This window comes from Melopsittacus undulatus, chromosome 7 (genome assembly GCF_012275295.1).
Source record: "Melopsittacus undulatus isolate bMelUnd1 chromosome 7, bMelUnd1.mat.Z, whole genome shotgun sequence".
Lineage (NCBI taxonomy): Eukaryota > Metazoa > Chordata > Aves > Psittaciformes > Psittaculidae > Melopsittacus > Melopsittacus undulatus.
In genome coordinates this window covers 11,377,093-11,505,987 of record NC_047533.1, presented here as the reverse complement: position 1 = coordinate 11,505,987, position 128,895 = coordinate 11,377,093, and the positions used below count along the sequence as shown (strand labels likewise).

At 39.2% G+C, this 128,895-nt stretch overlaps 1 protein-coding gene across 2 annotated transcripts; it reads right to left on the bottom strand.

The window, feature by feature from the left end:
* Positions 1–11,428: 11,428 nt before the first annotated feature.
* Positions 11,429–128,645, bottom strand: AFAP1 (actin filament associated protein 1). Of its 2 annotated transcripts, none has more exons than XM_005148508.3 (17): positions 128,530–128,645; positions 73,594–73,722; positions 68,437–68,534; positions 56,664–56,772; positions 50,210–50,421; positions 47,077–47,256; positions 37,475–37,567; positions 35,873–35,957; positions 32,649–32,798; positions 28,603–28,814; positions 26,750–26,895; positions 23,178–23,295; positions 19,973–20,087; positions 18,290–18,454; positions 17,493–17,683; positions 16,604–16,765; positions 11,429–12,840 (listed from the first exon to the last, which is right to left on the bottom strand). In XM_005148508.3, exons 2-17 carry the CDS (start codon positions 73,718–73,720, stop codon positions 12,814–12,816), a joined length of 2,190 nt encoding a protein of 729 aa, XP_005148565.1. In that variant the 5' UTR covers positions 73,721–73,722; positions 128,530–128,645; the 3' UTR covers positions 11,429–12,813. The 2 variants fall into 2 exon arrangements, with proteins under 2 accessions (XP_005148565.1, XP_030904272.1); XM_031048412.2 differs by lacking the exon at positions 128,530–128,645 and adding an exon at positions 73,966–74,118.
* Positions 128,646–128,895: the final 250 nt, after the last annotated feature.

Sequence of the window (128,895 nt, the reverse complement as noted above, 5' to 3'; positions counted from 1 at the left end):
TACAGACTATCATCACAAACATAGGAAGATGCCCAATTCACTAGCTCCATTTCCTTGTAAATACACTCCTCTGGTGAATCTTTGGAGATGCTGAATGCTTCAGGGATGTAGCCTGCATTGTTTAATGCTTCCAAATTTTTGCCAAGTAATTACAGTCTATATAAAAAAAAGTCTGAATTTCCCTTCTCTTCTGTTTTCTTTGTTTCTCTCCTTCCCCCTTTTTTGTCCTTTTGTTCTTTTTCATTATTGCAGCTGTTTGTTGCTTTGCCTTGCCTGCTTCCGTCTCCTGGTCACAGTTCTGCAGAGTCTATTTTTTTCTTCCTTCCTTTTTGTTTTGCTTTATGTTCTGTTTCTGGGGGTTTATTTGGCTATGTACCCTACTGTATCCAAAGTGATAACAAGCAGAATCACGATCTCATCCCCATCCTCTCTCTCCTCTGAGTTCTACTTTGTTATCTGAGTCAATGTAGTTCCCTTGTGCTTTGTCTCCCTGCAGTTCATCCTTCCTGTTTCTTTACCACTTTTGATTCTCCTAATCTATAACTTTTAATTTTTGCTCTCATTTTCTCTAAATCTTTCTGGAACTCTTCCCTTTTGCCATTCCAGGACTTCTCTCAGCTCCTTGTCCCAGACAGCACATAGTTCTAGTTAGTGATGTGGGTGAGTCTTGTACACCCAGGGAGAATACATAACTAGCATTTCTCTTTCATCCATGTATATATTGAATTTGCTGTCAGTCTGTAGTTGAAAATGCATATTTAATTGACAGACTGCTGTAGACATTATCTCCCAAATGCCTCTTCCTGCCTTACTTTAGGTTATGGGGTGAGACATGGTATTTGCATGTGTTTCCTGGAGCACAGCAAGGGCTGGGAGATACAGAACTGCAGCAATGTTGGGCAGAGACTTTTTGGCAAACCATTGGGCTGCATTTGTATACAGGAAGTAGGAGGCCCAAGCTAGTACATAGTCTATTAGATAAATTGTTATAACCTGAAGCTGAGGAATAGGTGAGGTAAAGCGTTTCCATTGCTAATAGAGGAGGAGGACCAGGGATCACTCCTCTTGGGAGCAACTTGACTTGTCAGAGACAAATGGCTTGCTTTCAAGTTCCATAACATTCAAGTTTAAACAGTCATCAGATAGGTTTGGCAGAATTTTCTTGTTGGAATAGCTTGAAGAAATTAATTGAAAGAAGATAATTGGAAAGCTCAGTGGTATCTTTGAAGGGTAAAGCCTGTGTTGGAGAGGGAGTGTATAGAGAGATGTAGGAGGGAAGGAAGCACAAGACTGAACAGGGCAAGGGAAAGCTGTGAGAGAATCAGTGTATGATCTGCCATGAGTTGTTGATTTTGTTTTGCTTAAGCCTTGGAGCTTACTTTAATTCATAATGGCAACTATTTTCATTTTGTTGGTTGCATACAGAGACTTTAAACCATGAATCTAACCTAATGCAGCAGCAGAAACATGTGAAATTATCAGCATTTCTATCTATAATTTAAGAGGGGTCTGATTCCCAGTAACATCCCACTTGAGGTGCATGGAAAAGAGGTTGCTTCCCAGGAGCCAGGATGCATGTATGTGCTCTCCAGAGGTAGCTTCAATGTAGGTTTACTTCTAATTGTAGTGCATTTGCTAATTGTTTTTCCCTTAGCACAGCACTGAGCTAGGAGACAAGGGAGAAGAATTATTTTATAGGGTCTGAGCCTTGGAGTTATGCTGCTTAAACATAATTTGCTAGAATCCCTCTGTGAGCTGTAATTTTGCGATGTTTAGAGAGAATGAATGGAGTTGGTACAGTATTCCTGAGGGTAAACACCAGCCACTGGGGCTCACTGAACATGTGACTAGATATTTTAATCTTAGGAACAGAGTTCCTCCATTTCACATACACATGAGGCATTTGAGTACAGCTCTCTGTTTGCCACTGATGAGCTGTGATTTATTTTCTCATGGGTGTAAGTTATGGGCTGCTCTCACTGCAGTGCAGAAGGCTCTGGGAGGAAAAACATAATCAAATGGAGAAGTATACTTGAGTTCTCTGCTCTTGATCCCAGTTTCTTCTGAGCTGCTTTTCTCTGATTGTGGCTCTGTCAGTTGGGTTGATGTTAAAAGGGGATTAACTCATTTTTATCCTCTTCTGTGTGGCTGAGGAAAAGGTACAAGAAAAAAGTTGCTAAGAAATAGCAGATTGGAAGATGTGGGGAACTTGGTCAGCTGGCAGGGCACTGTTGGAAGCTTCCACTTCGGTTCTTTACTTACCAGTTACCTTTATAAATATGTACAGCTACTGTGACTTACCTCTTCATTAACTATAGATATGCTTCTTTGCAAAAGGGAGATGGCTCTAAAGAGTATCACCCTAGTATATTGCAAGTGTGGTTTTAGGAGGCAAAAACTAATGTCCAACTTCACCTACATGAATTTATCATAGCATCATTGCTCTGTATTTAGGAAGCTGTACTAGGAATGCCAGTTTACCCTGGATTAAGTATTGGAGGAAGATTTTGAAAGATAATGAGAGTTGGAGTGGGAGAATTTACCATTTTAAGAGTAAAGGATTAATGCTGGTATATTTACAGTGCACATGTGCCTGTTTCAGCACAGGTGAGTCCAAAAGCTCTCATTTCAAACTTAGACAGATACATCATATAGATTTTTCTGGCATTACCCATGTGAACAAAAGGAGAAAAAAATGGTAACTAAGCCGAGCCCAAATCATATTTTTTTGGCTAATTAGAGCTACCGCTCTTGGTAAAAATACAAAAGCCAGTAAAGTAAGAACTAGACTTGACATAATTCTTTTGAAGATTCACAAAGTATTTCTTGGTTCCATGTTGTTTGTATAGAGCTTTATTTATTTGGTATTGCAGGGCTAAATTCTACCCTAAATTATGACCATGCAGTTCCACAGACCTTGTTGGTTCAGCTTTGTGTTGTGGAAGACAGGTGCTCACCTACAGTGAATTTGAGATGCAGCTGTAGGCTAAAATGGGTCTTCATCTTGCTGCATCTGTACTCACACCGGTGACCAGCAGATTTTCACCTGTAACTTTTATTCCCATGTACAGCATGAGAGTACTTTGGATAGGTGTCAGTTAAATACAACCAACATAGAACTTAGTTTTTTAGATGCTTTTAACTGCTTTTCCAGAATATCATCAGTTTAGCGCTGTGTTCCTAACTGTATTGACAAGTGGGCCTTTCCAGTCCTTGTAAAAGCTGTTAGTAGTCATCAGTATGCTATAGTCCATCGCTACAACACACAAGACTACACAGTCCTCTCCCTCTGCCTTTGCACATTCTAATATTTGTGAAAACAGAACATGCCTTTTCCTAATTTTGTTTCAGGAGACCTTGACTTCAAGCAGGCTTCTTTGTACACGGTATCAGGGCTCAAGGGAAGAATGAACTGAATCCACAACTGGTCATTGTCATAAATGGGGAAAAATGCTATTTGTATATTTTTGTAAATATGTAACATTTAATGGCAGTTTTGTAGTGACGTGCTGTTTTTGAGAAAAAAAGAAAAACAAACAAAAAACCAAGAAATATATGTTTGAATATGCTTAATGTAACACTTAACTGTGATTCAACTGCACAATTAATAGCTAAATCAAAAGTCTTGTGCAATATGTAGTGCACACACATAACCAAGTATCTGTTAGTGATCCACAACCAGGTCTTTGGCAACTTTTAACGATGGTGATGAACTGTGCAGAGCAGATTATCACAGTCTCTTTCAGCTTCTCAACATGTAGCAGGCGAACTACTGTATACATACCTGTGTACTCCACTGCATCCAAAGGTATGCAATTGTCCTGAGAACCTGCACTACAGGTTTTTCTTTAATAAAATTTGGTTCTAAACTGTTGGTTGCTTTGTGTTTCTTGTGAAGCATTTTGTGGCATTTGTGGAGGTAGAATGGTTGAACCTGTCCCCAGTTTGTGTGTGTTTTGATTTGTTAGTAATAAGTGGCATACTGCTCAATTTCAGCAGCTCTGTACTCAATGGCTGGAGCAAAGCTTCCTCCTCTTCAGCCACTCCATTTCATCCTCCCGTAGTGCAGCAGGAGTTGCTGCAGTATAATTGGTGGAGGGTGACACTCTGTGGTGAGACTGAAGTCATGCAACTAGAGTTGAAAAACAGCTGTTCTGGAGCTCTGCGGAATGAAACGCTGAATATTTCTGTCTAGCTAAGGAATCAAAGACTTCAGCAGGTTTCAGCCTTGATCTCCTTGTAATAGAGAGCCATAATCAGAACAAAGATGTGCATGTTCTTCTTCCCTTTCCGTATTGTTATTCCAGTGTCTTACATTTTTATTGGCTTTGGATAAGACTTGCTCCTTATTTATTCTTTTTTACTTTATTAACTGCATTGTCTTTCCTCTCTTCCTGAAGAGTTACCTGTGCTGTATAGAAGTTTCATTCTCCCTGCAAAATTGAGTGGTCCACAAATTAAAACTTGTCCTTAAGCTGGGCTTTATACAAGGATCAGGCCCTGGACCTCAAAATGCTCTCTTACTGCTCCTGGCACTTCTTAGCAAAGGTCACTGAATCACTAAAGTCAGAATATGCTGTGCCTTCCTGCAATTTGGTTGTTCTTCCCCTCTTCAAAATTTTCAGGTGAGCTCCTACAGGCTTAGCTCGAATTTAGGGTTAAACACAGTTTATGGTTTGCTGACAGGTAGAGGCTGCCCTGCAGTTTGATCTAATAGCTTGGTACTCCCAGGGAAAGCCTGACAGAAGAGAACTTGGTGGTTCTTTTCACAGCCTAATGGCCACAACAGGGAGATGAAGAGATGTTGTGGTTGTGGAGATGTTGTGGTTGTGGATGCACCATGTGAAGTCTTATTAAACCTTTTATTGTGACAAAGCAGCAACATAAAGTTGGATTGGAACTAGATGATCTTAAGGTCCTTTCCAATCCTAACCATTCTATCATTCTATGAATAAAGTGTTATCTATCAACATAAACTATTATCTGCCAATTATTATTTGCTAAATTAGCCATAGAAACTTTATAGACTACAATGAAGTTTTAATGGGATAATGAATGGAATATTTATTCATAGATTGTGGGTATATTTTGAGGATCAGAAGATGGGCAATTGGAAGGAAAATATCAACAATACAAATTTAAAATTAATTTCCTCAATCTGCCCTAGTTCTCATGGTCCCTGCTGAAAGACTTAGCAGCCAGAGGAACCCCCCAGTATGTGCTTATGATCCTACCCTGCGGCACTCCATGCTAAATGTGAGGCTGGGTTCAGAAATGGAGATTGAGGGTTTCCCTCCTTGTGTAATTCAGCTAGAAAACGTTCTTATGGTTGTCATTTTAGGTTCTCTAATCCTATATTGTGGCTAACTGGGACTATAAACTGCAGTTTATCACTAGGAAAAGCAGCCTCTTGAATCTCTAGTGATTATGTTCCATTTTCCAAATTTAGTGCTCTGATATAAATAAAAGCAGATTAAAAGAAACCCTGGGTTCTCTTACTTTCAATGATGTTCCCACAGCTCTTTCACAGGAAAGCTCACAAGTTGGAGGGGCAGGAGTGAGAACAGACATGGATGAGCTGTTCCCATTAATGAGACACCAAATAAAACTTGCCAATACTTAACCTGAAGGATTACTTTATTTCAGAAACCAATTTCCATGGAAAAACCAAAAATAAGATAATCACTTCACTTGTTTCCTTTGCTGTCCTCATCAAAGCCATATTAATTGCAACCCTATTTTGAAGCCTAACTGGTTTCAACATCATCATAAATTATGTCTCTATAATAAAACTTCTGAGTCATAAACACCAGCCAGTATTTTTTCCTGTTTTCCATTAAGGCACAGATTTCTTTTCCATTTATTCTTTTTGTGATTTATGGCTTGAACGATGCTTTGCTTTCATGTGAATCCAGCTGCTATGGTGAAAATGTTACTGTATTCTGACCCTCATGGTTTCAAAAGCTGAAGCAAAATGTGACAAATGCTGCTCAGTGTATTTTTGATGTGATAAAGGGACCTGTTCTCGTCATTACAGCATCACACCAAAAGCAGACCTCCAAAAAAATCAGAAGCAGCAGTTCATGCTATAAAAACAGGTTAAAAAAGTAATAGCACCAAGGAATAATTCAGTGATAGCAATTATCAGCCTACTTAAAAATTAATAATGAAAACAGGAATGAAGCTTTTCACTTAAGGTCACTGCAGGACCATGTAGCTGTAATTCTACTGAGCTATAATTTCACAAAATCTAATAGGAAAATTATTTCCTTGTCATCAGGAGAGATTATTGAAGATGTGTATCTTTGATGTAATTTAATTATTTCAGTTATTGTAAAGGAATGATACTGCATTGTCTTGATCTTAGGACAGATGCTTGCTTTAAAAATCACATTGAAAAGAACGTGATACATTATTTTGTAGGAGAGAGTGCTTCTATAACTGCTTGTGGGAAATGTTAAATAGTCATCTATGAAAGAAAATAGCTTCATTCATTTATCAATAGCAATAATGGCAGGGGAACAGGAGAAGCACATGAGGACACTTACCCAGTGTGTGCTTCCAGCCTCCATCCACCCCAGAGCAGATCTTTCAGCTTCAGGAGTAGGAGCTTGGTGCTTCATAGCCTTCAGTAATTATTTTTTGCCATGAATTTTGCTCATTGCTTATGAACCTGTGGAAGTTTTTAACTTCTGTGAATTTCTGTGACAGCAAGTTCTGTAGCTGAATTGGCCACTGAGTGAAAGTACCTCTGCGTATTTGTTTCAAATCTGCCTCATTAACTTTGATACCCTCAGAGTTTGTACCCTAGTGACAGGGGCTATTTCTCTCTCCATTCTACTTCTGATTTTCATAATGTTTTATAACATATTCCCTTCCTTTATTTTTTTTTTACACTGATGAGCCTTTATCTTTGTTTTTCCCTTGAATTTCATTGTAATATCAATTAACATTTCTTCCCATATGGGAGCACTGCTAAGTTCTTGGATTTCTTTCTTTCCCTGGTACCTTCACCCATATGAGTTCATCTATTTATGACAGTCAGTACCCAGACTTGTATAGTTTTCTAAAGGTCCTAAAGCAGATGATAGAGGAATCAGAGATACCTCCATCTCTGATGGAGGGATTTCTTTTTATTGTGGGTGGTTTGGGTTTTTTACCACTTGTTTGTGTAAGTTGTGAAAGTCAGACAGGGACTAGAGCTATTTGCTGTATTTTAGACAACAGAATATTTGCCAGGATTTTTTTGTTGTGTTTCAGTTTTTGTGTTTTGTAGGGTTTTTTCACCCTAATTATTGTTACTATGCAGTACACAAACCTATCAATACTCCGTGATCATCTTCGGTGTAGCGCTGTTTTGGCACTCAGCATTGTCTAGATTGGGGTTTTGGGAAGGTTTTTGCTGGTTTGTGTTTTTTCTTCTTTTCTTACCACAGGCAACTCTTTCTAAATTTCTTTATATTGAATTTCTTCTGATGTTTTAATTATTGTTGAAGTTGTGACAGATATTTCTGCAAATCATTGTAGCTGGGTTCTAGTGTTCCTGACTATATTAACAACAATACTTTTTTCTGTTTTTTCCAATTATTTCTGAATCTTGTGATATGCACAAGGCTCAGAATCCAGCCCTGTGGGAACCCAAGGCTGGCTGGAGAGGCCAAAGCCACTGGAAACAGAGAATTGATGCCCTGTTTTTTTGTTTGTTTACCAGCCCATTATTTATCCTATTGGGCCTTTTGCTTTTCTCCAGTAGTTTCTTAAGCTTCTTTAGTGACAGACCACATCAAAAGCGTGTTGAAGAAATCAAAGCAGAATATATTCTTTTCCTGGATGCTCACTAACCACCCCAGAGACCTCATAGCACTTTGTGAGCAATGACACCCCAGTATAAAACATATGTTGACTACCCCAGTACAGTGTTTTCTCAGTCTCTTCACTAATTCTTTAATTTATTATACCATCTATCAATTTGCCCATTACAACTGTGAACATCCTTGTTCCCTGTCTTTTTTCCCCTCTTTGTTAAAAAAATAGTGTCATATTTGCCACTACTCATTCTCCAGCCAAGAGCCTTTCTTTGTACAGCCCTGTGCTTAAGTACAGGGGTCTGATGGTGCTTAACATATGTATAGACTCAGAAACAATATATAAAAGGAACTTCTTAGCATTAAAAGGAACTTAGCATTAAAGCACTCTAGTGCTTACAATGTGAATGCCTACTGCCAGGAAAAAAACACAACAAAGTCAGGTGTTGGTGGAATCTTTTCTATCGAATTCCTTTGGGATGCAACCTGGTAGACCAAATATTAAATGTAGCTTACACAGAAACTCCTAAGATCCTCTTTAAGGCTTTTTTAGACCATGAGCCTAAGTAACTTAAGTTATTAGTCTTCTAATTTTTGCATATATATTATTTACTATAATAATAAATGGTATCATATAGTAGAACTATTCTAACTATGTATTTTTATACATGTCCTATATATATCTTTTCTACACAGAGAAATACTAATAATTTGCTTTGCTTTTGAAGGCTTTTTAATTGACAAAAGGCAGTGAAGGGTTAAAAAGTGGACAAAAGCTGTGTCTACTTGAGAGACAATTCCTATTATACTACCATGACAAGTTTTACAAATGCTGACCACCTTTTTCTCCTAAGGTCAAGGAAGCTGTGAGTAAAGGAAACCAATTAGGTTACTTTAGAATACTGCTTCTTTGAGTCTGGTAGAACTAAATGTGTTTTCTACTTGAGCATGACATTTAGTAATAATTTTAGTGTAATGGGAGCAAAAGGTAAATCTAAGAAAAGCAGCAAGGAGTAATTATGAGTTATCACTTTTCAATTTCATCTGTCAATCATCTATAAGGAATTGCTATATTCACTGTTAAGTAGCTAGTAATTAGCTCAGTTTGATTTTGACCCACTTTAATTTCTTAGTGGTAATTGTGAATATTTTACATTTTTCAGTATTAATGTCACTGACATCTAAGCAGACTGATACAGTATCACAGGCTCAGTGATAACTTCTGCTATGAGCTCTAAATACACTGAATTTCCATTTGCCATTGCTGGGCAAGCCCTTAGACTCCTTCAAGTAGCAGAGGGTCATTACACAGTTAAATGGGGGCAGAACTGATACCAAAAACATACTAATTATGACCTGTCCAAGTATTTTTCAACTGACTAGCATAGGAGAATGGTCCTTGGTTGAGGATGACTATTGTGGGTGTCCCGCTAAGGTGCCACCTACTTCTTACTCTGACAAATACCAAGAAATAACAATGCAAATACTTCTTTTTTTGACAGGTAACTTTATTAATAATGGTCTTGGATCTGTCGCACCTCTCAATCAGGTGCCAGTCTGTTTTCACACTCTGCGAGAGTTTCTGAAGGATAAACTAGAAAGACATAAAGTTAGTTGAAGCTACTAAGACACACATTGAAGGTGGGTCTATTTTGGAGAGTTTTTTTCTTTTATGTTTTTAAACAGAAGTTTCCATGAATGTGTGCCAAAAAACTTAAATACATTGAGAAATACAGTAGAAAGACTATATTTACAGTCAATTATAATGGGCACTGCCAACATATCCAATAACAAAAATAAAACAAAAACTTTTTTTCATGTTTCTTTCATGCTTTTTTTTTCACAGAGTTTTTTTTCATTTTTAAATATGATTTTGTTTTTTAAAAAATACAATAAGGAAATAATTACATTCTTAATATGAGAACATTATCTTACAACATACAGCCTGGGCCAATTAATTCAAAAGTGTCTTTTTAAACAAAACTCGATCCTAAAGTAAGTATTCTTCATTTGAAAAATCAAATTGCCACAATCATCTCAATAAAAACAAAACATATTTGACAACTCCCCCCCCCCCCCGTTATGATTTGTTTTCTTTTTAAAAAAGCATCACCCATAATAAAAATCCAAACAATTTAAAAAAAGCACCTGGTACAGTCAACAGGAGTTTGTTGAGGAAGCACAAGTGTAACATTTCCTTAAAAGACATAGAAATGGTTTAAAATACAAGAGTTTTCCTTTAAAACAAAAGTCATGCTGCTCTATTGATGACTTTGCCTGGTGATTGTGAAATCTAAAACTGGTGAAAATACAAACTCTGTTGCTTTCTATAAAAAAGTTGTGCAGCAACAGTGCTCTTCAGGAAAACAGAGTACATTTCACAGCACCAAATGTGGTCTATAGAGAGGTTATTATTTCCCAAGGTTTTTTGTTTTCCTCCTTTGAAATCTTTGGCTGTTACACAGACATGTCATTAATGCAAACTGCTATGGTATCAGTGCACTTACACATTAGAGACATACAATTACAATACATGCCAGGCTGGGGGCCATAGTGGATTTATGGAGCCTTTGCTCAAGGAAGGGCAGAAGATGCTTAATTTTGCCTGCTGCAGTGGGTGGTATGGGTGCAAAGGGCACTATAGGTGCTGAGGGCAATTGGCATCTGTGGTAGAGCAGAAGGCTCCGGCACCGGGGCTGGGGTTGTGAGCATGGCCCACCACACCATAATTTTTGTTTGCACACTTCTATCTCAGGCATGGATTAAACCTATTCTTGCCAAGGATTTTTTTCTGTCAATGGGGTATGGGGGGGAAAGATAGAATAACAATATTGGGTAAAGAAGACAAGTGATTTGTTTTTTGACTACTCTGCATTACTTGATGCTGGACCACTTCTTAATGGCAACTGTTACATCATTGCAAACATTGACTAGAAGCCTAATTTGCATCATAAATATGTACAGATATAAATTAAATATTTATTGAAATATACAAATAAATAACTTAATTTGAAATAAAAAGCCTAAATGAACTTACTTTTGCTTCAAATTTGTTTCTGCTAATATTTATGGGAACTTGATACTGTTTAGTCCATAGTCATACACCACAGAATGTGCCCTCTACTTATAGAGTTAGTAAGTAAGCAGATGACCTAAAATAATACATAAAAATATCATGTTTTCAGTGAAAACCACACTGACACTTTGCTTCCCTAGTGTATCTGCATTCCTGTGGCACTTTGTACAAAGCATAGTCCCAAGAGGCAAAAAGTCTTTTCTCATATTGGAATCCATTTCTACTCTGCTAATGTCAATGAATCCCTGGCACTAATTGCATTTGGGACCAGCACACAGCCCTGCGTTCTAGCAGCTATCACATCTTTCTGATAGCTCTTTGCTTTCAAATGCCACCAGCTCCTGTGGGAAGTCCTCTGGCATCCAGCTCAGCTGGGAATCTCAGTGTACCCTTCAGGAGTTACACACACCTATTCTTCAAGGTAAGAGACAAACTGTAGGCCATAGATCCTTGAAAACTACTGTCTTGCCAACTTCTGTTGTTTTAATTGCAAGTCTTAACTAATGATCAAGACTCCAGCCCAAACAGCTGCAACTATCTCTATTTTAATTTTTTTAATTAAAGTCATTTTCTAGTCCTCAAAGTTGAGGAGGGAAAAATCTTGAGAATGTGATTAAAGGCTCTCCAAAGGCTTAAAAAAAAAACCCACAGAGGAAAAATTAAAAGAACCCAACTAATTATATGTGTTTTTCCCTCTCTCTCTCCTGATTTTTAAAGCCAATCTTGAGATTTTGAAGGATTTTAGTTGGCAATTTACCGCATTTAAGTTCTCAGGAGTGACATGGATGGAGACGAAGAACAGATTTTTATCATTTTACAGACTAAAGCACAAGACACTGTTTCCTAGTAAACAGAAGTGAACACCCATCTGAGAAAAATCCCCAATTATTTGTGAAACCATGTGTAAAAGAGTCTGGAAATAACCATCTTTTCAGTCCATTTTCCTCAAAAATAATAGCTGAGGTCTGAAAAAGTGATGGAAACTAAGTACAGCAGTGTTCTATAACTCAAGTTTAACAATACTATATTATAAAAAAACAAAACAAGACTGACTGCATAAGCTATTCTGAATTGCTGTTATCTGTTGAGGATTCATTTCAATAATGCTTTCTCTTTTTCAAAAAGTATAGAAAAGCAGTATCTAAAAAATATCTGTTTGCCTTTTAAAAAAAAATCAGGAACAAGTCATAGTTCAACAACATGACCTTTGACTGGTACTTCAGAATGTACTAAAATGCATGGGGGTTTTTCAAAGATTGGCAGCTTTTTATCTCCCTATGACAAAAGCATCTGTCTAAAAAGTATCCACGAAGTGATTCACAGCTGAATCGTGTCATCCCATGATCTTGCACCAGCGTAGAGGACAGCAGCACTGAAGAGCTCCTGTCTTCCTGACCAAGCAAGCCATGCAATTTCTGTGAACACATTCTTCAGTTTTCTTCTGCCATGCAAACAGCTAACTGCAAAGAGACTGCCAATGAGCAACACTTTGCTCAGCCGCCTCTGTGGCAGACCTCAGAAGTCAGTTTTAACCTACGAGTTATGATTTCACATCAATCTTAATGCACTCATCTTCAGTCGTGTTCAGTTAACATCGCCAGTCAGTGCTGTTTTAGCAAAGAGAACTTTCAAGTGTGATTTTCTGCTCCTTTTAAATTACCGTGGTTGGTTTGATTCTCTTGGTTTTCATTTTTTCTTTACCAGTGACATCGGAAATAGAGTTACAGCTAATAAAAAGGGCACACATAGTTACACAGCAATACAGTAGAGGGGATACAGGCAAATTAGCGCCAAGCTACCATCAACTTAACAAAATTATAAAACCTCTTATGTTGTATCGCTTGATACGGCCTTTCAGATGAGTCTTTTGCAGTCTATGTCTTGGTCCATAATAGGTAAGGCCTTTATGGGAAGTGAGTGGTTTTGCTATGTTTATGTTCCATTTTTCATCTCCCATTCCTGGAAAGAGGGGGAAGAAAAAGATATGGAAAATGTTAGAGAAATCAGGATGTTTTATTGATGTCATCAGATCTGCTAAGCCAAAGAAGGCTGAGGTCAGTAACAGTTTTTCCATTAATTTTGCTGGACCCAGCCTTCTGCCCATATATTAGTTAGGGAATGCTAACAAGTATGTCCTGATAGTGTCTGTGCGCAGCTTCCACCCCTCTGCAGCTATATTCAGCAACTTTTTTCTAGTGCAGTGCAAATAAGCCGTGTTTGTTTTGTGCAAAGGGTGCTTATGGAGCAAATTCACACACCATAGTTGGTGTGAAGTACTCAGCTGGAGCTGGATAAGGGACAGCCTGATTTTGCATCTAGGACTTTCTAACTTGCATGAGACAGCAGGAAGCACTTGATTTAGTGGTTAATGCTCCATCAGTGGCAGAGTTCAAGGCCAGGTTGGACAGAGCCTTGGGCAACATGATCTAGTGTGAGGTGTCCCTGCCCATGGGAGGAGGTTGGAACTAGGTGATCTTAAGGTCCTTTCCAACCCTAACTATTTTATGATTCTATGATTCTGTGGCTAAAAAGGACAACTTACTGAGGCAGAGAGACTTAAAGGCAGCGTAAAGAAAAAACAAGTTAGTTTACATTGCATTTGTTTTCTACATACATAATCTAAGTTGAGGTATTGCTTGTCAAGTTAAAGAAATCAGTTTGCCTTTCTGGGCCTGTTTCCCCACATGTTAGCTGAGGACAATGACAGCTACCATCCACAGCAAAGCACGTTATCTATAATGCTTTCACCCATGGCTCATCCATTTATTGCCATTTCTTCTGCTTCACAAGCAAAGTTATGGGATCACTATAGCTAAACACCCAGTTAAATCAAACTTGAGTGATACCTAAAGTATTTCCTAACAGTATTTAGGAGCAGAAGCACGATGAGCTCAACTTAGGACATGCGCACTGTACCCGCTCCCTGGATCACACACTTACAGCCATCAGGAACTAATGAAGATACAACGGAATTGGCCTCCAGCTAAAGTAATCCCTCTGGACCAGCCGCCCAGCTGCTCCTAGCCAGGCACTGGGGTCTACAGATTCCCACCCAGCTACTCTGCAGGCAGCCTGCTGACTTGGCTCTCAATCTGAATTCCAGAATTTAAAACTCATTCCATAACATTTAAGAGCTCTGACTGAAAACCATTACTTATGCATGTAAATATCTGTTTCGCCTGTTGAAAGCAGTAACAGCATTAGTTTGGCTCAACAGCTGCATAACCATGACACCTCGTCAACCATTGTAAAGCAGCAGTAAAGGTCACAGTTGGTGGCTGCTTTAGCAATAGAAGAATAAAATACCTTGGGTTTAAGCAGGTAGACAATAATTTATTTAATTTTTTTGTCTTGTGGGTTTGGGAGTTTTATTTCTTCATTTAAACAGTGCTTTTATTAAAATACAATATATTTAACATTGTCCATTTTATGCTTCAAATTATGGTAATGCTAACCTTAAAACACAGTATTGGTAAAAACTAGATTGCTTTAAAAAGGCTATTAATGTATATTCCCTATGTACATACTACCAAAGCTATAAAGGAAGTACTTAGCTAAGCAGCTGGGCGGAGAATTTTCTTAAGCATTAAATAAGACCCGAAAGCAGTAGCTTCTTTTGCAGGTGCAGAAGGTTATTTTTCTTTGTTTCCATTTCTCCAGCAGGTTCATGCCAATAAAAGAATGTTTAAGTCAACACTGAGAACCTGACTGGAAGCTGGGAAACTGGGAGAGCTCCTTTTTCTTTTCCAGTCCCTTAACATAAACAAAATGTAAGCTGCTGACATTCACCAGTCCACCAGTTTTGAAAACAAATCAGAAATAATCATTGCAGTTTCCTTCCTGCACATAACAATTTGGGCTTAGTACTTCATTTGAAATGTGAAATGTTTAAATAATTGTTTTTCTTGTATAGCAAGGATATTTGGACCAGTTTACTTCTCTAGGAATGCTAATGCCTAATATACTTTTCCACATTTTAATACAGTCTCCATTTCCAGCCAAGTAGAGATTAACAAAATTGCAATTAAAATGCTTCCTGACTTCTTAAAAATGTGTTATTACTTTCTAAAAAAAATAGATAAAAGCACAAGTTACAAACAGAAAAGTTATAAAATAAAAATGTATGCATATATATGTATATGTACAGTATATGTATGTCCTAAATGTGTCCACTTGCTTCTCTATTTCCTTCTTATGTCAGTGCATCAGGGAGGAGAGAGATTTTGATGGAGCAGCTCCCTAACCCACTGTCTCAGGTGCTTCTATCCTAGCAGAAGAGCAGTGCAGTGCTGGGGGCTCATTAGCACGGTGGTGATGTGAGGGTGGCTGCGAACACAAGGCTGGCTGATGATAGACTCAGCACCTTCGTGCAAGGAAATAGCAAGAAGGGAGGCACTCAGTGCATTCAAATCCATACTAGGGGGGGAGGAAAGTAAAATCTGACATTTTGAACGCTTATACAACTCCCTCATAACACTGGGAGATTTGCCAATTGCTGAAGATGCAAGCGCAAGCACAGACGTGAAATCTGTTTCACTCCCACATATTGCACTGACATCCAAGCGTGGAGAGCCAAGTTCTGCTCTGGGATACTCACGTGTGACGCCCTTAGCCACATCTATAAAGCCTGGCTCACTCGTAACTGCAAAAGGCCAAAAGAATTGAGAGCCAAATTCCACCCTCGCACATGTACAGTTACCTCCCCCCAGTAGTGGGGTGTGCTGCAGATGCATACCTGATGGCAGACTTTGGCTGCAGCTCCTGGGCTGCACACAGCCTGTACTGCACTATCTAATTCAGCAAAATTTCACTCAATATTTAGTGCATGAGGTTTTAGGAAAAAGCTGTTAAAGCTAAATTGGATACTTTGAGTTGTTTTTCCCAGGATGGGAATTATGCTTAGTAGCTCCATATCCTTTTTAATTAGCCTAATCTTATATCCAAGATTCCTCTACAAAAGAGCTTGACCAAACTATCACGTTATCCAAAGCACAGCAATATCAAACAGCACAGCAGGGTTTTTCCTGTATGGTATATACTGAGCATAAAAAATGTACTACAGCTGGAAAGTATTCTTTACACCAAAAATGTTTAGGTTTTTATAGTGCCCTGGTTTCTCCCACTGTACAGATGAAATGGTTGGCTTAAATGTGCCTGTCCAGTGGGTAGCACAAATCCACATTCATTTTGTAAGAAAGAATTCTGTTCTGCTAGACCACATTCCCTGTGCTAACATGGAAATGTAAGACAAAGTGTACCGTTAGAGATGGTATCTTTATGAGACAAATTAGGTTATAATTAGAAAAAGCTTTAGAGCACATGAATCCTTCTTCAGGTTTGAAAATCAAGCAACAAACTTAAAGGTTAAATAGAACTGAAACCTATTATGTTGAGTGTGACTGGTTTTAGTTGAATTTAAATGAATCTGGATAACTGGCAGAAAACGCAGGTGATGCCCATAAAAAGGATGGAGCAAGGTCTCACATAAGGCATAGCAGGATAAGTAATTCATGGCCTGGGCAATGTAGAGAGCTTAAACAGGCTGAGGGAAGAGTAAATGGAGACCTCAGGATGTGCCAAAAAACCAAATTATTTGAGATGATGTTTTTTCATTATCTATTATATTTAGTTGCCCTCTCTCCTTTCCTCACAAGAAAATAATTTTTTTTTTAAGGAGTAAGAAAAAGAACAAAAAGAGAAAATTAAACATAAGGGTTCTCACCTTTGCTTTTCGAAGGACATGGCCTCGACATGGAGAATTATTTGAGGAGGGTGGTCGCTTTAGAGCTGCTGCACTGTTCACAGGTATTGAGCACTCGGTATCACTGGTATCACAACTGGAGATTGGGGAGTTTTCCAAAGTTCGGTGCTTGAAAATTGGAGACTAATGAAGAGTGGAAAGCCTACAATGAGTTTCCTTCAAGTAGTCACATGGGCAATATTTTCAATCTACACTTAGAACCATAGGATGTTTTTAAATGAGAACCATATTCATAATAAAGATGAATAAATGAAAAAGACATTGGTACAAAAGAAAACAAAACAAAGTGTATATTTTGTGATGAAAATTGAAGTTTGTTTTCTGTGATCAAACAGCATTGGGTTATCTGAAGGAATGGACACATTCCTCTCTGATCCTTCAGATGGCTGCATCTGACACAGATCTATAGCATAAGCCAGGACTGCCATGCTGCATTATGAACATGTGAGATGCAGCCCTTGCAAAGGGTGACAATGATTAACAGCACAAGTAGTCTCCATCACTGCACAATGACTTGGTACATTTAAATCTTGCTGGAAAGGAGCAAAATCTCAGTTCATGTACTTTTACAAACACTGAGGACAATGAGGTGTCAGCTTTTGCATGTTATGCTAACACACACTGCCTATGATTCCCATGTCTATCTGCTCCCTGGTGCTGTAGACTTTACACCAGATTTAGGTAAAGAATGCAAATAATGTAGAAAGGCATTTAGTTAGTTCTGCTCTTATTTCCTGGGCTTAATAAACCTTTTGAGAACACTCAGTTCCCACTCATTTCATGGAACTGAGAATAGAGATTACTCTCAGACCATGGTACTGGGATTTGAGCTTTTAATGTCTTTGCATACCTGTGGGCTTGATGTTCCTGATTTGGGCTCGATAGCCAAGCCCAGTGTGATGCCACCAGCCAAGGCTTTCTTAAGGCTCTCCTTCACCTCGGTAAGTTCTAGCTCCAGGTTTACACGTTCAGCCTCCTTCTGTTTACACTCCTCTTCCAACTTCTTCAACTTGTCTTCAAGAATCACTTGGGTCTTCCTGCCTGTCACCCACAGAAATGTTATTATTTCAATAGGAAGCTTAAATTGACAATTGCAGAAATTATTTTCTTTAAAAACATAAGGAACAAGGTCTCTAAATGTCAGAGACATCACAAAAAAGTTACCTACTTTGCAAAACCCACTTTTTTTCATGTAAAACATTTAACAACTGAAATAGGATACTTTCCTTCAGGTGCCTTAGCTAGATTTCTAGTCTTGTTTCAAATTGGTATTTTTTCTGTTATTTTTCCATGTCATGACAACATAGTTAGCCAGTCACAATAAAATTGTTCCCCTGTTCTGCTTGTCTGAAATCCACATCAGTGTAATTTCATAAGTGTGTATGTACATATATACACACATATAAAAAATATGTATCTAAAATAAGTATATACATCTATAGGTACATAGTATAAATACATATATACACATTATATATTTATGCAATATTTACATTACATTTAGAAAGCAAATATAGACATCACACAGTATTGTTTAACATCAAAACCAAACCTCCTGTCGTGGCTCATCTTCAGCACACAATGCAAAGCTGTTTGGATAATTAAGCCTATCCAGGGCAGAGTCGAGCACAAAATAGAACCTCATACCAGCATTGACTTCAATGGCAGCGCGTAGATCTTTTCTTTCTTTTCGGAGCTGGGCCAGCCTATTCCGGAGTGCCTCTTTCTTCTTTAGCAGCTCCTCCTCTTTGCTTTGTAACCTCTTTGCATCTGCCTCCACACGATTCTTGCCATATTTGTACTGCTCTGCATCTGTATGCATTAGATTGTAGTTATTTATAGTCCAAAATTAACAGAAAAACTCTAAACTATTCACTGAGACTGCACACCATACAAAGCATGTCATGGCTTGAGAGGCCAGTTTGCCATCCCTCTTCCACTGGCTTTTTCGCAAGGGCCATGATTCCAGCTGAGTTCTGCAGCGTAGCCACAGAAACGATAAAGGAGAGTGTTTTCTCTTTTACATGGGTGAGATGAGAAATACCAATTACCTTACAGTACCTTGGTTTTCGAAATTGGCCTTGCCTTTGTCTGTAGTTCACAGGAAGGAAAGGAGGCTCCTCTTTATTTCTGAACCCTTGCTTTTAATTGGAAGGGGTCAGAGGAAAAACACACATTTGTCCTTTTGCCTGGTTTCCATTCCTACTTCAAGTGCTTTAAGCACGTCTTTTTTCACCAGACATAAAAGAATATAAACATGTTCTCACTTTTTTGATACTTGAGAGCTTTCTTTTTCTTTTTGTAATTTGCCTTATAAATGCTTTCATTTCATGGCTCACATGTATTTGTAGTCTAGCTTATATCACAGCCCCTCTATACCTCTGTTCCAGTTGCAGACTCAAAGAAAATAGGTCAGCTAACAGATCACTTTGTCTGTCTGCATATCTGAAGGCAAACTCAAGGACACTAAACTATTCCTGACAACTAGCTTTAGTCGGTCTTTGGTAACGCAGATGCCTTTACTCCCACAACTATCTTTTCCAGTACCAATTGACCTGCATAGTTAGAAAGATGCATACTTTTTTCCTAAAGCTTAACCCAAATTTCTCTTGTTGCCATTAAATCCATTAATTCTTAAAAAATCATAATGGGATTAAAAAAAAACACATTCATCCCTTCTCTAGAAGAAGCCATGCTTTTGACTCCATATTTAAAAAATACAATTACAGCACTTTTTTGGCCTTGTCTTCTTTACACAAAGCAATCCCTGTTGGGAACGTCCTAGAAGCAATCAACCTACCCAGAACCCTCTTTCTGAACATGCCATTCATCAACTGTAATCTCCTCTGCAAGAATGCGTTTGGGCTGTGCCATTGTCTTTGTTACTTTGTTATACTGTGCTATACTGTTTTCTTTTTCATAAGTGATAGGAGTAAATCCACTTTTGAGCAACATAATGTTCTCATGTCTCCGCCAGCTCCTCATCCTCCTCATCTAATGGGAATACAGAATTACTCTTTGCCCCAAATGAAGAATCATTACCCTTTTTCGTTTTCTTGCTGCCCTCATGACTTTGCAGCCATGGGTCCACGTTTCATATTTATCATTCTTGACATGACAGCCTTTTATCTTGGGGCATGGCTGGAGTCGTAATGAGTCACCAATGTACACAATATCTCCTTTCAAAGTCTTAGTGGGTAGCTTCTGTTCAGCCTCTCAGCCACAGAAGAACCACCATGGTTCTTTATCTTGTTTACTAAGACGACAGCTATTTTGGGTAGCCTCATGACCCCACTCACAAGTGAGGCAGCATTGAGAAATGATACTTACTGGATGCAGTGCGCTTCACACATGACACCGATTCAGTTTTTTTTGGCTGGTTATTTAAAGTTCTCCCTTTTCCGGTAATCCCATTAGCAGTCGCAGGAGGCTTCTTGCCTTTAAACTGTTTGAAAACAAAAGAACAAATGGGCTCCAGCTATTCCTCTGCCACTGGCATTACAATCAATCACCCTTGCATCAAGGGCAAAGCTTGACAAAAAGACACCTGCTCAGAGAGCTTTAATAAAGCACATTGATTGAGCTGGAGATGGTGCTTCCTCCAGAGATGTAGTCTCTGTAAGCTGCCTGCTCAGTGGAAGCCACACATGCAGCAATCACAGGAAAACCAGGGAATGAACTCCCCATCACTGGTGGCATCACAGTCTCCAAGTTATCTAAAACTCTTACATTTACTGTGTTAAGAAAGCCATTGTGAGGCAGAAAAGCTGTACCTTTGAATAATTTTATACAGTAAAGCTTCTTCGAACACAAGTTTGTCAGAGTTAATTTCATACAGAAAAAACACAACAGGGTTTGCCACACAAAAATTCAATGTTATTTCTTATTTACTCTATGACCTCACCATACTTGTGCTACATGTTTGGATTTTTTTTGAAACAATATAATTATTACACATTTTTAAATGTTAGGAGTTAATGTATCAGTTTCCTCTTATGCAACCACTACTTAATAATTTCAAGGGTTTCTTACTTTAAAAAGCCCTTCACATAACAGTCAGACAAGCTCTAAATATTACTAGAAACAGCACATTTCATGCAAAGAGGACTCCCCTGCAACGAACTGAACCTTGGGAAGAGCCACACTTTCTGAGGCCATCCTTAGAAAACAGCATAGACATAGGCTTTGTTTTTTTCATGGGCAGAGAATAACATGCAGAAATTTAAATATTGTATATACACACTACATACGATATCATTTAGTGCATATATCTATAATATATGTAATGATACATATGTATATTCACTATATATATAACATAATATATACAATATACAGATCAGTGAAATTCTAGAAAGGCAAATTTGCTGTCACAGCCAGGTCATACTTCACTTTTCTTTTTTTTTATGACTCCCTAAGGCAGCTAGATATGCATTCAGGCTGGGTTTGGAAGGTCACATCTATCTTTTAGCTATTATCCACAATCTGTAAATCATCAAGAACTTGTGAGCAAAGCCTTTCCCAGGCACCAATACTTCCACAACAGATTTTACAACTTAGCAAACCTAAGTTGCATTTGCAGTTGTGCTGATGCCTAAACTCCAAGTGCTTCAGTTTTGTCCCTAAAACAAAGGGACAAAAATAGCCCAGGGCCCTTAAGATAACAACCAGACAAACAGAACAGCAAAAAAAAAAAGAGCTTTGTGAAGTATTAAATAGTACAGTACCTGCGAGCCAGATCCCCTCCCCACAGCAGAGGTATTAGTGACAGACTGAGCAGAAGACAGATTGGATAAGACAGGGTATTTGTAATGGTTAGAGGAGAGTTTGTCAGTAGATGATAACCTATTGGGTTTTCTGTCAGCTGGCGGATAGCGTGCAAAGATTTTTGGAGACGGCAAGTTATCGTACAGGCCTGCGTTATCATAAAGCATTTCTTCTCCAATGTTCCTGCTACGAGAAGAAGGAAAGCCATCTTCTGGTTCCCACTGCAACACACACACTTTGGCAGTTAGTAAACAATACACCATGCAGAACTTCCTAAGTGAAATTAAAACATTAGTAATTCCTTTGACCATAGCAAGTGCTTGGTGTTTAGCAAGCATATGCTCATTGCTTACACTTGAGTCAAATTATTTAGAAAGGAGAGAAGGACACAGTGTGGAAAGGAAGTGTTGCGTTACATAGCTCATAGGCTCAGTCCTGCGCATTTTCCATAGTATGAGCAAACTGGTACTATCCTATCACTGTTTGGGTAAGGGGGTTGGAACTAGATGATCTTAACATCCTTTTCAACCCTAACCATTCTCTAATTCTCCGAGTTATTTGCTGCACCTTCAGTTGTTAGCTCTAGCACTGAGAAGGCACAAGATGACTGTGTTAACAGAGGGATACTCACAGACTACACAGATGAATCTGTGGGATTACATCTGGTACATGAGTTGTTAAAAGTAATATGGCCTGTTAGCAGAAGCCAAGAGGGTTTTACTGGTGTTTTTCTTCTCTTTCTTCAGGCTATATGTCTTTCTAGTGAATACCAGCTGTTGGTACACTAGCATTACATTTTATTTGCTGGAGAATTATTATTCTGAGCTAACCAGCAAAAATACCTACAGGCCATTCCTTTTTTTTTTTCTTTTCAGAAAAATGGAAAGCTCAACTCAGTCATTCATTCAATTAATCTTAAAAGAAACCAATTCAGTTGCCAAATATCCTTCCTTAATCCATCCTGGCTGTGGCAGTACACCACTCACACAAAGGCATGAGCACATCCACACATCAAAGCACTACACATACAGACTACTCACCACACATGTGGTTGTGTGTTGTTCCCAAGAGGGGCTTTGTACCATCTTTCTGACATTACTAAGAAGAAGGACTGAATTTGCAGTCCACTTCACACTTTAAAACTCTGAATTTCTCTTCAGTTTAGCCTCAGTGGAGGCCTTTATTAAGCAGCTCAAATCAAGAGCTGACATAGGTTGTAGCTCCCCTGTAAATCTTTCTGAGGACCACATATTGCCAATGGTTAACATCCATTATGTGTTAAACCCTATTACCCATCTGCCTATGATCAATTTATGAAGATGGAAGTGACCACTGTGGTCCTCCTCTGGGGTGGACAGTTCCTGCTGCCATGAGGAATGCAGGCCCAGGGACTGAGAAGTATTTGGGTTTTGTTCGACTGACACCAAAATATGCCTTGTGTAACTAAGTAAGTAAGTCCTTCACTTTGCCAGGTCCAGTGTGATCTAAAAAATACCCCCTCAAGTGAGTATTATATTCAAGGACTTGGCAACAAATTGTCTACAGGCAACTGCCTTCTCACGTTGGCTCACGTGCAGGTTAATGTAAACAATATGTCCCACACCCCACATACTCTGTAGGTGTGAGAAGTTTGCAGCCCCAAATAAAAAAAAAAAAAAGGGAGTTCATTTGGAAACTGCCCAGTGGGGCTTTTTAGATGATATAATTTTCAGATGTCCATGCGCTCAACACATGCAAACCATTTGTTCTGTGCAAATTCAATTCTTACCGATCCATTTATGCAGGGAACATCATCATAATGAAGTGCCATTCCACTTGGACAGGCGTAGCCATTGGCAGTGCTTCCCCGATATGGATTTGTAGATATAACCCTTCTGTTCATGAAACTGAAAAAAGAAAAAAAGAAAATATAATAAAACCCAGCACTTAAACCTAATTCTAAATGATGATTCAGTGGTATGTTCCTTGTATCTGATTATGTAGTCTGGAAGCATATATTTTCTCACTTTCTGCAGCATAGTTTTCCTTCTTTTGCTACTCACATGTCTCTGATAGCAGCCAGTATTACAACATATGTTCCTATACTCCATTCTTACAGTGGGGATACAACTGTGTGAAAGCCAAGAGGGCAACAGCTGTAACTGCTCAGTGGCATGTTTACATGGGAACCTGCTGTTATAAACCAGCTTGCCAGTGTCCCATAAAAGTTCCCTTGTTGTCTGCACTGGGGAGAAGCAGGTGTTTCTGGGTGCATGCATGCTCTGGGGAGGTGGACTTAGGAACTGGGAGAAACAAGAATCAAATACAGAAAAAAAAGAAAAAAAAAGTGGAATTCTGATGAATTTTAAGTTAGCATATCTAAAAAACTTGCTGAATAACTACTTTCTTAGAATCTCGGAATTTTTCTTTCCAGATCAAAACTTTTGGCTGGATAGAATGTGCATAAAGGTACTATGCTTCCCAACTCTGTCTGGGTAATTGCTCATGCAAATACACTATATGCTCGTTCTTGCTCTGGTTCACATGGTGTATCTGAGTCCTCTGGAAACTTCAAAAAAAGATATTTTATTTATTTTATTTATTATTATTTCATTTTATTTTCCCTTCCTTCTCCCACAAATCAACCCTGTAGCTTGAGTTCTGCAGAAGTTACTTGCTGGAGTTCTGCAGAACACATGCAAGATATCATAGACTACTTTGGGCTTGCTAAGATCAGACAACGCAGAAAATGGCAGAATCACGCCCAATAGCAATAACAACCCCAAGGGTGAGTTTTCCTTTGTAGAAACCAATGAAATTGAATGAGATATAGAGTGAGATTCCAAATAATTCCTATAGCTTCAGGTGTACATCAATGGGAAAACAAAGCTTTCCATCCCAAACAATGGAACTATTCAGACCCTGTGCTGACACTCATAAAATATGATAAAGCACTACTAAAGTAGAGAGGGTCTTCCATAGCACTGGCCAGAGCTCAAGAATGCTGTGGTTTCAACAGTTGCTTTTTTTTGGCTAGTCTATTGAATTTCCCATTCAGAAGGTGACAGACTTCATCCAGCTGTGGCTCACCTGAGCTGCAGGAGACCTGGGCTCACAGGAGGGACAAACTTGCCCAGTTCAGTGTGAGCCTTTCAGGGCAGTGCAGAGATGAAACAACCATTAGGCCGCTAGAAGCTTTTCTTCAAACAACCAAACAAAACCCCAAGATAAATTCCATGATTAAAAAATATTTTTAACATGATCATATTTCACACTTCATTAGATATTATTAAAGGGCTGCATTTGTTTACTGTTCCACTTAACAAAGAACATTACTCAAGTGTTTCTGGTTAATGTGAAGGAACACATTTGGGGTTGCTATTGTACTTCTTTCAATTTAAGTAGCTTAAAGGAAAGTGATGCATAATAGCCTAGTCTGAAAACTGTGCTATTCATTAATGACATCTGATATATCTGTAGTAACTCTACCACCAAAGGAAACTAATATTTATCTTAGTATCTGCAAACACTTCAAAAGCATTATTTCACTAAGACTCATTAATCCTGTTTACAGATGCATTCGTGCAATTTAATTGTATTGTGAAATTGCTAGATCAGAAAGGAAATAGAAAAAAAACTGCTTGGAAGCATTTTTCCTTCAGCCTTTCTTAGATACCTAACTATTTAGATGAAGAAAACTGATGGCACTATTAATGAAGAGCTGATCATTTTGCAAAGCATCAGTCTCAGGAAATGAATAACCAATAATCCAAAGTGAATGTGTGATAATCAAAGCTTTAATAGTAACTGCAGTTAATTTGGAATACTATTCATTCTATAAAGGGCAACAATACTATTTTGCTAACACTTCAGTATCATTGTAATTTCTCCTCATTTTCTAGGAGTAGTTGAAAATCAGCAGCTACTCCAGTTGCTTATCAACAAGCTCTTACAGCCTTTTAAAGACACCCAATGAATTTTAACTAATTCTTAATAGGGGAATTCTGCTATTTTGCAAGTTGTTTGACATTCCTTTCTAACATGTGGTCTAGTTGCATATGTTTTTTCACTTGGCTCCAATTAATATCACATTTGCTCAGGAAAGGAAAGCCATGCAGTATTTGGGGGAAAAGGTTTCCATCCTATTTCTTTCTTAAATGTGGTTATTGCTAGATGCTGACTGAAGCAAAAATACATGTCACCACAGGATAAACTTTTTGAGCCCTATTAACTTCAAAACAAATATTCACATAGGTCTGTAAGCTAAGTGCATTTTGATTCTATCAAAATTATCTGTTTTTCACAAAACTGGGCTTGTGGTAACACCAAGTCACTTTGATTTCTATCAGAAGTCATTCAAATCAGGTCCTGAAGGAATGGAGCTACACGTTTTCCCTCCTTAAAGCTCTTTTAATACCTTGCCAACAGCAAAAGAATCTTCTTTCAGAAAACACATATGGAATGTGATTCTTTAATGTATTAAGTCACACTCATTACAAATTTGTGTTTGGGATCTCATTTTGCAGTGAGGGGTGACACCTTTGCAGGCTGTCATCTCAGGCGACCCACTTTCTGACCATGGGAAACCACAGGGAACATCTGTATGAGATCATTCCAACTGTCCCAACTGTTCCTTCACTCCCGTTTCTAAACAACCTCATTTACCCAAGGAAAAATGACAGTCTTTTCCACCAAAGACTGCTTTAATGCTAACCTTATTTGAACATGTAAATCACCATATATGCTAAGTGTGCATTACTTTTATGAGCATGGAATCGGTAATGGGGAATCCACAGCATTGATTCGCAATTTAAACAGTTTCCATGCTGTGCCCCAGACACCTTCCCAATTTCCACCTCCAAAATTAAAACCCAGAATTTAAGTGGACTGCAGTGAGCTTGATGAAGTTTTTAATTAGTCATAAAGATCTTGAAAAGGAAACACATTTTTAGTGTACAGCATATATTGGCCCATATATCCTGTATATGTTGGCTATATGTACACAAAATACAGCCAATAGATAAACAAGAACTATGTAGCTGCATATTTCAGCATATTTGTTCTCTTCCAGGGATACTTCTAAGACTTCAGGCAAAGTAAAAGATTAAAATGTAGCATTTGATGAGGAAACTTACTGCAAAAAGGAGTAAAAATGTGAATAAAGTTGGAGTGTCTGTATCTTTTATAGAACTTTTACAGGATGCCAACACCATAATCATAAACACATCTAACATGATGTGATGCTGAAACACTTCATAAGTTCAATATCTGGCAATGGGGGAGATGGATTTTGATAAGCTGCATTGGCACCAGAGTTAACATGCAGATATAAATTCTTAGAGCACTGGAAATGCCTCTCACCAGAAGGTTTGTTTGGCAGCCTGAATGACGCTTGCAGTCATTTCCACGTCAATGTAGTCATAGTGCAGAGCTCCAGGGTCTGTTGACGACCCCGTTTCCGCCAGCAAAATTCCTATCCATCTGCCCATGTCTTCAGAGGAGGATGCCTGTGAGGAGAGGGTAAGAACATAGGTCAGGTCGTTACTCTGCCACTGAGCTAAGGATTGTTGCAAAAAGGCACATTCTTCTTTTCTTGGCTGACAAATTGCTACCGTATTTTACAAGAGGCTCTGGTTTCTCTCTGCTGAACTCCTAAAAATATCAGGATTTCTTATTAAATCTGCTTTGCTAGAATGAGTGCATATTTAGTAAGCTATGCGCTGATCAGTTACAATGCAATACAAAGTGGGCAATGTCAAAAAAAGAAGAAAAAAATTATTTAAGGCTAGCAGACTTAGATTCAAGTCATGCTTATTTTAGACTTAAGAAAATTGAAAGCTATAACAGAATTATTTTCCTCTGCTAGGCTAGAGGCCTTCAGTTTGCATGAATTCTGAAAAGAAAATGTTAGTGCAAAGTAGAAATGAGGAGATGGGCAGAAAGAACAAGAGTGGAAGAGATTTTAATGTAGTTTTTGAAAAATACCACTAAATTTGTCTAGATGATAGAATTCATTTCCATAATGGCACAAGTAAAGACATGAATACTATTAAAATAATTTTAAAGTTTTCATATTTTGCTTCAAGTCACCAATTCAAAAGTTAAACATTAGCAAGATAAATAATGGAAAAAAGAGGGGGTGGAGAGGAAACTGGGCACTTTCCAAATTTCCTGTTCTTTTAAAATATTTCATTGCCTTTCACAGTTCCTTGAACTGCTGTCTATTTTTTTCAACTCCTCTGAACAGCTCACATGTAACAGGCCTAGTTGAAAGGTCTGAAGATTGATGTGACCTGCAGTCAGAAACCCAACACTGTCAGTGTCCATACGGCCATTAAAAGCGAAAAGTTGCCTCCTATAACTTCATTATAGAATCACAGACTCATAGAATAGTTAGGGTTGGAAAGGACCCTAAGATCATCTAGTTCCAACCCCCCAGCCATGGGCAGGGACACCTTGCACTAAACTGTGTCATCCAAGACACATCCAACCTGGCCTTGAACCCCACCAGTGCTGGAGGGTTCACAGCTTCTTTGGGCAACCCATTCCAGTGCCTCACCACCCTCACAGTAAAGAACTTCTTCCTTATAACCAACCTAAACTTCCCCGTGTCTTTTCATTTCAGCTTTCAAACTATGACAGCTGAAGCTCCTCAAAAAATCCTGACCCACCTAAGAGATGGATTTATGAACTTCTTAGTGGAAGGAGTGTGCTAGTGTGTACATATGCAGTGTGTCAAGACACTCACCAGATTGCTGGCACACTGTATTTCTCACTGCAGAATTACCTCAATACAGATACAGACTGAACAAAAGGAGCTCACATAAGTACAAATAAGAGTTAATAGCTCTAGAGTTCCCATCAACAGTGATCCATTATTTAATTATTGCTAAGCTATTTACCCAAAGTAATTATATCCCTGATGTAAAAGTGTGCCTAGACAAGGAGCAGGGGTATTTTAGTAGCAGGTCAAGGGAAGGTCAGTGTGGAGAAAAGCATTTTACTGAGAAGATTTCTGAACTGCATTAAATTTCATCTCTCTCTTTGCTGACAACTCTTAGTATTTCTCTTCTTTTTCCAGTATTTATCATACAACTCTGCAATAATATTATTACAAAGATACTTTTTTTGGAATGGCCAAGTTGTAAGAAAGTGCTTCTCTAATACAGTTTGTGGGTGTTCCTACAAGTCATAGCCCTTAGCAATCACCACACCTCGAGCACAGCAACTTCCTGCCCATTTCGGAGCAGGCGGAAGGTCAAAGGATGCTTCGAATCCAGCCCCAGGATGACTTCACAGCCACGGAGAGGGATAGAAACAATGTGCGTCTTCAGATCTGTCCTGTCCTTGTGGAAAATGAGTTTATTATCTTTCACTCTGCACCAGCGCTCACGCCAACGGTTATTTGAGAGCACATTGAGATATCCTGCAATAAAATGAAACATGAGATATTTTATTCCTGACTTTTTTTGAAAACAGAAAAAAAATAAAACCAAGAAAAAACTTGTCAGTATAGTGCTAGCACTTAAACTACTTATTTCTGTTATAATAGAAAGTCCAGATGGGTTTTAGGAAGACAAGTAAATGACCCTGCCCCACTTCTTTTAATGAAAGCTTTCACTGTGCCAATAGTCTAGGAAAAAGCAAAAAAAGATGTGATCCTGCTCATGTGCCAATGGCTGTTCTGTGCTAGCTTCAGCAGCAGCTGAATGAGCAGGAGCATGCCAATCCCTCAGACTTTAGTAAGAATGGGAGAGGGAGAGTGATAAAAAGGTACATATACAACTGATGTGCTCACACAGAAGACCCACTTTCTCAATGGGTAATGCGTTTGATAACTGTGGCTGACCAAAATTTGCTGGGAAAAAAGTGATAAGCTACCTTCTGTAACATCCAAAATTAATGTTTTAAAGACCTACATGGCATTGATGCTATGTGTTCTAATTTCTTTCAGAAATAAGAATATACATTTGGTTTGCAACACATTAGAAGCAGATTTTAGAAGATTACTACTGATGCCAAAACAATATTCACATTGATTTACAATTCAGGAAGTGAATGTGAAATTTAGCTAAACTTGAAGACAAAAGTTTAAATTAAGATTATTTTTCTTTCCAGGTTAATACAGGACTCTTAGAACAAATCAAAACTTCATGAAAAAATTGCCCTTTAAAAAAATCCACTTTTCATACCATGCTCTGTATCAGATACAATGTCTAGGCATATAATATCATTAAATGAGCAGTTCTTCCTTCTCTGTCCCATAGCAACAATCATTCCAGACTCAAATATTAATATCAGGACAATTTTCCTGCCTTATTTAGTTTGTGAATGAAAAAGAAAAAGCAAAACAAAACAAACTTCTGCTTCTACATTATAATAAATAGTACATGAATTCAGCATGTTGCTGCTTCCAAACAGGCTATGAGGAGGGAAACAAATGATATCTTGAACAGGCCAGAATTTATGTAAAAAAATGTCTTCAGTCTCAGGTCTGATTTTCATTTAATCCTGCTGGATAGCTATCGCTTTGGTTTTCATTAAAACTATGACTTATCATTAATTTTTCTTCATTTTCCTTCCAACATTATGGTTCCAATGTCAAAGCTTGATCCAACAGGATATAGCAGATCAGAATTGTGCACATCTTGGAAGGTGCCATAAAAAAAAGGAGGATGTGCACAACCCTCTGATTCTGGCTCCTTGTGATGATCACACTCTTCAGCTCTTCTCCCTCCTCCTGTAACAAAACCCTGTATAGCTTTGCATTATACTATAATCCCTAGAAATGGAAAAACTTTCACGTGCAAGCCAGCTGGCTTGTTTCAGAGAGTCCTTTTTTTTCAGACAGCACTTGTTTTTTCCCTCTGCTCCCAGCACACCACTCAGAAAAGCTCTTCCAAACGCTCCAACTTCAGTCAAACTAAGCAGGATCCCATGCTTTTCCTCCCACATATCCTTATGTAAACCTTCAACAGATGACACGACCAAAATGGCCTGAGCGTGTCCCTGGTGAGGCATTACCATTTCAGCTTAGCCCAGGTGGTCAAAGACCAGGATTCATAGAATCATAGGAGCACAGATTAGTTAGGGTTGGAAATGACTTTAAGATCATCTAGTTCCAATGCCCCTGACACAGGCAGGGATGCCTCACACTAGACCACGTTGTCCAAGGCTCTGTCCAACCAGGCCACCTGATCTTGCTTCCACCTTCTATAAGCTTCTTTTTTGCTTTAAGTTTTCTCAACAGTTCCTTATCCATCCATGGAGGCCTCTTGGCCCATTTCCTTCTTGTCAGGACGCAATGCTCCTGAGCTTGGAGCAGGAGATCCTTGAGTATCAACCAGCAGTCTTGGGCTCCCCTGCTCCCTAGGGCTTTATCCCATAGAACATTACTGAGCGGGTTTCTGAACAGGCCAAAGTCTGCTCTCTTGAAGTCCAGGGCAGTGAGCTTGCTGCGTGCCCTTCTCATTGCCCTGAGGATCTCAAACTCCACCATCTCATGATCACTGCAGCCAAGGCTGCCTTGGAGCATCACATTCCCCACCAGCCTTTCAGTGCTGGTGAGCATGAGCTCAAGCATGGCACCTCTCCTTGTCAGTCCCTCTGTCACTTGTAAGATGTTGTAGGGAAGAGCTTTGCCATGACTCTAAGTGCAGGTGGGGTTTAGTTTCCAATCCAGCTGGGTGTCCCCTGCATCCCCACTGGGATTTTCCCTTTGTTCATGGGAGGTAGAGCCTTCTAGAACATAAAAAAACTTCAACTATGGAACAGCCTTCCAGAGGGCACTGAAATGAGCCAAATTTCTGGTGGTGAGAAACTCTTCAGCAAAGACTTCCTGCAATGACCAAAGCCTAGACACTTAGATATTTTCCTACAAAATCTGCAAGTGGTGTTGAGTAGAGCCAAATACAGGCAACAGTAATGGCTATATTTATGTCCATATCCGAAATAATGATAGAAATACTAAGAATTAAATTATACAGCTGTGGTTAACGTCTCACATAATACAGAATAATCAACAGAGTATGAGGGCCCGGAAGTCTGAGTTTTAATGAAAGCCAGATGCTTCGGACAACGCATCTGGCTGGACACAGCTTTTCCCAGCTGTTCTTTGGGTTGATAAATCACATCTGTACTTAGCTGATGTATAGTCATATATACACACACTTATTTAATCAAAGATTGCTTATGTGAATAATTCCCAAAATGTGGCTTGAAAGCCACCTGTGATCTACAAAGTTCTCACTGGTGGTCATGGATCTGCTTCTTTCATACTGGGCAAGAATCTGTCACATCTCGTGTGCCCATTAGGTTTGCCAGCTGCTGCCTAATCACAGATTTCTGGCTTTCCCAAAGTTTTCCTAGTCAGTTAAAGGGGAAAAGGCAAATCCAAATTCAGAATCTGGTACAATTGCTTCACAGCTTAATTTCTATGAAGCCTCTTTTTGGAAGGGATTGGGAGAAGGGTGGGTTCACCCTTATTCACACACAGAAGTGTTACCTAATACTGGAGTACCAAAAGGCAAACAGGAGAATGTAAACACATTGCATTGTTTGAAAATACCAGAGCTGTGAGGACATAAACTAAGTGCAGTGCACAAAGTCCTGAATTCTGAGCAAACATTGACAGCTGAGGTACAAAACATAAGCATTTTTGCATGCCTTTTTATATACTTCCTTGGTGCTGCCAAGCAGTAGAGCTGTTCTATGGAATGATCGTCATTAGGAGCTAAAATATCTTCCTAGAAATCTGTTACTTCATTTAAGTTTTGCCCACAATTAAACAAAATCAAATCACTTTGGCTGAGGCCAGTTGGCTGCTGTCTTGATTGCTATCCCATAGAACCTCACCATGACCCATTATGAAAGACTTGACCCCTTCCCAAGAACTTTTTCTTCTAATTCCTAGCCTAAATTTATTTTATGGTCCAGCCCATATTCATTTTATATCCATTTGTTTGAAAACAACACATTTCTTTCTGCTTTTTGTCCACACTTCTCTTCCCTCTAACCTTTGCAAAGAGCAATGATACTACTTCTGAGCTTGTGCTACTGTTTTATTTTAAAAGTCAAGTACTTTTAGTCTCTTTTCAGATGATAAGCTCTTGATTACTCCTCTCACAGAATGAGTGCATCCTTCTGACACTGGGGGAAGAATTACAGCAGTAAAAGCAGCTTTAGAGGAATTTCTAGGCTAGAACTTTATAAAATTTTAGTCCCAATGTGCATTTAAGACTCAAGGAGAAAAATCACTTACCACATGTTGGAACATCTTCTTCAGCTGATGAGGTCTGCTCATCTGTTGAAGGCTTTTTCTTTCCTAAACCAATGATCTTCGTTATTTTTTTCCCTGTTACTTTAGTCACAGTGCCCTTGGCTTCTGTTTTTGAACTTTTTTTCCTCTTCACTATTAAGAAAGCAAAAGTGTGTATTTTAGTGTGTTTAAATCAACCATCAAAGAGACCATGAGTGAGAACCTGCATAAAAATAATAGGTCATTCAAGCAAATCTGTGCAAGATGAACATTTGTACAAAAGCTGCAGACTGCAGTGAGATAAACATTAAAATGCCCTCTGTAATGCAGATGCCTATAAATAACCTCTGTGCTATGAAAATCATGGCATTCAGAAGGATAAGAAAACCAAAAATTAAGCACAAATCAATTTAATTTAGTCTAATCAAGCTGCAAGTCTCTTTCTACAGTAGTCACCACCTAATTTATCAGTATGACTGAGGTACCTGTATATAAATTTAGCTCATATCCACAAGAATAAAAATCCAGTCAATCTTTCATTGTTGCTAAACATTCACCTCAAAGTACTTTAAGAATTATATACACAACAGAGTATGCTTGCCTAGCAAAATACTACTGATACACAATTAAGCTACCTTATCACAATGATAACAATGGTCCTTTTAGAAAGATAAGACTTATAAATCGACTACTAACAATTAAATTAGTTGGATCAGTATAAGCATTCATACTTAAAAGTTGACGCTCTGTGTGATCTTGGCAAGAAAAAGCTCCGACACTTCACTGACCTCCAGCCTATGCTTCCATTAACTCAATATGATACTACTAGTATTATGGCTCTGTGCACTGAGGACTATATAATTTTTAAAAGCAACTACCTGACTAAAATCTTAACAAGTTTAAAAGAAAACCCCAACTTTGTACGATTAAATAATTAAAAACCAAACCAAACGAAACCAAACAACTTTTTATTTGCAAAATGGAACAAATCAAATAAACCTTCAGAAATTGCATTTAGTAGCCTAATTTGGATTCCCTCAATGAAACAGAATTCTCTCTGCTAACTGATAGAATGGCAAAAATATCCATTAACTTGCCCTGATGCATGATTTTGATGAAAAATACATTTAGCATAGTTACTGATTGAGCTGCTATAACTCTGTCTCTGACATATCAATTCCCACTGCACCACAGAACATTTAGTGCTTATGGACTTGTGTAAACTGAGGAAAAAGAAGGACAAAATGTCTATATGAGAAATGACTGTGTGAATTGATGAACTAGGAAGAAGAATGCATGGGAAATAGAGAAGCAGTTTGGGACTCACACTGGGATAATTTATCATATTTAGTTTAATCATTAGGAATCATGGCACATTGTTTAGAAATGCTATTTGTAGCCGAGGCTGTACACATCTGTGGCCTGCTGTATGCAGTGCTGAGGGGGAAAGGCAGCTTTTCAGGCACAGATAGCTGATCACCAGCAAACTCCAATACAGCAATGTATGGGTACAAGAAAGGTCTAATTCTCTATTCCTAAAAAGGGTGCTAACAACTTACATTATGCTCCCCAAACATGCAACAGCCTCTTGTGTTTAAGGGAGGAAGGCCACCTGTCCCGTCTCCTGCAGAACTGAGAGGCAGCAGAAATAAGGCCTTCATGACTTAACCTTTTCGAGTCTGGCAGCTGCCTGATTATCACTGCTTTTTTTTTTTCACAATAGCTTTTTCTTTTCATTTCCTTCCCCACCAAAAAACAAGCAGCTGGTTAACAGCAGCGCAGAGGCTGGCCAGTGGGTGATGACTGGAGATGATAGCTCTCCAGAGTCTCCCTTCCCATGTACTCCATTAAGTGTTTCCTATCTATTGCTTAAAAAATAGCATGACTTCATCCAGGACCCTTTAAGATGACACCAGGGTTATTTCAATCTTTCTGCAATCACTAATGCATAGTGTTTTTATTTCAACGTGTTAAAAGTCACAGTTTTTAGAAAGAAATTATATTTTTAATTATCCTCCCTGAGACATAGAAGCTGGGCTGGTTTTCCAGCAGCACATGATCCATCAGCATGCCTCCTGCAGGGCACCTGAGCCACGAGGCACTTTTGGACATCCTGGACAACACAGCTTTTGGATCACAGATGTTTCTCAGCAGGTTTCAGAGACTAAAACAGTACCTAGCTTTTTCAAAGCTTGGTAGATTTTATAGGGTGGAATCTGACCATGTAGCACAGCTTCTAGAAACCACAAAGGCTGACATTGTTCCATACTGTTGGGTATGTCAGAGATCTGTGTAGTCAGGAAGTGTTGGAAAACGACCCAGGGAGAAGATAAAAGGAAATCAGTCAATAGGCGAGACAGCACTGGCACCAAGGCCTGTATTGACATTGTGCTCATTGCAGCTCACATTACCCTTCATCTTGACAGCTGCAGAAGAATGCCTTATCTAAATGATACCATTGCTATATGACAAGTTAACAAAGTCACAGGTTCTCTTCTGCTTTAAGGAGGAGGGAAGAGGATGGGGAAGACAGCATAAGGGTTGAGTGCTTTAGATAGAACTCAGACAAAATTCCCCATGGTTTAGGATTTGCCTTTGTTAGGTTATAAGGACTACAAAACATGCATGGCTGCAAAGTAGCATATGTAAAATTTTATACATATATGCTTACTAATTCATTGATGTTACATGATTATATACATTTTAGTAGTTTAATATAATCTTATAGATTAGTTTTATATATATGCATTTGTGTATACACACATATATATAAACTGTGTATCTATGTGTATACATACTCATATATGAATGATTCTTTCTCTCTAGTATTCAATGATAGGTTTTTGCTCAGAAGCTATACACCCACCGTTTATGTTGCCACTATAGTTACGATTACAAAACGCAACTGCTAGTTGCCTCTAGTGGTCGCTCAAGCTCTGAAAAACTACTTTTGAACATAAAAAAGGCCAGGCCAAAATTTCTGTTCTATGTTCCTTTACTATTGTACTGATTTCACCTGCACAATAACATCAAGTGCTTTCTGTTACTGCATAATTTGAACGAATCACTCTTAACGTGATTTAGCTTTCAAGTTAAATTAAATTCTAATGAAAATATTCAAAAGCTTGACTGCCTATTTTTAAAAGACAAAGCCAGGTATTTCACTTCCAGTCACTCCCCATATGCGTGTATTATTTACAACAAGCATCTCTGGATCCGAGACATACCTTGTTCTTTCCCATTGCACACAGTAGTGGTGCCATTTTCCACAGCACCCTCCCCATCTGAGCTTGGCCTCTCAAACGACAGCTTCTGCAGGAGCAAAGAAATTAGTTGACACACAGTGTGGGCACCTTCACCAAATCAAGTGTCATGAGTCAACTTAAAAGGATGCTTACTATGAAATAAAACACATTTCAAGCTCTCACGTACTTGGAAGACAAATAGCAGATAATAACAAAATCAGTTTTAGGGGCCTAAGAAAAGCACACAAACAACAAAATTGGTCTATATTTGAAACTGCAGTCAAAATAGTGGACTAATCCTAATTCAGTACCTCTTATCATACATCTATAATGAATTTCTAGATTCTATGTGTTGCTGTTTATTAATCTGATAAGCAATGAAAAATGACATGGATCAGATAAGAATCATTTTAAAATTATATCTTTAAATAAAGCTTCATATATACATTTATAACTTACCAGAAAATAGTGCACTCCTACAAGGTGCTTCAATATTCAGTATGTGCTAAAAAGAGGCTTTTGAAATAAAATTTTAGCAGTGATTATTCTGTAAGGGTTGTGTATGAGCTATGGGATGAAGCAGCACAGAGCTTACACCAGCACAGTTCTGTAACCACATTACTCATGAGCGGTGAAGCCATGAAGAAGATGTACAGATTATCACAAAAATAAACAAATAGGAAATTTTGCTGCACTTTTTTATGGCATGTGTTTTAGAAAACTACCATTTTATGACATTTTCAGTTACCTTTTTAATACTGCGCAGGTGTGTGCCAACATGCGCAGGTGTGTGCCAACAGGAGGACTGAGCTGTCAGGAAGTGTGCTTTGCTCTTATTTTTCAGGGGCAAAGCAACATAACACTACTGACAGTGGTGTCCTTCCACCATAGAGGTAGAATATGCCATAAGGAATTTGATGATGAAACCTTTGTCTAGTGGGAGTTTTAAGGACAGGGTCTGCTCACATGGATGCCTTAGCATAGCAGGGGCGTAGACTGGTGCTGGTAATGTACTGATCATTCACTGTAGAGATGCTCTCCCTGCTAATTCTTGCTATTATATCCTGCTGAGTCAAGGAAGCAGAGACAACCACATAGCCAAGTTTCTTTATTGAGGCACAAATGCTTGAAAGGTTCTGCCAAAACAATGACCTCAGCATGCCCAGGGAGCTCTTCAAGTACTAAATTCCCCAAAATAAAGACTTTCTCTTAAAACTTTTCTATAATCTTCAGCTATTCTTCCTTGACAATCACATCCCTGCTTGCTCTTTGCACTTGATGAAGAGCATCTCTGCACCACAGCACACATACCAGACCTGCTTAAGTCTTCACCCTTCCGAATGGCTAAAGTGAAGCTGTTAATGAATACGAGCCAGTCTGCTGGTTGCTCATGACCAGATGAACAGATGTGGCAGAAGTATTAACTCTGTAGGATGTGTGCACATATCCAAACAAATACAACACAGGGACTAACAGTCTAAACCAGAACCACAAATCAGCCAGTAACTACATGCAGTGTCTAGCGGTGCCTCTTTAATAAGTAACCATAAGGAGTTTTGCATTAAAGAGGTTTGATAACTTTACCTTCTCCAGCTCCATCTTGTGTACTGGAGAACTAGACAATGGTCCATCGGAGTCTACAGCTCCCGTACAGTTGCTGCACACATCTTTTATAACCTTAAGAGACATAGCAAAACTTGTTAATTGTTCATAAGGTACAAATCAGAGAATTTATATGTGAATGTGGAGAGAGATGGGAAGGAGAATCACAGACATTTATTAGGCTGGTAAGTGTCAGGCGGGCTGCCACCAAACCAGCTTCTCCATGCTGCCTCCCTTAGTTATTTCATGTATCACCTGGAGGAGACACAATGTCTAGAGGTGGAAGGTTTCAGTTTCTAGACAAGCTAAGCTCCAAGGCCCTCCTGAGTAACAAACCAACAGCACTGCTGATTTCCATGTGCTAGTTTGCAATATAAACTCAGCTGACACAACAAACTAATTTCATTGCAATGATGAAAAAGTGGTATTAAATCCAAGGTCACTTAAGTCAAAAGACGAGAGTTTTGCATAATATGCTATTCAGCTGTTCTTTCTTTGCTACTGAAGAACTAACAAAGTGCTGATCAGCTTAATACTGTGCAGTGGCATTTCACAGCATTTTTGTATTATACTTGCACATTGACATAAAGGTATAGGTCAAATTGGAAATGTGTTTGTAGGAAATGGGAATGGAATTGTCTGCTTTTAAAAAATTAAAGAAAAATCCATAACCTGGAATTCACTGAGATTTTTAACAGAATCTGAAGAACTTAAAACCCTTAAACTATCTAAATGTAAAAACACATGACGAGTAAAGACATTTGATGATTTCCCATGGACATATGGTTTTTTATCTCTTATGAGGCTATCAACAGCCCGTTATGAGTCTAGAACTGCTTGTGCTGATGAGAACAGGTCCTGATTCTCCATCCAGATTCATGCCGAGGAGGTGCTGAGCTCTAAACCACTGATTACACCTATGCATTCATGCAAGGACAGCAGAACCAAGTGAGATAAGAAAAAAAAGCATCCTACTCTGCTGGAAGCATTACCGCTAGACATGAAAACTCTCCCCTTTACATGTGCATGTATGTTTACATATCCAGCTCCTTCCTTTACACTGTTTACAGCAAGCTCAGCTGGCAGAGAGGAGGATCTGGCCTGAGAACTCCTAGTTCCAGGGAAAACAGCAATCCAGCTAACTGTCAAAATCCAGAATTCTTTCAAGGAGAGGAAAAGCAAAACAACAAACAATGTCTTTTTAGTTTCAAACTGCATTATCCTGATGTGGAAACTACTAAAGAGCTAAAGATGGCACCAGTCTTTACACAGTACAGAAGTTCCTTTTAAAGGAACAAATCAAATGTTTATGGGCTTACAAAGACCCTATTGCTACAACTCATGAGCACATTTTAAAGTAAAGGCATTATTTGTCATAAAGAAAGAAAGATCAATAGCCCCATTTTACAGATGGAAAACTCAGGCACAAAAGAAAGATTAAATCACTCAATGTCACATAAAAAAATTTGAGCAGAGCTGAGAGATGAACTTATACATTTATTTATGAACTAGAGTCTTAAAACACTTCAACATTCCTTCTTAACTGTCTGAACTTCCCTATATCTTGTCCCAGAAACAAAAGCACACTATTTCATGACTCTTATCATCCTTTGTAACATAAAAATTACATATATCTGTTGCAGAGCATTCGTACCTCAGAGTTAAATGAGGTCTTAATTTCATTAAAATCACAAGAATTATTTTCATGTGTGCTGTTTTATTTTCAATTGCTAATCCTCAGTATGGTGTAAATACACTGCTGTTTTCTTCCTAGAGAAAAGTGACCATACAGTTTCTGGGAACATTTATTTCTGTCTCCTGCATGACCCTGATTCAATGGCTCATGTTTTCAGCATCTGCTCACACCACACAGTTAGTTAATTTTGGCAAAGGCAGATAGTAATGGGAGTTACAGACAGAACAGAGGGAAATGATTTGGCAGCAATAACTGAATAGTATGTGCAAAGTCATGCACTCAAGTAAATCCGGTTCTTATCATACCACACATATTTAAGGAGAAGCTAAAGTGTTTAATTGGGTTGTAATTAAATTTTGATTAAAAAATTGACACACTATTAAATGAAAGTTCGTGGCAAGATCTGCAGTAAATGCATATTCAAGGATCCAACACTTCATTTAGGTTCAAGGGTTCACTGGCAGAGATTTGCTCATCACCTCCTATGCACAATGTAATTATGTTCAACGCACAGCATAAAACTCATACTTCTACAGCTCACTAGGATGAAATGCCTTTACTATATAATGGTTGCGTGGATGCACTCTCTATAATTACGTTTGCAGACAGCTGCCATTATAAATCTGGTTTTCACATGCTTATAGCTTTAACTCAAAATTTTAAGGATAAAACATTCCACCAGTGTTGCCAACCTGCATAATTTCAATCACAAGACTCAGAGTTCTTGTCAGTTTTTTCTGTGTTCCATCTCATGTAGTCATAGGAAAACAAAAGATCACTACTTCATTAAAAAATAGTTGTGAGTGAGAGTGGGGAAAGGAGGTCAGCAAACTTTTATCCATTGCAATGAAATGAAATGTGTGAAAATACGAGTAAGTGCATCTCAATGGCTCTAAGACTAGAAGCCAAACAAAAATAATACCCAAATGTGTTACTTTTAATAAAATGGTATAATCTGGAAGGCTGTACTGCGAACACTTTGTAATGGTGCATACTCCATTAATAGTTTTAGTTTTCTCACACTTTAGAAATAGGAAATCATTCCCTTTTTTTTCACCACAAATGCCTTTGTACATTACATATACACAGAGAGCAATCTGCCAGAAAAATCAAACTGAGATCATAAACAGACTATGTACTCAAATATTTAAAATACATGAGCAAATGTAATCAGAAAACTGAAGACCTGTCATTTCTCTGGATAGCCTCAAAACTAAATACATTTAAAAAATCTTCTGTTTTTCCATTGCAAGAATTTTAAATACCACAATTACCATTACTGTATTACAATTAGCAGATTTCAGAACTGCCACTTTCAAATGCAGACCTGGAAAAAACTTGTGCAGCCTGAACTATATTATTATTTCTTATTTATAGAATCATACAGTCATTTAGGTTGGAAAAGACCTTTAAGATCACTGAGTCCAACCATTAACCTAATGCTGCCAAGTCCACCACTAAACTGTGTCCCCAAGTGCCACATCTACACATCTTTTAAATACCTCCCGGGATGGTGACTGCATCACTTCCCTGGGCAGCCTGTTCCAGTGCTTGACAGTCCTTCTGGTGAAGAAGTTTTTCCTAACATCCAGTCTAAAGCTCCCACTGTGCAACCTGAGGCCATTTCCATTTGTCTTATCACTTGTTACTTGACCAATCCTCACGTCACTACAATCTTCTTCCAGGTAGTTGTAGCCAGCAATAAGGTCCTCCCCAAGCCTCCTTTACTCCAGGCTCAACAAGCCCAGTTCCCTCACCTGCTCCTCCTAATAAATGTGCTCTAGACCTTTATAGAAACATCTCAAATCACCAGCTGTATACAGGTGGTGTATACTGGTCAGGTATACACCAGTGTATCACACTGAGTGCAGTAACATGAGGAACTGAGGGAAAATTTGCAGGTAGAGAGGTGGAAAGATTCCCTGCCCTAAGCCATTGACAGTGACGGGTGAAGTCAGTGGAATTTCTGCCTCATGGTGTGTCTGGAATATTTCTCTCTTTAAAAACTATCTTACCACACAAGCACGAACATTTACTGTAAAACCTTCAGACTTGCACTCACCTACAAATTCCTATAATTCTTGTATCTTATTTTAAGTGATATGCCAGGACAGGAGGCCCTCCACTTATTCTTTCTATATGCAAAATCAGAAGAATCAATTAGGTTTTTCAACTACCTTCAAAGAGCCAAGCTGTAGATGAAAAGCACAAGGCTAGACAGTAAAACCAGAAAGGCTGCTTGCCAGCCAGATCTTGCTACACACAAACCCAGCATATTCTGAGTAAAAGTACTGAATTTGTAGATGTGTCCTTGTGGTTGATCCCTTTGGGACCTGATAAGGAATAACGCTGGAAGTCATCCTGCATTTGAGGAGCTTGCAGACCTCTCTCCTGGTGGATACCATGGGATGGATTTAGGCTGCAGGCTGATGTGATTACAGCATCTCATCTTGTATTTGCATGAAACTCACAGGAAAAGCTCACACTTTTAATAAGTTCAAAGATGATTAGGGAGAAAGCTGATGGCCTGACTGCAAATTTGGTTCATTTCTGTATGTAACCAGGCTAGAAATCCACAAAGCCAATCCCCCACCCCAGCTTGTCTACCTGCATGTTTCGGAAATACAGGAATTGCTAGAAATGGGACAGGCTGTATCCCCTGTCTCTATAACTTAACTCTGAAAATAGCAATATGGTAAAGCTGAAATCTGCTTATGCCCAAAATAGCACAGGGAGAAGAGTTTGGCCTCAGGTGTAATCCTTTATTTCTTATTCCTGAAACACTCCTTTTTCAGTGCTGGAGGAGTACTGACTTTCTGGGACTCCTCATCATTTTGGCATGACTAAATTCTCATTTTCTCTCTTTTGGACTCTTACAGATCACATTTGTTAGTGTCAATCTCCTCCTCCTTAAAAGAGCACCAAAACTCTCTTAGGATTTTGTACAGAAGAAATGCTTCAACGATCTCACCTAGATAAATTAGAGGAAAAGCAGAAATTATCCACATCATAGACTGTGCTTTAAGTCTCAAAAAGAAACCCCCTTTACCTTCTGTACTGGAAAACATCATTCTTAATCATTCCGTAGCTGAAATGATTAATCTTTCTGTCTTATTGCTGTTTGAGCAAAGTGGGGATGAGATTCTAGCAGACTAGCAGCCAGCAAGGCTGTCTTTTGTGCCTATATAACAACTTAAAAATATTTTTCTGACACATTCAGCCAAGACAACCCCTATATTATTCCAGTGTAATTACCATGAATATTGGTATGTATGGCTGATGGACCAGACAGAGCCCAGGGAAGTAGGTGCTGGTGGCTGCAAGGCCAGAGGTGCCCTGTGCAAGGGGAGCTGCATCCCCAGCCCAGTGTGAAGATGCAAGACCACACGTCAGGCTGTAAATGTGAGCTAACTACAATTTAAGTTGTTTTCAATCCAAAGCTGCAAGTACAAGGGAAGAGGAACACTACCTAGTGGTGAAAGCAGGGCATCAGGTCTCAGCACTCTTGGGTTTTGCTCCAAGATCTGCTATAGCTTATATCTGTGATTTTAGCCAGGAACCTAAGGAAAACTTATCACTGAGAAAACAAGCAAATGGGATGTTTGTGCTTCTGTTAATTGGTTTTCTTTGTTGCTCATTTATTTATTTATTTTAATTTATGTATGCATCTGCTGGTCATACACAGACACACGGATTCACAGCCATGTTGGGGTCCTCTGGTTTTGTCAAAGCACAATGGCAGCAGTCCTGCAGGCTGGTCAAAGCTCTCATTCACAGCTTAGCCTATCAGATTTGGCCCTAAATAGGTCCAATGCAAACATAATGACCTTGCCATTATTTGAACCCAGTTATCTAAAACCATCTCTTTAAGACAATAGGGATGTAAGTCCTGTGAGGTTTAATTTAGTTGCAAAGCCTTCACTGCTGGTGATGTGAGAGAAAGAACCCAGAACCCAGCCTGCCTGTCTTGGGACACAGTATATATACTTACAAACTAACAAATGCTAAATGGAAATCACTTGTACCAAGTATGCATCCCCAAGCACAGTTTTTCCAGTCAGTTATTAAGGCATAATCATTCAGCACTTGACTCTACTCAGCTATAAAATAGAGATAATAACCTCTTTGGGGAGCATTACTTAAGCCAAGAAAGTAATGTTTGAAGTGTTTTGAGATCTCTAGCTGGAAATTCCCATAGAAAGTAAAAGCAGCCACACAATGTTTACAGTTACAAGCTCAGTTTTGTGCTGCTTTAAACTGGTAAAAGAAGAGCTCTGTCAGTAGTTTATACTTCAGAAAAACTCAGTGCACATCAAGACTGGAGCCCAGAAGTTACTTGATTCCCCTCACTAAGCTCAGGGCAGTGAAAACAAAAAGTGGTTTTCAAAGACTTTTATGAGAGACAGCATGCAGTTATTAGAGATGGAAACTGGGTGGGACAACAGGATTAACAGCTCTATGAGGAGTGTGCCTTTGCACACCTTGATACAGTCACAACCTTGGATTTTCTTCTCTCTTTAGGGCATAAAATCCCTCTTATTACAAGTTCAGAACTGAACACTGTCAAAATGATAGATGATTTAAGGTCCTTTCCAACCCTAACTAGTCTATGATTCTATGAAGAAATGTATGTCTGAAAGTCACTGCTCAGTTACAGACCCTTCACTGAAGAGATTGCTGCAAAATGGATGCACACTGCAAATGAAGAAGAGTTACCAGAGCGTGCCTAATGTTAGGGAAAAATGAAAATCAAGGCCAGTACTCCAAAATGATTAATTACCTCTCATGAGTGATAAATCAGAAATACATTTTTGCCAAAGGCAATGCAAAGAGGAAGAGCGGGCCTTGTGACCAGACACCATGACCATGTTCTACTACTGGTTTTCTACAAGAAGCTACTTCAGAATTTAATTCCTTTGGCATCCATGTATTCTTAAGAGCAGATTTATGTGGCCTAGTCTGAAGGTCCTGCACACAGAACACATTCATCTGTATGAATGAAGCCACTAAACAAGCATCTTCTTGTAATGTCATGTTCTTAGTAGTCCTTTTATTTTTAATGTAGCATTTCCCAGGGATGCTCACAAGTAGGTGTAGTTTCACCAGTCTGTGGGCTGTGCTGAGACAAACGGGCAGATTTAAGACCTTACTTGACCACAAATGCACAAGAGCACACACAGATGCGCATATACTCAAACACACATGGAAAAAGATCATTTTTGGGTCAGAGTGTGTAACTGCTCACATTTTTTTATGTACATTTTTGTGGGAACATTTTAGGACTCAAGTCTGGAAAATTCTACCACTTCATGCTGCCCACCATATTACAGCTCTAACGTATGATCTCAGCTCTAGCCTGAATTTATACTACTTATTCTCCTTGTTCTGAAATCTTGACAGGCTCTTTGGTGACATCAGCTATCTTTTTTTTCATCAAGCATTTGTTAGCTGCTAAAACTGAAACTCCCTTTGTGGTTTCCAGTCTAGACTTCAATTTACGCTGAGTTTATCAGCTGGGGTTTTCTGGTGTCATCTTTACAAAAAAGGTCTAAAATATTCTGCCTTTATTTCACCGTGTGTTCCAACTGATATTTTAAAATTCCTTGCTTATATAAATGTATTTCATACTGATTACATCTGACTCAAAAAAAAAAAATCATCTGGTTTAGCTTTCATGGGAAAATCTGACCTCCAAAGCTATTCTGAGCTTTTCAGGCTCAAAAGGAAAGCTTTAATTTGACACAAGTGAGTTAATGAGAACCCATTGATCCTAAGCGATAGCCTGGCTCCAATGGCACATATTGGTATAGAATCTTTGACAAAAAAGAACAGGCAGCCTCATATTTACAAATGTGGCTGCAGAGACTTTTCTCATTGTCAGTCTCTGAATCTGCCCATTCTATTAACAGTGGAAATCTCACATAGGTGACAGAATGCTGGAGAGACCCTGGTCCTCTTGAGTGACAGCCAGGGAAAGCTCACATCACTTCTCCCCAAGACAAAGCAGTGATCTCTTTCTCAGTACTATAGGACCTTCCTACAAAAGCCATACATGATTTTCAGAAGCTCATTTTATATAAGGCTCAAATGAACAAAAAATAGCTTTTTTCATATTAGTAACAAAACACCCCTTAAATTTTGCTTCATTTTTAAGTATACAAAACCTATTTTTTTTTCTGCAGAAAGCTATACTTCTTGAGAACACTGGAGCCGTTGCAAGACCTAACCATTTTTGGTTAGCTGCTGGATAGGCAAGTTATACTGCACAGAACAGCACGCTGCAGCAGTGCTGAGGGCTTGGAAGTGAGCATACAGTAGCACTGCCATGTACTTGAAAGAGTTTTTATTAAGAGAGAGCCTTGCAGCAGGAAGGAGCTAAATAAAGAGCTGTCAGACTGTCTCCAAATGCTTTACAGATAACATACTGTCCGGGAATGCTCTATGTACAATTAAAAAGACAACCATTTTTATGAAAGAAAGTCCGATAAATGCCAATGAATTCAGCATTACTAAACCCAAGTTTAGAACAACACAGGAAATAATGATGCAGTTACTATGATCTAATGACAGCGGAATTCCCTTGGAAAAGAACATGACTTACAACTCTTTTCATTCCAATCAGTGTTTCTGAAATTCTAGGTAAGTTAGCGGGACACTTGGATTGTGCTAGATTTTAAAACGTAAAACAAGATACTGATGTTGGAAGGAGCCTCACCAATACACGGCTGTGGTTAGTTTCTATTAAAAAAGACAATAGAGAGTGCATTTTCTAAGCTAAATTTGCAGTCAAAACCAAACACACACAAACTGCAAACCCCCCAAAGGTATATTCAGTATTGCAAAATAGGAAATTACAGATTAATTTTCATTTAGTAAATTAGCCCACAGCAGAAGTCACAATGCTTAAGCTGCATTTTATGTCTCCTTCTTCTGCAGAAAAACTGTTTGCCATCAGGAAATTCCTACGTCTTTAATTCAATTGTATTTGGAAAAAGACAATTTATTCTTAGAAAAATAAGTACCATATAAGGTTAGATCAGAGCACAGCATGCAGAATGCCTGACGAGTCTTATGCATTCAGACATGCATTTAAAAGGCTGGATTTCAAAGTTCTAAAAACAAGCTACTGAAACTGCAGCGATGGTTTCCCACATTACTTCACTGACCTCCACATTTCAGACTGGCAAAGTCCAACATAAATACTAGTATTCTGGTTAGGATCTAGAACTGCAGCCCTTGCGTTGGGATTTTCCACATTTGCAGACAATGAACTGAAAGGAGTGAAAGATTACAAAATCCCATTTCTCAGAAGTTTGCATTCCCAGAGCAAACCATAACAGATGATACTCTGCTAAACCAGGATTAGCAAACTTGAGGTAACTTTGGGAGGTTGAAGGACTTTTCTCCATCCGGAAGAATTCAAACAGGTATCTCATCAGAGATCCTGCTTTTTAAAAAGATGACTGTGATGTTGTTATCCCTATTTTGTAGGGTAGAATATGACAGCTATGCAATACACCACTCCAAAAAGCAACGTGGGTTCCAGTCTCCTCTACACTTTAGAGTATTTCAATCTTCAGCTCACTACTTATAGCTATCTCAAATATGAGCTGAGGATGAAGATGGAAAGGAATTGCCTCTCCTCTCAGTTCCAGATTATTGTGTAATTAGCAGTGAAAACCATATGCAGCAGCAGCACTTGTGTAATCCTCAGCTGCTGATTGCCCAAGGAGTTGCTTTGAGGTCTGATCCTGCAGTCCCAAATTACATAGCATTTAAATGGTCTGGATTTGACTGAAAGTTGATGTCTTATCTCAGTTTTTAACAGCAATTGAACAGGGACTGGAAGCACTTTGTGGGTGGAAAAGCTCAGAAACCCTGCCCTTACCTTTAGCCACTGTTCTGCCTGCTCCTTGCTCTGCACTGCCAGAACCAGGGCATCTGCCCCTTGGTGCGAGATTTTCAGTTCATGCTTCTTCTTTTTGCTGTCTTTGGGAATGTATGTGATACTGCAGTCATTCAGAAGCAGCTCCATCTGGGGCTGCTGGTCCTTGGAACTTTTGTAACACTAGAAAATGGTAAGCAAAGTTCAAAAGTTAGATATCACCTTTCTGAACCTTGGGGAAAAGATTTTATTATATAGAAATGCTATTTTTTAATATTTTTTCATGCACCACTTTACCACATACCACAGAGTTCAGCCAACGCCAACTTTGTGTTTCTCCTCATCTCCTCTGTAAAGCAAAATTACTTCCAGACTGACATTAATAGACATCTTTTATTTTAGGACAGGTATAACACATGGAGAGCATTAAGCTTCTCTGCGTTAACCTTATGACTCAAGCTTGACCTTGATCAGGTAGGAAAATAGTGATTTAGGGTATCCGTTTGCACACAGCAGCAGAATAAACCTGTGCAGTTAACAACTTTAAAGCCCAGATGTTTACCCTGCCCTCCAGCAACAGTCCCTACTTATCTAGGCAAACTGCATCAGTCCCTGCAGCTGCAAAGACAAGGGCACATGCTTTACTCAGCTCTCCTTTTTCTTAAGAAAAGTCAAAAAAAATTGTCACAGTGTAGAAAGGGGGCAAAGTCCCACTTTTTCAGCCAATATAGTTTAATAGTCACTGCACAACACTGCATAAATCTCCATGTTAGTTTACTTTGTAAGCTTCTGGCTAAAACTATATAACCTATATGATTTTTTTCCCCTCTTTAGTAAATGCTGCCAATGCCATTTCATGCTGGATCTCTGATGACCTGCTCTGTATCTGAAGTAGAGATCTAAAGATGAAGTGTTACAACACTTACCCTATAGACCCAGTCCCTATTCCTACCTTCCAACACATCAGTACTTCTGTGGTTCTTAAAGCTGTCATAGTGTCAGATTACAGACATTTAACTGTGCATATGAATGTCCACTTATTTTATGCACATATGTAAATTGGCCTTTCATTCAAAGCATGAAGGCTAGAAAGATATCTGATAATATAGAATGTATCTGCTAACAAATAAGACTAATTAGTATATGCATACATAGAATAGTTAAGTATAAATGTGAACAGAGAAACGCACATGAACTTTTGCAGGTCTTCAGCAGTATTCACATTATGCAACTGCCAGGAAGACAGTAGCTGTTAAAAGTGTGTTATAAACACTACAATTTAGGCTGAGCAAATACAGCCACTCTAAATCAGCCTCTGCAAATCACTCATAGTCCACCTTTCTTCTCCAAAGCCCGTTAACTCAAAGTTTCTCCAGCATGGTCACAGATTTTAAGCATGTAACATTAAAAAAACATTAGGTTTTCAAGCTATGAAATCTTGAAAACATGCAACATTAGTGTCTTTAAAAAGAAATAAACAGCATATCATTTTCTTTATATTAATTTAAACATCTTATTTATAATTATACATTATTAAGCCTGAAGTATTTCAATATTAAAGGTCTTTAAGTGAAAAATTACTCCCTCTGAAAAGTTATTTCTAATGTCTAATTCTAATTAAAATATTTTGGGGTTATGATGACAGCCGCATTTATAACACAAGCAATTACTAATCTCTAAGAACATGTATTTGTTTTACTTGCATATCTCATATGCTAAATGTCTGAGGCCTCATTCAAACAATAAACCAAACTTGTGTAACTTGGTCGTTAGACTCCTATTGTGATTTTTATTTTCTTAATCCCCATTACAGAATTACTGAAAGACAATCCCTGTAAGGAAAAAAAAGCTTTTCAGACCACACATGTGGCTAAAGGAAATGAAAATAGAAAAAAAACCCATATTCCTATATAGAAACAAACATAATTGTAGAAGAAATATTGTATGACTTCAGGGAAAAATCTGTTTCTTTCCCTCTTTCTTCAAGCTGTTATCAGATGGTCTTGAAATCTGATCCTGATATACAGTGATAAAAATGTGAACTAAGGATAACGGCATTATAACAATATAATAAAAACTGAATCAGATTGTTTTTGACATTTAAATAGAGGAGCATACAAAAGTTAAATTCTCACTAACCATTGAAGTCTAGCAAATTCATTCCAATTATATTTTCAGAAACTTCTTACCTCTATTTCATATGCTGTTACTTCCTACACTGCCATAAGCGCAAATGAACTTGGAAAGTGAACACAGCTAAGCTGCATTGTACCAGTGTAGAATAATGAGGTTCTACAGAAAATGTTCTATCACCAGCTTTTAACATTAGCTAGATTGCGGTAATTGCTGCTTACATAATTAGTTACAACTGTTGGAAACACCAGATAGGAAGGCAGGAACTGCCTGAGAACCCAACTTATTTATTACTGTAAGCACTAGTTCGCTTACAGTGACACAGAAATATCTCTTTTACACAATTAGGCTCTCTTTTCAGAAAATAAAAAGAGGTCTATGAGCAGATAATTTACTAACTTATGGAATCTTTTACTGGTGCCTCCAATCAGAAAGAAACATAACAGATTTGCTTAAGGAACAAATACATTCACTTGTTTCTTTTCTTTCTATACTGCAGCTGTGCATCATGTGAATACTGCATCTGTAATTACTGCAGAACAGATGGCAAAGGTTTAGTTTAAAGTGTATACATTACCACGGCATATGCTGCCAAGTGAATTCTCAGTCTAACAAGGGACTTTTCTCTCCAGCAGTCTGATCTAACAGTTCATACACAAAGCTCCCTATGAGATTTTTTGTCCTCAGGGAACGAAAGATTGGATTTACAGTTTCAGCATTTTTTTTTTCCAAATGAAATATGTTAGAAGATAATAGGCCAGAATTTCTTTCCAGTATCAGGGAACTGCCTGGGTTTAAGTGCACTAAAAATCAAAGTTCTAAGTGGCATAATGCTGCACTTATAATTTGAGTGCTTCTTCAGTAAATCATGACCAAACTCTTTGGTAAGGTTTCTGTAGACTTGGCCACTCTTTGCAGAATATATTCCAAACCAGAGTCCTGTAAAAATAAATACATCATCTAAAAGGTATAAAGAAAACACAGCTACATAAAAAAAAATTACCAGTAGTTTGTTTTCTTTGATAACACACAGTAGTTTGGTCCATTGGCCAAATCGTTTCTTTCTAAGGAGGAAGGCACAGATTTTGGCATCCTTCACCAGATCCATAGAGGCTTCCTCAGAAGGCCACTGATGTCTCATTTTCTTCCCCTTTCCATCCTCCTCCTCTTCGTCGTAAGATTCATAAGAGCTGCTCATAGCATCTGAGTCATAATCTTTAAGAAAAGCGTAAAAGTGTCACGTTAAAACATTTAGCCATGAAGTGTACTGAAATAACTCAAAATCTCAACAGGCTTCATTTTAAGTTAAGGCTTTTGAAAGTCAGCCATGAACAAACTACTGTTTCAATGCTGAGTGGTATCAATACATTAGGTTAATTGAGAAAGGTGAAGTTCCACCATCAAACTTTATAGAAGACCCATATTGACACCTTGGGCATTTTAACTGAAAGAACAGCTGTGAATACATAGCTAGAATTTTAGGGAGTGTTTTATTATCTTCCAAATATTATTTGGCAGGTACCTTCACCTTCTGTAATTCTTTTACAGAGAAACCTCTACATCTTGCCCTATCGCATAATGCAAACTGTAGCCACAGAAATATCATTATTAGTACAGCATATTAAGAAACAAACACTGAATATGACAAAGGTCACAAAAGTACATTATGGGGCACTATTTACCTACCATAACATTTCGTATCATTCTGAAGCATTCTGCAAAAAAACATTTGTTGTGTTCTTATCCTGAACAGTTTAATCCTGCTTCAAGTTTGATGACAGAATGGCAAGATTCCTTTTTAATTAAACAATCTATGTTCAGGCTTTTTATTTTCAATAGTGCAGTCAGCTCTAGCAGTCCCCTCAATTACAAAACTATTACCATTACCAAAGAACCCTCTCTTCCTCCATTCATGCTTATTTGTTTATTTGGGTGCATATATATATATATATTATAGATATAAGCCCTTCAGATATTAACACCTGAAGGCACACCTGTTACCCACTGCATATGCTCCTATGGAGGAAAATTGATTAGAATATTTTTAACAGCTGAAATTTCACCTAAATATATCAAGTAGACTTTGATGTATTTTTAGGTCAGAAGATGGAAGAAAAATCTCTCATTTGCTTTACCTAGGTATTTAGGACACAGTTGGGATGTAGGAAGGAGACCTGGGACAACTGGGAAGAGGACAAGAGAGTGGATTGATGGAAAGCTCATTCTACATGAGTTCCTGCATACCCAGACCTCACATCTCTGAATCAAGATTAGATATTCTGATCTGATTTGTGTTTCCATGGAAGTGCACAAAACAGTGTAACTCCATTCCAAAGTGAAATGAAAGTAAAATCTGAAGTTCTGGAATAATGTTTCACTATTATTTATTTATTTATTTTAATTAATTTCCAATTAATGGTCAATTCTGCTACAGAGCATTTGGTTTGGGGCAGCTCCATATGGGCAGATGATAAAAGCCTCAGATGATTATCTATGGGAAAACACTACAATTTTTCACTTGCTTTACAAAAATTAAGAGAAAGATGAAAAAATCTAGGGTAGATGTTTAAACTGACAGATTTGGAAATATTTATTCCAGAGTATCTATTTTTGCATATTTGTTTAAAAGAATGTGTTAGATCTGGTAGAACTTGATGCTTCATCCATCTCTTCCTCCTTCCTCTCCATGAAGCAGGAAAAAAAGCCTAAAAAAACTCCCATCAAAACCAGAACCAAAACAAAACATTCTCCCACCAGATCTGTTTTTGGAGTGGCTATCCACAAACTTTCACACAGAAGCATCAGGAAATGCTTGAGAGATCAGTTACCAGTCTCAAACACACAGTAGCATGCCAGCCTTTTTGAAACAGAGGCACAATGATTTATGTGGTGTTATATGAAGACGGAAGGTCTAGTCATTAAATCAGCATCTTCAAAGTCTTCTCCCAGAGGTATGGGCTAAGGGACAAGCTGCCACAGCCTGAAGGTGCTGTTTCTCTTGGAACTTCATCTTTAACAACTGCCTTTCCCTTTTCACATACTTAGGTGCCCATAACTTTCTCATCCCTTCTTCAAATTCAGCAGTGATATTTGTTGCAGCTATGCCACTGTCACAGTGTTCACTTCGATGTTTGCTCCATTTCTGCAGTACTTTCTTACCTCATTTATGATTTTGTTCTAGTTTTGTCAGTAATATTATTCAGAAACATACCTCCTTTTTTTGAGGTAAGTAGCATAAAACGTCACTAGGCACATACTGACATATGGACATATTGACGATGGATTAGCTGCAAAGTATTTTTTATAAAATACCAAGTTTTAAAATGCATGACAGTGAAGCAAAACATGGTAAACTTATGTAATGGTATACAAAACTATTGTCTTTGGCATAAAACCCCTAAGATACCTTCATCAATTCTGACTAGGTTAATTTTTGTGTAATCATCTATTCACTATTAGGACTTAAGCTGTGTACTTGGTTAGCTAGAATAAAGCCATCATTAACTATCCAAGAGACCTGGAGGAGACGTACAGAAGAAGAGAGGCTTTGATTCATAAATTCTGGTGGACAGAGAATTTGCTGTATGTTCAGCCTGAGAAAGTTGGAGCTGTTCAGCCTGGAGAAGAGAAGGCTGCATGGAGACCTCAGAGCAGCCTTCCAGTATCTGAATGGGGCCTAGAAGGATGCTGGGGAGGGACTCTTCATTAGGGACTGTAGTGACAGGACAAGGGGTAATGGGTTAAAACTAAAACAGGGGAGGTTTAGATTGGATATAAGGAAGAAATTCTTTACTGTTAGGGTGGTAAGGTACTGGAATGGGTTGCGCAGGGAGGTTGTGACTGCTCCATCCCTGGCAGTGTTCAAGGCCAGGTAGATCAGGGCCTTGGGTAGCATGGTTTAGTGTGAGGTGTCCCTGCCCATGGCAGGGGGGTTGGAACTGGATGATCTTAAGATCCTTTCCAACCCAAACTATTCTATGATTCTATGAAATATTATTCTGGCAGCATTTTTTCTGTTTAATTACTAATGAGATTTTTCCTCCAAAATTGAGAAATCGCCTTTTCAAAGAGAGAGTGTCTGGGGGTTAATTTTCATCAGACCGACTTGAAACATGGCTGTATAGGAGCAAAACTCCTCAAATACAGTCTTCGCAAGAGTGGAGCAGGGTTGTTTTTCTAGACTCTGAGTACACTCTGAAGAAGGGATAGTTGCATAAAAGTCCAAGACTTTTCTATCAGAGGATGGTCTATCTAATATGCCTTCCCCATCTCCATTTTTAAGCGCATCAATCAACAGGATTCAAAAACTTCAATCTGTTTTAACACACTGTTTTTCCTTCCTCTTTATGACATGATTCAACTTCTTCATATTGTGGAAAACAAGGTTTCAGCTTGGATAAAATTCTTAGTCATCTCTTGGCCATGTATCGAAAAGTTGCTTTCTTCATGCCATGCAACAATCTCACATTCTTTTCAGCAAAGTTACTGGGTTAAATCATTGCTTTTTCCTCACAGCATTAAATTTATTATTTTTGTTCTTACCACAGGTTTTGCCAGTTTCTAAAAAAGTTAATTGTAGAAAGTGCTGATTGAGACTTAGAAGTAGAGATTGAAATTCTGCATGTTAAATATCTTACAGGTACTTCCTGTATGGCTCACAAGCAGTCCAAGTGCAGATTTCATGTTAGCCATATGTTGTATGATCAGCAGAGGGATTCTGCTGGCACAGCAGTTGCAGGTTCATCCAAATCTCTGTTTATAGGAGGATGAGAGCCAATTGGAACTTCAGAGGCTCCCATCCTCACACAGTCTAATGGTATCTCTGGGGAAATACTGCCATATCCTGCCCATTAAATACTCCTTATGTTTCTCTTCTTGGATTTGTGGGACTCTTGGCCAGAAGAAGAGTTTGCTGTGTGACTCACACCAGGAAGGATGACCACCTTGGAGTACTCATATCATCCTGGCTGAAACTATGCCGCCCTTTGCCACATCCCGCTTCTATTCTTTGTTTTTCCAAACTGCTGTATCACATCCAAAAGAAGGCTTTCAGGCTCTGAGACACAAACCAGCATGTGTAGAAAAAGTGAAAAATGTCTCTCCAAACTAAAGCAGTTTTATTAAGTCTACTGAAGCCTCAAAGACTTAAGATGCACTGATACAACAGGTTCCAATGCTGCTAATCTACTTTGTGGTTCTTTGGATCTGCATTTTCTGATTTTTCTAGCTTTTCTTGGAATTGCCTTTTGACCCTTATCTTCCCCAAAATTTTTCACAGGTAAGGGGTGAAAGTGTTAAAGTGGACTTTCTCATTATTTGCAATATCATATTCCAAACTCTGTAACAATTTAGTCATATTGTAGTAGCTTTTAATATCAGTAGCTTTTAATAGAGAATTGTCAGGCAAGGCATATACAGTCTTGTTTTCGTCTACATGAAACTGTTTACAGACAGATTAGAGGGACTAGGTGAAGTTACAGATCTTTCATTTTCATAACCTATATTCTGCAGTTCCTGTCCACCGCTACAGGCAGGACACATGGCATGTAAGCCTCCTTGCTATTAATGACATTACAAAAGTATTCCATAAGAATATTTACGTAACATAATGACATCTATCCCAACAGTTGCTTAGCAGTTTATTTGTGCACTTCTTTGTAATGGTCTTCATCTCAAACAGACTGAACAGCTAAGGTTACATCTTTGATTAGTACACCACTTTAACGGCCTATTTTAACCACCACACAAGTGGATTCAGTGGAAGTTTTGCTTGACTGGGGGTATATTACTAATGGCATATTGAATTTAAAAGCAACTTTATTATCGATGAAAAGCAGAATACTTTTAACACAAATTAAAAGAGATGATATGGAGGTCAGGACATAATAAACCAGAGCAAAATGTGTAGTGAAATGTGTAGTGAGCTACAATAACAGAACTTTTAATGTCTATATATATATATATATACTTAAATTATGGAATTATTAATGAACTTTTAAGGCTGATATCTTAAATATTTTTATGGATTTGGATGGCTAAGTACAATAAATCAGTTTCATATTTTGTCTTTTTTCTTCTTAGGCGATCCTGTAGCAGTGCTATTAATATTTGCACTATTAACATTTTTATGCCTGAGCATGGCTCTTATTTAATGACAAAACACAAATCAGAAGTTCACTGGATTATAGGGTGTAGGAGGACCACCCTGCAGCATTCAAGGGAGGAAATGAAGAGAGGAGTGATTCTGCTGCTCTGCTAATGTTCCTTCATACAGCATCTGAAACTCCTTCTTACCTTGAATTTCTTAGGTAAATTAAGAGCTGCCAGATAACCTCAGTTTGTGCAGTGTACAAATGGATAATTAATGTTCTAAGGTGACTCCTATGCATGTTTAAAGAACAGAGATATTTTATCCACTTGTTCAAATAATAAAAGTTGCCATAAAACAGGGGAAGATATGCCTTTAATCTCTGGGCCACAGAAAATAATGACTAATGATAAATCAGCCATACATGAGTAATAAATTACCCCAGCCAAGAGAAAAACAGCAAAAAGAAAAATCTTTGCAATGTTTTGGTACATAATGTCCTGTTGACTGACCCTGTGTAAATGCTCACAGCAGTCATTTCAGCGTTCCATCAGCGTGCTCTCAGTATAGCTCCACTTTGGATAAGGTCTTTGGATAAGTATTGGACATATGCTCACAGCAGTCATTTCAGCGTTCCATCAGCGTGCTCTCAGTATAGCTCCACTTTGGATAAGGTCTTTGGATAAGTATTGGACATGAAATAGAGTGTGTGTTGCAGAAGGACATTCTGGTGGTCAGTTAGGAGGCAGCCCTCTGTCTTTTACACTAAATAAGTAGTCACAAAAATAATGTCATATGCATCAAACATGGCTTCTGGGAATCAGTATGACTGATTAATCCCTTGCCACAATTTGCTATCAGAAATGCTGCAAATGACATGTTTTTGATAATTCCTTTTTTCTTATTATTTGTCTACTTTAGCAAAGAATTCAGTGCAATAAGGGCATATGAGTAGATCTGCAGATCAGCACCAGTTTCTGAGACCTCTACATTTACAATATTGCCAGCTCAGAGGCATTTATTCTGGATGATGCTTAACTCTGGATTCCTGACCCAATGCCACCACCACATTCATGGCTCAAAGCTATGGATTTGGACCCTCTGTCTCCAAGAGCAGCTGAAACATGTTTATGTGCATCTAACTTGAGTTCCAGGTTTAGCTTCCTCTAAAGGAGCCTGGTTTGTCCACACCAACACACTTCTGCATGGCCAGGGAGGATAACCAGAACCATCCCCAAATGATCAAAGCTATACTTGTGACACATCACCACAGCACTAATAGAGATGTGGCTGTTGAGAACTAGAAAAGTTGAAGGACACTGGAATTAGGAATTGCTCAGAAACTGGAATCTGGAAATATATTACTCACTGGAAGTGATGTACTCAGGAGCCTTCCCAGGACTAAGTGGCACTGCCTCTTCATAATACCCTTCAGGAAGGGAAGATGTTGGTAATGGTGGGGGCCCATTATCTGGTGGCTAAATGAAGAAAAAAAAGAAAAGAAAATGTGATTACAGACCAACAAATTGTTAAATTAAGCATGATCAGAACATCTGTTCATGACAAGTGCTAATACTACCAGCGTTATAAACCCAATGGTTGCTCTTGTGACTGTTTCTTTTGCTAACTATCTCTGAAGGCAAGACTCTGAAGGGGTGAATTAGACATCCTTTCAATAAAGCGTGTTTTATAGGGTAACATCTTTTAGAAGGGAAACAAGCCTAAACCTCAATTTCCTCATAAGTTGTTATAATTAAATAATAATAAGCAAAGGATGAGATTCGAAGCAATGAAGTGACTTAATTATGCTTCATACTGTAATGATACATTTTAAAATGTCGTATTATTGTCAAAATGTTAAAAAGATACAGTTCTCTATTGAATAACTAGAAATCTAAAGGATCTATGTAGGAAAAAGATTTCTGTGCATTTTACAATGTTAAGGCTTATGTATAAGTGTTTTACACCTAAAATAATTTATATTACAGCAGCAAATAACAGTTTGGTTGGACACTTTATAGCCTTGGCTGGCAAAGATCAAGGACAAATAATTTAGACCATATTTTCGTGATCATTTTGGCTTTCAATAGCAAATCAATTCTTAATATAGACATTAAATTTAAAAATGATGTTTCTACATAGTGAAAACTGAGCTAGAACCAATGAAAAGTTTGGAACATCAAGAAACTATTATATGATAAAATAAATATTTCAAATACCAGGTCAAATTCTAAAATGTTTATTTTCTAAATATAAACCTGTTTTAAATTTAAAACTGAATGACTGCTGGTATGTTGATATAGTAACAAAGTAAATTTAGTACTCCGTGACTTCTTCCATATGACTTTGCTGTTCTATTTCCTTAACAAGTACCAAAACAACTGTATTTTATAGAACTCATTCATATTTGCCACAGGTTTTTAGTTTCATATTTTCATATTACAGAAAATACTGAAGTCTTTTTCCAGCATAAGTGGTTTATTGTGCGATTACAAAAATAAAACTCATAAGCAGAGTCTCATTTTTGCAGTAACATTTTTTTCAATACATCTTTCTTTTTTTTCCTTGTAATGAAAGAGATGTAACGGTGTTTGACTGCATTGGACTGATTCAATCTAAAGTTGGAAAATGAGCAGAGATACTGAAGTAAGAAACTAGCCAGGGTTTTGCTCATGGTCAGATACAGATACTTCTGGACTGCAATTCAGGTGGGCTGAACAGTCCAGCAGGGGCATAGAGCTTTCTTCCACATAATATAGATGAAGCCATACTGACTATGCTCCTCTTTTGCTATAGATGTAAAGTTACCAAAGAGGAACCTGAGCTTTATTAAAAGGGGGCATTAGCTGTAATGGTATTACTTCTGTGGGCACTTTCAGGGCTGAATTCATCTTTGTATATTTCAAAGCTAGATATCTCCAAATTTCATTACTGATTACAAACCTAAGAAAGACCCTAATTCTTAACAACATCAGCAAGACAAGTGCCACCTTTAGAGTGCCCTGTAGTTAAACTCATACCCAGTAGGTTATTCCACCTTTTAGGTAAGTGCTTGTGTATTCCAAATGTGCAGGAAAGCAAGGAGCTAGTGTCCAAACCTGCACTTCAGATCATCCAACACTGACTTCTCTTTGTGTACTAAGTAAAATCAGAAATTTCCTCATGAACAATGAAACAAATCATGACTGAATACAGACATTCTTGGTCAGACTGGGAATTACACTAATGTTACTTCTATAGCAAATGATATAGCCAACTTCATATGTCACCCTCAATTACAGATAAGAGATGACAATTACTCTTATCTGTAATTTGAACCAAATGAGTTTTCCTCACAGACCAGTTTTACCAGGCAAATTATCTCTCAAAGAATGAAAATAATGAAAAAAAACATGACTTCTGGTGTAGTGTCCCTGTAATTCTGCTGAAAAAGTCCTCACATTGCAAATCTGCACATCCCAAAATAAATGAAACTTTCAAGGGTAGCTGCTGCTGTGAAACAGGTGTAAGGAACACAAAAAATACTACTATTGGAAAATTGTCAGCAATTATTAATTTTACCCTACATACCTGCACACATCAGCTCTGTGTATCCTGAACTGCTAGACACAATATGGGGAGCTGCCTTCAAAGAGTTTGCATTTTCTCCCTTCATGTAAGTGGGCAGAGCCCTGCTCAAGTGAGTTGGGGTCAAGGATGGTTCCTGGGGCAGTGCTGATTCATACCACCCTTTTCATTAAACAGACATATTAATATCTTGTTCTAGCCTTAGACTATTTTTCCAGTCAGGTGTATATACAATATATGAAATTCCTATCATTATTAAACCTAACTCACCCAGGAAATACCCATCCCAAGAGTCATTCCAATTTTGACTTGACAGCACTGGGGCTTCAAAGCAATCTTTTATCCAGAAACAAATAAAAGTTCCAATAAAGATCGGGAGTAGGAGGGGGGAAATCCTTGTTTTTAGACAAAATGTTATTCAGAAAGAAAGAAAAAAAGGAAATGAAACACAAATGGTGCTTGTCTGAATTCGACCCTGCTGGAGCACCAGTTACTTCATACAGCTGGGGCGGGCTGGACTGTGCAGCCAACATCAACACAGATGGAATCCATTGCTGAATTAACTGGGCCCTCCTCTCTGAAATGCATTTTGCAGTGCTTGCCATAACAAAGTTGAAAACAATTATTTTATATTTTAAAAAATTATTAGGAGAAACAGAAACATCAAACATTAAATACTTTCTGATTAAAGCAAGGCTGCTTTAATATTGAAAGAAAATCCAGCTGATTAAATACGGAATACAAATATCTCACTCAAAATCTCTACCATAAACAACTACATCTGTTGGGAGCTATGGAATATGTAAGAGTTTGAGCATCAAGAAATGTAAAAAGTACATCTGAGCATTCTGGTATTAGTTACTAATATTTACAGTGCTATATTTTTTTTAGTATTGCTCATTGTATTGTTTAATTCATTCAATTTGGCAATTTTTAGTGGAAGAATTTTGATGAAGTTATGAATTATGAACTGCAATAATTCTTTATTCAATAACTTCTTATTAGTTTGAAAAATAAAAAGGACATGAAACCTATGAAACTATTTACATATTCTATAAAAGGATCAAGTCTCAAAAAAACCCTAGAACATGTGTAGTTTGAGTGGTACCAGGAGGAAAGACCTGGCAACCTGCAAAGAGGCATTAGCACAAATGCTAAGACTGGATTTGTGCATGGGATGACCAACTCCAGTTTACATGAGGGATTGATATGAGAAACACACAAATATAAGAAACAATATTCACTTGGATAATAATACTCATTATTCTACCAGGCACTACGTAACAGATTCAGTGGAAATATTAATTTTATAGCATATTATGGTCTTCCCTTCCACTTGCCCCTCTGTGTTCCACAAATAAACTGTTTCTTTCTCTTAGGAGATAAATTACTTTATTCCCCCTTTTGTCCAAGGATATCTAGCAAGATAGGCAGTAACTTTTTTTTTAGGGATAGTCTAGCTAATATCTGCTGACTATATGGAAGTACATAGTGTGGAAAGCAGTATGAAAGACAGAGGAAAATAAATGTCATCGTATAGGGGCCTGAGGATATAAAATCACTTTACACCCCAGTGAAGACTTACACTCTGCAGGAAATAGAAAGAAACACCTCCCTTTATGCAATGATTTAGGACGTGGAGATTTCCAGTGCAAAGCAGTGACTTTAGCAGAAACTGTCAGTACGCTCGTGCTGCAGGCAAAGGCTGCCAGCAATTCAAGGGCCATGCTCGCATGTGTGTTATTAGATCAACTACCAGTTCGGATCCAGCCGGACTATGAAGCCAGCTGCTACGTAAGCCCTCAACATTGAAAGCAGCAACATGAGACTGGAAAAGTGGTCACACACGGGTGATGCATAATAAAGCTATTCAGAAGCCAGCAGGCAAATGTGGGCTGTCAAGAAGAAACCTTGACACATGCACATGCCATTTGCTTTGGAGAAACTTAGACCTAACCTCTGTACAACCCCACTGCATCCTCAGCCTGGAGGAAAAAGAGTGCTCACACACTTATGATCCTTCTCCCCACATGTGAAAAAATTGATGTCCAGAAAGCAAGATTAATAATAAAATCTGAGCATCAATACAACTGGCAAAATTACTGCAGATTTCAACTAGGCTTTGTCATACTGCTTGTGAAAGCTGGAAATTGGGCATTACAGCTTGCCATGGACTTGGCATGAAAGCAATTAGATAAACTCAGAATTGCTCAGGCAATAAATGGAAGTCACCATTTATTGCCAGCAGTTGAGGACCTGAATGGATCTTTGATTTATTCAGGACAAAAGTGCTGACTATATGGGATGTTAAGACCATATAGAACTCTGCAGGAGGGAAAATACTAGCCTAAGGGTAGACAAGCAGAAGCTGAGAATTCATTTGACTTTAGCTCTGTATTCTAAGGTTATTAATTTCTCAGCTTGTCAGCCAAATCTACAAAACCAGACACCAAATAATGAGAAAGAAGTCGAAGAACTTCTCTTTTCCTCTTCTGAGTATATCTGACAGAAAACAGCAAACCAGCCAGCCAGACACCAAACTCAGCTTTTTTAATCAGAGTAACCCTGTCAGTCCCACCATGAGGTGGGTAACACAGCTGCATGACAGGCTGTCGGTGCAGTCTCACCCAACCACGGTTGAGTGTACACCTCTAATTACAGTACCTGCCTCTGGGACACCAATGCTACCAGGAAAAAACTAAAGGAATTGGCCAAGAAATCGGCAGCCAGCGTCAGACATGATGGGAGCCCCAGAACCCCACAACAATCCTACAAAGAGCTGGATGGGTAACCCATTAGCACCTGCTGCAGCCCTGAGCAGATGAGGGCAAGGAGGAAATACAAGCGGAAAGGATTATGAGGTGGAGGATGAGTGTAAGCACAAGCAAAGGTTTTCCTTAGCTTTTCCTGGACAATGACTTGAGCAAGCTTAAGAGTAAGATCAAGAGGAAGTACTTCCCATGCTGTCCTCCTGGGAGTGGAGGTACATCTGATACAGCCTAAGAGTGTGCTGGCTGACTCAGGGGTGAATGGCTAATTAAAGGTATCACTGGAAAAGTGCTTAGCATGTAGAGTACAGTGACCATAAACAGATCACAGCCTCACAAAGAACAGCCTGGTGATGGGAAAGAGATCTGAACAGACTAGCTTGAATTTAAAGAATGACTCAGAACATACTATGGCTCTACAGCTTGATCAGAAGATTGTCTAGACATCATTTACACAATAACCTCACCAAAAACTAAGTTACCATTTCACAAACACAAACATTTCACAACACGTCTGATTTCTGATTAGATAACTCAATTACCCCTTGACTTAAGCAACAAGAAGGTGAAAATGGCAGTGAAGAGGATCAAATGTAAATAGTAAAAAACCCACGCAGTATATCGAAAAGCACTTCAATCCTACTCTAAACCTCAGCTGAGCTCATCCATTTTAAATACAAATTCTAGTTAAAGGCAGTCAGGAACAGCTCATTCTGGCAGCTTAGACATGATGAAAGCTTTGAAATATGGTGATGTTTCATTGTTAAAAAGGCATACTATAGGTGAACTGAGAAGGAAATTACTTTAACTAAAATTTTTGACACCATTTGTAAATGTGAAATAAATGATCAACAATAATGCACCAAGCCCACCCAGGAGAAATGGAAATGGCAACTACAAGTGTCCTGCAAGATATGACCAACACAACAAAGAGGCTGCAAACGTTTCTTTATCTTTATTCCTTATGCAATCACAAATGATAATTGAAAGTATTTCACACAGTATGCCCAGATGGCCAAGAAGGCCGATAGCATCCTGGTTTGTATCAGAAATAGTGTGTTCAGCAGGAAGAGGAAAATTGTCATCCCCTTGTATTTGGCACTGGTAAGGCCACACATCAAATCCTGTGTTCAGTTCTCGGCCTCTCACTACCCTCTCACTACAAGACAGACACTGAGGTGCTGGAGTGGGTCCAGAAAAGGGCAATGGAGCTGGTGCAGGGCCTGGAGCACAAGTGTGATGAGGAAAAGCTGAGGGACCTGGGGGTGTTTAGTCTGGAGAAGGCTCAGGAGGGACCTTATCACTCTCTGCAGTACCTGAAAGGAGGTTTAGTGAAGTGGGGGTCGGTCTCTTCTCCCAGGTAATAAGTAATAGGACAAGAGGAAATGGCCTCAAGCTGAGCCAGGGGAGATTTGGATTGGATATTAGGAAAAACCTTTTCACCAAAGGGGCTATCAAGCACTGAAACAGGCTGTCCAGGAAAGCAGTTGGAGTCACCATTCCTGAAGTTTTATAAAGCCGTGCAGATGGGGCGCTTAGCAACATAGTTTAGTGGCAGTCCTAGGTTAATGGTTGGACTCTATGATCTTAAAGTTTTTTTCCAACCTAAATGATTCTATAATTCTATGATTCTATGTCCTGAAGACTCTGCTGTTCTGGTCACTCATGATCAAACTTTAACATGAACTTTAGAGCAGGTGCATGGGAGAAATACTGATGTAGTTCACTAGAATTAAACTATAGATCAAAATGAAACTGCTAGAGCCTTTCTTATATGCAATGGACTGAAATCAAACCTGAGAGAAAGATGATTGCAATTTCAGAAGATATCTGAGGCACAGGTATGAAGGTGAGGAAAGAAAGTGATATTTTTAAACACAAGAACAAAGGCTAGCAAGTAACTTCAGGATGTTGAAACAGCCTTTCAAATTGAAATAGTGGGTAATAAGAAACCTACTTTCTAGTAAATGGATTTTGGTATTTTTCTGAAAGGTTTATATTTAATTTATTTATTAATAAAATAATAATAAAATATTAATAATTTTATTATTTAATAATTGCCTGCAGTAAGAGTGACTGCAGTGAGTAATCAGAAAAGCCCCTTTAGTTGTTCCTTCATTACGGAAGAACTTGCTGAGATCTGTTCAAGCTGAAGCTATTGGCCAGCTCTGAATTAACCAGCTGAATGTTTGTTGAATTCTTTTTTGTGGCTTTTAAAAATGTCCTGCAAGAAAAAGACTCCAAGGCCAATACGATCCTAAGATTTTGTTTTAAGATGAACAGAGAACAATAACAACTGCTTTTCAGTGTTAGAAGGAAAATCAAGATGAGATAAAGGTTCATAAGTACCTGCCAAGCACATGAGCCCTTGCTTTAGTTATGGCACTAGCCTCATTGCACATTTTAGAAGAAGCTTAAAGGCTGGGCACTTTTTTGGCTGTTGTTCAAAGAATGATTAATGTTATTGGTGATATATCACCAAAAAAATCCTTTTGATTTCTGGATGATTCTTTTCTTCTCCAAGGACACTCTCTCTTTCAGCATTTTCTAATAAATATCTAAGAGTATACCAGGCAGCCAGATAAAGGGAGGCTGTCAAATCACTTCTCCACAATAAGAAACCCATATATATTAAACACTCCTACAGACTGACTGTGTATGTTGCAGGACCTACCCTTCTGATTTATATCTACAGGGGTTCTGGCACCTTGCTGGACACTTGTTGTGGTTAAATAATTATTAAATTGACAATATTCCAGGAAAAACAAAATGTATACTCAATTTTACTGTGAAAATCATGAAAAATAGCTAAGTGTGCTGTTTGTGTTTGATTTTGTTGGACTGCAGAGTGCACTGAAATCACCAACTGTCAGATGTAATAAGCCAACCAAATGCTTGGAGGCTGGAAGTATTCTGTCACTGTCATGCTGGGGATAATTCATGCCAGTAATCCTCAGGCGCATCTGAGCAGCAGGACACACCGGATGTTATCCTACAGCCTCAATGGAAAACATATTTCAAGGCAACTTGATGATAGCGCAATGATGAGATCCCAGGTGTTAAACCACCAGCGGCACTTAGAGGTTGGCCTTGGCTCTGTTATCCCTCCAAACTCATCATCTATCACTGCTACTTTCCTGTCAAGAGCAAGGAAATATAACAGTACCTGATGATGTAGAGATGGAGAAAGCAAGCTAAAAGACACAAGCCCTCTCAGTAAAGTAGTCAAGAGGGGAGAACCAATATGACTATTTTAAACCAGGAGATCTCCTCTGCTGCAGAGCTAGGCAAAGCTTCCCTAGCTGCTGGCATTGTATTCATGCTAACAAGCACATTCTAAAGGCAAGCACACCCAGGCAAATGGCCTTTCAGTTCTGCAGCAGGACTCCCAAGTTGTCCTTATGCTCACTTTCTTTATCTTCAGCTTTTACTTTGCCAGCCATCTGAAGCAGCTGTATGCAAAAGCTAAAGCAAGTGAGGATTTGTGCTTTCTAAGCCTGACTGAAAGTCTGGTAGACCAGATGTAGGCAAGGGAATGTACACAGAAAAAGAGAATTACTAAGAGAATGTGTACATAGTGATTCACTCTAATCAAATAAAGTACATGTGAGGTCCAAATTTGTCCCTCAATTTTAAGACCTGGTCTAAAGCTCACTGACTCCAGGAAAACTCTCCAGGCTTTAATATGTTTTAATAACTGAAGACTTCATTTAAACTATTAACAGCATGTTTCTAAATCAAATTAAGTTTACACCCTTTGTTCATGGGCTGATGAATAACAAAACTGATACAAGATTTGGCCTGAGCAAATATGCAGGTCTATTTACAGATTTACAAAGGAAACCTTGCACAGCACCTGCCCACACATACTTCTGTCTCCTGGCACTATTTTAAGGGGTATTGAATTCCTTCCCACCCACACATCTTTACATAAGTAAAAGCTTAAACACCAATTCAAACTAAACATTTCTGAATGCAGAATCCCTTGAGTGCCATAAAGGGAAACAGTGGTGTAAATGAAACTTTAACTTTCATCATACTCAGTAACAGCACATAGTGCATTTAAAGTTATTGATTCCCACTTCCAGTAAATTCTTATGTTCCACCAGCCCACTGTGTTTCTACTGGAGGCTGAGACCACCATGTTATTCAGCAAGTGGAAAATGTTTCAGTCCTGAATGGCTGGGAAAAAGGGATACCATACAACATGACTTCCAATTTGCTGTGTGAAGAAGGGCAACCAGGAGCAGAATTTCCTGTCCTTTAGTGGTCCCTAGGAGATTTCTTTTACTCGACTACGAAAGCACGGTCTATGAAAAAGGCTAGGAAAGGTAGCTCAGTATTTCTGTCACAGGAGCATTAATGGAAGGAAAAATCATATCTTGGCCACTGTCACTGATGCCCAGCCTGATGTAAAAAGGAAGACAATATGAAAGTCTCTGATCATACTAATAATTGAGGGGATAACAAAGAGGCATCTAATTGGGAAAGGTTTCAAATAGACAGCTAATAATCAATTCCATCAGTTCAACATGACTTCAGGAGAAGTTTTTAAACAGCCAGACTGTGGTTTGAGCTTGCCCCTGTGTTCAAAGGTCAAAAAGCTGATGGTTTTGTCCTTCCTTTCTGACTCCACCTGATCTTTAGCAGGACAGCAGCAGTCTATCATCTTTTTCACAAATTGCAAGGTGCTACCATCTTAAAATAGATCATAACCTGTATTTGGATACTGCAAGCCAATGAGAGGCCTGGGGCATTTCATGGCTGATCTCAAAAGTGACACTGACACCAGAAGGGAGGTGGAAACCGCCCGTGCCTGGCAGCAGAATATGGAATTGCAGAAAAACTGGCAAAAAATCAGCTTCCACCACTATGGAAAAAACAGGTCAGCTTGGTGACTTCACTGAGATGAAAGTGTCCCCAGTGCTACAGGCAGGTCAGAGGGGATGGCGATGTTCAAGCTCCACTTTGCCAGGCTCAATATGGGAAGACCGTGCTTCAGATCAACCGGCTCTGTGTCAACTTCCATGGTAATTCCCACTGGATCTCAGAGAAGTATTTTTGTTCCTCAAAAATCCAAACTGAACTACTGCAAAAACCAGTGTTGACCTGCTGGACTTAATTCATATTTCACACTATGCAGCTGTACCAACTTTAAGGGAATTTACACATTAGTATATGAGAAAGGAAAAGCAGGTCAGTTGTCTTTATAAAAACAATTTGAATCTTCAGAGCTAATTTATTAAACTGAACCTAGATAAACATGAAAGGAGAATCTCAACTGGCTTCAGTTTATGAAGCCAGCACTTGAAGTCTACATTTCAAAGGCATGTGCATTTTGCATAATTTTCCTGCCTCTCATCAACCTATTCCCTTGTAATTTATGCTATATGCATCTTGAATTAAAGAAAAATAATCATTTTCAGGCACTGTTAACCATGAAATGGATTCTCCCAGTTTCACTGCATATTAATAAGATCACTTTTGCACCCATTCAAATCTATGCATAATTATTTTAATGCATCCCTTTTAGTTGAATTTTGCTACAGTATATATACCAGGTCTGGATCTCTTCCTATAATGATTTCAGCACACCAAAAACCTTGTTTAGGTCACAAACCAAAAGCTGGTAGTACTGAGGGATAAACTATGATTAAGGTATCCTACATAATACGTTTGTTGGGGTTTTTTTACTTTGTTCTGCAATACACAGCACTATTCACCACCAAATAAATGTAATTACAAAAGTATTATGAAAGGCTGGCTAAGAGTTTGGTCTGATAAATTACTTCTGATGCTACTGGCTTATATAAGATATATATATATCTTATATATATCTCTTAGAACTGGGCAGAAATGGGATAACAGAATAATACACTAAAATGAAGCAGAATGTCAGCCATTCAGTACTGCCCCTGTAAGCTGCATCTGTACTTCTCAATTCAGTCAATGAACATGAGCCACCATGGACTGTCTTTGTTACCATGCATAAGATTTCCCACAGATGAATAAAAATATGGATAATTTTCCATATTAGAGCTAAGAGCATGTACACCTTTCAACGGGTTAACCCATGATTTGCTTCTGCTTCTCTAAGAGAAAGCTGAAAATGTTTTCTTCAAATCTTCTGTGAAGTCAGTAATAGAGGAGCATTAAAATATGTTTATAGTTTAGTTTATAACAAGGCAGCTGCTCCCAACAGGAGGGATTGAATTACAGATCTCAAGCAGTATCTTTGCTATAAACATTGCAAGAACATGCATGCACTTCTACTTGTTCTGCAGGGAATTTCCTATCCAGAGACAGCACAGAAGGGCTCTAAAGACTTGGATATCTTAAAAAAAAAAAAAAGAAGTATTAGTCCTTCATTTTGAAACTCTGAGTCTTTGTTTCCATCTATCAAGAGGAAATCTTTTCATAATGCTTACTCCAGGAAAAGCTGATCATTAAAATCATAAGAAACTGACTGGGACCTGTGGGCTAGGCCAACCTCCACCACAAGGCAGGTCAGCCTTTGAAGTTAATCTTAAGTTGCTCAGATTTTTGCCAACTGAACTTTGAAAATTGCCAAAGATCGTGTTTCCACAGCCTTTGCAGGTGATCTGTTCCCAAGCTTATTTCACCATAGGGCATTTCTTGCCTTCTCTTCTGCAAATTGAACCTGGTTCCCTCAAGCAGAGTGGAAAGTGATAGGAATAAAAATTTCCCTGGACCTGCAAGCTTCTTCCCCTTGTAACAATTTGTTGTTGCTTATCACAAATATATTCTCTCTTGCATATATATCAATATATTTAGATTAACACTCACCAGCCACTGCTGAGGTATTTCTGGCAGAGGCATCTGAGGAGGCGCTGGCAAGCTGTTGGTGACTTCTTGCTTCTGTACATGTTCTTTTATTTCTAAACCTGCAGAAGAGCAACAGACATCACTTAACACGTTGGTGGATGCAAACAGGACATTTTTTCCACATGTGGACACCATGTCTGACTGTCACACACCGAAATCTGGCATGCAGTGCTGCTCATAGCCTACCTCCCAAGTGTGATTGAGGCAGGACTGGAAGAATGCTGGGAATTCAGGAATTTAATCAAGCAGAACAAACACATACTTGCTCTATATGATAATGACATATATGCTGTTTGGATCAACAAATGCCAGACATAGAAAAAATGTGCAGGAAATCATTCTGAACTGCCTATCCATCTGGAACTGAAAGATTTAAACAGCTAAAATTCAAACATGCCAGGCATCTACCATATAGATAAAACTATTTATGGAGGTAAGATGTGAACACATTTGTGAACACCCTAATAGCATTGTACAGTGAATAAAACAGCCTGTGGGCAGTATGTGGCTGGCTGCCTTTTACCAGAGGAGACAAGCAACAGTTGTTCCCATGGTGCATTCTGGATGGGCAAAGCCATCAAGCAGAAGTGAGTTCAAAACCACCTTTCATGACAACAGAGTGGGAAAAAGGGCAGAAGAAGAGACCCTGCCTGCCTTCCTTCCTAACAGCGATGGTGACAGCTATATGGCCAAGCCCACCTTGCCCATGTTCCCTGTTGCCACAGCTATCTCTGATCATGGAGCCATGATGCAAGTCTGCACAAGACCTGAGAGATGCAGTACGGTGTGACATGCCAACCTGGAGCACACTGCTGCTGGCAGGAACACTGCCCTAAACAACTCACCATTAACTCATCCCTCATTTCTTAAAAATAATCCATAGCTTTCTAGGTGAATTTGAAAAGGGAACAGGAAGCTAACACAAAAACTGCTTTGAGGGTCCTTTGTATCACTGTTACATCTCCCTCCCTGGGGAAACAAGGAGAAACCCACTCATTCTTACGTTTTGGCACACCAATTTGCATCACAGTTGAACTCACTTCATAGGAACATGATGTTGTTTATTTTTCTAAATATTAAAAGGGAGATTAAGATGCATCTCCCTAATGTTCTGGCAAAAATTCTGTCAATGGATTGTACCCTGCTAACCCCTAGACTGAAATTAGCTCTTAGTGTTTAGTTTAGGCTTTAAAATATATATTTACATAGTCAAATGGATGTCCTTTGGTCAAGATCATATAATTCTTGAAAATGTAATCAATGATTAAATGTTTCTTGTCATAATACACCAGTCCCACTGGCTGTGAAGTCATGGATTGAAAACCAACACTGATAAAATAAACTGCCTCCAAGGGCTACAGATTCTCCTTTCTTCTTACAAATCAAAAGGGGGATTAGTCCTGGGAAACTTTCCAATCTTTTTTTTTCTTTTTTTCTGAGTATAACTTTCACTTGTTCCTCTTTAAGCAGGATGAATCCATTTAATGACTGCTATCCATATCCAAGTCTCCCATGCTTTACATAGCTACCAAAAGTCAAATATGAAGGAAACTAGCTTTCCCCCAATTTTAAACCATGTACATTTAATTAAGAACCTGCTCTAACACTGATTTTCTTCTACCAAGTTATACAGCAAAGTGAGCACTACAGATTTACAGCATCAGGTCCCTTTAAGGAAAACAGGCAAAGTTGACAGTCATATTAAACGACTAAATCTAGCAACATTTCCTACTCCAAAATAAACTATTTGTGTCTTTGTTTTTAGAAGAAAGTCTAAGTTTCAGAAGGAAATGCCAAGTGTTTTCTTCAGACCTATAATCCATTGGGCATGCCAAGACTCAGGAAGAAAAATAAAGTTTATAATTTTGCCAACTATTCAGAGTAACCACTGATTTGGACATGGGGCATGTTGAGGCCAGGCATCTATGACCTGAAGAACACATCTACCTGGCCTGGTTCTCTGTGCTCAAAAGATATTAAATGAAGAAAACAACGTGTGTTTGAGAAATGGAACAAAACAAGGCAAAAGATTTCGGAAGAATTCCCCAAGTAAGAAATTACTGACTTATAAGTATTTTACAAAAATATAACCAGATCATTATAGTAATTTCCACACCTTTAAAAAGAAAAACATAATTGTCCATTTCCAGATGTTACGAAGAGCCCAGCCAGTTCCCAGCTGCCCAGATCCTCCATTACCATTCCCCATGGTTTGCTCCAGCAATCGAAATGTTCTGTTGGATTCACATAGTTGATTTTTGCAAATGCATATGAGGAGCCTGAACTCAGCACAGTCCTCAGGCCTCTTAAACTGTGCCAGCCACCCAAAAGTTCTTGTGGAGTTATGTGGGTGGAGTAAAACAATGTTTTGCAAAACAGACTCCGAATGACAGTTCAACACAGTTACAGAGTACTGTGGGTTTATGCATCGTTTATTGCTTTTGATTTTAATGAAGAGATGAATAGTTTCAAAGGGATGGGAGTACTGAATGTTATAACTGATAAAAAAAGCAGCAGGGTCAGATCCAGTAAAGTACATGACTCCCTGGGTAGTTTCACACACACTTGAAGCCAGCACGGGAAGGCAGAGCTCTCAAGAAGGCATTTCCTCTCCTTCCCTGCCTTGTTCCTGTCCCTGCACTAACCTCTCCTTCATGCCAGCATAAGCATGTGTGTAGCCTCAGGTTGAACCAGACCAGGGATGTGACACTGGTTAGAACAAAACCAGCAAAAAAAACAAAAAAAGCAAATAATGCTTGTGCTAGCAGAAGGGAAGATGCAATCCATGATGAGCGAGAATGAGTAGCCTGGGGAGAGAAACAGGATGCTTTCTTTTATAGTCCATGCTGGCTTAAACACTATTTAAATTGCAGTTCCATAAACTAGAGTTTATAGACATATAAAGCATAGTCCTATGACCTCTTGCTTAGCTGAACTATGGGATTTCCTTGAATTAATTCTTGTTTGAACCAGAGCATATCTTTTAGCAAAATATTCCATTTTGATGAAATGCCAGCAATGGCATGCAGAGCTTACAAAGTTCTTCCATGAGTTCATAGCTTCAGTGCTCAAAACATGTGCTTTATTTCCACTTTGAAACAAACATTCAGCCATTGAACTTACTGTTGTAAGTCTAAAAGCTCATTCTCAGTCACTCCTTTTCTGCATCAAGATTAATGATAATGCCTCATTTAGGTAATTTGAATGCATATTTCTGGATCCTTCAAACACTTCTATGACTTTTCTTTGAAATGGCTAAATTTCACTTCCTTGAATGTAGACACTAGAAGTGGGTAAAATGTTTCAGCAACAACTGCACTGAGCTAAACCCTACCACTTAATAGACAGATCATATATGGATCTTGCTAATGGGTGGACCCTGTAATAGGATGTAGTGGATGTTGTTATATATCCCTAATAGGCTTTAAAACCAGAATGGCAGGTTCTGAAAGACACAAAGCTATGTACCTTGGGTCTTTTTATCCTTGGCCACATCTGGAGTCATAAACTAAACACACTTATGAAGGTGCTCTGGTATGGAGAAATTGCTATCCACAGGGTTAAAATCTCTCACCCATCAAAACAAAGGCGGAGGGTGATGAGTTTGAACTGTGTTGGGAACAGATCTTTGGCCATGCTAACTCATACATCATGTCTAGGAACCAATGGAGGAGACAAGTCAGCTGAGGCCAAATTCATGCCAAGGACCACTCCGTAATTTACCAGCACAAATAATTGACTTCTACGGTTCAGAAACATACTCAGCACTGCTTAATTTACTACTGGAGCTCAAGTTGTAGAGCTCCAACACTACCCACAATCCAGAAGGAAAGGATATGACAACCCTTCCCTGTGTTTACAAAGTTGTCCACAGAACGTCATTGGACTTCTTGAGGAAGCCGAATGTTTTTCTTAATAAATCTAGTTGAAAAGATTACAAGGAGAACATGCAGTATCAGATGAGAATTATTGAGGTTATTTTGAACTGTAAAATAAAGCTGTTTCTAAACATAGCAAATTGCAGGTTCTCATCTACTGATTTCATTTTGGGGGGCTTTGTTATATTTTGACCAGCTTTTGGAGCATGAAGCCTCCTTCCACAATATGTGAAATCAGTACTTGCTTCCTTCTCTCAGGAGTAAAGTAAAAATAGATATGGATCTTTAAGCATGTCCAAGCAGAAAGGAGGACAATCATTATTTTCAAGTTAATCTTCTTGGACTTGAATCCTGTGGCAGCATCTTGTTTAGTGGTTTCTTTACTGAAGGGCAAAACACTGCATCAAACGAGACCATAGATTTTTAGGACTGGAGAAGAAACAAATCATGAGAAATGCAGCTGCTCACAAAGTTGTATTTTTCTTCAACATACTCTGGTATTTTTCAAACAGCTAAACACTGAGGGTTCACATCAACAGTATTTCTGTCAGTGTCAAGTATAGGGGAGACAGTGGTCTTATAACCCTGATGTCACTTTCATATGGAAAGGTGTTTTAAGGAAATGTAAAAGTACTGCTAGAAAAAATACTGAGGAATAATCTTCACATAAGCTGTATAGAAAGGTCTCTGTACACACTGAATTATTTATATAGAATTCAGTTCCATAATCTTCACAGAGACAAGAGTGATTGTGCAACCAAAATGGTTTTAGATGGGAAGAAAAGGGGAAAGTGTATATACCTCTAATTGCAAAATGCAAACCAAACATTGGGAACCTTAATATTAAGCCTTTTGATGGATTTGGGTCATTTGACAGAGAAGCAGCATGCAGCGCCAGACATCTACAGATCTGTACTGTGGCCACCACTCCCTGATACAGTATGTTTCCATCAAAACTCATAAATAGCATTGTTGCCACAAATAAAATGAAGTAACCACTCTCAGCAGAAGTGAACCATGTAGCACATAATTTTGTGGCTGGATTCACCCGTGTGCACCCAAGATACTTCCAGTATGCCTTGTGCTAGATTTTACTGCTGAGCATGAAGGAAAGTGTTCAGGCTTTGGCTTCACCTTGTCTTTCTGTCTTGCTTCGATTTGTGGCTTGTCTTTAGCCCTTAAACCTATTTCACTCATTCTGTGCTTTCTGCAAGCAAGAACAACCTCCCTTGACACTGACCTTTTGATGACTGTATCCTCAGGAGAATGTTAGTTATTACCGCCTTCTTCTCCCTGACAGTAGAAGTTAGATATTCATGGTCCAGAAGTTCAAGAAACAAGCGCAGCTCAACTATTAACTCTTCCATGGCTGAAAGACAAAGAAAGATAATTACTTTTTCTAAAAAGCCCCATTAGAAAAAAAGACAGAATTAATTCTCATTTATTTGCATTTATAGTTATTTTCTAGTATTTCTTAAAAAATGTACGGTTCTCCCTGCTGGAAATGGACTATTCATTAGTAAACCCAAGATAATAGCCCATTAGTGAGCACTACTGGCATTAGTAGTGGTTAAATCAAAATTGGTGCAGAAAAGACAGTACTTTGACATACCACATCATCAAGCCAGCACTAGACAAAAGCGAGTGCAGGAGTCATGGCTATCTGCTTTTTTATCAGTGCCACTCGGGTTCCTCTCTCATTACCAAATAATTTGTAACTGCAGAACAGGTTTGGGAAAGCTTCTAGACACACAGATATTTTCCTAAATCTTCAGGGAAAGTCTCTCTTTGCCTCTTCTTACTGTTCTGTTTGCTGTGGTAAAAAAGAGCAGGTATTCCTTTTTTACAGTGATTTGTCTTTCTTATAATTTCCAAAGACAAGCTCCCAACCCATCGCATAACTTCTTACTACTCCCCAGATTCCTGATGATACACTTCATATTTCATCCTATTATTACAGATCTCGAGGATTTCCAAGCCATTCCTAGAAAAAAATTACATTCCTTCTCTGTATTCCAAATATTTTTCAAATTTTAGTCAACAGACTTTGTTGATATACAGCACATTTCTACTCTTTTTCCTTTCCAATTAGGCAAATTCTCACATTGTCTTAATAACGGCAGTAGCTCAGACCATTCTTATAAATACGATACCTATGCAGCAGGTTTATGAGAAGCTCATGGTGTTGAACCTCATTTTAATGCTTCTGTTTTATCATTATTCTGAGATTCTCTGGTCCCTTTTCTTACGTGGGCTTGTTAGTTTTGTTTGCATCTTGGATAGAACAGTTCACATTTCCATACTTTCTGCACCTGATGACATTATCCTCATAAAAAGATGAGGAGAAACATCCATTTAATTTCAAAGCCACACCTAGGATCAATGCTAGCCCTATCCTCATTCAAAATGCCTCTACTTAATTTTTTCTCTACTTAATCATACTTGTTTTGATAGTCTTTTCAAGGCCTAGCAGTGTGATCACTGCTAAGCCTCTTCAAACCTCAACAAATTACATTCTTTGCTGCTTACTCCCTTACCAGCTCTTCCCTACTCCTAAAACATTTCCTGATACAATTGTTTACACAAGTGAACCTGGAATTCTTTCGTTCATTCCCAAAAACATGTCTGATGTTTAAACAACCCTTGGTCAAGATATATTTGTTTTATCCTATACTTAAAGACAGCACCATGAAAGGAAACCTGTAGATGTCAGCTACACTCCTATGGGGGGATTCTGGCCCCTTCCTGTCCCCAGTGGATGAAGATTTTCCCATTTATTTGTGGATTGTACCTGCAAGCACACTCAGTTGCTCTGGGAAACCTAACATACTCCTACCAGGGCAGAGATGTGCCACCTTGTAATACCAGGGCATGATAACATCTTGACAAAGAAACCCCCGAAGAAGTACATTTGAGCTTTCTGAAAGACACCATTAATTTTTATGTATACACCCATCCTGCCCAAGGTTTTTCTCGGTGAATATGTTATTCTATTCAACTGAGCAGCAGCACTGCCATTATCTAAACTGACCACATTTTCAAGAAGTATGTTTCTTAAAGATTTTTAAAATACATAGGCAGAAAGAGGGTATCCAAAATGACAACAAAACTGTCAACATCACTTCATAATGTAGCTCATGAAACACAACCCACAGCTAAAGGTGATTTTTTGCCATCACACTTGTAGCTATCTAAGCTGTCTAGAAGTCTGTCAGAAAACCAAAGTATTTCACAACAACCCTACTACTTCAGCATTGTTCGCATTATGGAGTGACCACATATTTAGCTCCAGCAAACAGCTTTCTGAAGCAAAAAGCTATGGGTTCAGGTTTGCAAAGTGGTGAGTGATCACAAGGCTCAAGGAAATAAAAGAAGGAGGACTTTTAAGCAGAAAAACCCCATTTTTTTAAAAATTAAACCCTTTAGAAATTAGGTGTATATTTCAGTAAGTGTATAGCGGTCTCTTGGTTTTAAGTATGCTTTTAATATAAGATGTATTACTATTGTTATGAGTTTTAATTATGGAATTATTTATTATATTTATTGCAACATCTATTATAATACATGCATCTCAAAAGCTATTATTACCTAGAAAAAAAGCTATTATTACCATAGAATCTAGGCAGTCATTGTGAAATCTAATTAGTATATAGTACAAGAAATGTTTATTTTTCAAGTTGTTCTACAACCATATAAATTACTGTCAGTAATTGCATGCATTACTGCACTAAAATTCCTTTGAAATGCATGTTTTCTGGATTCTTTAAGGCAAGGGACTGCAAGTAGGCTGAAAGTGAGTTCTCCCTTCTCGTTTTAACTAAAGTATACCCTGTGCCACAATAGCTCCATTTCTTTGATGAGAACCTTCACTTCTGGGAAGGAAGAGAGAAAAAGATGAAAGCAGCAGATATCATTGAGGTGCACAGTGTAATAACTTTTCAGTTATTAAAAATTGTAAGATCCTTGTGCTTAGGAGTTTATAATCTAACATAAACATACAGATTGTAAAATAAGAAGCGAAAACAGCAATAGGGAGTTAGTTATAAGGTTAAGAGACAAGGAAGTGAGAGAAGAGGAGATAGGAAACCACTGCTGGAGAGACTTCTGGGAGCTGGCATCAGCCCAGATCTCTCCTGAGACTTCATCCCATAAATGTGTGGCCCTCCTCTATGTCTTTGGAGGAAATCTGCTTTGCAGCCACTGGTGACCACATCCCATTGACCTGCGATGACTAAGCCACCTAAGTTACTGGAACCAGTTTAACTGCCCCCAGCAGAGGATTTAAAAACAAGCCTTGGTTAGGACCTGTGATAGCAGTGAGAAAATGCTTAAAACATCTCAAAACCACTGCCTTCATAACACATTCACTGTAACTGCATTTACATTTGGCCTAGTGTTCAGCACTGTGGTTCAAGTATCTTATATCATAGAGAAATACAGAGCATGAGAAGACTTGCTCTTCCTGACATTGTAAGCTTGTAAGTATATGACACAGACTTCAAGCAAGCATTCATAAACACTAGTTTAAGACTTTAGTATGATAACAGAATAAAATGGTCAGCAGGTGTTGTCAAGTACTAGTTATGGACACTTAAACACTGCTTCTCTTATTTTTCCACCAGGATTAAACTGGGGCTGTATTTTCTTTTCTAGAGATCATAGCATCCATCACAAACATCAAAGTGTGAAGGGAGGGAATTATCAAACATGCAAAAATGAAGAAGGAAAACATTGTTCAGAGCTAGTGAGAAACATTCTTCAGGTTGGATGGAGTCTTGGGTGACATGGTTTACTGCTAGGTATCCCTTCCCATGGCAGGGAGGTTGGAACTGGATGATCTTGAGCTCCTTTCCAACCCAAATGGTTTAGTGTGAGGTGTCCCTGCCCATGGCAGGGGGTTGGAACTGGATGATCTTAAGGTCCTTTCCAACCCTAACTATTCTATGATTCTTCCCACGTATCTGAAAAGCACAGGTTGGAAGGGACCCTGAAGATCATCTCATTCCAATCCCCCTGCCACAGGCAGGGACACCTTCCACTAGACCAGGTTGCTCCAAGCCCTGTCCAACCTGGCCTTGAACACTGCCAGGCATGGAGCAGCCACAGTTTCTCTGGGCACCCTGTTCCAGTGTCTCACCACCCTCACAGTAAAGAATTTCTTCCTAATATCTAATCTAAGATTCCCCTGTTCCAGTTAAAGCCATTATCCATTGTCTTTTCACTACATGCCCTTGTAAAATGTTACTCTCCTCTCTGAAAATACTGCCATAGAGTGCATTCAAAGTATTTAAAAGAAGGAATTAAAAACTCTTTTTTTCTAAGACGGTAACAACTGAACTTGTACATACTCGGGGATAAAACAAGTTTGCCTGTTGTCAATCTTTGGCTTATTTTCTAAATTAAAGAATCTTCTTTTCTCCTTCCTAGAACTGAATGATGTGCTCACAAAAAGTAATGCATCTGAATAATAGAAAATCCACATAATGCATATTTTCAGTAAGCAATCATTACATCTGAAATGGAGACTAAAAATGAGAGGGTGATGCAAGTCCCAAAGAAAAACATACTCCTCCAGTGAGAGATTACCCTTGGAAATCTGACATCACCACAAAATAAGAATAATAATCAGAAGGCTCTCAAAAAGGGGCCAATTTATCTGACAGTTTTGGCTATATTCTCATTGCCAAAGGAATTACTTGTAAGTGGCAGGTGGTGAAAGGCAGGGTGGAGCCTAGGGATGGTAATCACAACAGTAAGCAGATTTTAGCTGGACTGAGGAGCAAAATCACATTCCACATTAAATGATGAGAAGTTCATCCTATGCTCAATAGGAATTATAGGCCCCTAATGGGCTGCTGCAATTGCCATGCACAAATAAAAAAACAATGATACATCCAGAAGGGTTTCCAAGATTGGCTCTCTAGAGTTTTAAAGTTTTTTCAAATGACAGCACATAAAAACTGCATATACAAGCCAGCAACAGAATACACCAAGGTAAAAATAATCAGAGGAAGGCAATTACATCACACTATAGTTTTTGTTCCAAACCAGAACTAAAACCAACTGGGACTGAAAGAGAATGATGATGCAATTATTCCAGATCTACATTTATGGGTACTAGCCTATAACCATTTTTTTAAGAATATAAAGTTTTCACTTCCAATTGATTTAAACAAACCCATAGGAACAATGCTATATCGCACACATGATTTCAGGGTTGCTTAAAGAAGAAAAGACAAGGATGAGATTATTGAAAGAATTGTGAGATTGGTTTTTTGGTCGCTCACAGCAGCTGCAGTATCTCTTAACCTTGCCATAGGACAAATGACCCAAAACTGTTTTCCAGTTGACTAATATATACTGAAGAAGTTTTAAAGAAAAAGAATTACAAATCCAGAAAGGATCACAAGAGGTATTTTTATTAATTGTTGTCTTATCCACACAATACAAACCCACACAATGTAAATACACTTCCATGCTTGCCTGTCAATTATAAATGCATGTAGAAAAATGTCAGTATGCAAATCTATCATAGAGATATGAATTAAAATTCATGTTCTAATTTTTAGATCTTCTTGATAAGTTCCTTGCACATTGCTGAATCAAATTTCAATGGGCTTATATCCTCTCTGTCTAGTTTGTCATTTACAGATGTTAAAAGCCAGAACAGACCACATCAATGAGATTCACCAGAAGAAACTACCTAATGTGACTTTCTGTAGAATACAGGCCAGAGACTTGCATCTAGCTACTCCTCTGTTAGTGGAAAGATTTGTATTTACCTAAAGCACATCTTCCAGGAAAGCAAAGAATCTATGTCAGCATTTTCAATGTTACCTTCATGGGGGAGGGAGATCCCATTTAACTTCCTGTAACAAATTTGATTTGAATATTGATGCAAATTGTCAAGTTATATATGAAAATCAGGTATTGAGAATAGGTGTACTTGAATCCAACTACAATGCAATAAAGCACACATACACACACACAAGCACTATATTTGGTAACAGCTAAAAGGTTCTCAAAGTTGATGTCTCAGCCTCAACGTTGCCCTTATGGTCATTCATTTAATATAGCACTGCAATAAAATACATACCTAAGCCTATAATAGAATTTATCCTCTGAAAATGTTCATGCTGCAGTTTTGTACTACATAAAGATGTCTTCTAACTCATAAACCACATGGGCCAATTTCAATACATATATGCTCTCACCTCTTAAAAATCTAAGCCTCCATATTCTATTAGCAGTATCAGGCCTTTCTTCAGAACAAACTTAAAGCTAGTGATGACTGCCTGGCTGAATGAATAAAAATAGCTCTGTTTTGAAATCTGATTAAAGCCTATTAAGATCCAAAGTGCAAAAACTTTTTGAAACTTACAAACTCACCCTGCCAAAAAAGCCCCACTGGCATTTGGGTACACAAGCAACAGTGGAGAAACCAGACATATGATTTAGTTTTGAATCAAAACCAGAGTGTGAACTGCATGTTTGTACCCATTTCTGTTGAAATAGTGTCATCATCCTTAGTTTTGGATGTCATCATTTGAATACTTCTTTAAAAAGCTCATAACAAAACACCACTGGGGAAACCACGTCTGTATTTCATAAAGATATAAATATCAGAGACACTACGAAGAATACAGAGCCTCAAGGAGACAGAAGTCTTAATGAAGAAATACACAAAATCACTTTGACTCACTTCCACTCAATCCTATAATGCAGTAACAAAAGTCCAGTAACTAATGAATAAATTCTTTTCATTACTATGTTACCATTATCCAGGGAAAAGATTTCACATAGAAATACATAAAATCTGGAAACAGACACTGATAGTGTATTTACCGCTAAGAAAAACTTTACTTTTCCCAGTATGTTACCAGGAACCAGATGAAGCCTGTATCAAAATCCTATCCACCAAGAAATGAAAAGGCTTGCTGTGCTGTTTGAAGAACACAGCATGAGAAGACAAGACTTTTCACTAGAAAAGTTTTCTCTTGGTTACACTGGCCCTTCTTTGCTCTAGTAATAATAGTGTACAAGGTGTGATGAACTCTACCTGTTAAGTACACTAAAAAACTGCTCCAGAAAGTACAGATTATCATCTTAGGGGTACATGGAATTATAGGAAAGAATGGTAAAATGTATGAAAAAGGAGTGAATCCTAAATAGTAGATGAAGCTCTGAAGCTAAAGTATTAGTATGGAGTAAGTAAAACACATGCAAGGATTGTCATTGGTGTTTTAGCATAAAAATAATGATTTTTAAGCCTCTCTAAAAATCACAATAATAATCTTCTGTTTAAAATCTGGAGCTCCCCAGGCCATCAAAAACTCTCTTTCCAGACGGCTTGGGGCAAGAGGGGCAAAACACAGCTACTATAAACTCCTCCTGTCTCATGCATATTTATGCTCAACCTCAGTGAGTGTCGAGGGATCATTTTGGCCACAGCCCACATGTATTCCTCTTTTTCTTTCTTCCCTCTGCTTCAGTTTTCAAGGAATTGGCTTCTACAAAACCAGCTTTCTAAAAAAACTGTCAGAGCTCAAATGCTGCTGTTGCAATACTTGAGTAATAAAACAAGAGGTGAGAAAGCATTAAGGAATGTTTGGACAAGAAAAAGCTGCCAAAAATCCTACTCAATCAGCTACAGACATACAATGAGTGACAGCAATGCAGGAGTGTAATCTGTTAGCATAAGGTAGATGGATAAAGAGTTTATCTTTTAAAGGCCAGTTCTTAAAGTTCTTAAGCACTACCACAGCCTTCAGAGAGAAATGCCTCCTGTTACCCAAGTTCACAAACTCATAACAGAAAAAATGGAAGAAGAAAAAGAAAAGAAAGGAAAAGGAAACAAGAAAGGAAAAAAAAGACATGAAAAAGATAAAAATGAGAAAAAAATAAAACCAAAAAACTAAAAGAGAAAAAAGATAAAAGCAAAAAGAAGAAAAATGAGAGATCTAAGAAAATAGAAATAAAAGAAACAAAAGAACAAAGAAGAAAATGCAAAGAGAAAAGCAAAATTGTGATACAGCATTTCTTTTTATTTAAGTACCAGTTATCTACACTGAGCTCATGTTAGCCAAAGAAAAAAACCCAAAAAAATCCAAAATATGGTAACTAACTACAGAAACTTATAGTGGACTTTATCTAGGTGCTTAAGGCTTTCTCTAAAAATATATTTTCCACATAAGGTTTCTTTTGTTCCCAAAATAAACACAACATACCTTGTAAAGCAAAGGAACATGGATTTCACTCCAACTGCATGCCCTGCAAGCGTCCCAACCTCCTGCCTCTGTGCTCACTGTGGGCATTCAGGTTGGGTTTTCTTTTCAGGCTCCCATTACCCTACTAGGGCAGAAAATGGAAACTTCTTGCATTTAACCATCTCCAAATGTATCAGCTGACATCATCTCGTCAGGACAAGACATTCCAGGTCTTGCTTGCTGGCTCCTGCATTAGCTCAACTCCTCCAGTACTCCAAACCACAAAAGATAAGCAGCCACTACAGAGCTAATAAATGGGCTCTGATTCCACAAAAGAAAAGCAGCTCCCTCATGATGCAAAAAGGAGACAGAAAATCTGTGGCAGGAGGTGAAAGTCTGCCCCAGGCTCCAAGTCCCAGGAGGAGATGAGGCTAAGTGAAGCCTGAGAAACACAGAAGGAGATAACCTGTGGTCGTGAAAAGAAAGCAAAGTGTTGCACTACACCTCGTGAGTTCTCTGCTCGGGTCCTCAGCTGCACACAGATCCCTTTTTAGGATTTCTTTCAAAGTTATGAATAATTAGATATCCAGAAATGCCAGGCAGTAAATTAATGAAGTTAAGGGAATGGAGAAACAGAATAGCAAAACAATGACAAAGAAATACAAATATGGCAATGGTAGGAACTGCACAATATAATTTGTTATGTTTTGTATTCAGCAGTACAATTTTTATTATACATGCCAAACACCAAGCTTAAAAATTGTTCAAGGAGTCCTGAGTCTGATCATGTCAGCCATACGTGCAGTACAACCCAAGAACAGATTGCACTCTGTGAATCTGGTGCTCTAGGCTTCCAGTTTGCAGCTAATTTAAAGCCAGAAATGAGATAATATTGTGTTTTGTAATAACAGATTCAGAAGTTCTCACATTTTTATGTGACGATGGAAAAAAATAGGGTTGGGTTTTTTTTTTGTATCCTACAACACTTTTATGCCATAGTTCTCACTTCTGGGTCCACTTGGAGCACCGCTTACAGTTCTGGTGTCCTCAGCATAAGAAGGGCATGGAACAGCTGGAGCAAGTCCAGAAGGCTACGAGGGTGATCAGGGGACTCAAGCACTTCCCATATGAAGACAAGTTGAGAAAGCTGGGGCTGAGAATATTCAGGAGAAAATTCTCCAAGAGAAAATTCAGCCTGGAGAAGGCTACATGGAGACCTCATAGCAACCTTCCAGTATCTGAAGGGGGCCTACAAGGATGCCAGAGAGGGACTGTAGTGATAGGACAAGAGGGAATGGGATCAAACTGAAACAGGGGAAGTTTAGGTTAGACATAAGGAAGAAGTTCTTTACCGTAAGGTTGGTGAGGCGCTGGAATAGGTTGCCCAAAGAAGTGGTAAATGCTCCATACCTGGCAGTTTTCAAGGCCAGGTTGGACAGAGCCTTGAACAACCTGGTCTATTAGAATGTGAACCTGTCCCTGGCAGGGAGGTTGGAACTAGATGATCTTACAGTCCCTTCCAACCCAAACCATTACACGATTCTATGATTCTGTTATGCAATGAGTAACTTCTACCATATATTGCTTATTCTCTGATGCTCTTCATAAGGAGAGAAACATATTCTGCTTTTTATGTCAGGCTTTTGGAAATTTCTTTAAATAGATGTACACATTGATACAGGTTAATGTTAAGAAATTAAGACCAAAGAAAAATACTTTACACCGATAGAGAGTAGAATGGTGAAATCTCTGTTCATGTGGAAAATAGATAATTTCCCACCTTACCAAGAAACTTCTGTCTGCTTTGGTGTCACCCATTATTCTTATTTTGGGAATTTCATTATGTGAGTGGCAGATTGTAGAAAAAAAAATAGACCTTAAGGTAGCTTTGAAAGTAAAGCCCCACAGGTAAAGAAACATAAAAATCAAAATCTTATTAAAGAAATATAATTCTGTAGATTCAGCATGCACACAAACCAACATGCATCACTTTGCAGAGCTTCTTTGGTGCACAATCTACTTGGACCAGTCTCTCACACACAAGATCTATAAATGTAACCATGAAATACATTCTCTATTGAAAACACAAATATATTCAGTTCAACAATGAATTCAGCTAGTTGTGATACTGTAGGAATGTTGTAATTCTAAAATGGGGAATTTCAATTCCCTTTACCCCTTTCAATGGGCAATTTCAATTCCCTTGAATGGGAATACATCATTTCAATTCCCTTTGGGCTCTCAAGTTAGCTCTCTCAACTACATCAACGTCCCTCTATTTTCTCCTCTTTCTGGCCCTCCTTCATGATTTTTATGTAGACAGGAAAATTAAATAAACTTTTAATTTTTTCGTTTCTGACAAAAGAAAAAGTCAAGCTCAGCCACCCAGAGGCACATTATTCTTTCCAGCTCCTCACTCAGCACACCTCTACAGCATGCAAAACAAGACTGACCATAGGTTCCCTATGTAACCCTACTGTGCCAACTGGCCCTGTGAGTGCTGAGAGCTTGAATGAGGTCCAGATGCCTCTGGGCTTGGACAGAGACTGCTCCAAGGGAGGGCCACAGCAAACACACTAACTGGAGGTAAGGGATCAGGCCAGGAGTGGAATTCACACTTGCTAATGCAGCTCCACAGAGCAACTTTCAAAACCCCATTTTGGTCTCCATAAACGTGTTTATAATGTGAAGGTTATACTTTCTCTCTAAAAGCAGATAAACTTAGCAAGTACCTTTCAGAAATCTATGAAAATTTAAGTCTCAGAACCTAAGTTTTATTTCCTTAAAATGGGAAAAATAGACATCAAAAAAGTAATTTTTACATATTAGAAGAGGTGCTAAAGAATACTCTAGTAACTAGCTGATTCCATAAGTCAACAGAAATTTTGCCAGTTGAGCTAAGGACTGTGCTGGAATTTGAAATGCTATTTTGCCACAAAAGCTCATACTGCTGCCATTGAAAACATGAAGAAACGTCCCCATCTGATGTTCACTGCCTTGATAAAACATGGGCAGTATTATCATGATGGGGCCTGAATAAAGCATGCTATAGAGGAAGGATCACAAATGCTCTTGTAACAATTTTCATGAACAGATTTAGATGGCACAGATCTGGTGTAAGAAGTCACCGTATCACCCAGTGACCCATATGAAATACACTAATTGCAAAGCCAAGTATTTTCAATTACCAGAGTACTGTTGTATGGTGGGTTTTGTCTCCAGCAGTGATCAAGCCCAAAACAAGGTATCAAACCATTACCTTTCAAAAGACTTAAGCATTTCATGGTACGAAACAGAAACCATCAACTCCTCCTATAATCATCAGTAAGTGATACATTATTTTAACTACTGATTGTATAGTGTGTCATATGATAGACAGAATCACTGAGATCACTAAAGTTATTTCTTTATGGTAACCTCCAAAATGCATAGTCAAATCCTGGAAACATTAAATACCAGGTATTGTACAAGCTTTCAATGAAAACTCCAACTTTCATACTACCAGCAGTTACTTATGGTGGGCTGGACCTGCACAAAGATGTAGTGCAAGGCTGGACACTGAAGTGGACTACAGAACTCTTAGTTCTGTTTGCAGGGATGTTTCTTTAGAGTACAGAATTCTAGCAGGAACTTTTGCCTGAAAAATGTAGATTCTGACAAATTTATTTAACTACTGTTTGTGGGTTTGTTTGGGTTTTTTTTAATATATGATTTTCCTGAATACATAAATTGGACTTAAATTGAATTTCCCTCATCAAACAAAATAAATATTAAACTATATTCATATTCTAAGGATATAGATTAAAATAAATAAATAAGCAAATTCTCCTTACAAAAAAATAAGAGACAAAAAAAAATCCCTTACTAAAATCTGTGGTCCTTATATGGTGTAGTTCTCATGGTTTCAGTGATGCTCAACTAATTCATTGCAACCTAGGGTTTACAGCTAATACTTGTGTGTTACGGTGATTTCATTTTAATTATGGATGTGCTTTGAATTTGCCATGAGACTGGAAAACATGTTTAACAAACAGTAATAAACTGCTGCCAACACCTTTTCCTCAGCTGCTCCAGCCACCTTTGTCTTCTATCTGATCAGCCTCACACCTCTTTGGAATACAGACTGTGCTAGACAGGCTTACCTACAAGATCTCTGGGAAAAATCACCTCAATGGTTTTCCCTCCTCACTCTCTGTTTTCTGCACATTATCCAGTTTTTCTACATCTGGTTATGCTGCCCCATATGTTTGGAACAGCCTCCCTTCTCCCTGCCAAGCAACCTCCCTCTCTCCCATGAAATCCCTCTTTCTTTCAGCAGTCCCTTCAACAATAATCCTCACATTCCCCCTCGCCTCACAGTTGTGCCGTGTCTCGTCATGCAGATGGTTTTTTTATCTACCTTTAGGCCAGACCTTGCAAACATTTTCCCGTGGTAAAAAGAAAGTCCCAGTCCTTCTGATCGGTTTCACAACAACAGGATGAGTCCAGATTAAAAAAATAGCCCGTGTTTTAATTATTAACATCTATAAGGCAGTAATTTCACTCTTGTGCAACAGGAGCAAAGGAGACAGTCGGACGTCTGTTCCTCCTGCCAGCCACAGGAGGATGCAGTACTGAGGACAGGAGAACAGGGCAGCTGCTGAGATGTACCCTGGCACTAGCACAAGCAACTGCCTGGATGGCTGTGCTTGCTACATGCTTCCCTTTCCCACCTGGCCCCTTCCAACAGGGAGGTGATATTTACAATCATCATCATCATCTCATCATCATCATAGTTATTCCATACAAGAGTGTTTCAAAGGATGCATTTCCAAAATCCTGCCATTACCAGAAGTTCTCACCCTGAGTCTGCATGCATTTTTGAGGTCAATGAACTAATTTACCGTTTGTAAAATGTGCTGCCACAGGACTGAGCAGCACAGGCAATCCAAGCTTCTCACAGTTACAGCATCTAAAAACTTCATATCTGGCTATGGGAGAGAATAAAATTCTCTTTATACATATCCTCAGGGTATTCTCCCCATGATTACCCACTTGTGTCAGCTGATGGGTATCATAAAAATGGCTCCTTGGACCCAGAACAAAACAAAAACTTCAAATAACATCTCTGAGCATACTTCAGCAATATCACTTGAGCAAGGGAGACACATTTTATATCTAGGAGGATCACTTTGACTGTTTGTCCTCACCACACTTCTGTCATAGCTGAGGGAATCAGCATGATCTTGATCATGATCAGCATGAGCTTCACCAAGGGTTGGCTGTGCCATAGATCTTTTGCCTCGTATTGCTGGGTAAGGTCCTGAATGGCTGCTTTAACAATATTTGTCTAAAGGTGCTTCCCAGTTCTTCCTTTACTCCTGAATAACAAAGAAGATGCACTGCCCAGTGTTCTCCAGCTCAGGCAAAAATCGAGCACCCTCCCTCCCTTCCCCTTATAGCAAGTTTGCATATTTTCCTGGTTTTATTTGCTTTTTTTTTCACAGACTTATAACCTAACTAGGAAACCACAGACTGCTGCATCTGTTGGTCTCAGTTAGTGTCAAAAATGTGCTGACTCTATATAAAAGTTATACCATTGCATCATAGCACAAAGAGCTGGTATCACGCCTGCAGCCATGCTCAGAGAAGCCCTGTGCAGCATCCCTCTGCAGCCAGGCTGGGGGAAGGACCACCTGGTGCAGCCAAGCAGCAATAGGGCAGCGATGGGGCCCCACCAGCTCAGCCCAGCATCAGCCACAGCTATTACACAAAAGCAAAACCTATGGATGGCAAACATTTGCATCTTTGCCTCATCTCACCATCTGCTTCTGCTGCTGCTCACTTGAAAATGAATACGATGGTTGCTTGAATCAGAAGCTAATGCTACAGCTGTCTTGCTTAGCATTACAGATGATTAGACTACACATGCAACCCTTTTTGCAAATCAAATGGAGTGACAGTGGCCTGTAATTTGACAGGATTTGTCCTTCATCAAGAGAGACCAAAATACTTCATTTGCAATTGTAGACCCTGAAAATAAATTTAACTGAATCCTCCTCCTCCTCCTAGCCTGTGTTGCCTTATTTTCCCTTATTTTATTTCCCCCATCCAGTTTCATCAGAACTAAAAAGTAAATCAATAAAGTGCAAATCTCTTTCAAAGAGCATTAAAAGCTCTTTCACAAGCAAATGTATGGAAAACTCAGGACTGGTCTTGCTTGTATAAATTACATCTCCTAGCCCAGATTCTAGGGGCTGTTCGCCAATCACGAAGAATTCACGAAGGAAACTATAATTGCATTTTATCTTCTCATTTATTCCTAATAGTTTCCTATTTGCATCTGATTTGCACTGTGTGAAGAAAAACAGAAATGTGAGAAGAATCAAGTATGCACTGCCATAAAATCCTTGAGGTTAGCATATGCATACAAATCTTTGTTCTGTGGCCTTTAATCCGGAGAAAGACTCAAAGAGGTATTCCCTATATATAAATTGCAACATACCAGCTTTAGAGAAGGACTAATTTCACAGGCTTCAGGGGAAAAACTGAGATAGAAATCTGTTCTCTTGTTTCCCATGTAAGATATGCTGGAAACTGCTTGTAGGAATATTATCAAATTGAATATTTTTAAAAGCCTCTTGGTAAAAGTTAGCTTACCCTACATGCACTTTTCATCATTCAAGTTAGAAATTATTTACAGTAAGAAAGCAAGCAGGGAAATCTACTTTGATAGGTTTTATGGGAATTCTAGAGAAATGTATGCATGCAAGAAATACTCCCTCCTATTCAAAGCAGTTTGAAAATGCAGTGAGGAAACTTCTAAGAAGACAGTCTGTAACCATTCTTTTCATAAACTATAGTTTAAGCACCGTGGTTATAGCAAAGAAGCTGCTAAAACTCAAAATAATGTAAGAAAGGGTAGAATGCTCCATCATGTGCTAGTCCTTTCCAGTATTGTCCCCCCTGTCTGCAGAGGGTCACAACACATGCACACATTAGTAAGATGACCTCCTTCACCTCCTAGCAGCAAGAAAATGACAGACAATTGGCAAAAGGCAGAAAGTGCCAGTGGAAAAATGAAAACTATTTAAACAAGCCTTTGTTTTGGAGCATTTGAGACCAGCAGAAAGGTGCTTCAAAAATACCAGGCTGTCCTGTGAATAGGAAGGAGCATGAGAAGGAAAACAAGAGAGGGATAGGTCATTTGGCATCCATGAACCTTAACAGTATTACTTGAAAAACAAAATGGTTTATCTCACTTAAATATATTTTTATAGGTAAGATTCAAACATGCACTTCTGGTAGAGAGCTCTCTTCTATGATTCCCATGATTACACTTTCTTTCCCCTATTTTTTCTTAGAAATCATATAATGAAAGGCAAAATCAGCTTACGCATTCTTTTCATTCCTGATGGCAAACTGATGGAAACTGATAGCCAAATCAAGAAATTAAATAGGACGAAGAAATGGATCCTAATAAAAATCTTTGCGATTTTTCAAATGACAGAAGCAGGAAAGCAAATATCATCATGTGTCTTTTAGAAGGTAATTTACATTCTCAAAGCACTGTAGACTATTTCATTTTTCTATCACCTTTTTGGGTTACAGAGTAGCACAGATAGGAAACTGAGGCAGGGTTAGTACCACAAAGACCTTCATGAGGCATAACTCAGAGCTGCCACCAAAAGGAGTATCCGTGCATACTTTACCCAAACCCAGGCTATCATTCCTGCCTCTTCTCTGGAATGGCACATCTGCTTGTGTAGCCACAGGATGGACTGGAGCCAGGGACTGACACAGGTTTTAGGTGCAATACCTAGTTATGCTAGAGTAACTTTGTGGTACAACACCACCACAGATCTACTTATACCTGAACTAATGCTCCATAAACCTTCATGGGGCTGTGGTCCCTAACTCAGACTGTTTATCCTAGGATCAGGCAATAGTGAGAGATAGCAATATGAAAGAACCAGGAGGTCCTCTGTATCCTGTTTTCTGACAAGGAGAGATAGGACATATGGAGGGCTGGTGTCCCATCCATACTGCACACTGGAACAGTTCTATTCCCATTCTAAAGCAGGAACACCTGCCCCTCCTGGGGATACCGGCAGAAGATGGGGAAATTTTCATGTTCTGCACTTCTCTAAATCCACAAATTTGGTGTCAACATCATTTTTGTCTTATAACATCAAATTCACCCTATAGACCAAATATATCCATGTTGAGTGTGTAACACTGAACATTTGAGACAAAATCTGATCCAAACAGCATTTCTGTAACAATTCCCATTAATGGCAAAGTTCTCCCAACGCTAGCAGCTGCTGAGCTAGTCTAACCCTTAGCACATCTGAAAATCCAAATCAAGCTGTGGTTTTCTCAAGATAATGTGACTCATTTTATCCTTTTTTGACAGTGTTGTCTATTTTTGTCTTTGGCTTTTGTAATTAAAATGTGGATCTAAATCATGTGACCTGGAAGCAATGAAAAATCCTTAAGGACTTCTTGAAGAAGAATTAAGTTTCCCTTAAACCTTTAAAAAGTCCAAAACCTGATGTAGCAAATTATTAAGAGATTTGTATTAGAGAAATAGAAAAAAAAATGGTTCAAAGCATTAGAATTTACTATTACACTAGTAATAACGTTAGCAATATTTAAGTTTATTAATAAATTTACACCACTTTGCAGGTTTCCCTGATGTTGCAGGGCTGTCCTAGGGCCACTGCCCTATGAATGGGGCAGAATGGAGCTGCCTCTACTCATGCTGCAGCATGGCTTGACCAGATGTGCAAATGCTAATAAATAATAGTAATGATGATGATGATGGCAGAACCATGTAAGCGTTCACGGTTTCCAGCCTCTCCTCAATGTGTACCGCCAAAGCACCTCAGATGGCTGGCGAGAAGTCAGAGGCTGACAGCCATCCTGGCAGAGCTCTCAGCCCCCGGGGCCCCTCACCTAATTAGCCTGACATGGAGCAGAAGGATGCTGTGCAGCTGCCAAACCAGGAGGTGCAGGCTCAGAGAGACCCCCAGTTTCAGCATAAGATGCTCCCCACTGAACCCAAGGAGTGTGCCCTGGGAGGACAATCATGGGCCATGCTGAGCCCCCAGAGCTACATTCCTGGCTTGTGCTAGCCTGCAGGCAAATGGCTTACCTAGGTCCAGGAGCAGTGAGGAAGAGGACTGGATTTCAAGCCAAGCCAGAGATTATTTGCAGCATGGATTAATTAAAACTACTTGGATTTCACTTTTTACCGTCCCATGCTGGGAAAGAAGAAATGCTTCAGAAGAAAAAAGCTCAACAAGGCAAATGCATCTCCCCCACCAATGTCACCAACTGATTGCTGCATGGGCCAGGGTGCAGCCTAGCCATATGCGGCTAGTGCAATTCTGACACAATGACACTGACAAAAACTACTTGACAGGCTACAGTGAAACTGCATCCCACTACATCAGCTTGGCCTGCAAGTCTGGAACAAGAAGAACATGGAGCAATAAAAGAAGAGGTGAAAATCTTAATCATACTCAAGCAAACCACATGCATATGTCTGAAATGTTCATTATGAAATTCCAAGCAATGGTCTCAGTTTTGTGGCACAGAGAGATTATATTTTGAAATAATGAAAGAGCAAGGGTGGAAAGGGGGCTTGGAATAAGAGACAGCAGGTGTGATTATTATTTGGAAAATTCTTATACACTTATCCTTCAGAGCACTGCATGAATATTCATTAAGCCTCCCAGCTTAGGAGGTTTCAGATTGGAGTGCTGTTATCTTCCCTTTATGGAAGACAAAGCAAGGCATAAAAGCTCAGCTTCAGACATCTAAGTGGAACTTGACTGTAGCATCTCCATAGCCTCATCAAGTCTTCTAAGTTATCTTTCTTTAAGGTAAAAAGAGCATTAACTAAGTGACTGTAGAGAAAAGCAACCGCCTAAGACCACTATAAAAATAAATGACAAAGGCAGAGATCAATTCAGAGCTCTAAAAATTCAGTCCAGTACCCTAGTCCTTTGGGAACACTACTTAAGTGTAGCAAGTTGTGAGATAGTAGCATCACTGTTTGAAGCTCTGGTAGCAGTTTCCCATGGCATGCTCTGTGAGGGCACAGTTCAATGATCCATGAAGCTGATCAATGGAGCAGTGCTGTCAGCAAAGATTCAGATTAAAAGCTAAAGAAAAGGGTTCACTGAGCTCTTGACACAAATTTTAGGTTCAGCAACAGCTCCTCAAAACCCCTGCGCTTACACCCTGGTGACATTTTTCAGGAAATATCCTAAGTCTGGAAAATAACATTTTTCCAGGGAATGTCTTGTAAACCCCATATATTCTTATTTGCAGTTGAGGACTACGACAGCAAACACCTCCCTGAGTCTGAGATTGATACCTGTGTAATATGCTATGCCCCGATACCTTTGCTTCACAAAAAAATGGACTAAAAGGAAGATACTAGAAGACTCAGTAGACCTGCTCCCGGTTCTTCATGGACTCATGAAACACATTGAAGCAACTGATATCTCCTCTCTGTCCTCTGGGTTCTCCATCACTGGGGATAAAGGTAATAATTTTAACCCCTGTTATTTTGAGCTATAGATAGATAGATAGATAGATAGATAGATATCATTACATCATGTTTTTTTAAAACACAAACATGAAAGCAACATAAGAATTCTTGCATATGCCATCTAACAACTCAATGGTTTTTCAACCGTACAAATCTGAATGCATGACAAGAAGAAAAAGTGCTGCAAATGTAGTTAACCAGTGTATGACCCAAAGTACTGCCAGCAAGCAACCAAACATATCTGCCTTATTTGTTCAGTAATTTCTAACTTTCCCTGTATTAAAATAGAAAAAAAAATGCTATTTATTCTAGTTTCCAGTATGTTCTTTTGAATAAGGGTCACAGGAAGGGTCACTGGTACCCTGGCAGGGTTTAATCTTCTAGGTGGTCTAAATTATAGTGAACTTTCTGTAAATGAACAAATAAATACATATCTTCAAGCCTTTCCCACTTAAAAGCAAACAATATGAAGCTAAGTAACATAAGAACTTTAAAGAGAATAAAAACAAATCAAAGACTGAGGCAATACAGATGGCAGAAACCTGAAAATGTAAAGTCTGGGAAAGGGAAAATTGGATAGAAATTTTAGGAAGGAGCTCTGAAAAGCTGTTCTCCACACCACATTTTCATACAGGGTGCCATAACTGTGGGAAAGGTCACTGCCATCGTTCACCCACCAGCTGATGGAGAAACCAAGAAATGCCCATTCCCAACAGCTCTGCTGGGCTGTGGGGCTCCCCTATCAGTCCTTCCAGCTCTTCTGCAGCATGGCCCCTGTGGAGGACAGTGTGCTGGATACTTAGTGACACCCCAGCAGCTCCAGATGTGCTCCACAGCACCTCCCCAGGCTCCTTCTGTCACTGCCATCTTGATTCCACATTTCATCCCATGTGGTAAGAAGGAAAACTGAGTGAACATACATACTTTATGTACCACAACGAGCAACAGAACAGGGGATGTATGAACAATGGGACAGAAAAACCACTAATTTTTATAATGCTACCTGCTGCTAACAGAACCCATTCATAGGTGATTAAGATGCTTAAAAGATCAGGCAGACTTGCTTCAGGGGAAAACCAAAAACATAATCTATTTCTCTGGAATTATATGTAAAGAAAGAAAAAGTGTAAAGATAATGATGTAAAACAGAACACTGGGATTCCATTTACTCCTCTTGATAATTAAACAGTAAGAAGTTAGCAAAACTGAAAGGCAACCAACACATAAAAAAATTGTAGGAAGTTGTCACATGAAAAATATGAATATGAATTGTCAGCAAAGATGCAAAGAATAAATTTTTTGCTAATTATTTTGAATCCTTGGTAGACCAAACAAGGGTACCCATTCCTCAGGGGTTAAGATGAAATTTTCTGGAAGGGCAGGTTATGCCAAAATCACCAACCAGATGGGGTGAGAAATCCTCTTCTTGTGCATTTGTAGGATGAGGTGGATCCATGCACTCAGACAAGGGCAGATGGGAGGAAAGTGTTGCATTTGCTTTGGGAGCATCTTAGCAATATTTGATTCCATCACTACTAATTGTCCCTGGGTTTGCCCCTAGACTTGGAGCATGCCCTGGAGCCAGTGAATCAGCAGAGAAGGCAGGAGCTGAGTATGAGGAACAGTCTGGGTCATAGTTTATTTGTTTATTATTTTGTGTTTCACTTACTTCTATTAAATTCTTTTCTAATTTGTATGTTTTCCAATGGCATCACCTCTTTGTATTTTCTTATAGATTCTGCACCTCTTAACAAGCATCTTTGCTGCCTTTTGGCTTTGAAGAGCCTGCAGCCTTATCTGTCTTTGGAAATATTTATTCTCTTTGCAAAACCTTATTTATTGTTGGACACTGGTAGTGAGATTAGTCTTTCCAGAACACAACTGTGGATACAGTCCAAACCCCCGTAGAGTTTACAATCCAAACATTCACTCAGCAGAAAATCCTCGTTAGCTCTGTTTCATCCCTGTCTCCTACCCCCTATTTATTTTGGCATTGTAAAAGAATATATACTGTGTTCTTGAAAACAGAAGTCTCCTCTATAGTAGGATTTAGGTTCATTAAAGCAGGTAAAGTGTAATTTTGGTGAATATTTTTGTATTAGCCTGGTGGGAATGCAGTTGTTGAGCTCTGCTCTTCACAAAAAAGGAGATGCTGAACTGCATGCGATAGCCACCAGCTTCACCTCGACAGCAAGAGGGATGGAATAAAAGAAGCCCCATCCCAGAAATACAAAGTTTCCCAGTTTGTAACACGACATTGTTGTTAATTGAGCAGTTGTGAGACCTTCCAGTGAAAGACAGTTGTATACAAGCACATACATATTAGACCATTGCAAAGGGTCTTTAGGAGCTTGAGAATCATGTCCACTCTGATGGAGGTAAGTCTTGGTGTACTAGTAGAAGGAGGTTGTGAAGGGTTACATGACCATTTTCTCAGCAAGAATCATGCTGTGATGAGGAACAAGCAATCTTCTGCACATCCTCAACCATCCTTCTCTTTTTTCCTCAAAAGCATGAGAAGCTGCCACACCAAGAGGAGTGATTTGCAACATGCTAAGCATAAAAGGCAGGATCACATGGGGCAGCAAGAGGCCCCTGTTCAGAAGTCTTTTATCAGGACAAAATATAAGACCCCACCAATTTGAGGTACTGAAACAGACTCGGGAGGTCCCCTCAGCCAGTGCTCCAGAGCCATTTGTTCATGCCTTCAAGGCACAATAACGTTTTGTTTCACCTCAGAATACGACAGTATTAAACATTAGAAAAAGATGCTCTGGAAACTTACCATGTAGGTTACCAGCAAATATCCACTTTTTGGCAGCCTTGTGTATCTGGAAAGGTCTTTCATTTAGTTTAAAATAAAACCCAAAAGATTTAAGAATTTTGTACTGGAGAAACATACACACATTATTACTCACATCCAGAAGGAAGTGTGACTTTTCATGAAAAATGAACATTCTGCTCAGGCAGTTTCCAATAAGATCCCAGAAGAATGAGTATGCTACAAGTCAGATTCCTTAGAAGTAAATTAAAATCGCCTGTCATAAGAAACTTCCTTTTTTCTTGTCTAAATTATTGTTCTGAAATAGAAATCAATTTCAACTGTACTTCAAAACAAAGCAAATAAAAGATTTTGAAACTTGCACTACCTCCCTCATTGTAGTGTTTATAACGAACAGAAGTTATTTCTGGATGGTAAAAAATTAACATTCTGCTATTATTTTTGGCTCTTTTGTGTATTTTTAAACAGCAGTGCATTTTATTCTTTTCAAATGCTTATTAATTTTTGGCATCACAATACCTTTAGGTAACTGTGTGTATAGAAAGATACTGTCCTTACATCACTATTTTATGTATATTTTAAAAACTTAATCTTATTGATTCACTTTAAAATTCCCCAAAAGTTCAAACTTTTCAGCACTTTTCAAAACCTGGCCCCTAATATCACTTAAAATATCATTATATATTAAGCTGTTTGGAAACCAGGGCCTCTCCACTTAATCATAAACACTACAGCTAAGGTTTGACTGAAGTAATCTGCCAAATGCTACGAGGAGCTGGTGCCAGTTAGGAAGATAATCTAATTCTCTCTGCTCCCAGAGCTGCGCTTTATCCAGGGGACAATTTTTCTTTGGGTATTTTCTTATGCTAATTTGGGGCATTTTGCCTTTGGCTTGGAACATTTTCTAAGTAAAATAAAAACATTAATTTGGACATAGTATTAGTGCCAATACCATAACATACTACTTTGATATGGTTGAATGTGAAAAAAAAAACGTTAAAAATTCCCATTACATCAAAGAGACAATTACAATATAAGATATAGTCCTAAAAAGCATTATCTTTCTTTCAGGTGTGTGGGAAATCTTGCCCTGAACAGATCTGCAGAACCTATAGCAAACTCAAAAGTTTAACTTAAATCATCTTCCTATGTCACATCTAGCTAAAAAATCAATTCCTGGTCACTCCTTCTCCAGGGTGATTGTTGGCAGCAGGGAAAGGATGGATCTGTACTGTCCCCAGCTCTCTTGTGTGGATTTATGGCATTTGCTTGCAGTGAGGACCAGACTGAGCAGTTGCAGAGTGCCTTGGTTCAGTGCACAGGGAAAGGATCCCTTTTCCTTGAGGAGGAGCCATCTCACCCTACAGCAGCATAACTGTTAGGTCTGTTGCATCCATCACAGAGCCAACCAAGACCCTGGCAAAGCAATCCAGTCAGGTGCTGTAATCTTCAGGGCTGCTGACTTTAATTTTGCAATGACTCTGCAGCTACTCAATTTCCAGCTGGTTTTTGTTCTGCTTGCTGATGTCTGAAGTCAAGAATGCAATCTCTCAATAGTCAGGTTTAATCACAAACCTCACTTATACTTAAAAAGTGCATTCCTCCATTATTTGTTCAGTGGTACTGCCCTGAATTTCATTAGATAAATTATGACAGAGGGCAGTTAAAGTTTGTGCCAGAAGCAGTTCAGGTCACTCTTATTTTAAGAGGATGTTTTGTTAACACAGAGATACAGGAAAATTAGAGGTTGTCTTCATGGAACTGATTTCTACTGTTTTATTAGTTCTGCTTGCAGTTTTATATTAAGCCACTGCCTGTTGCAAACTGCAGATCTTGATAGAGGCTGCATCTCTGAGACACAAAATAACTCTGCCAGTATCTGAGTCTCTCTCCTAACAGACTCCCTGGGCACTCTGTTCATGTGTCCATAGACAAAGCCATGCCTTGAAACCACCCTTCACACTGCAGGGAGAGTGCTTGCTTCTTTTGTAGTGCTGAAGTAGTTAAGGAAAAAGAAAATCAAAAGGCTCTAAAAGTAAAAAGCATAGTTTTAAATCAGAAATAAAATTCAATCCTGGATGTTTCGGAGAACTGTTGGAGGGTGAATGGCAGGTGGGGAACCTTCATCCTTACTCTCTGTTAAGGTTTACTCCTACAAAATAGTAAGCAAAATATACCTGACACATGCATAATTACCTGAGTTCATGGGGTAATCAATTGTTTTGGCATGTGATCATTCAAGACTCAGTTACTCAGAGATTAAACCCTTCTCTTTGTTCCTTAGAGAGATGGCACATAATATAGCAAGAAGACATCCTTTCATCCAGGTGCAGCAGGACACATATTGACATTCTTTCCTGTAATCATACCCCTCCCCACCCCCTTCCACAGGACAGCTAATGCACCCAATATATCAACATGATACTCGCATCTCTAGCAAATCCATCACATTCACACTTCCCCCTCCACTAAGGAGTGGGAACTGGCAGGGGTGCCTGAAGCAACCAGATGCTGCCTGGAGCTGAAGCCAGACAAAACTCCCCATCCTTCCCTCACTAGCCCAGGACCAGACCGCACTGGGCTACATGGACACCCCATCACTCACACTCCAGAAAAAGGGTGAAGCTGGGGAGCTGAAGCCTTTCTCCGCTGTTCCAGCACTGATCCTGCTCAGTTAAAGGAAGGAGTCAGTGCTTGACTCTATAGGTTTCCCACATCTCCTCTAGTCTTGGTGGTTGAAAACTGCTGCAAAACTCTTCCATGTGGTTCAGTCCTCCCATTGCATGCTAAAGACTATCCTCAGGCTTAATGCACTCTTCCTGAATCACTGCTATTAGACTATATCTGTTGGTAAAAATTTCTCAGTAAATTAAATGAAAGACACATCTAGTCTGTAAATTAATTTCCCCTTTACCATCTATGGCTGTAAAAGATCCCATCCTGTTAATTTGTCTAAATTTCAAAAGCCATTTAATTCTACATTTTTGCAACTACAATGGCAAATGCATGCTTGGGACTTTTTTCAGTTCAATCTGTTTAAGCTCATTTAACTGAATGCCAGTGATGGGCTGTGCAGAGATCTTTCTGCAGAAGACTCAGGTCATCAGAACAAACCCTTTCATGAAGAATCACAGGCCTCAGTAACATTGACTGATAGCTATAGCATATTGGCAATAGTTGTATTATTTGCTAATACCCAAAAGATTGCAAAATGGGGTGAAAATAACAGAGGTTTTATTATACCCAAGAGAACAGTATCAGTACTTGAAGGATTGGATGCTCAGATTGGCTTTTCTAAAATATAAGCTCATCTGCCTCTGGTATTAATTTCAGTATAAGTAGAGAGTTAATTCTATTCCATTCTCGATCAAGATTACGTTTATCTTAAGGTTTCATTCACACACAGACACAGTAATTATAATGAATGTTATTCTACTGTGTCTGAAATATAGCTCAGTCATGAAACCTGAAGTCTTCTTTCTAAGAGCCTGGCAGGTGAATCATGATAATGTAATAGGAAATTCCAGAGGATGCTTCACTAACAGACCTCAAACATGATACTGAGACAAAGTTTTCTAGCTAAAAAACTTTTTGCATCCTAGGAAGTTGCATTATTTTTTATGTATTGAATTACCCCCACTAGAAATATATTTTCTTCATCAGTTGCAGAAAAAGCATTTTACTATAGATGGCTATAAATAACTGGATGAGACTTCCAGCTCATTTCACACTAGCTAGAAACAGCCTCAGGCATGTTAATGACTTTGAGATTGGCTGGATTTCAACTAATAACCTAAAGATGAACAATCCTACATATCCAATCACTGAGTCCTTTCAAGCAGACACTAACTAGATACTTATCTTTGTATCCAGAGAGAAAAACATTCTCAGACAGGCTGGCAGAAACCATTGATTTGGCACTGTCTGAATTTAATACTAGGTTTACTGGTTTAAAGAATAGTCTAAAAACTAGAATTGCCATTAAGTCAAACACACACAAATCTGCAATCTATCCCAAACTTTTACTATAATCTTTCAAATGACATGCCTGACTCAATTTTCAAACCTTTAAAGTCCAAAGAAAGTTTGGTGGCCAATCAAAAAAGATATCCAGTAAAAGCAAGTTCTAATACAGGATACCAATTGTAACAGTTTCCAGTGATGGCTGTGTGGTCCAACTTTCCTTTCTTGCTCTTGAGCAGCTACTGAAAAAGTTCACAGACTATTGAGATTCTGATACAAGTAAGTAATTTATGAATAAACTGCTTTAACAGAAGAAGCAGTATTTGGTAAATTTGAATTGTAAGAATAACAAATCTGTAGAGAATGTTTATGATGTGAGTGCTAGTGAAAATAACTCCAGACTATATGGCACCAAAAAGAGAGTAATCAAAACTAAAAATACAACAAAAACAAAGAGATTATGATCTACTATTATATATTTTAAATGATAGGTTTTGAAGTAAATACAGCTTTCTTTAAACACAAAAGGTTAGTCTAAGACTGCTTGTTGTTCTATTTTGCTTAACTACTTTGCTTCAAATTTATAGATGTCTGTTCCTATTACTGGAACTATTCCCTTCTTAATGCTGCAGTGAGAATGTGCTTCCTACCCTGCAAATAAACATAATGTATATAGACACAGAAGAATACAAAAAAAAAAGTGATAAATTACTCATTTATCATCATAACTGGACTAAAGGAGTTAACAGTTTAAGGCAGAATATGAATATGTGGCACAAACACTGATTTTCCCTAAAGTTCTATTGATTCTAAAAACACACAGGAGAAACAACTCCTCCTTATTGCATACTTACGTGTTCATGAACAACAAATGTACTATACATGTGCATGTATACTACTGTATTTTAATCACAGTAATACACAGGAAAGCATATTACACCTCAAAGACATCCTGTACGTGTCCAGCTGGCATGCTTATCATAGAATCATAGAATTGTTAGGGTTGGAAAGTACCTTAAGATCATCTAGTTCCAACTCCCCTGCCATAGGCAGGGACACCTCACACTAAACCATGCTACCCAAGGCTCTGTCCAATCTGGCCTTGAACACCACCAGGGATGGAGCATTCACAACTTCCTTGGGCAACCCATTCCAGTGCCTCACCACCCTCACAGTAAAGAATTTCTTCCTTATATCCAATCTAAACTTCCCCTGTTTCAGTTTTAACCCATTACTCCTTGTCCTGTCACTACAGTCCATAATAATGCCAGATAAAAAGGAAATCAAAATCTCAGGGGTTTTGTTGAGTCTCAAGGTCTAACAGAACCAAAAAAGGGCTGTTTCTCTGATGGTAGCTAAGGAGTTACCCTCAGGGTGGGTACAAGACAAGAATTCATTCCTCTATAAGTAAGGAACTAGTGGCTTCAAGGATCAGATAGGGGAGGCTGCATATTTAGATTGTGACAGGTTCTTCAGAGCCTTCCAGTACCAACTATGCTGACATTATTTACTGTCTCTGAAAACACTAACACATTGGCACCTTCTTTTCACAAGCATTGCAACACATTGAAGTTCTTTGATTAAAGCCATAGAGTGGTCAGACTGCCAACATGCCCCTTTGAACTATCACATCAAACATTTAACACAGCCTGCTTCTCAGAAAGGACACTAGAGCCTGACTACTGATAATATAACTTCCACAGTAGGAAATTATCCAACAGCTCCTGTACAAATAGACCCTCATGTGCCACACTAGCTGGTACCATAGAGTAAATAAACTAACACACTGATTTTATACACATAACATTTTGTTAGCATTGATGTATTTACTCCTCGCTTTACTCCCACCTATGAGAAGATCCAGCTATATTCCTAAAATATTTAGCACAATGCAGTGGCAGCAAGAAACCAGTTTGTCACCCCTTTGCATTTGTGTAATCTTTCATTCTGCATCTCAGCAATTCTGGAAAAGTGTAGTATCAGTGACAGATTCTGCTTGTCAGGAATTGTCAATACTTGCCACCAAAACCACATATACGAAAGAAAACCCCAAAATCTAGGAGTAAATAGAAAAAGCATCATGTTATTTATGCCAAAATCATGTAGGACACATTAAACATTTGGACACGGCAGCTCATATTGATATTGAAATATTTAAGTAATAGTGGTGAGAGTTTTTGGATGTTGTTACACTCTCACAATTTCCAGGGAGCACTTGACCCTTATGTTAAATATACAAACTCAATCCTACACTGTCTCTCAGTTAGTTTCCTGAAAAACTAAGTTTGGGATTAGAAAACCAGTACACACTTATCAATATTTTTTCTAATATTAAAAGAGACCACATTTCTTTTGCAGTAACTGCTAAACAAAGATATTAACAAAACAGTACAGCCTATCTCTGCCAAATCAAATTAAACCATGCATCTCCATGTAAGTACAAGAAAAAGAAAGAAGGCTCCTCATGGACTGCTCCAGCATTACACTTACACAGCATGTCATTTGAAAGGGAAAAACTACAGGAATCTCCTAGAAAGGGACTAGCCTCTAAATATTCAAATAAAAATAAGAAGGAATCCTACTATTTGCAACTCAGAAAAATTTATTACTCTTACCTCATTATTACTAAGACATTATCATGGCTCTTGCAAAACATTCCAGTGGCTTTCCAAACTGGAAAACCTGCCAACTTCTTTGACTCAGTTGCCATAAAACGTTTGCAAATTGCTGGAAACAGATCCAAATTTTGTTTTATAAAAGTATAAAAAGGATATGAGTAAAACCGTGCATTGATTCACTGTGAATGTAACATATGTTAAAGGGTTTCCGGGTCCTGTTACTCATTATGAGAAAATAGCTATCCAGATACGCAGATATATTATGGTGGCTCCACAGATTTAGTCTCATCCTATTGTTTTTGGTAGTTTTCCCTTTCATCTAATCATCTGCATCTGGATTTTCCCTAAGTAAATCCATGTCTTCCAAAACCAAGCAAACTAAAGCAGTGCCATCAATAAAAGTGTGTACTTTCTCTAGTAATACTAACCACACGCTTTCCTCTTCATCAACAGAGCAAATTAGACCACAGAGAAAATGACCCTTTGGACTTCCCAAAAATTCAGCTATATTACTATGAAATTCGGAGTATTTTTATCCTTTGAGAAGACAATCATGTTGAAATTATACCCAGGTTGTACAAACAGCTAGAAAAGATACTCAAGGGGATCTTTTTATTCTTATTCAGAATGTTTATGTGAAGCTCTCTGTGAGATTTAGTTTAAACAAATCTGTTAGGGACTGCTCAGTAGTTAATACCTTCTATATAATCAACTAACCAATCATCATGAAACTCATCCTTAAATATCTGATAAAACATGCCTTTTGCTGCAAGAACATCTGCTTTACTGCTCAAAGGACTAACCCAGCTCAGGTGTGGGAGGTCGATCAAGTGCACATAAGATACCTCTCGCCTTTCCAGATGGGTTTTGCAAAAGCTTATGGGAGCATATCTCCATAGCTTCACCACGTCCTTTCAGGCATATACAGGAAATTCTGGGAATGAAGAGTAACAATTCATCCTGCTGGCCCCATCCACACTGGGAAGTGGCAAGAATAGCAGCCCACATCTATGACCTACTCAGCTATTACTTTACCTGCTTGCCTATACTGAAAGCAACACCAAGCTTCATTCAGAGGTTTTAAAGTGTGTATGGGAAGTGAACTAGACAGCTTCACACCTGGGCAAGTGTAGGACTGAAGTCTGCAGAAGCAGCAGCAGCTAATCATATCCATCAGTCCTTCCTGAAGCCTCAGCAGTCCCAGAGCTGCAACTTAATGGGAGGTAACACAAGGCTTATTTGGCACAGTTATTTTTTGTCTAAACTAAAGGCCAGGATTACAGACACAGATATAAAACAAGTTAAATTCCTATTCCAGCCTGTGATATTCATGTAATGTGCAACTGGGTTTTCTGAAATTCAGGAAGCATCTTTTAGAGAGTTCAAGTTTGGGCAGTGCCAGGGGAGTGAGGAGGCTGTTTTGATCTCATTTGTAAGGAAAAACATTTCCTTGCTTTTAGTGTCAGTTTTCAAAAGTGAAGAAGGTTGTTGGGGTTTGTTCTGGTTCTTCTATTTTTTTTCTTTTCTTCTTCTTTTGGGTAATTATTTTTAATTTTCAAAGACTAAAATGATCCATTGCTTTCGAGGATGGTGTGGAAGGAAGGTGTTTTCAACAAACATCCCAAGATCCATTTAAAATAGACAGGAGAAGTTCAGGTTAGATATAAGGAAGAAGTTCTTTACTATGAGGTTAGTGAGGCACTGGAAGAGGCCAAAGAAGTGGTAAATGCTCCATCTCTGGCAGTGTTCCTGGCAGGTTAGACAGAGCCTTGGGTGACATGGTCTAGGAGTGTGAGGTGCCCCTACCCATGACAAGAGGGTTGGAACTAGGTGATCTTAAGGTCCTTTCTAATCTTAACTATTCTATGATTCTATTAAATAAAACCTGCATCCTTCTGTGCTATCATTTACAGGGGGTTTTGCCTGCACACTGTTTTTGTTAAGGTTATTTTTTAGTTTCTTTTTTTCTCATTTGACTGCCCTACAGAACAAACATTCACTCTCAATCATCAACATAAAGCCAACGTATTCTGATTTTTTTTCCTCATTATATCCCTTCCACAACACAGTTTGTTTTTAATGCTCACCACCCACATCAAGCTGGTTTTAGGCAGCAGTTCAAGGAAATTCAGGATTTCACTTAATATTTAGTATTCCTCTCTCTAAGCAGTGGTGGTGTCATATTTCAGCTTTGCTTCATGTTTCCCCTTGTCATGTGTCTCTGTGTGTTTTTTAGGACACAATTTAGGCAGAATCTATTTCTGCAGGCTTCAGAATAGGAAAAAAGTGCTTTTAGCAAAGACAAAGAGAATGACAACCAGCAAAGATGCAAGAGCTGAAGAACCCAAAAGGGAAAAATATTAGGAAGCAGGGTGTGATTGCCACTCCAAATCATCATTTTCAGCTCAAAAATGTTCATAAAAAGTGGAATCTTAGTCATTATCTCTGGCTTTTTGTTTTTGTAGCTAAGTGATTATATTTAACACAGCTTGAAGCCAGTAATGTTTATACAAGTGCGTGGGTCTAACATGAAGGACTGAAGTCTGCCAAAAGTAATTGAACCATAAAAGTCACTGAAAGTTTTCATGTTACAGCAGAGGGGGAAAAACATGGATATTGGTGTTCTACTCTAAGAAGACAGCTGAAAAGGAAAGATGGACATTTGCTGGTCATATTTCCATGAAAAAGGTATTCCTATGATACTTCAAAGAAATCCCTTTTTGTACTAAAGCCACTTCTAAAGCTACAGCCGTCAGAGGAACAGGATGAGACAACAGAGGCAGAAGGGAAGAAGAAGAGACCCCAGCACCAGACTGAGATGTCTGTTCAGCCTCTCCAATATTTGTTCCTTTAAATGGTCAGTTGGAAATTTTCCTCCAAAAGAGTCAGGCTTTAATAACCACTGACTTGTGGTTAGTTGTGTGTACATTAATTTGAGGCCACTGTCTTCTGCAAGTCATATCTCTCAGAGGCTGCATCTTGTAAGTGAATGGTGGGCTGACTCGATATAATGATGTACTCTCATCAGGAAGTGAGAAGTGCCAGCTGCTAAAAACTGAAAGAAGGGGACAGTAAGCGTGTCCCAGCCTGACAGCAGCTTCATCAGATGATCATCTTTAATTTCTACCTATTTCAGAGGCAAATGGGAGGCGGAAAGGGAAAGTATTACTGTTGGTAAGAGCTGACAAACCAACTAATCCTGCAGCTGCTATCAAAGGTGAAGAGCCCATGTCAATTTTGCTAAGAATTGCAGAATTCATTTTCAACACAATAAAAGAAGAAAAGAAAAAAGGACAGAATAATTCTTTCATATGAAATTATATGGAAAAGCTTTAGGTGAATACGAAATTGTGATGTGAGAAGACAGAACTAAGGATATGAAAGCGAAGCAATGGCATTTAGCAGTTAAAGCTTTCTCTAAGATGTCAAAGCCATTTTGCATTACTGTGTGACCATCATACTCTATTCAAGATGGGGAAACAGAAGCTGTCAGGTCACTCTCTGAAGAGAACAGCCAAGAAATCCAGTCTTACCTTCATGAAAAATGATCTTTACTGTGTTCCAGTTGACTTTGCTAAAACATTATTAAGTATCAGCCTGAGGAAAGTCATTACTAAAAACAGCAAAAAATAGATCTTTTGGGTAGGAGAAGGTTAGAAAAATATGGGAACAAACACAACATAAAGAGTTCTTGTTCAATCAAATAATATGGCTGAAACATTGAGAAAGTGATGCTCATCATTCTCATCCAAGGTGATATCAGCTATACATATTTCATTCTTCATGGAAGTCAGTTCAACCTTTGACTTCTGCTGGCAACTTCCAGTCACTGTTAACACAAGAAATGAGGGTTTCTAACATGCACTATCAGTCTCCTTTGCTGTGTTTTAAGCCCATTTTTTCTGGTTCTGTCTAGAGAAGACAAGGGGATCACATTCTCTATCTTTGTAACAGCCTTAACATATTTGAAGACTACTATCTTCAGTTTTCTCTCTGCTAAGCAACTGAAATCCCATCACCAATCTCTCACAGGTTGCATCTTCCAGTCTTCTGATTATTCGTGCTGCTCACTTCTGAAATCTCTCCAACAGTACATATTATCCCTCACGTGCAGCTCCCCACATGACACACTGCTCCAGCTGAGGTCTTCCTAAGGTTATCTGCACCCAAGGGATTATTTCCCATCTCTTCCAAACAACACTCCCAATAAAATGTTTACTTGTTCTTCTGGCAAAACACTGACATCAGTCCCCCAGACTTGGCCAAGACGCGTCTGTCACATCTGCACATCTTGCAGTGCCTACAGTTGTTATATTCTTGCTACAGGTACGGCAACAAAATGAAAAGTACCACTTACTTTTAACTTAAATTGTTTCTATTACATAAACACAAGAAGAGGAGGAGCAGGGATGACATATTATGGTGGTACTGGCCATGAGGCTCTGAATAAGCAACACAAAAAGAAGTCTTCAGGGCTTCATCACAAATTTGTCATTCCAAAGATGAAAACTAAGTGGGAAAAACTCACCCTAATTACCTAGAATAACAAATCTTATTGTTATCTTGGCATGAGACAAGATGTCAAAAGTGCTGCAAACATCCCAGCTGGCAGCTGTCTGAGGAAGTTACTTTTGCTCGAGGTTGAGACCCATTCCCACATGCCAAGATTTTGAAGACCTACTCCATGTTACAAAAATCAGTTTTATGAGAAGCAAAATGATGGAAATAGGAAGAATTGCAAATGAATGATAAAAATGAGGTGCTTAGGAACCCAGAAGAGCCTTCAGCCTGGGCTTGCTACTTTTCTGTTTAAGCAATGTTTGAGTAAGTGTCAGTACATATAGGGGTAAGAACATGACATAATCTATCACCTCCTGATATTACTGCACACCATTTTTAATCAGAAAAACAGTCTGTGTCTGTCTGAAGTATTAATAGTGACAATATGTACATAGCCCAACTGTCCTTATCCTTTCATGGTATTAAAGGTTATGATGAAGAAACACTGCTTTCTTCATATGTAGTAGTTTGTAAAGATATGTAGTAAAGCTACATAGTAGTTTGTAAAGATGTGAACACGTGACAAAGCCTAATTATGGAGTAGGGATAATAAGTTATAGGCTCCTTTCTGTCTATCCTGAATTGTTACAAAGGTTCCAGCAGGCAAAAAAAGAGGCAGAATATTTACAGAACGAGGCACTATGCAGGCCCTTTGAAATAAGCTCATCTCAAAAGGATGACACAAATCTCCTAGGTTTGGAGGCACATTGGCATGATTGCTATCACAAGGCTATCATTCTCCCTCTGTCTCACACATGGAAGTGACACCTGTCTTACTTCAGCTGATGAGCACTGTGGCTGAAAGAGTCATGTTAATGCAGAAGATCCCTATTTCTGGTTACTATTTAAACATCACAGCAGAATGGGAGCTAAATCACAAGTAGTTTAGCCGTGCATGGGTAGTATTAACTTCAGCTGGCTATGAAGGGTGCACCAGAGATCTTAACCTAGCAGGGTTTGAAAGGCTTACCAGTAAACAGGTCTGTGAATAACCTCAAGTAACATCTTTTCCTAAGACTCTCCTCTTCTTAGTTTATCATGACATAATTTTCACAGGAAATAAGTGCTTCTCATTAACAGTTAAGATCTAATCATGCTAAGTGCTATTTAAGTAGGAAGAAATCAAGTCCTCAAGGAATCTGTCTGATGCTTGTCAAGGACTAGCAGTTATTTAGACATTGACTGTGACACATCATCCAAATAATACACCTAGGAAAGTCAGAAAAAGGTGATTTTGACATTGCTAAGAGTTTAAATTCTAAAGGTATTCATCTACTTCTATTTAGATTGTCAGCAGTTAACACACTGTGTGAGAGGATGACAAGCACAAGTGAACATAAAAAATCCCTTCTGTTGATGCTCTCTCAACTTCCCCCCTCCATTCCAAGATGCTCACAGGGTGCTTTCAGCTTAATGTCTCTGCTTTCTCATTTCATGCCTTTCCTTAGGCCAACATTCGCATTTTGGGGCCCTGGGGTAAACTAGAGGAGGGCACAGAGCCAGTTCACTGTGTGCCTGCAAGAGCTTCTGCTGATGCCCAGGCAGGGCAAGTGCAAGGAAGGATGACCTGGATCATAGAATCATAGAATAGTTAGTGTTGGAAAGGACCTTACGATCATCTAGTTCCAAACCCCCTGCCATGGGCAGGGACACCTTACACTAAGTAGCAGTATACATTTACATTTAAAGCTATTGTGAAACAACAGTCTCTGATTGACCTTGACACACTTGTGAGGTGGGCTGATGCCAACCTCATGAAGTTTAACCATGTCAAGTGCAAGGTCCTACACCTGGGTCAGAGTAATCCCAGGCACAGCTACAGGTTGGGCAGAGAAGAGATTCAGAGCAGCCCTGCAGAGCGGGACTTGGGGGTGTTGGTTGATGAGAAAATGAACATGAGCCAGCAGTGTGCACTCACAGCCCAGAAAGCAACCGTATCCTGGGCTGCATCAAAAGGAGCGTGACCAGCAGGTCAAAGGAGGTGATCCTGCCCCTATACTCTGCTCTTGTGAGACCTCACTTGGAGTATTGTGTGCAGTTGTGGTGTCCTCAACATAAAAAGGACATGGTACTGTTAGAACAAGTCCAGAGGAGGCCACGAGGATGATCAGGGGACTGGAGCACCTCCCATATGAAGACAGGCTGAGAAAGTTGGGGCTGTTCAGCCTGGAGAAGAGAAAGCTGCGTGGAGACCTCATAGCAGCCTTCCAGTATCTGAAGGGATATCCCAAATCCTACAGGGATGCTGGTGAGAGACTATTCATTAGGGACTGTAGTGATAGGACAAGGGATAACAGGTTGAAACTTAAACAGCAGAGGTTTAGATTGGATATGAGGAAGAAACTCTTTACTGTAAGGGTGGTGAGGTACTGGAATGGGTTGCCCAGGGAGGTTGTGAATCACAGAATCACAGAATCCCAAGGGGTGGAAGGGACCTCAAAAGATCATCTAGTCCAACCCCCCTGCAAGAGCAGGGTAACCTAGAGTACATCACACAGGAACTTGTCCAGGCAGGCCTTGAATATCTCCAACGTAGGAGACTCCACAACCTCCCTGGGCAACCTGTTCCAGTGCTCTCTCACTTTTACAGTAAAGAAGTTCTTCCTGATGTTAACATGGAACCTCCTATGCTCCAGTTTACACCCATTGCCCCTTGTCCTATCACTGGATATCACTGAAAAAAGCCCAGCTCCATCATCCTGACACCCACCCTTTACATATTTGTAAACACTGATGAGGTCACCCCTCAGTCTCCTCTTCCCCAAGCTAAAGAGACCCAGCTCCCTCAGCCTCTCCTCATAAGGGAGGTGTTCCACTCCCTTCATCATCTTTGTGGCTCTGCGCTGGGCTCCATCCCTGGCAGTGCTCGAGGCCAGGTTGGATGAAGCCTTGGGTGATATGATTTAGTGTGAGGTGTCCCTGCCCATGGCAGGGGGGTTGGAACTAAATGATCTTAAGGACCTTTCCAACTCTAACTATTCTATGATTCTGTGTAGATACCACACAATGGTTAACACTGGAAGGGATCACTGTGCAAGGTCTATGCCTATGTATATGCATGTATGTGTGTATGTTCACACACACGCAAATATGCATGAACATAAATGACTTTCCTCATGTTGCTGTGGGTAGAAAGATGACAGCTATTGGGAGGTGAGTGGTGGCAGAAAGCATATCAGTCTCCTGGGTCAGGCACTCGGGGTATGGCAGGAAAGTTTGCAGCTCACCCGAACTCCTCAGAGAAGAGTCCCTATTCCTAAGAGGCTTCACTTGTTTATGTGTGGGACTCGGTAGCTATGTGGAAGCAAAAATAAACATGCTTCTATTATGCAGTATACTCAGCTTCTTGGAGCAAGCATGACTTAAATTTTGGGCTGCATAGACCATACTGTAGGAAAACACCTGAAGGTAAAAAGTGGTATTTATTAAACACATATGCAAAATACTTCTGTGAAATACACTCAGACACTCTGAACTGCTGAAATTACCAGAGGCAATGTCACCAATAGCCTAAACGTTATAATTATTTTCAAATGAAAGCAATAGCTGCAAATAGGCTCACATTGAGCTTTCTCCTCCCTGGGGCAGTGCATTCCTAGCAGGGGTGTTTTCCTGCATCTCTGTGGAAAGCATTAGCTGCTCTGATGACAATGCAGCTCTGTGCTTTTAAAGACTACAAAGCAACCATGCAAAGAGCAGTAAAGTTCATTCGGAATATTTCTACACAAATTAAACAGTTCAGTAGCATTTTGTGGTTTACATTAGGGACATTGTTTATTTTCCCTTCTGAAATCTGCCTTAAGGTCAATAAATACAAAATCAGTAAAAGGTTGTTTTGTTGTTTGGAAGTTTTTACAGGAATAATGACCCGGTGGGCTACCACACCTACCCTTTACTTTTAGTCCTTTTTACCTTGTGCTTTTTTTTTTCCTGATAATTAAAAAAAAGAGAATGATACTGGATAAGCAGATGTTGCAAAGGAGGGATGTACACAGTTATGCACATCTTAACATTTCAAAAGGATCTGCTTAATTTCTTGATGCATTTTAACTCTCAGGAAATTGTTGTCCAGGTGAAACTGAGTATAATACAGTTCCCACTACACACTTTTTTTCCCAGTATGGTTCAACCATATTATTCAACACTTCCAGAAGCAATAATAATGCAAAATGCCTACATAATCTGACACTGTAAGATTAATTTAATGAAACTATTTGTGCTGACATGTAACAACCAAGAGAAGTCAGTAATATTTGAAGTACATCCTGGCAAGGTTTTGGAATCCACAAGCAGCATGGCAAATGAATGCAATATGGAAAGGTGGAAAGCTTTGATGCTTCCTGGATATGATAAAATGGAAATGTAGCTGAAATGATAGGAAAAAAATCCCTCCTGAAGGGTTTCAGAATTCCCCTGCCACGGGTTACATATGATATTGTATTTCTAGTTGCTTATCTATGGATGCCTGTTACACAGTATAAATGCATGCAGACTACACACACATGCATTCATATACAAGATCGGCTGTTCCTAACAGTTTAAATAACTATCTTTCCTATGACACAGGTATTCCAATTCATAAACATGGGGTTTATGAAGCAGGGGTGAGGCAGTGCAGTGCAAGGGTAAACATAGATTTGAGTGTCATTTCACAGCATAGCTTCTCTCAGCCATCCTCCACTGACCCAAGAAAAGTACCTGGAGTATATATATTTTTATATGCATACACATACACACATATACATATACATATTCTATGGGACACTGGTAGTGGGATAGCAACAGAAAGGGGAAGAATGCTGGACACCAGCTAGTCGTCTATTAAGAAGCTGGGGCCAATTCTCCCCAATTCTATGTCAGTCAGCAAGTGAGGCTGCTTGAAGAAAAAAGTTTAGATGTTTCCACCCTTGTGAAACTGAGAGCCTGTGCTCTCTTGATGTAGGCTGCTTTTATCCCAGAACTACACTTGCCAATACACTTTACTAGATTACTATGTCAGGCCTCACTACTTCCCAGGGAGACAACTAGTTGCAAGCAAGCTTTAAGACAAGAAATCCTATCCAAAGTAGTAATTGTTAATATTCTTATGAAGCAAACAGGTATTAGCACGTATGTACTATATGGCTGCAGGTATAACCCAGTGTCTTCCAAAGCAAAGCCAACAGTGAAAGGGAGGCTCCTCCAGAAGACTGTTCCTTGCACTTAAATTGTTAATCTTTGCCCAGTCCTTTAAACTTTGTTGCATCTAAGGTCTTTATAAGAGATACCAGCAGTTCTCTAGATAGTAAGATAAGGAGGGTTGTGTAAATATCTTTAATAGATCTCTTCCTACCAACATGTGTAGCAACTTGTGGTGTTTTGCTAGGGATCTGTATACGGTTTTTGGGAAAGCACAGAAATATCTACCAAGGCTTGATGCCTTCATTTAGCTCCATCTTGCCTTTCTGGTTAATATGGAATGTTAACATAAACTCCAGCTGCTGAACATATCATAAGCCCTTGTAAAGAACATGTAAATGCATGCTTGCCTAAACTAAACAGCAACCATGTGGTGGTCTACACTTGAGTGTATGTGATGTGTTTATGAATAGCACTTTCTAATAAATGCTTTACCTCTCCAGCTCTTAATAATATTTAACTTATCTCTTTCTTTTAAGAAAAAATATTTAGGTAAAACAATACAGCAATAATCATCGTGTTTCGAACAATAATGAATCTTTGTGGGAGGTCACCTACAGTAGGTAATATAAGCGAGATGTAGCCAGATAGCAATTATTCAGCCTGAAGCAGTGGTGAAGAACTACATTCTTTATAAAAATAGCTTCAACTGGTTTTAAGTCTTTGAACTATTTTTAAGACTTAAACAGCAACAGAAGTGAGTCAAAAGCTGACACCAGTAAATAAAAGTCAACAGGAAAAAAAATACAGAACATGGGTTATGTACACTGTGCCTTAGGGGTGAAGTTAGCCCCAGGATGAAGGAGCATCACAAGGTGCTCTGCATCTTGTATGTATGCAGTTTTATTTGACCTCGTGCGATAACACATTTTTAAGTCTCTGAATTTTCCCAGTGGTTTCAATGCGAACACATGAATGTGTAAAGAACTTTGCTTGATTGGGTCTCATGGGCAAGCCCCTATTTTTATAGGTGCTCTTTACCCAATGGAGTCGTTTGAGTGCTGTTGTATGTTTAGTTTCCAGCCATCTCAATGTAAATCTCCTCAGCAAATGATATGGAAATTATTGCTCTACTAGACTATCTGAGAATGATAAACATATATAATATATAATGCATTTAATATGTAATATAATATGGTATACAATAAAAACCAAAAACAAATCAAAGTTTGATTAAATAACAGCTTTTAGGAGATCAGCCTGCAATACAATACTTTATACATGGATTTCTGCTGAAGAAAGCCATATTTCTCAATTATGTGTATCTACACATCTTGTCCAAATCTAAAGTGTACTTAAAAAAAAAAATCAGGCTTTGGCAATAAATTCAAGCCACTGGTTCTCCCTGGACTTCCCTTCAAAATCCCAAATCCATGATATCACTCAAATGTACGATTCATGCTTAAATGGATCAGTCAATTATTGGCTACACCCAGACGCTTCCTGCTTCCCAGAAATGATGGCCTCTACCGTGCACCTTTTCCAAGGACACAAGAAACAAAAAAATTCCCAAATTCTAGCTGCAGTTTCCCATATGATAAATCCCAAACCTCTTTACAGTCAGTTTTGTTTTCACTTTTCCTGTCTTCAGAACATGTTTTTCTGTGACTGACAGCAGTTTTCTTTTTAATTTTCAACAGTGGTAATAAAGAAAAACATTTACTGCTTTTAAACTTAAGACCCTCAGTCAAACCTCAGCAAATGCAAGATACTTAATCAGTAAAGCACTGAGCACAGCAGTCTAAATAAAAATCTCACAGTTGAATGAACCAGTATTTAGTATATGAATGATCTTCTAGAAGACCAATATGGCAAATTACTCATAAAGCAGAGAACTAAAATTATACAGCAATGCCCAGAAATACACCACTAAGTATTTCATATCATAAAACTAATATTCCAAGAATCAGTCTCAGCCATCAACCCTTCACGTCCAGTCTCTTTTCAAGGATGTTTTCACTGAGTCCCATGAGCCTTCAAAGCATTGAAGTAGCCATGCAGCCATCATGACAGATTTTTCTGTGAGCACCGAGTAAACCCAAATTAAGACTACAAATAATGCACCTATATATGCAAATTCAAAGAATGATCATCTTGTTTTAAGCGTCTTGAATAAATTCTTTCACTTTAGAAGAGTTACTCATTTTATAGGGTTGAAAGCAGAGAGGCAGCCCATTTGAGCTTTAGAGGTGACATTCCTTTGACTAAATGCCAATACTTACAATGCAGTCATCTGTATCTCAGCTAGTTGCCCTAGGCACAACGCAGAGTCAATGAAGAAATTTAGGCTTCCTAAAATAGACATCTAGAACAGATCAGTTTAATTACATCCTAGAGAAGCAGATTTCTATCCCCTGATTGTAAAGAAAGTCTACTGGGAAGCAGTTCAGCTGTAAACCTGCTCTCCCGTGTGTGGCTTGAGTCTGGCAGGATGTATGCCACTCTAAGTGCCTATCAGCTTTCACATCCCTTTAATTTGAAAATCTGATCCCATGTTTACTAAAACAAAAGTGAAAAGGACCTTTCTCATTACAGTAAAGCTATTTAAATATAGTTAGAAAGTTGTTTAAATAGTCATACATTACATTTACATATACTTAATAGTAATATTATTACCATTTTAATGTCATCCTTTATGTGTGCTTAACCAGTTTTACTGAAAATAGAAGTAAAAGAAATATCTAGACCTACATTTTCTGAAGTACATATTAAGTGGCACCACTGGGAGCAGCAATGGAGCTCACATAGACTCCTAGATTTCTGACTCACTCAGCATGCACAACACTGCTGCTACAAGAACCAGTGACAACCAGGACTTGTGAACATGACACTTGGCTTCATATTCCCATTTTTCAATACAGATGGTCCAAGTGAGTGCTTTCTTAGTGCCTTGCAAGTACCAATAGCTGAGTCCTAATTTAGAAGTGAATAGATTAAAACAAACTGTTTCTCCTCAATTCAAAAGCACATTTCCAAATGCTAATCTTCAAGCTTAGTAAATGTAACATTACTTCATGAAAATGCATTCTCATTTCAATCTAAGTTTGGCTTCCTCCTGACACAGCCTCACCACGGATCTTTTTCTCCCAGTCTCAAAAACGTGGTGTGAAAAACATAACATAGGAAAGAAAACATTTGATGCTGAAATGAAAGATTTCATCCCACTGTCTCAAGAGAAAGGAGGAGGGAAATAAAGCTCTTCTAGCTCATAGCTGTCAGCCATGTATCAAGAACAGCCAATGCGACAAGCCACCACAAACATAATGAAAATCATTTTAACAAAGAGTATGCCTCAAGTCCCATGGATAAAAAGGCAGGGTTTTGCCCTGCACTCAGTACCTTTGCTTTTCCTAACCTATCAACACCAGTTCAGCCATGTCAATTTAGCTCCAGCCCTTGACATACACTGACTATATGACCCATCACTACTCTTCTATATCCCATTACTGCTCTTTTACACCTGATGTAGATAAAGATCAATGCATTTATTTCACAAATCATGTTACTATTTTAAATCTTTCTCTTCTTCAATCAACATCCAAGTTGGTTGCCCTCTGCTTCGCTTTGCCTTTGCTTGCACATGGCAAGTTGCATTCCATCTTTGAAGGACAGTGATTGAAAAAAAGCTGAAATGAAATCCCCTACATAATTCCTAATCACAGACTTTCAATAAGAGAGCAGACCCAAACAAATTTCCATTGGCAAGACTCTGTATTAAAAGACATAAATATTTATGAGAAAATCACTATGCTGGAACACCTTGGTCTCATTTCTTACAAGGGGGCACTTTATCACCATTTGTCTTCTAAAGCAATGTGTCAGGATACTGACTCTATCATATGCAAATTCAATCAGATGCACGTACTCAATCAAATACAGCCTCAGGCAGGGCAAAAAAAACCCACAAAAGGGTGGCAGACAATTATATAGAGGATAGGGTACAGGTCAGCAACGAATGCATGCCAAGTCAAAAAACCTCCAGTCTGCAGCAGGCTTTTGCTTAAGAACAAGCACAAATATAAATAATAATGAATATCATTATTTTGGGGGAGGATATTTAGAAGTGAAGTGATTTCACTGTGGAGACAAAACAGTCTAATGTTTTCTAAGTCTTGCAGAAATATTGTCATCTTTGGATGATGCAATTAGATTAAGCTCATCCTACACTGTAATGTGCCCTGTATGAGTAGATGTTGATAGATAACCATTTGGAAAAGCAGTTATCAGTCACAATCATAGAATAGTTAGGGTTGGAAAGGACCTTAAGATCATCTAGTTCCAACCCCCCTGCCGTGGGCAGGGACACATCACCTTAAACCATATCACCCAAGGCTCTATCCAACCTGGCCCTGAACACCACCAGGGATGGAGCATTCACAACTTCCCTGGGCAACCCATTCCAGTGCCTCACCACCCTCACAGTAAAAAATTTCTTCCTTATATCCAATCTAAACTTCCCCTGTTTAATCCTTACATAGTTTCATGCAAGCAAGCTCTTGCATTTTAGTCCCTTTGAAAACCATTCCAGGTTCAAAAGGCATGGCTAAATAGGCAAAGTAGTAATGTATTTGGCATGTTTTAGTGTAGAAAATCCACTCTGGTTCAGGGAAGATAAATAAAAAGTGTAATGTTGTGATAGTGTATGGAAAGGACCAAAGTCACATTTTAAACAAACACAGTTCCAGTCAGATTTCTATCAGAAAACTTGTGAATCTAGCCCAAGATACTGAACAAATTGGGTGGGTACAATGTCCTGGGTTCTTTCAGTGCCTGTACATAAGTGATTCATTTCACATTATAAAAAAAAGTAATCACTCATACACTGGTGACTTAGAAAAGCTGTTGGAAGTTTTTATTATGGCTGGGTAAATCCTCAGAGGACTTTTTTTTCCCCAAAATTTATTCAAATATTAAAATTTCTGGCATGTTTACATTTAAAGTGGCTTTGAAAACCAGGCAAACATACCATTCTCTAAGCAACACTATTTTGTTGCTGTTGTGTCCTGGGGCAAGTTCTTTAAAGCACAGACACTCAGAATTGAAATCCATACACCACTTTAGATTTTCCCTTCAGAAGTTAGTATTTTTAATCTAGAAACTGACCTAACAGATATCTTAATAAAAATCCTATAATACCAATACAGCAAAAGACTAGTGACACATTATTTGTTATTTATCTATGAAATACACAGTTCTTGCCTGGAAAGACTCCAAAAAATGGGTGCACATAGGAAGAATGTAGAAAAAAGCCTCTGGGAAGATAAAGAAGCTAGAGCAATACAAAACTACAAAAGTCAATCTCTTTGCTAGCCTCAATATATATTTTACAGTTTAGCTAGCTTAATAATGCTATTTCTTAGCCTTCACACTTGGAAGAGATAAGATGCAGCCTTCTGATCCTTAAATTAAAGAACGTGCAACTTTATGATGATGAAGCTTTTAATCATCCAGAACACATAGTCTACCACTGTCAAATTTGAATCCAGTAACATAATTCCATGGTACGATCAGATAAAAAAGGAAAATAATAGTACCCTCAAAAGCCCAGGCTTGAGTAATCTTCACCACTAGTCACAAGCCAGCAGACAAGCTGAATGCAAAACAAGATAATGGCAGCAGACAATGAAAATTCTCATTCAAAGGGCTCTCTGCTGGTGTTCTGTGATTTCCCAGCAGCCCTATTATTAGGGTCCCAAGTCCCTGATCTTTCTCTTATTAGTCAGTGCCAAAAATTCACTTGCTGCAGGCAGAGGAAGAGTCACTGTAGGCATGGATGGTATTTCTTAAGCACAGGAAGAAAGAAGCATAACTTTTATCATAAAGCCAAATTAAAAATTAAACATATTATTAAATGCTTTATAAGGTTTAGTACAGTGTAAATAATAATTCCACAGGAAAATACACTTCACAGTGGAATAAGCAAACACCGAACATTTATTTTTCCAGGTGGCTTTTATCATTCTGTTCTTAACAGTTTGAAATGGCATTTCCCCCCCTTGTGCTTTGGACAACTTCCATGGGTGAACGTGGAGAGTCTGTCTCCTCCTTACAAAAATCTCATTGGGAAGAAATTCTCATTTTAATAAAGAAATTATGACAAAAGGAATTTAACATTTCCTAGGTAGGCTTGCCTCAGAAAATGTCCCATCATCACAATTCTGAAGAATTATGCCACTAATAACAATTTCTTCAATCCAAGGAAAAATCTTCTTGTCATGTCCTTTGTCTGCTTTCAGATAGTTACACCCTGACAGACTTTTATCACAAGGTACAGGTGCCCAATATTATTTTGTGCCTTTCTGAAATATGCAAAAATGCTCTTTATTATTCACCGTAGCAAAATCACCCTGTGAAGTGCTATGGTACACACACAGCCATGCTTCATTCCACCACTCCCAGAGCTGATAAGAGCCTTTTAGAATTATACACATACTTTTAACTGCTTCATTGCACTGGATGCAGCTGAACTGAATAGGAGAAGGATTATTGTGGCATACAACTGTAATGAAGTGAGGTGATAAGCGATCTAGGATGGCCATGATGGCCTATAGCTGACCCTAATGAATGCAATCAAAGAAAGGTGCACGTGTGTACGGAAAGTCCCAGCACATCTCACATCAGTGGGATAATTTGCAGAGCTATTCTCCATTGGCTGATCAGGAGATAAGTGCAGCCTGTAATTTTAATAGCAAATAGTATAGCATTACGTGACACTGGTCATGTAAGGAGTCCAGAGCTGTAAAAAAAAAGGAGAGTGAGATGTTTGCTCTATAGATTGCTTGACAGAAGGGGCAGGTGAACTAGCCCCTGTAACCTGCAGCTCAAAAGTGGTGTGACAAATGTCCTTCATTTGCCCTTCCACCTACCATTACCCCAAAAATTTAGTTTCCAGGTAAAGTAGATAAATGCTTGGTTATCCCAGAGTTCCTAAAGTCACTCGAGTTGCAGGAGTTAAGAAGAAAGTGTATAAACCAGGGGAGACTACAGCAAAAAAGAGAAAAGATGCTATAGGATTGTTGCACGCTTCTCTCTCTCCTATGCACTTTATTAAAGCAAAGATTATGGCTTTATACTGAAACCTTGAGACTTCTGAGGCACTATCAGGGCTGATGAGGGAGGTGAGCAGTCTACAAAAATTCTTACAACTTTATTATTTTTCAAGCATTCAGTTCTTTCCTTCCCTCTGCACTCTGAGGGTCTGCCTTTTCCAGATCCCTATCCCATTCCATGAAGTCATTCATTCTTTATGAGTTATTAGCATGTAAAGAGCTGCTCTAGGGTATTCCAAGTGCTCTGTAAGTCACTGATAACAAACTGCTATAAGGGCACACACTTTTTTTGTTATATATATATCACCCAAGCTATAACCTGAGCAAGAGCACATTCTTAGTATGTTGTCTCTGGGCAACTTCAGTGCTGGCTCAGTCGGGTGACTGAACCACCCAGGTGATGCCTCCTGGCCAAGAACAGCTCTGCAGTCACACTTAGGAAAGCTGTGTACCTTCATTTCATGCATCTTTACTTTCACATACTTACATTTAGATCTTGCCCTGGGGTTATCCAGATCCTAACTCACAGAGAAAAGCACCCAGAGCTCAGTAGGAAGCAGCCCTTCCCTACAGCGATGTATGGGGAAAGGGCTGGATTCTTTCAGAAATACTGCTTCACTCCATGAAGGGAGAGAAGAACTTAACTAGTGTAAATGCAAAGACTGAGACTGCTTCAAGCACACTCACACCAAGCTAAGGTTTGATCCCTATCTGGCAGAGTATTCTTTATTTGGTTGTTTTTCTTTAAAGCTGGCAGAATGACAACCCCAGAACAGCTGGGTTTTTGTAAGGACTGGTATGTCAGGAAACCTAGCCCAAATGACCCCAAGTTTCAAAGATGGATTTCACCCTTTGCTCTCATAAAGTACAATAAACTTCAGGGCAATCTGAGTCTGCGCTTAGATCTTGGAGCCTGCAGATGTGCTGACAATAAACCAGAAAGGAATCCCCAAGTGCGAGTACAGCAGAGCTAGTCCCATACTGATTAAAAAGATATTACTGTGATAGGAAAAAGAGGCTGAAGGAGTTGAAAATGGTTGAAGAAGTCTAAAAATCCTCTAACATCATACCTCTTCAAGACAGCTTTTACTTTCCTTGTAATTTAATCAATTTTTCAGCTGTTTCCTTCGGGAAGTCAGTAAAATGAGCTTTTAACACACACACCTGTACTTGACCTTGGGTTGTAGAGAGCTATTGCTTACAGCAAAGCCTTCAGTATAGCTTGTTTTTAACACTCCAAGTACCTTTAAAAGTTGCATAGCAACTACTTGTAGTAACTATAAGCAAAAGGACAGAAAAATGAGAGATCTGGAGAAGATAAGGTCAAAGAGGTGACAGCTCTCAGTAAGGTTTTCCACATATGCAAAATCCAGACTCGGCATTTTGTAAACAATAATAAAGGAGAAGATCCAAAAGGATGTGAAGGGAAGTGCAGTGCTGAAGAGGCTGTGAGGCTCAGTCATTGCAGACAGACAGGAACAGCAGACACTGAGAGACTAACTGGGACTTGAAACAGGCTAAAATTAACTGTTGTACCTTTTTGGCTCAGTGGATATAGTTTGATCCAGACCAGCCCTGGGACCAGGCTTGGAATACGGATGTCACAGGGGGAAAGTGTCTTGGTAGCTTCAGGTCACAGCAGCAAAGGTCAGTGAAAGGGCTCCTTTGCGGGGCAGAATGGCTGATTTGAGGTCAGCACACTTATACACCTCTCAAGCTGACTCCTGTCCGCTGGGACTCCTGTTCAGCAGACCAGCATAAACACCCCAAATGGTAATCTCACCTACATCAAATGAGACGATTCATTTACTCAAAGCTGAGTGTTTGTATAAACACTTCTCTGAGCTCCAGGGAAAGAAGTGCAGGAGACCGAGAAGCTGCACAAAGTGAACCAAGGACAGCAGAAAGTCCCAGAGAAGATAAGTTCACAAGCTACAGGAACAGACAAACTTTCCCAGAGAGGGAACAGCTCTTCCTTTCCCCAGAGGACACTTGTTTTGTTTATCTGAAGTTCTTGGTGCATGCTTTCAGCTCTCTGCATGCTCTGGGGCTTGTTTTCTTTAATTTCTGAAGTGAGAGACTTTCAGGTTTTTGTTTTGCTTGGGGTTTTTAAGGTCTCCAACTGTTTGAGGTTTTTTCCTTTTAAATGAGACCTTACTTCTTAAATACCCCTTTTTTCCGCTTGATTCACTAACCTTGGAAATAGGACTGGTTTGTAACCAGGTGGGGTCCCACCCATCTGCATGCAGCATTATTCATACTGGCCCTCATCCAGAATTTTCCCCAAGACTCTTCAGGGTGGATTTCATTCCCGTTAAGCTCAAAACAAAATGCCGTGGCCTGACCTAGCCTCTGTCTCCTTTCAGCTCTTCCTGAAGGACTCACCATGCACCCATCATCCCCTGTCCAAGGAGATTCACAGCTTTTCCTGGTTCTAATAGCAAACACATGGTGCAGATAAAGGGATCAAGCAAGAAGAGCCCTCTGTATTCACATAAGCTTCTCAGCCTGAATATATTTTTCCCCACTCCAACAAGTAAATCTTTTTCAAAGGGTGTTTTTTGATAATGTGTGTCAAAATCAAAGTTGAAAATCAGTTAGGTCCTAATATTTTCAGGTCTGTATTTTCTTCTATCTGTATCTCCTACAGCCAGCGACACATCCAGTAAGTATTTCACTCTATTCCCTAGCATGGAGTTGGCTTACAAGATAAACCCCACTCTCCACAAGGCCAATTTCTTTCGGTTTGATCCGTGCTAAGCCCCAGTGGCAGAACAGCATCAAAGAGTGGCCTCTCTGTAGCTCAGTTCTTGGCCACTGCTGCTCTGGTGACACTCAGCAGTCCTGCTTCTTATCTAATGACTTTGCCTTTTACATTATCTTGTTTTCAACTCCTGCCATTTTATCATTTCCTCATTGTGGCCCACCCCGATTGCAAGGCTGAAATGATGTCCTTTCCTTCAGTCTATGCCAGCAGCAGGCAGCCAGCTGGCTTGCTCCTTGCTCATGAAGCAGGAGCCCCAAAACAAAGACACAAGACAGCTCCTGAGGCTGATTCCTGCTGGCAGCTTCCCCTCTCTTCCTCATCCTCCTGATATAGTGGGACTGTTTATCCCTTTGGTCTCTCAAAACCCCTCTACCAAGCAGTTGTACAACTATGATGCCTGGCTGGTGGAGCTTGTGGTCCAGAGTTGCAGCCTCTCCTGGCCCCATCATCCCCTGCTCAGGCAGAGATGCTGGGCTCAGACCCAGTGGCTGATGCCAGATCAACAGTGAGGACAGGCACTGCTGGCACAGAGCAGCCAACAACACCATCAAAATCATCCAAGGATATCTGTTAAACCCTTCCCCTCAGCTGCCAAAACCCTCAGGGACAGCCCCAGTGTTTGAAGATGGATGACATGAAGCACTGTTTTGGGCAGGTTCCTTTTCCCTCAGGTTTGATGGTCTCCAGAGCAGGGGCTGAGAGCTGCAGCCACTGCCCTGCCTAATGCCAGTTAGCAGCTGGAGCCATAAAACCTGCCAAACTGACAGAGCACACACAGAGGAAAGCCACAAAAGTCAGTCTTTCCATGGACAGTTAGCAAATTCACGTGATTTTTTTTTCCTGACAGAGCAGATAACTATTTTGCTAAATGTATTTCACATTTTATGAGTATTCTTGCACCTCCTATTGCACATTTCTTACAGCATTTCAAGCTTTCTTGCCCAAATCTGGTACCAAAGTAGCTTCTACCAAGAACTGGCTGATTAAAACACACTAGAATTATAGATCATAGAGTAGTTAGGATTGGAAAGAACCTTAAGATCATCCAGTTCCAACCCCCCTGCCATGGGCAGGGACACCTCACACTAAACCATATCACCCAAGGCTTCATCCAACCTGGCCTTGAACACCACCAGGGATGGAGCATTCACAACCTCCCTGGGCAACCCATTCCAGTGCCTCACCACCCTAACAGGAAAGAACTTCTTCCTTATATCCAATCTAAACCTCTGCTGTTTAAGTTTCAACCTGTTACCCCTTGTCCTGTCACTACAGTCCCTAATGAATAATCCCTCTCCAGCATCCCTGTAGGCCCCCTTCAAATACTGGAAGGCTGCTATGAAGTCTCCATTCAGCCTTCTCCAGGCTGAACAGCTCCAACTTTCTCAGCCTGTCTTCATATGGATCATAGCCTGCAGCTTGCTATCAACATTACCAGTTTGAAGCTCAGGGCCTTAACATTTTACTTGATAGTATAACAGTAAATACACACTTATTAGCAATTAGCCATTTTTCTCAGAAAACCTGCGTGACAAAGGCAGCTCTAATATATATGACCTATACCTATACACACTTTCTATACACCTATCTGTATCTACATATATATATGTATATATCATATATACAAAAATGTATGCCCATGTTAGAATTACATATTAGCAATTCTGCCTGTCCCACTGCTTCTTGTTCTCCCATCTACCTGTTACCTAGGACTTTGCCTGCAAGGGTCCCAGCTTCCTGCAGGGAAGGCAGGCATGAAGTGACAACTTGTCACTGTACTGAGCCTTGGAAAGTTGTATTTATCGCAGCTAAGAAAAGGAAAAGCTATTAAAAAAACTGCTAGAAAAAGAAAGTAAATGACTTGGGAAACAGCAGTGAACTTGGTGCAACAATGAAAAAACCCTATAAAAATCAAAGAACACAAAATGTTTTAAATTTCAGTAAATTCCAAAACCAGAAGGTCAGTAGGGAAAACCAACCAAACACAAAACAAACAAAACACAGGGTGTTAATAATATTTTGCATGTTTAAAAATGGGATGCTGCAGATGATCAGTTGACCTTGGACACTACATTATAAACTTGACTCCAAATGAGCTCTAGAACAGGCTGCGGAGGCACATACCTTCCTACAAAAATAGCACAATGAGAAAGCTATGTTATTTCATATGAGAAACAGAGAAGTCTGAAAACACTTCTTTATTCCCTAACACTATGTGTGCATAAAACACCTAAATCAATCCAACTGCATCAACTCCTTCTTAGTAAAAAAAATGCTGAGGAGTAGAATGAAACTGGAGAGCATCAACTGTGAAAGGCTGAAGCTGCAACAGCTTGTGAATGATGTGCCAATACCATTGAGACCAAGTGGAAATCTCTTCTACTGCTTTACAATCGCCGTATTTTATTAATCAGCCAAACAGCACATGGTAAAATTGAAATCTGCCTACAGAGCTGGCACATATGGGAAAAGCTCACTCCTGGTTGTTTTATTTTAAACAAAACCTACAGTAGCTCCCATTGTTTGTTTGTTTTTTCCCCCAGACTAGACAGCATGTGGCTTATGAGCCACACTGATAGATGCGATAAAGCTCCTGCCAGATCTGATTGATGACGGCTCTAGGAAATGCTGTGAAGGTCACACTGTAATTCTCTCCTTGCAGCTGCTCTGGGTAAGAAATGGTACAGCAAAATAGAATCTGGATCTGCTAATTGCTAATAACAGGGAAAATCCCTCTCTACCTTGCCTTCTCTTCCAGCTTTGAACAGGAATGCTATGCACATGTGCAACTGATGAGATACCAGGTAAGTTTCAAATAGATACTTAAACATACTTGAATGGACAAAAAAAAGTCCACCCACAGCAGCTGGCCAAATATTGAGCCTTTATACATTTGAAGACATTGTATAGTACTTTAGCATGAAAGAGACATATTAAATAACTTCTACTATTTGCTTCTCTGCAAAACAGAGATAACATACCACTACGTCTTCTGTGTGAAGGACCATATCTGAAAATCTAAATATATGAATTTATACTCCAAAGTTTGTTCATTTTAAATGACCCAAACATGCATGCTGATTAAAGGTAGCTACCAGCTCAGGACAAACTCATCATGACAAAACATCAGTCAGTCAAGCAGGACACCAAAATCTTGTTTTCCATAAAAAAGTCGAGATGCCATTAGGACAGTGATAAGAGACTTTGGGGAATTCACGAACACCATATAATGACAGTCCCCTAATGAATAATATATATTTACTGCGACTCATCGCAATTACCTCACATACACAAAGTGCTGTATTTCTTGGGGGTAAAATGCTGTTATCTTTGAGACAACAGCTACGTTACAGATTAAATTTGAAACCACTTGTGTACTCCTTTCTGGTACTTATTATTAATGTATGGAAATACTTTTATTCAGCATTTTGTACTCATAAAGATTTTGGCACAAGAAGGCCATTACCAACATCTGTCCTAGAGAAAGACAGCCTTTATATCACTCAGCTCAAAAACACATGACAGCAGTGAGATGCTGGCAGCAGAAATCCCCCAGACAGTTAAAAAATCTCACCACTATGTCACCATGAAAGGAATAATGCACTGCTTTTTTTTCCCCCAAATGTTCATTTCCTTCAGTTTAAGAAAGAGATTTAAAGAAGACTGTCTTATGCAGCTCTGCTTATTTTACTGCCAAACATATACCATCAACTTTTAAGATACCACTACACATAAAGAAAACATACAAAAGTAAATCTTAAGAGACCACAAAGGTCTCTTAAGGGATTCTTCCCTTGATTTCTTGATGTGAAGTATACAACAGGTATTGATTCATCCTTTTCACAGCACGGTGTGTCCTCCCAAGGCTACTCTAAGAGAGGAGATCACCATCAACTCATTTGGACATTGCTGTGTTGAGGGTGCTCAACACCTCAAGCAGTCAAACCTCACTATGCACCATACATCATGACCAATTTTCTTTTAAGGCGGCAGAGGGGTGATGGATGGCAGACAATTCTGGTTTTCTGCCTTTCAGGATTTCAGGTTTTACCATATTCTAGAAAATAGGGGTTACATCCCAAAAAGTTTGTTACCTGCTATATTGTCTTTCCACAAACTCCAATTATGTTCCTGCAATATTATTCATTAGCCTTATTAGCATCAGCACGTATTTCATGACCTAGAGAATCAAGAATTAACTTAGACAGTAAGAGCAATTAATCTAATTTATCTTACTAATCATTAATTATAAATTTATCATTTAATCTATACATAGTATTTTACAGTGCTGCTGCATATGCAACACAAATGCAAAACCTTCACATGTACATAGAGGGGTAGGTGTGGTCCAACCGTTGCTCATACCTGCTCATAGTTTTCCTACCTGTTCATAGTGTTGACAGTCTATTCTTTCTATTGCTTTATACAGACACTTCCCAAAAAGACATGTGGTGTGATATTAAAAATGTAAGTTTGCTCTGAGGCCAGCTCAGGATGCTTCATAGTAGAAAAGCTCCTCCTCATAAACTTCAGTAGACAACCTTAAAAGATGTAGGAGTACCTTCAAGACTGAGCTTTTTCAATCCTGGTTCAGAGTTCACAGTAACTCTTAGTCCTTCGGTTGACTTCCATTTTTCTAGTGTTATTTTTGCTGGATTTGACTATTAGAGTTCAACTGGAAGCCTAAGAACTTATTGTATTAGCATATATTAACCTGGAATAATATCTACTGAGTGACAAACTCACCTGCCCAGCCCAAACAGACAATTCCTGTCCCAGATGAAACATGATCAATAAACTGATGAATCAGAGGAAAATCAGGGTCATACCAGCAGCTAGGTGTCATTCACATCTAAAACAAGTTGAATTGCATAACTAGAAGGGATGCATAATTTCTTTGAAAAGCTGACACAGCAGGGTTTGGTGTGATTAAAACCATAATAACATAGAGTGAACTAAACTGTACAGGAGTTTGGAAGCAGAAGTCCTTGCATCCCACCCTCCCACTTCAGCAAGAGATCTCTCACTAATGAATATAAAGCACTCCCGTTCCTCCTCCTCGCCCCCTCCTCACAAAACAAAGAGCGCAGCTTGGAACAATGCCATTCACCAGGCAGGATCCTGGATATCATTCTGCCATTGACTGATGCATCAGATAGGAAACTTCTGAAAATGGACAGAAATTAAATCAGTCAACTCCAGATTGCATAAAGCAGTCCTGAACCGCTGGCTCTTTGTCATGCAGCAATGTCTTATGGAAATCGACAGTGAGCAGCAGAGCAAGACAATTCCTGGTCCGACCATACAGCAGGTTCTCTTTGTACCACTAAAAGGAATAGCACAATTAGTCATATGTGTATCAAACACAGCCTGCCCCCACTGACATTTCTTTCATTATTTTTATGTCTCTGACAGCATCCTTCCAATTTTGAGAGCTTCAGGAGATGAAAATGAAAAGCCTCACTAAGACTGCAAGATTTTAAAACAGTGTGAGTGCTTAGGTGCCTTGGGATGTTACCCCTCCTTGTTGATACTGCTTCAAGAAACACTGCAGTTTCAACCCCTCAGGTCCTCCAAATCCCTTCCTCTAAAAATCTTCATGAGACCCAGGAACAACACATAATACTTTGAATTTTGCTGATGTATTTCCTGAGAAACACCAAACAGTGCCACACATCACCAAAAGCAGTGAGTACCGGCTCATTGTTCTGTGCACAGGCTTGTCACTGTCGTCGCTGGGTGTCCAGACACAAAGAAAACTGTAGATGCTTATTTTCAGAAACCATTTCAAATTGTTCTTAAACCCATCTGGTGCCCTACAGCCCCAGAGAGGCAGGACAGATCTCCCTCTGGCTCTAATGCAGGATTCGTACCTCTTCCACCCCACTTTCAAAAGGATAATGGATTGTTCAAAAAAAGTAATTGTCTAGCTCTTCCCATGGAAACCACCAGGAGGCATAAGGGATGATGGAAGGGCACCAAGTGCCCATATAGGAGAGCACTGATGGATGGATCCATCTGGCTGCCAAGCTGTTCCCTTATGCCTCTGCACCCACCCACCCTTCCTGGAGAAGGAGAGAAAAAGAACTTCAAAATACTGCTATTTTCATGAAAGAAGAAGGTGTCCCTGTAACACTTGGAGCAGACAGAGACAGAGCACCTGCAAGGGTGAGATGCTAGTTATGGAAAGCACCACTGAGGGACAAATCAAGCCGTTTTCCCATGGAACAAAACAAAGAACTTCACAAAGAACAGCAGAATCAGTTGGCTTAAAAAGCCCCGGACTGCAGTGCAATATTTAACTAGATCTTTCTGGCTTTGAGATGTATTTTTTTATAGCCAGATCTCAGCTGAAGAGATGAGTCACTGCAAACGTATGGTAAAATAAAACAGGCACAGACACACCAAGCGTTTGCATCAAACTGATCATATAGGATCCAGAGGACAGATTAGCTAAATACTCTTCCTCCTGACATCTGCCTTGTCTTGCCTTTCAGAAGCTGCACTCATTCATCTACACTGCCTTTATGGGCAGGTGAATGCCTCGGTTTCCAAGAGATACCCGCCTGAATCCATTCACCTCCTCCAACTCCAGAGCTTGCAGTTTATAAAGCAACGTCTGCTTTTGGCTGTTTATCCGGCTCTTTTGCCGCCTGTTATTTTCCTACTGGCTAAAATCTTTGGCAAGTTTTCGCTATCCCACACACACAAGACACAACGCGCACAGAACCAACAAAGTTAAAATCGAGTTTCCAAAAAACCCCTCAGTGGAAGAAATCAAAATACGTCGCTGTGAACTGAACCACCGGCTACCAATCGCAGGCTGCTTTTTAGTTTTAACCTCTCTGTTAAACAGGAAATAAAAAGGAGGGGATCAGACCGGGAAGCCAATGGGATAAATCTGGAAGGATGGTTCTTTTCGCCTTTGCCCTTACTGAATCCAGAGACTGTAACATGATGCAATCTCTCGACTACGATGAAATGGGTTCAAATGGCAAAGGCTGGAAAGAGACCACCTCTTCCCCCTCTAAAAAGGCAGAGAATAATGAAACTCCCAGCTGTACAAAGCAGCAGCGCGGTTGCCAGGCTGGTGCCTTTCCCCGGGAAGGGATGCGAGTTTCGGGATGGCAAACAGAGGGTTTCATCCCAGAGGATCTCAGTCAGATTTCTGCTCTATCAAGCCCGGGCACGGGCAGCACCGTGCAGCGCTGCCAGAGCCCGGGGGAAGCCGACGGGAGCTGCCGCCGCCTGATGCTTCGGCTCCCGTGAAGCTTTTTCCATGTGCTGCTCCCGGCCAAGAAGACGAGCGAGGCTTTTTTGCTTTTTAGGCTTTTTTTCCAGTAACCCCACACCTTTCCTAGCATGAGGCTGCCCGGAGCAGCAGCGGAAAAGGGCAGAAAAAGCCCCTTTTCTGGATCCAGCCCTTCCCCTCCCTGTTTCTTCCCCCTCTTTACCCTCCTCGCCCGCAGCGCTGGGAAGAGATGCTGGGGGGATGCCGGAGCCCTCCTACCTTTAGGGCTGTCCTGCCGCGGCTGTCGGCTCACAGCAGGCTCCGCGCAGCTCCGGCCGCGCAGCGCAGAGCCGCGGGGCGCAGGCACCACCGCGCCGCGCCGGGGGCGGGAGGGGTGGAACCGGCACCTCCTCTCTCCCGGTCCCACCGCCCCGAGGGGCGGGGACAGGGGCCAGGCGGAGCCAACGGAACAAAGGCGGAATGGGGGGGGTTCGCAGCATCCCGGTGGGGGGGGGTGTCGGGGTGCGGCTGACCCCTGGTGCAGGGCAGGAGCGGGGCAGGTATGTGCGGCATCCCCCGGGAACAGGCAGGTGAACCGAAGTGCCCCTGCGAGGCTGATGCTGGCAGGTCAGACATGGGTTTCTG

Bases quoted from the DNA above. Each gene is read 5' to 3' on its own strand.
- AFAP1 (XM_005148508.3), bottom strand. From the start codon at position 73,720: ATGGAAGAGTTAATAGTTGAGCTGCGCTTGTTTCTTGAACTTCTGGAC. The intron at 56,773-68,436 runs GTGAGTGTTAAT...TTCTTCATTTAG, and splicing joins AAATACCTCAGCAGTGGCTG to CCACCAGATAATGGGCCCCC. The intron at 20,088-23,177 runs GTAAGAATTGAA...GTTTTCAAACAG, and splicing joins TTCCCTGCATAAATGGATCG to TTTAAAGGCAAGAAGCCTCC.